General features: G+C 42.5%; 8 protein-coding genes across 9 annotated transcripts; 6 read left to right on the top strand and 2 right to left on the bottom strand.

The window, feature by feature from the left end:
- Positions 1-5,067: 5,067 nt before the first annotated feature.
- On the top strand, positions 5,068-12,302 carry LOC139299287 (neuronal pentraxin-1). Its single transcript, XM_070922193.1, has 6 exons — positions 5,068-5,814; positions 8,697-9,031; positions 9,338-9,516; positions 9,759-10,009; positions 11,306-11,485; positions 12,093-12,302. Exons 1-6 carry the CDS (start codon positions 5,068-5,070, stop codon positions 12,300-12,302), a joined length of 1,902 nt encoding a protein of 633 aa, XP_070778294.1.
- A 2,453-nt stretch (positions 12,303-14,755) lies between these two features.
- On the top strand, positions 14,756-18,541 carry LOC139299288 (C-type lectin domain family 1 member A-like). Its single transcript, XM_070922194.1, has 6 exons — positions 14,756-14,881; positions 15,308-15,427; positions 15,630-15,719; positions 16,719-16,883; positions 17,783-17,934; positions 18,410-18,541. The coding sequence occupies exons 1-6, from the start codon at positions 14,815-14,817 to the stop codon at positions 18,539-18,541; spliced, it is 726 nt and encodes a 241-aa protein (XP_070778295.1). The 5' UTR covers positions 14,756-14,814.
- A 1,636-nt stretch (positions 18,542-20,177) lies between these two features.
- On the top strand, positions 20,178-22,545 carry LOC139298952 (cytochrome c oxidase subunit 6B1-like). Its single transcript, XM_070921780.1, has 4 exons — positions 20,178-20,248; positions 20,966-21,088; positions 22,030-22,130; positions 22,382-22,545. The coding sequence occupies exons 2-4, from the start codon at positions 20,983-20,985 to the stop codon at positions 22,433-22,435; spliced, it is 261 nt and encodes an 86-aa protein (XP_070777881.1). The 5' UTR covers positions 20,178-20,248; positions 20,966-20,982; the 3' UTR covers positions 22,436-22,545.
- An 8,186-nt stretch (positions 22,546-30,731) lies between these two features.
- LOC139299369 (solute carrier family 2, facilitated glucose transporter member 3-like) lies at positions 30,732-40,869 on the top strand. Its single transcript, XM_070922268.1, has 9 exons — positions 30,732-30,833; positions 31,810-31,970; positions 33,040-33,280; positions 33,458-33,620; positions 38,780-38,967; positions 39,418-39,522; positions 39,614-39,712; positions 40,117-40,323; positions 40,552-40,869. The coding sequence occupies exons 2-9, from the start codon at positions 31,873-31,875 to the stop codon at positions 40,867-40,869; spliced, it is 1,419 nt and encodes a 472-aa protein (XP_070778369.1). The 5' UTR covers positions 30,732-30,833; positions 31,810-31,872.
- Positions 40,870-48,026: 7,157 nt separating this feature from the next.
- On the top strand, positions 48,027-55,883 carry LOC139299030 (polyhomeotic-like protein 1). The gene is made up of 14 exons (XM_070921894.1): positions 48,027-48,149; positions 49,508-49,624; positions 50,056-50,127; positions 50,276-50,404; positions 50,578-50,742; positions 50,838-50,919; positions 51,098-52,077; positions 52,564-52,699; positions 52,850-53,019; positions 53,124-53,214; positions 53,875-53,962; positions 54,571-54,784; positions 55,142-55,349; positions 55,732-55,883. The coding sequence occupies exons 1-14, from the start codon at positions 48,027-48,029 to the stop codon at positions 55,881-55,883; spliced, it is 2,727 nt and encodes a 908-aa protein (XP_070777995.1).
- A 2,625-nt stretch (positions 55,884-58,508) lies between these two features.
- styk1a (serine/threonine/tyrosine kinase 1a) lies at positions 58,509-68,474 on the bottom strand. 2 transcript variants are annotated; one of them, XM_070922000.1, is made up of 10 exons: positions 68,265-68,474; positions 65,907-65,962; positions 63,478-63,681; positions 63,094-63,330; positions 62,537-62,718; positions 61,853-61,927; positions 61,151-61,365; positions 60,663-60,703; positions 60,343-60,439; positions 58,509-59,792 (listed from the first exon to the last, which is right to left on the bottom strand). In XM_070922000.1, the coding sequence occupies exons 2-10, from the start codon at positions 65,959-65,961 to the stop codon at positions 59,597-59,599; spliced, it is 1,302 nt and encodes a 433-aa protein (XP_070778101.1). In that variant the 5' UTR covers position 65,962; positions 68,265-68,474; the 3' UTR covers positions 58,509-59,596. The 2 variants fall into 2 exon arrangements, with proteins under 2 accessions (XP_070778101.1, XP_070778102.1); XM_070922001.1 differs by lacking the exon at positions 65,907-65,962.
- A 2,337-nt stretch (positions 68,475-70,811) lies between these two features.
- On the top strand, positions 70,812-101,469 carry clcn1a (chloride channel, voltage-sensitive 1a). The gene is made up of 24 exons (XM_070921399.1): positions 70,812-70,961; positions 78,104-78,407; positions 78,502-78,633; positions 78,882-79,010; positions 79,766-79,899; positions 79,999-80,076; positions 80,193-80,271; positions 80,386-80,511; positions 81,023-81,107; positions 81,646-81,747; positions 81,828-81,912; positions 84,377-84,532; positions 89,249-89,318; positions 89,998-90,108; positions 91,114-91,327; positions 91,907-92,040; positions 92,220-92,311; positions 92,609-92,701; positions 93,038-93,125; positions 94,588-94,670; positions 96,376-96,420; positions 97,777-97,881; positions 100,246-100,332; positions 100,987-101,469. The coding sequence occupies exons 1-24, from the start codon at positions 70,854-70,856 to the stop codon at positions 101,467-101,469; spliced, it is 3,123 nt and encodes a 1,040-aa protein (XP_070777500.1). The 5' UTR covers positions 70,812-70,853.
- A 5,696-nt stretch (positions 101,470-107,165) lies between these two features.
- On the bottom strand, positions 107,166-116,618 carry fam131ba (family with sequence similarity 131 member Ba). The gene is made up of 8 exons (XM_070922360.1): positions 116,519-116,618; positions 113,136-113,354; positions 112,450-112,590; positions 110,494-110,649; positions 110,241-110,410; positions 108,721-108,840; positions 107,637-107,774; positions 107,166-107,393 (listed from the first exon to the last, which is right to left on the bottom strand). Exons 1-8 carry the CDS (start codon positions 116,616-116,618, stop codon positions 107,166-107,168), a joined length of 1,272 nt encoding a protein of 423 aa, XP_070778461.1.
- Positions 116,619-142,401: the final 25,783 nt, after the last annotated feature.

Raw genomic sequence — 142,401 nt, forward strand, 5'->3', positions numbered from 1 at the left:
ACTAAAGCGTCTCACAACCAAAAGTTCTCATAAAGAAAAGCTTCCAAAAAGACCTGAAAAGTCCTAAAAACTAAAAATGATCACAACCAAAAGTCGTTAGTTAAGAGACACTGAATGCAAACGTATGTAACGGTCGACATTACTGTGAGGAAAATGACTGAAGATGATTCTCAGACAGCTTGTTTATAATGTGAGAGCAAGATGGCAGCTTTTTTATCAGGAGTTACAGACAGATAGAGGACTGCTGAGAGGACATTAAAGACAGGCAGACTTGCCCATGAATGCACCCTGATGCATTTGTTTTGCATAACAAACTGAAAAGAAAGTTTTAATAATGAAAATCATCATATTAGATAGAAGCATATTTTCAGTAATGGTTTGATGCTAATAGAGAATACATACGGTTCCATTAGGTTGTTATATTGTTTCTGCAGTAGTTTCATAGCTTGTTGCTGTCTGTCTCATAGTGTTGAGTCTGTTATTCTTTGTTGTGGCTGCCTTTCTTGGCCACGCCACTTGTTTTTTATCTCAATGAGGGTTTTACTGGTTGAACAAAGATGAAAGAAATGTGCAGGTTAGGACAACAGTTTAGAGTTTCTGTTGGCAAACAAAAATCCCAAAGCTAACATTTTCTAATCAATGCAATCAGGAACAAAACACAACATTTTAGTGTCACCCATCAACAGAATTTTAAGCTCCCTGATTGGATGCTTTTAGCTGCAGTGCTCATTTGGACTTTAGCCGTTATCTCCCAAAAGCCTATCGTCCAGCCGGAGCACCTGACGAGGAGGGAGGGAGGGCTGACTCGCGTGATGTGTTGCGTGAGGCGAGGAAGTGAGGAGGAGGAGGAGGAGGAGGAGGAGCGTCTTTAAGCTGCAGGGAGGATGCGGCCACATGGAGGGAGGTATACCCAGTGCACCTGGATGACTGACCCCCACAAGGGCCTGGGATTGACTTGAGAAGCAGAACATGCACATGTACAGACGCTGTACATGCAGGTTAACATGAGCATACATGCACAACAGCAAGCAGAGACATTTTTATCTAAACTTTACAAAGTGTTTTTGAGAACACATTAAAATCATCAAGTGTCAACTGGGATAAATTAGGAGTAAAAATCATCATCATCATCAATGATTCTCACTGAAAAATCCAATCTTGAACACGGGGAAATGTTCGTCGCCCTAATAAATTTAAAAACAGGGTATTTAAACAGAATACAATCTTGAGGAAAACCTGCAGACTTCCTATAAAAATATGTGTCTTTTGTCGGTATCGGCTGTCGATTGCCTCATAATGATCACCGGCTGCATGTCACGCACACGTTCGTCTCCTGCAGTGACACGTGTGACAACAATGACTTGACTTTGTGTGTGTGGGGGTGGGGGTGGTGGCGGTGGGGGGGGCAAGTTCCTCTGGCGGAACAAGGACCCTGCAGCCAATCCCTCGTTAAATAGCATTAAATCCAACCAATCCTATTAGTCTGTCACCCTTGAGAGGAGGAGGAGGAGAGGAGGAGGAGATGTGTTCAGTCTGCCTCCGCTGACGGAGGCATGAGCAGATAAGATCGATGTGATGTACTGTTCCCTTCGAGGGCCGCTGCAAACCTCAGTCACTTTCTACTGTTTGGCCACTGAAAGACGGAAAATTAAAGAAAAAAAGAGTTTTTAAATTGTCATCTAAAAAGAAAATTGGAGATGAAAGATGAGCGGAAATGCTGTTTAGCAACTTTGCATATCAACATAGAATATATTTTGCCACGTAGACAGAAATTAGATAATATATGATACCGGAGTGCCGTATGTTATTAAAGGTATAGTACTACTTCAGGACAATATATTATTAAACAGCAGTGCGGATTGTTGTGTTTCCTATTCTAAGTTTGTATCTAAATAGGTCATCATTAATAACTTAATGAACTAATGACCCATTGATCTTTTTTTTTTACGTCTCATGTAATTATATTTGACACCCTTTAAATGCATTACAGTCCTACAAATATCTGCGTACACCATTGATATTTCATCATCTCTAACTTATGAAGTTTCTGGTGGGGTCGAGAATTATATATAATATTTAGTGTGTAATTATTGTAGACCTACTTTTGCTAAATTACATCTCACTCCAGTAAAGTGCTATAGCAGCAAATAAAAAGATATGAAATGTGTTGAAATATAAACCAATGCATGCCAGACCTGCTTTTTGTATTACCTTAAATATGTTGTATTTAAATGTAGCTCACAGAAGCCTGTAGAGTTCATTCAGGTGATATAATTCATGTTGAATAGAAACGCAGCGTAAAGGACACGATGTACAGCAGCTAAAGTCATTTATACAGATCTGCTGCCTTCCTTCCTTTTGTCTAAAAAAAAAAAAGAGGATATAGCAGCACTCAGGATCGTTGCCCTTGGTGATGCTGTACATGACGTGATGCTCTTTGGGCTCATGTTTGATGCCACATGCTTCAGTGAAGTATCATGTATCTTAAATCTACTCTAATGTTGTCTTTAAGTATCAGACGGCAGGGCTCACTGTCCGATTAAGGCCGTCGTCTATCGGCTGCACGTACACCTCTAAACTCATTAAACTGCACATAGTGTAGTGACTTTGAAAACAAAACATATGTTAGATGTTAGATAACAAATGGTTAAGACATCAGAACCGACACAGCTGGCAGCATTTGACTCCAGGCTGTTATTCTTTCAGTTTTAGCGTCTCATGATGATCTGAATCTGAACAAGTTGTCATCTCTAAATGAGAAAATAGGTAACTTCCAGCAGAAACTCCAGGAAGTCACTGGTCCCACCCAAGAAATAGTCCGACACATAACCTTAAAATCACAACTTGATGTTTTTATTCTTCTCTTTTTGTGCAGATTAAACAAACAAGCTGTAACATTTTGATTCTAGAAATGTAGAGGAGCTTGTAGGTGGATTTTGTTACCTTTGCACAGAGCCAGGCCAGCTGTTTCCCCTTGTCTTTATGCTAAGCTAAGCTAAGCTAACTTGTTGCTTATTGAACATACAGACGTGAGAGTGGTATCTCTTCTCATCTAACTCTCAAGAAACAAATGAGTGTATTTCTCAAGATTACAAACTATAGCTTCAACACTGAACATGTCCTTTTTCCTGGGAGGACGGTGTCACAGAAAGTGCAGCTCCTGAGTCGCAGCGGTTTGTACTTAATGGGAGCTTTGGGTGTTTGAACTGGTGATAGGCTATGCAGATAAGGAGCTTAGGGCGAACAGCATCCTGTGTGTTCAGAAACGTCTTCTTGGCTGAGCATCTGGCTCTCTGGCTGACCCAACGAGCATGAGGACGACTCGCCTTATGCTGTGACACAGATGTAAAGGTTTTGGACTTTTAAGCTGTTTCAATGAAAATATGAAAATAGTTTTTCTCCAATATTTAAAATGGATCAACTCTGCTCACTTTAATTAGATAGAAATGTTGTCTACCATAGCGGCAGTGTTGCTCACCTTAAATATTGTAAAACTGATTTTGTGAATTGTATAAAATACTGTATGTAGTCAGGAAACCTTCACAAATTAGGCAGCAGGATGTGATTATTTTGGTACATTTTGGGCATTTATGACTGTATACAGAGCTGGTGAGGATACTAGCCTACTTTCCAGCAAAAACCTGACAGTTGTGGATGTGCAAGTGGGCAAAGTTAATCCCAAATGAGAACAACGTGTGCACAATATTCTATTATTGTAAGGTAAAATATATATTTCGGAGAAGGACAGTGCAGCTACGTACAACTAGTTTAGTTTTTTGCCTCTTCAACATTGCATCAAAATATTTGCTGGGATCCCCCCCTTCTTATACACTTATAACTAAGACTTTATCTCCCCTCACTGTGCTGTCTTTAATAAACATGCTGTCCGAGGGCGGACGAGCGCTGGCACTAAATCATGAGGCCCCGGTGTGAGTGACTGGGCTCCACAGGCCCGCCCATGTTTCAAATGAAAACCAGCTTTCATTATGTGAATTGCTGGGCTGTGGTTTTGGGGGCAGATTAATTGGCTTATTACACTGTGGCCTGCTGCAGTCTTGACGACCCCCCACTGACCTCCGCCTTAGTGCTGTCTACCTGCCTGCTGCCGTCACTGAACTTATACTGTAGTCTGCTGGTCGGCGCAGACAGGAAATGCTGACGGACTGAAGGAGCGATTTGATAATCGCAGATCACCTTTAACTTGTGCATTATCTTCATGTTCTCTATCTAAACTTCTTTGTATGTGTGTATGTTGTACATATCTATACAACTACGATTGGCTTCAGACAACTATTCATCCAAAACCCACATTCTTTTACATCCTGTACATCTCACTCTGTCCACTTCGAGCCACATCTCGACAATGATTTAACTCAGATGATTTCTAGTTTTGTTCTTCTGATTGGTTGCAATGTAAATTATTCATGTTTCAAACTGGAAATCAATACAATCAATTTTACTCCATCATTTTGAAGCAGAGTAAATCAAAGTTCCAGTTAGACATTTATTTCCATTATATCTCAGTTTTCCTTGACTTGTTTTCTTGTTTTTTTATCTTTTTCCTTTCTTTGTCCTACAGGCAAAAGCACTCTGGGATCTGATGGGTGGTTAGAAGCCAAAGTTAAAGGGATTACTCTTGGCTGTCGAACACAGGAGGTCCTTGGTGCCAATAGAGATCACCTGGCTGGCGTTAGCCCAACACTTCCTCCCCAAGACGGCAGCCTATCAGGATACATCAGCCCAGCTCTCATGGCTTGTTAACTTGCCATGAAGCCAAGACACCTTGCATGATACCACAAGGCTGTCTTGAGGGCAGACAGCTGAAGAGTTCGGCCGCACTATGTCTGTGCTTTTGGAATAACACCTTGGAGTTTGTGCTTTTTGTCCTCTAAAAGCGTTTTATGCTGTCTGGGAGGAGATTTCATCTGCTATTTTACTGTTGACATGCTTTGCCCCAGCTCCTTTCCATCCAACACATATGAACTCCATTCATGGTGTTCATCACAACAAAGCTAAGGCCTGGGAGGACTGTCATTTGTCAAGGAATAACTTGGGCTCAGGCCAAATATGGCCAGAGACGTCAGTCCTGTGAGCCTCATGCTTATGTCTGCAAGGCACCAGCAATGGGTTGGAGCCTCTCTGGGGTCCATCCTCCCCTTCCTCCCCCTTCGTTCTCTAATTTTCTGCTACTTCCTGTCATGTGCAGCAGCAGCAGGCAGTGTGCCTGGCATAGAGCATGACTATGGCATTAGCCCCAAATTTGTTTGCACCCCAATTCCCCCAGAAGCAGACCCCAGTTGCTATTCCCCACCCAGTGTGCCCCATGGACCAAGCAGTAACGGCTACACTAATGGCCACAATGGCAGTAACCGGCGAGGCATTATGTCCGACGAGGCCAAAGCCACCATCTTGCACCTGCGCGAGAGCCTCGTGAGGCAAAAGGAGACCATCCTGGACCAGCGGGAGACCATCAGGGAGCTGACCGCCAAGCTCACCTTGTGCGAGGGCTTCGGTGGTCACCATAGCACTGGTCACCATGACAACCACCACAACAACCATGATACCCATCATGACAATCACCATGACAACCACCACGATGACCACCACGGGCAGCACAGCAGCCACCATCCGTCATCATCGTCACACCACGGGCCTTCGGCGTATCACAGCAACGACCACCACTACTCCCACGGCAGTCACAGGTCGGACCCCCACCACAGGAAGGGTTCGTCATACGGAAAACACAGCTCTTTCTCCCCTGAACAGACGGGCAAAACACTGCAGACACTAAAGGAGCGGCTGGAGAACTTGCAGGTGAGTGCAGAAATCTGCAATGCACGCTCAAAGAAAAGGCATTTTTTGCATCACCAGTGTTTTAACCACCAAAACACTGTAGTTTTAAATACAGACAAACTGTACATGTGGATATAATAAAACGTGCAAAGTAAGTGGATCAAAACAGGACAACTTAAATAAGCCCTGGGGACAGTGATACGGGTATATACATATTTGATAGTGTCCTGTAAACTGGCACACATGATTGGGAAGAACAAAGTAAAATAATCTACTTTGTGTAGTTTGTACGACAATGGGGAAATAAAGTTGTGTTTCTTACAAAGGTCCTACAAAGTTAATTTCAGGAGGTCGGACAGGAGGGCCTGATTCATCCAATTTTTGTAACTTTCTGAAACGGACAAACTGAACGCCATGCCTGCTTTCTGAAGTGTTTAGTCAGGTGTGCCTAAGTGTGAAAATGGGCAGAGCTCTGCTTTTAGAAAAGAGGTTAGAGGAACACAACAGAAATTAGCTATTGAGCACTGCCAGGACAGATATGCACTAATCGGTGGACTCCCGACACCCACACTTCATATTTTTGAAGTTCAGTAGAAGGCATAGCTGGGACAAAATGCAGCTACAGGTGACAGTTTGTAGCCTGTTTCATATCTTGTAGCACAAGCCTTATTATTCTTACGATGACCAGCTTCCTGCCCCAAAATTGAGAGCTGGAGCTCCACCTTAATGGAAGCTTGTACAAGTTGACCTGCAATATTGTACTTTCAGCTAAAAAAGGTGGAGGGTAAACGAAAACATTTGCATTTTGACTTCCAGCTCCGGGGATGTAGAGGGACTTGTTTGACCAGTTAAGATATCAATTGTTGAAAATGTTAAATTATATCAAAAGCAGTAGGGTGTGTTATTATTATTATTATTATTATTATTAATGGTTAAATGTAAGAGATTGATTGTGGCAGCCTCTTAAGCAAAAACAAAGGTCTTAAGCAAGGTAATGTTTATCGTTATCGTTAACTAACAAAGAAGGCAAATGTTAGTAACCTTATTTCTTCTCTTTGCTATACAAAACTGCTGCAGGGCTAGCAAGGCACAGCACTGTCTCCTATCTAAACATATTCATGTGGCTGTAATTAAAGCTCTTATGGTTCAGGTGAAACATCCTGAGCCTCTGAAGGAGGACCGACGCCTTCTGCACCACACAAACATTTTGAAATGCTCAGTAATGTGTCTGCAACGAAAGGCTGGACAGTCTGCAGGGAGGCGGAAGCCTATCAAAGGTTTGACTTATTTTGGGGTCACATCTTATGTCATTAAGCGTCACGAGCTCAGCCGGCCAATCAGCTGCCAGAGATGTCGGCTGCCAAAATATTCTAAGAAGGATGTGTTTCATGAAGACATGGTGGCCCGTAGGATGCTGTTTGTGTTCACTGTATTTAAAGACCATTTTTCATTAAATATATATATTCCATTGCAAGTGATGTTACTTTTAGTGGCATATCTGTAATTTTGAAATAAACATTTTAAGAAAAATTCAAAAGAGATATTTCTCACACACCACCTGCACAGCTAATATCACAGCTGTTTGTCTGTTGTCTCTGAGCCACTGGGTGCTAATGTCCTCTCAGAGTTGTTACGGCTCTCGATCTATCTCCACAATATCAGTGGCCAAGCCTGAGCTCAAACAGGAAGCTGCTCTAAGTTGATTAGCCCTCATCACTGAATTTAGACAACCCCTGTTTCCAACCATCGCATGATGGAGGGAGACGAGTGACGCTTAGAGGAGGACAGGGGTGTGAAGGAAGAAGGGGGAGGCTACCAGCCTCTCTGAGAAAGATCTCCAGATCATCAGAGAACGCAGAATTACGATTTGTGCATTCATTCATCCTGGTTAATCGCATTGAGATTAAGGATCTGTTTCTCCTGAGGAAACCAGGCCAAGTAAGTCAACTTTGTATCACAAGACAAAAAGGTTGGGAACCACTGATCAGACATCTAAGAAACATTCACTTTTTAACTTAAATTTATTGCAGTATGAACCCAATAAAGCACCAAATCAGTGCTCACTGGGAACTTTTGGTCTTTTGGTCTAATTTATGTGATAGTATGTGACACATTCTCTAAATTGTGTTCCAGCACCTCCAACAAGCCATACATGTGGTTCTGCTGTTTCATTTGTGTTATGCTGGTGTCACATTGCGAGACTAAAGCCCTGCTGCCCGCTGGCCTGTGAAAGCCTCATTATCAGTGCAGGTGGTCTCCAGCTACGCTCAGGGAAAGTGTTGCCAGAAATCCCCTTCAATCCCCCCCGAAGGTGTGAGACAAAACAGAGGCAGAGCCGGGATTTACCTTCCGTCACTCCCCCCTCTAACAGGATGTCTACGCCACCAGCCTCTGGCCACGCGCCGAAGGGCGCTAGCCAGCCTCACCTTCAATTAGCTTCATCCTCCCTGACGAGGCTATTAATCGTGGCGTGCACTGGCAGGGAACAAAGCCGGATTTGCTGGAGGGGAAGGCGAGGATGAGCAAGGGAGAGGAGGACTTGTAGGGAGGGGCGGAAACTATTCCTCTGCAACTTTAAATGTCATACCATAATTCTTTATTCACTGCATATCACTGAATTCACTGCGAAAGACTCCTGACTCTTTAGTGATTTTTACATTTTCTTCAGGCTCAGAGCTTGTTAAATATGATTAAATATGATATGATGATACTGCCATTTGGCAGTGCCATAAAGACAAACGATGACCACAACTTGTTTGACCAGTGAAAATGTACACTTCTATAGTTTCCTATTATTGATTTATTTTCTAATATTCAAAAGTTAACTGAATCCTACAGTGCAGAGTTGTGTGTTGTGTGTTCCACTGACTGATGTGTGTGTGTGTGTGTGTGTGTGTCTGCAGGCCAGGAACTCCTCCAGCTCCTACTCCAGCTCCCTGAGAGAACTCCTCCAGCGGAAGATCACCGCTCTGGAGGAGCAGCTGCACAGCTACTACCGAGATCACCGTGACTACGGTCACCATAACGACCACCACGATGATCACCATGACGACGACCATCACGACAACCACCACGATGACCACCATGGAAACGGCCACCGTGACGACCACCACGATGATGACCATCATGGTACCGATCACCATGACGACCACCACGATGATCACCATGGTACCGGTCACCATGACGATCACCACGATGACCACCATGGTACCGGTCACCATGACGACCACCACGACAGCCATCGCGACAGCCATCGCAACAACCATCGCGGTAGCTACAGGTACAACCATCGCGGCAGTCACCATACTCGCCATCACGACCACCACTATGACTGGCACCACAGCCGGTATAACGGTCACCATGGCAACCATCACAGCAACCACCATGGTGACCACCACGATGACCACCACGATGACCATCATGATGACCACCACGATGACCACCATGATGACCACCACAATGACCATCATGATGACCACCATGATGACCACCATGATGACCACCACGGCCACCACGATGATCACCACGACTATCACCACGGACCTGGACACCACGACGACCACCACGATGATCACCATGATAATCACCACGGTAACAACCCCCATGACAACCACCATGGTAACGATCATAACCCACGGCGGCTGCCTTTCGGCAGCAAAGAGACGAGTCTGCACGGCGCGGGGCACAGCAAGCTGGAAACAGTGCTCAGCCAACTGCACCACGGTACACACACACACACACACACACACACACACACACACACACAGCTGCTGCACAGTTTAGCCTCTCGTGTAATCATTGTTTTTATTTTAAACTTGCGCAGTGATGATTTACCTACATTTAACCCAGCAGGTCAGTTAACACTTACTGCTGATTTGAATACATTTTCCAAACAACATAAAGACAGGAGCAGGTATTAGGTAGTAGAGGTGTGAATCTAAATTCTGCACTCTCTGTCTCACCAGAAAACCACAAGAAGCTAAAGAGTCCCAACGCGTTCCTGCTCGACTTCCCCATGAGGACCAACTACATGTATGCCAGGATGAAGCGGTCGGTGGTCAATGAGATCTTTGCACTGACCATCTGCCTGTGGCTGAAGGCAGGAGCAGTTCCAGGTCTTGGTACTCCCTTCTCCTACGCCATACCTGGACAAGCCAATGAGCTGGTGCTCATCGAATGGGGCAGCAACCCCATGGAGCTGCTAATCAACGACAAGGTAAAAGCAATGCAATAAAAAAGTAACGTACACAGTCGAGGGCCTGAAAATGTTGAGAAACCCAGATTTGGACACTAAAACTCTTTGTTGAAGCTTTTACAAATGAAACTGTTAAGTTGGCACATAGCTCCTCTTTGTGTGGTGGTCCCTGCTGATTCTGGGACAGAAAACACTGGTACAACTGTATATTAAAGGATTAAAGACCCTCTATGAAGTTCTTATAGAGGGATTTTCCAGTCAGAAAACGGCTTCTCTGAGATTTAGGAGACCAGTGTCCTTAGGTAACACTGCAGTTCTCACACATCCACGCCCCGGAGTGTAATCTTGTATGCAGTAAGGTGTGATAGTCACAGCTCAGACTGACAGGACAGCATCACCTCACCAGTGGAGGTCAGAGCTGCAAGGTAAGGACAGCGACCTCAGACTCATTGTTACTCTTGATCTTTCATTAGTGACAGAATGTAAACACAGTAATTGCGGGGAATATAAGTGAAAGCAAAGAAACGTCTTCTTCTGCTGTCCCTCCCACAAAAGGAAAACAACTCCTCATTTAGAGCATTTTGTGGAACTAGTTTCATTTTATGAAAATTGTGGACATTTCAGTTTGAATGACTTTATGATCTAACGAGACGTTAACTTAAATATACAAATTATTCAATTACTCTCTTAGCCTCCTAATCTTTCATTCTCTGAAAGGCTTTTCCCCTAAACGGAAGACAGATGTTAGTCTTTTTCCCTTCCTTGCCCCAGAACTGTGAGCAGTGAGCTCAACAAACAAATCAACAAAGCGATTAATCTGATCATCGTAATTGATTGGCCCAATTGTCTGCAGGAGTGACATCACCAGGAGGGAGAAACTGTCATGTTTGTTTTCTTCTCGTCGCACACTTGGCAGTCATCGAACTGATCAATGACACAGTTAGATGATCTTCAGAATGCGGATTAATCTTAGTCTTTGATTCATTTCCTAGAGTTTGTGAGGATGAACAGGGTGGAGATTCTCATATTGTACTAATCCACTTTCCCTACATTAGCGAGCTCTTGCATGTAAAGCTTTCTAAAGCTGTCATCCAATAGAGATTTGTCATGGAAATGTGTTTCTACAATGTTCTCAGATACAAATAAAGGTGGGAAATCAGAGATCAGGGTGGAGTCTGCACAAGTTTTACAAATAGACATATCCCTCAAAGCGGACATTTGTTGGTGCCTTAAAGTGCAACAGTGAGAAGAGGAACATTCCCCATCCTCACCTTTAATGGTATGTCCGTCTACCTGTCTGTCCACCTGTGTGTTTAGGCGGTGACATTGCCCATAGCCATGACAGATGGGAAGTGGCATCACGTGTGCGTGACGTGGTCGACACGTGATGGTATCTGGGAGGCCTACCAGGACGGGGTGAAGAAAGGCTCGGGGCAAAACCTGTCAGCGTGGCACCACATCAAACCAGGAGGGACCTTCATCCTGGGACAGGAGCAGGTAAGACATGCAGTATGCTTTCTGACAGAGATCCAGTGAGTATAAAAACTGTAGATGGATACAGTTATTGGGCAAAATATTAAAGTCATATTTAGCTCCACAAACGTGTGCATTCCTCTGTGGACTTTAAATCTTCCTGAAGCTGTGAGAGGTGGCAGTTAGATGTCCTGAAATGTCTTCACATGTCACCACAAAAGGGTCACAGTCTGGACCAGAAAGAGGTGACAGTTTACGTCCAATGCAAAACAGTTCCAGTCTACGAAGTAGTGTGTCCTTTATGTAGCAAGGCAGAATTTAGCATGTCTGACTTTCATGCAAGAGACCAAATTCACCATCACATGCAATCAATGTTTGCCTTTTTACTGCTGGACTAAGATCTTTCAGTCTCAACCATTACCATATCGTAGTTGCCATGCACAGAAATTTTAAAGCATTGGCATTGGATGTAAAGGTCGTTGCCATGCTGTTGACGTGACTACGTTTACCTAAAATCTTTGTTTCATGACTTTCAAAAGCTCACGCTCAAGTTAGATCTTCAGCAAATAATACCTGAGTAAAGATTCATTTCATCCAACATTTTCCACCTGTTCTTCACTGGTCCTCACAGGACACGATGGGAGGCCGCTTCGACGTCACTCAGTCCTTCATGGGAGAGTTGTCTGATCTCCAGTTCTGGTCCAGAGTCCTGACGCCCAACGAGATCTACAGCCAGGCGACCTGCGGAGGCCACCTCATTGGTGACGTTATGTCCTGGTCGGAGGAATCCGTGGAGCTCCACGGAGGGCTTACCGAGTTCTCCTTTGACCCCTGCCACTAAGGACTGACACTGGACCCCCACACCCAGAGCTGTCGAATCATCATCCCCGCATTTTTGATTACATGCCGATGTCAAAAAGAGTCGAGGGAATGGAAAAGTGTTATTTTGCCATGGATCAAAGATCGGGAAATTATTCATTTCATCGCCTGCTCTGGTTTTTCATCATATTTGTCTGCAGAGGTTTAATAACACAAGCTCAGCCAGGGGCAACAGACAGCAAGGAGTTCTTTTGCTTTTTCTATATATTATTGCCATTCCTGTTCGATCTTTCTGCCTTCTCCACCTACACCCTCACTTCTTCGCTCTGACGCTCTCAGCAGGACGACTTTGAAGGCTCCAAAGAGCGCAGGGCTTTGGATTTACCGGCTGTGTGGTCATGGCTACGGCTGCTCTGAGAGATCCAACACACATAATAGGATTTCTTTCCATCAGAACAGGTCCAAAGGTTGCTTGTTGCCATTAGTTCGCCTGCACTAGCTTGTTTTGTTTGCTGTGTGAGCAACATGAACATTACAGGAGGTGAAAGAGTGGCAAAAAGGCACAGGATCGCTTACAAATAAAGCCACATGGAGACCTGAACTGTGAAGATTCATACACGTTGCTAAAGCACTGACAATTGAAAATCTGCTCATTCTTTCGTGGAGACAAAAGGAATAAAGCTGCTGCAGGTCGTTTTTCAATGCAGGCACGGAGTTAGCACAGCCTCCTGATGTTGCACGTTGAGATTTTGGCTGTTTTATACTAGTATTTCATATTGAAAACACTACAACAGGCTTTTTTTTTTGTAGAAAGAAAATAAAATGTAATCCATGTGTTCTTTATAACCGTTAAATTGCATTTTGTCAACGCAGAACTGAGTCTGTTTGAAATGTAAACAAATCTCTGGCTCTCTGCGTAAGTGGATCTGTTTCTCTGTTCAAAAGTCGAACAGCCGTTACATAAGAGCGCCGCGGCTCAATGTCAGACATGAGACGTTATGGCCACGAGCCACCTGACCGCATCGATACAGTGTTAACCGTCCATCAACATGTCACCGCGGTAATGCTGACGTCTCCTCAGCAACCAGTGGCTTACAGCAGGATTTACCTGTGATCTGATCCTGCCTATTTCCATCCAGCTCAAACCACATGGCAGAGTCAGACACACACACACACACACACACACTCAGAGAGGATGAAGAAGTGAAAAGAGACGTTGTTGATCTCATGCTAACTGTTTGTAGATGCACCTTCATGTTTTTATAACAAGAGAGGTTTTTGTACATGTAAATTAAATCAGATAGTCTGTTTTTAATTATTAAAAGCATGTATTATGTAATTTCTCACATTGTAAATAACTGAATAAGTACATAGCACTTTCTCGACCCACTCTTAACCCTGTGTTTGTTTGTAAAGCACATCTTTTTGGGAGTAACCTGTTTTATTATTTGTTTATTATAACCCTATCCCCTGAGTTAAACTCAGATTCCAACTCTCTTTATTGATAGTAAAAAAAAAAAAGGGGCTATCTGTTGTTGCCATGGTGATAGAATCTCTCAGCATCAGGACCACATCATCCCGACGGTGTCGCACTACAGCTGTGAATATCTGCAAAATGTTTCTTCGCCTGTAATGCCAAGACAAACAGCACTTTGAAACCAGGCTCCTGTTTTCTTCTCATGATAGTGGGCCAAATGCACATGACATGTCTTTCATATGTTTCCTCTGTCTTTGTTACATAGACTCCGGTTTATACACCTCCTCCTACCACCGAACTGTGTAGTTTGTAAGCTGAATGTTGACATAAAACATGTAAAAATAAGATATACAACTTTGTGGATAAAGACTTGCTTATTCTCGCCTTTGGTGTACATTATAATGTTTTATTAGGGTTTTTTTTGGTATGTTTATTCTTGTGTCTTTGGCTGTAAATATTTAAAGTATAATTGTGTTGAGTCAACAGTCCCTCCCTTATGTGTAAGCCAAAACTATAAACTGAATTGTAAAACTTGAAAGAGGAAGAAAATGCACAATAAACGCTGTCAAATATTTGTAAATATGTCAGGATTTTGAATAAAACGATTTAAGATATTTTATGAATTCAAACTGGACTCATTTATTTAAACATTTTGCAATGTACAGTGTATAGCATGCACATTTTGCATTGTTTGATTTCTAATAGAGTTCCATTCAAAGTGACATGTCTATCAACCAGGCAAATATTCCTTGAGCCTCCACAGCGACACGTAGAAACTTCTGTGGTGGCTGTAACTGCTGAACTCTTCTGGCTTGTTTGGTTATCAGACCCAGTTCTGCTTTGCATACAGCAGCAGAGGAGCCAGTATTTTCATATAAGATACATAATTCTACATGAAACACTAAAAGGAGGAACACTGCGCTGTTCTTTTGTACCTGCTTTTGGGAAACAAATGATTTTAGGTATTAAAACAGCATATGAGGATTAAGAGGAGCACATTATGCATTAATGCAGCAATTACTAAAACAAAACAAAACCTTCCTGCCTGTTGGAACTGATGAAAATGGGAGGGAACAATGGATCGGCTCTGCTGGAGGAACAACAGGAAACATCAACAGACAAAGGTAATTCATTTTTCTTTTTTTTTCTTTTCTAGAGTCACATGTATACTTCTAAACCTGTTTAAATGTTTATCATTTTAAGGCACATATTCATTTTTATTTCTATAGAATCAGCAAATTACAGGCTTTTCACTTTACACAGAGATCAAGTGCATTGAGCGTTTGCAATTTCTGTGTTTTATATTTAATGCTGTTTTGCTTTAAAACCAATGGACTGGTCTGTCTGCGTAAAAGTGGGTTTTAGAAGAATACTGTTCTGCTGTTATAATTCTGCTTATTCCCAGTGATGTCTGGCCCTGCAGATAGTTTCAGCTTTATTTGCTGACGCTTTGAGGAGTGTCATTTCCCCTACAATTAATCTGAATTTTATTAGTTGTATTTAAAGCATCAAACTGACAGTTGAAACTCATCATAAATGTTTCTTTCTAGAAACAATATCCCAGCTACGTCTGTTAATGTACAAACCTTGCTGCGGGGGGGCGGCTGAAGTCCCAGCAGCACTTCAGCAAATAAAACCGAAACTATCCGCATGGCTGGACTCCTTCAGAGGTGAGTAATGAAATATAATCTGTTAGTTTATCATGTCCACCTGCAGAATCTCATGCAACCCAACATAACAGTCCTGCAGAACAACAAGCTAATCAATATGATTGTATGTATATCAGAATCACTTTTCAATATAATGCAGCATTGACTGACCCTTTATGTGTTACATTCAGTGTGTTAAGTGTTGTTGTTTTGCGTCTCTCAGGCTGGTTCAGTCAGTACAGACAGCTGGCTCATTACTTCTCTCTGCTCTGCTTTCTGCTCGTCATCGTCGCTCTGCTCCAGACTTTCTGCTGTGAGTACTTCATTTAATACTGACCCGTCAGTGGAAACAGGTGGCAAGGTTTCATTATTCTTGTACATTCTTGATATACAGTAAAACTCAATGAGCTATACATATATGATGTGTTTATAGGAAGAGGTATTTTATGTCATTTATATTTTACACAATTTAGTGTATATATATAGTGAATAATAAAATATAATTCTGTAATGAAATGTATTCTATATGTTTTCTTATTGTCATGTGTTCCTCCATCTCTCAATACTTTCTGACTTCCCAGTTCTGTCTGTGGTTCTCAGCTCCAAGCCCATTGGTTCCTACCAAAGACGACGTCTTTAAAAACAGCTCCCAAATATATAGTTACGTTTTTTTCAATAATTTCCTAAAACAGCTGCTCACTGTAGTTTTTAGTTTCAGTCACTCAAACGGGAGGAAAGGCATTTGCTGGGGACTATTTTCAGTGGAGGATTAATACACATTTGGTGCTCCAGTGAGTATTTTGGCCAGCCAAGTCTAAATAAACGACTGTGTGTGTGTTCGTGGTAGTGAAGGAACACTCATTGAGGTGTGTTGAAGATACATCAGCCTTTGAGTTTCCACTTATTAGTAGGATCACATCAACATTGTTGGTTTTGGTCTCTTCGTGGAATTCGTTGACAAAAAGGGGTCTTGAAACGAGCTAAAACGTCACAGCAGCCACGAACTGCTGTCTTCATCTTGGCATAAAAAAAAAATCCAGACTATTCTTTGCGTCGTGCCAGCAGCTGTCATTTTGTCGTCGCTCTTTTCACGTCTTATTTTAGACTGAATGTCTCCATTTGAAGGTTTACAGAGAAGATTAACTCTTTGTGTTCCTTCTGAATGGATTTCTCTTTCTTTTTTTTTACCTCTGTCAATCTGCCTTGTTTCCTCCCCGACACATCCTTTATTGTCCTGTATCCATGGAAACGGGCGACGGGACATTGTGTGTGTAATGTTCTGTCTTTCTGGTGCGTGTGTTTGATATCACAGTGGTTCAGATCACCTTAGTGTTCCAGTCACAGTCGACCCTGCAGGAAACCAAACTGAGAGATCTGACAAACAGACTGGAGAAGCTCAACCAGTCGTATCGGCTCCTGTTCTCCCAGTATCCTGCTCTGAACCAGTACTGCCCAGTCAGCAACTCCACCACCGGCGGTAAGCGCTGTGTGTGTGCACTCTTGGGGTCAGGGTTGATGAGGACCCGAGCTTTACACTTTGGGAGTGAGGACATTTTTGGAAAGTAAGGACATCTTGTCCGGTTAACCGCTGAGGTTGACCGCAGACTGGCCCAGAGGAGCTGCTCAGTGGCCATGAGACCAGACTTTGGTGATACAGCCAGACTCCCCTGAATAAATAAGAGTTTTTAAAAAGAAAAAACCTTTACATGATTTGATCCAACACAGTTTTGCACACAGATTTATGTTAGCGCTGTTGTTTGGCAATGTTGAATTGTCTGACATTTACATCAAAGATTTCATATCTGTAGACCTATATTAACACTTTCTTGACAGTGGATCTCATCTGACTTCATGAACAACGTGTTTTAGCTCTTTTTCAGCTCATTGTTGACTTTCCAGTCATTCTGGAGAATCGGGCGTGCGTCTGCAGAAAGAACTGTTTGACCCAGCAGCTCTGATTTGCATAGTGATTTGCAAAAGTACACAAACCACCAGCAGCTCTAGCATGACTGTGTCCGCTGTGCATTTGGATGGAGATGCAGTGGACATCAGGCCTTCATTGCACTGAACTATATATCTTCCCATTCACCTCAAAAATATAGTTTTTTGCAGATTAATGCAACACTATACATAATATACAGCAGTTTCTTTTAATCAAACACACAAATTAACTCTAACATTTGGACTTGATGCATTATGATGTTTTACACTTTTAAATTTTCTTTAATACTTGGCATGAAACACTCATATTCACAGCTGAAAAACTCATTTCACTCCTGGAAATTGACCCACTCATGCATTTCTGTTGTGAAAAGGTCATTTGGAGCACGAAGCAGATTAAACACACTCCTCTCCTTTCTTTTTTTCCTCACTCAGAGAGAGCGTGCAGACCGTGTCCGGCTGGCTGGACGTCTCAAGGAGAGAAATGTTTCCTGTTCAGTCAGGACAGGGCCGACTGGATCAGCAGCCAGTACCGCTGCATGGCACTGGGGGGCGCTGTGGCCACAGTCAGGACAGAGGAGGAGCAGGTGAACACACACACACACACACACACACACACACACACACACACACTTTGTGTCTGCTCTGTCCTTTCATTTTCTCATTTAATTAATTCATTAAACGCCCTCTGATTAATTCTGATTTCATATTTCATTCATTAAGTTATTCTAAGTGTGTTTATAGCAGCTGTGACATCTTAGTATTTATGTGTCTGACATGGAGCTTCATTGATGATATATTCTGCATCTGTCCAGTTGTAAACATTTGAGATGCTTTCCCTGAAATATCAGCTGCAAGGACACACATTTCAACGCACACACACCAAGTTAAGAATAGATTTAATACCTCTATGAAATATGGAGACGTCTGCGGGGAGTGGCCGCTGTCTGAGGTCATCTGAGGCTTTGTTTTACTGTACATGTAAGTTAAGTTAAGGAGAAGAGAGAGATCAATGAAAACCTTTCTTGACATGTTGATGATATTTTCTGATTCATTTCTCAGGTGTTTCTGTGGAAAAAGGCCCAGAGTCTGAGTCAGGGAGACTCGTACTGGCTCGGCCTGAGGAGCAGCGGTGGTGGTGACGGGGGCTGGCAGTGGAGTGACGGCTCCCTGGTGGAGAAGGGACCAGAGTGAGTAATGACAGGAGGAGGAGGAGGAGGAGGAGGAGGGTTGAACAGGGACAAACGGGGGTGACGAGACACCAGATGCTGACTTCTGTTCCTGCAGCTTGATGGTTTTGGTCACATGTCGCTGGTTCACCAGTGAGGACACACATGGATGGAAACTTGAAATGAGTGATTCCATGTGAAGATATTAAAATGTATATGATCCCCTCAGTGAAATACACACACTACATACACAAGAGAGTTTTCTGTTCAGGATTAGGACAAACTTTCCTCATGAATAAAAACTGGGAAAGCAGAGTTTAATAGCCTTGAAGGAAACATTACACAATGTGTTGGTGGTTCAGGCTGATCCTGAAAAGATTTTACTGTTAATTTCAGAAGGAGAGTTATCAGATGTGCTTTACTGTACTTAATCTCTAACCCTGAAGGATAGAGAGAAAGTATGAGAGGGGAGGGGAGGGGAGGAGAGGGGAGGGGAGGAGAGGGGAGGAGAGGGGAGGGGAGGAGAGGGGAGGAGAGGGGAGGGGAGGGGAGGGGAGGGGAGGAGGAGAGGGGAGGAGAGGAGAGGGGAGGAGAGGAGAGAGGAGAGGAGAGGGGAGGAGAGGGGAGGGGAGGGGAGGGGAGGGGAGGAGAGGAGAGGAGAGGGGAGGAGAGAGGAGAGGAGAGAGGAGAGGAGAGGGGAGGAGAGGAGAGGGGAGGAGAGGAGAGAGGAGAGGAGAGGGGAGGAGAGGGGAGGGGAGGGGAGGGGAGGGGAGGAGAGGAGAGGAGAGGGGAGGAGAGAGGAGAGGAGAGAGGAGAGGAGAGGGGAGGAGAGGGGAGGGGAGGGGAGGGGAGGAGGAGAGGGGAGGAGAGGAGAGGAGAGGAGAGGGGAGGAGAGGAGAGGAGAGAGGAGGAGAGGAGAGAGGAGAGGAGAGGAGAGGAGAGAGGAGGAGGAGAGGAGACAAGAAAGGAGGAGAGGAAAGGAAACAAAATTAATTACAAGGAAGCAAAACAAAATCAGATTAGAAGGAAGCAATTGAAGCAACTGCTATAAGCATTTATGTGCTGCTGATTTAAATGTATTAGCTGTTCTAATAATAAAATACTTCTTTGTTTTATGTTTTTGTCGTTCACTTTCTGTCACATTGTTTTAGCTTCTTTTTTTCTTTTTTTGTAGCAGGAATCCAACTTCCCTGATCCTCGTATCCTTGAAGCTCATTAATATTAAATTAATCCTTCAGGAAATTTGGCTTTCCACAACTCAAGTCCTGAATAATTACGTATTTGCATTTTAAAAAAGAAACAATTACAATAATATTATCAGAGATACAGATAAACTTACTAAAACTTTTTTATAACATAAAAAAAAACAATATAAGGGGAGGGGGTGGGTGATATATGACGTTACCACTTTACTCTGATTTTCTGTCTGAATTAACTTTAACGCTCAATATTTGAGCTTATACTCATTTTTTGAGTGTTTTTTGATTAAAATGTGTTGTATAACCAGTGTGTATTAGCATTAGGCTACATTCATCACGTCGATGTGTTGTCTGTGGCTGCTGTCTCCAGGCTGCAGTTGTACCTCCTCGGAGTGTCCAGCAGGTGGCGGTGCTGCCTTTCCAAACATTACCTGAAGCGCCATTTCAGTTTCCCGACATGCACTGCGAGTGAGCAGCCCTTCAGACCAAAGGACACCGAGGGTTGAGATTATACCGGAATTTCTCTCTCCAAGGTAAACTGTTTTTCTTAAGAATATTGTGCTCTCTGCTTCAGCAGCACGTTGTTAATAATTGCTTTTTAAATGTATTAATATTAGTTATTTCTCTCTGGTAAACTGGTTAACCGTTAGTTGTGGCGTTAGCTCAGTTAAAACGCGTCCACTAACGTTAAATCGTTAGCAAACGAGTGACAGCTGACCCGGCTTACCGTTAGTTTACCTTTATCTTTAAAGATTAACGTCAGGTACTTAACGTTTTTAATAACAGGTATTTTAGAACCAGCGTGAGTTTTATTCTTCACAAATAGCTAAGCAGTCGCTGTCATTGAATAATTACTGGGCTCATAGCTAACAGTAGCCAAACCTGCTTCATGTTCAATTTGACCGTTCCATTATCCGTTGCATGCGGACGTGATATGCCGAACTCCCTTTGGAAAAAGTGGTGATTTTTAATATTGCCTGTATTCTTGCTGAACGCACACCTCAGTGTAAGTATAATTGATGGTATCTCTCTAGTCAGCAGAAGTGATAAATTCGGCAGTGAACACGGTTACCAGGACCTGCTTAAACCTAGGAAATGATCAAGTTTAGCAAGTGGTGCTCGTTGCTATCCTCTGCGTTTTGGGGATAAAAATGTCCTCTCTTGTAATGCAGATCCATTGATCCTTTCTACTGTGTCTAGTCAGTGCGATCTCAGTTTAGAGTTACTAACATGCAGTTGGTCCTGTGCAGATATCCATCAGCTGAAGATGTCTGACCACATCGAGGAGAAGATCAAGAACTACAGGACGGCTCCGTTTGACGCCCGTTTCCCCAACACCAACCAGACCCGCAACTGTTTCCAGAACTATCTGGGTAAACAAGACAGCCTGCTTCATTCACACACTTCGCTGTCCTAGGACTTGTTCACAAAGTCTGGTCTTCAGGTTTCTTCATACATTATCTTTTATGTGCCGTTGTCATGTGTACTGAGCATTTCCAATTCCAAGAGATGAGGAGGCCGGGAACTACAGAGGGACCCAGATATTTTATCTTGGAGTATTTCTTTCTGCAGATTAATCTTAATTTAAAAGGTAACGTGTTAAGGCTCAGAAATGTAACAAAAGGCAGAAATCCTGCTGAACACGTACCCCATTTATTCAAGTAAGGATTGTCTTTATTGAAATCAAAGCTGTGTTGAGGCGCACATGAAACACAATAAATTACACTTCCTGTTGTGTCAAAGGTCAGTATAATGTTTGATGTGCTGAAGAGGAATTGCTCTGTTAGTGTAGCAGCCAGCTGAAGAGGTGTTAGATTCCATTTCTGTCCAAATATATTTTTATTGTTTGCTTGTTGTTTTTATTTTTTGGGAGGACGATTATTTTCACAGCTGCATTTTAAAGTCCTGGTCGTGGCTGCATCTCAGCCTTATTTCAAGCTTGACAATCGGCCACACTGTCAGCCTCCTTTAGGACGGTTTGTTCACTCATCTTCAGTATTGATCACTGCTGCTCCTTGACTGATTTTCAAAGTAAAAGCAGCTATAGACAGTGCTTCGTGAAACTCAGCAACACTCTACACACAGAGACGAAATTGAATTCTGAAAAAGTCATGATTGCAACTGAACGTATGTCATTAATTTGAATACTTTTGTCCTCAAAACTGCTAAGAAATTGTAATGAGTTTCTTTTATAATTGAATGAATATTTGTTAATATATATTAATGGCTCACTCTGATCAGTAGCATGTCAGGGATCACTGCTGGCTGTTTCTGTTCCTGCTCTGACAGCTCTTCTTTCTCTCTGTGGTCTCAGATTTCCACAGATGTAACAAAGCTCTGTCTGCCAAAGACCAGGACACAGCCCCCTGCGATTGGTACCAGAGGGTCTACAAGAGCCTCTGCCCCATCAGCTGGGTAAGTCATGTTGATACCGGGGACCTACATAGATCGCATGAAATAACTCTGAAGACGGAATAACTTTCCTTTTTTTTCACGTCACGTCGTCACTAAAGACATCAGGAACCTAAGCCTAACCTAATGTATCATCTGTCTGTAGAAATCTTAGTTACGTTATGTCAGGTATTATTTTCCAGTTTTTACCGTAAGCATGATATCTTGGTCCTTTTTGTTTTAGTTTCTTTCTTGTCTCTTTCTGTCTCCTGCAGGTTCAGAAATGGGACGAGCAGGTGGAGGCTGGAAATTTCCCTGGAAAGATCTGAACGGACAGGTTCCAGCTCTCTATACCTGTCTCCATCTTAGTTTCTTAATGTCAAGCATCTGCTTTTTCTGTACAAAAGCAACTAAATAAATTATATAATGTTACTGTGAACCCTGTTGTAGTTGTCCTGCTTTATACTTGATATTGCTTCCCTGCTCAATCTAGTGTGGACGACTACCCTGGACATCGACATCATCATGTCTGTTAGAAACATGAGATAGAGCTTCAGGAACTTTCTTTTGTGAGTCAAAGCAATGTACCACTCAATAGTCCCCAGAGTCTCCGCAGCGTGGTTAAATGGTCAGATATTAAATATCAATTTGTTGTTTTTAATCAGCAAATAGTTAAGACCAGTTTTATTTGCATCGGCAGCCTAACCAGAAGTTTAAACCGTAAAGTAGGAGAGTGTGAAAATTAATGAAGTAATGTCTTGAGATTACGAGATTTCACACATTTTGTGGTTTATGTCCAAAAATATATGAGATGGATGAAGCAAAATAAATGAATAATTAAAAATCAAGTGAATTTTACTTAAGTAGCCTAAAATCACAGTTACGTCAGAGGGCTTCACAATACAACAACACAGGAAACCCTCTGTGCTTAAACTGTCCGTCTTCATGAAGAACAATTCATGAGATGGGTGTCGCACATACAGAGTAGACAGAAGTAAAACTAGTAAAAGTACAATATGGAGCGACAGAATGGTTCTATTATAAATACATCAAATAAAATACATTAAGTCAAAGTGTTTGGGAGTGAAGAAACAGTTTCTTAAAACAAAAGAAACAGTTGCTGCGCGACCTCAAAACTAGGACACCACTTACACAAGAGTAGAAGTTCATCACAAATTCCATTTAGTAGCTGCTCTGCAGCTTTAGGTCATCTGGCATGGTCTTCATCAGCAGATGAACGCAGCAGCACTGTAGTTGAGTCTGAAGCTGCTGAGAAACAGTTTGATGAAACTGAGTTTTAAACTCATTCTGGCAGAACTGAATTTACTGCATAATGATTTTCACACAGACCTGCATGCTGCGCAGTCAGCTGACTGTTATTGTCTCAGAGTCACACGCAAACCATCAGACTGGTTGAACCGCAGTGTGTGCGGGATCTGACACCGGACACATCCGGTTTTATTTCGCATTGATGTGAACAGTCGCCTCGTGCGGTCACAAACTACCATTGTGTGCGAATACAGAAGATCATCTCTACAGCTGGAGCTTCCGCTGAGCCGCACCGCGTCACCCGCCGCCTCACTAACGCGCCGCGCTGCAGCAGCATCCGCAGCATCAGCATCACTCACCCGGCGGCTGCTGTCAAGGTCGCCAACGAGAGGCATCATGGGAAGGCGAGGGGGACACCAGAGCGAGGGGGGGGGTCACAATCATCCCCTCACGACCCTCAGGAACCCTTCCGCGCATGCGCCCACGCTTTCGTCAACTGATCTGACCAACTAACCGAATAAAGGCTGTAACCATAATAGGACACGGACGCCGCCTCGCCTCACGGGATGCGGTGATGATGCACAAGAGTCACGGATTTCTGCACGTAAAAACGGAGGGGCGGGGCGACGTCACGGCCTCCCAGCATTCCAGCTTTTCATAGGTTGATGGAGTAGACGAAAAGAAATAATAAAAACAACTGCGTGCGGTTACGTGCGGTTCTCCTCGCAGCTCCTGCATCAGCCGAATTACAAGAGGAAAGGAGGGGGGCACTGCTGCTGTAAACCGGCTGCTGCAGCCCACCGAGGGGTTCCTTTGTCCGGCCCGGAAGTCACGACAGGTGAGGGTCAGTTTATTGTCCGGGTTGTGTTGGATTTGGGGTCTTTTTTTGGACGAGCCGGGGCGTGACAACCCCCCCGCTCGCGCCACTTTGACACATAGACCGATGTTAACGGCTGTTACCGGCTGTTACCGGCTGTTAACGGTCTCCATCGATGTCATGTCCGGTAAAGCTTCACTTATTCCGTCAAATGCACGAAGTCGGTTATTAGTGATCGGTTTCCTGATGGGATGGGGGGGGGGGTAAGCGCTCGTGTCCTTCCTGGCAGAGCAGGCTGGTACCACGGACAGCGCCTTATGAGGTTTGCTCCTTTTCCTGCAGCTGTCAGCGCCGGCGGGCGGGTCCTGCATCGCGTTTAACCACCACCTGAAGATCTCCCCCTCTGCACCCTCCAGTTGGAGTACAATTTGCTCGGCGATCGTCCAGCTAGATTTCAGAAGATGGAAGGGCAGGCAAGTGGTTTTCCTTCTTCACAGTTTCTGTCGGGACCCACATTCAGGAGCGGATTTTGTTGAGGGGTGAATTTCTGCTCCAGTTTTAGAAATGTGTTCAAAACGGAGTGATTTTTACAACTTCAGTCTGTCTTTACAACTCAAGAGGTCTCTGGAGTTGTGATTCCTGAACAATGCGAGTGTGTTTCTGTATGAAGGCCTGTCTCTGTGTCCACAGTGACTCACCCATGAGCGCTGCAGATGTGTGTGTACTGTATATGTTGCTCATGGTTTTCACTATGCATGCCTGTATTTCTGTACTGCGTGAGGAACAGAGAGGTAATGTATGTGGCCTTTGTTTCGTTCCTCCTCTACATTTATGAGAACCAAATGTCCCCAAAACAAGAGACAGATGTGAAAAAATCATTTAATTTTCCATTTATTTAAGCAACAGTTTAGGTTCAAGTTTAGGATTATGTTTATTTTAGAATAAGGATTGAGGTTAACAGCATTTCTTCTCCAAACACAGATTAGATAACATCTTTTTCTGATTTTTTTAAACAGCTACAGTTGAGTTTGATAGCAGAAAATATTTCCACAATGCAAAACATCAGTGAACACTGGATGTTATGAGAAATGCATCCTTGTGAAGGCTCAGACTCCAGTCTCCACCATTGCAGTAGCAGAAAATAGACCAGAATGCAACGCAGCTACAAGCCGCCTCTTCACTGCTGAAAAGACACACTCGTCTCTCTCACTGTGTCTTCACGCTCTGCACATACACATATTAGCCACACACGAATGCAACACGCTCGCACCCTTCCTCTTGGGGGGTGCTGAAAGGAATTCTGGGAAAATCAAATTAGAAAAAGTCAAAAGAAATCAGCTGTATTGGTATCGGACACTCTTGTTGTGGATCCTCATCTGAGACGTTCGGGTGCCGTCGTGTATGTTTGTTTTGTTCGCAGGTCTCTCTTGCAAAAGACATCTTGATGGAAATGAGATTTCCTGATTAAATAAAGGTCATACATGAAGTAGAAGTGGTTACAACAGAAAAAGTAAATGACGGTGTGTTTCACCAACTGATGAACAGTGTAACACGAGGAACACATTGAAGTCTGTAGATCAACCAAAATCCAGACGAATATCTCGGGAAGTCTGCTGAAAAAGTTGGTGTGTAAAATATTTGGTCGCGCAAAGAGTTTAGCTAAAGTGTTTGTATTGTTTGAGTGATGATGGACATGCTGTAACTGTTGAATTGGTAAAACAATCAGGAGCTAACACTAAGTTTGTGGTAAAAACTGGAAGCAAAATCACATGCGTGACCTTGGCCTCCTGTGACTGTAGTGTAGTAGTACGTGTGGTTGTGTCACTGTGTGTAAACATTCCTGAAGGGCGTCCTGTCGCGTTCTGACTTTGCATCCTGCTTTTATCGCTCGTGCCAAATATTGACGGGCTCGTCGATGCACGACCCGAGCGCTGTGGGACCCTCACGCTAAAATCCAGACCCAAAGCAGCTCGATACATTCAACCCCTCCCTGTGGTTTCCCTCCAGAGTTGACTCGATTGGCTCTTCCAAGAGAAACGGCTTTGCCTGGCTCGGACCAGATGTGGGTCAGATGTAGTCACTGTGCCTGTGTTTGTTGTTGTTTGAGTGTGTGTGTGTGTGTGTGTGTCCACACCCACCTGCACCATTGCAGCACTATAGCAGGAGTGTTCATTTAGTTTATGAGACCTGCTGCATGTGTGTGTGTGTGTGTGTGTGTGTGTGTGCGTGCAGGAGTGCTGTGCTGTGGCTACTTTCAGCCCGTGTCAATAAAACTGTCACCTCCAGGCTGTTGTCATGGAGACGAAGGAAGGAGGGAGGGGGGGCGAGTGGAGCTAAATGGACACTTTTGGTTGGATGGAGGTAAAGAGAGAGAGAGAGACTGGGGGCTTCAATGAGGCAAGAGGAAAGATGACGATGATGATGAAATATGAGCGTGGAGAAGGACGATTAGATGAGTCATAGTCAGACAGTAGCTGCACCTGAAACACAACAGAAAAATCATTTTGTTTTGTCAGATCTGAGTGTTGAAGCTTAAAGTATCAGGTTGGATTTGCGTGTCAGGATGGTATGATCACAGTCTGTTATCATGGCACCCGTTACCATAGTAACACAGCATCTGTTCAGCAAATCTGCAACAGGCTGCTCACACAGAAGTTTGTCTGGAGCTTAATTACACGTCTTATGTAACGTTCTTCGATCTTTATTGTGTTTGTGCTCTTCTTTAAACATGTCGTGTTCGAAGAAATGAGATTAAAATGTTTGAATTCAATCAAAGACGAATAATGAAAATAATGATTAAAAAGGATTTGAGCTGGATTTGTCCTCAAAATACAGTCCTGTTCTATAACTCTGGGACACAATGAACCTCACAGATGCAGAGGACGATTCTGGTTCTCAAAAGGAAAAGTTAAATGTTAACGTGTCATTAGAAAGCAGCTGTTTTATTATTACTTGACCTACACACTCTCGTTATCTGAGACGTTTTGGGTGCCGTCATGTGACCAAGAATTTTTACTGAGTCACTGTGACTGGACGAAAAACCAGAGACGGACACAGTCGATGAGGGAGACAGAGAGGAAAGAGGAAGGTGAACAGAGAGGAAAGAGGAAGGTGAACTGTGTGTGTGTGTGTGTGTGTGTGTGTGTGTGTGTGTGTGTGTGTGTGTCACGGGTTGATAAGTAGCTGTTTGCAGTGTTCGGAGTCTTGTGACGCGCTCAGGGCTCTTTTCTCTCCGTCTCATTTAATTAACTTTTAACTTAAGTGATGATTTCAGACGGATGATGGAGGATCAGTTCTTCCTTAGAAATTCATTATATGTTCAAAAACATCACAGTTTAGAACTGGACCATCGCTTTCCTACCAAAAAATGATGTAAAAGGAGATGAGTTTTATTTCAAAGACTAACTCTTTGATATCGACTTTCATGGATTCATTCTTGTAGTTTGAGGTTCAGTTTACTCCTCATAAGGAGGGTCTCTACTCCGTCTGTGGCTCTGGTGGAAGGTCTAAGTCTAATTAAGGGTTGTCTTAACTTAAAGACTACAAATGTATAACAGTGAGTCTGTGTCACAAACCCATGTTCAAGACTTTGACCAGGCAAGAGAAGTCTGAAGAAAGATGCCACTGAGTTGCATCATGACATGATGATCTAACATCTTTGTACACGTACCATTAAAGATGATGATAAATCTGCCTCTGCAGCATCCATTTTTTTAATTTGACCAAACCAAACTGAAACTAAGCAATCTGTTGAGATGTTATTATTATTCTGACAAAAATATATATAGTCTTTGATTTAGGACACATTTCTGCATTTTCTTTAGTACACAATTGCATGAATTCACCTTAAATGAATGAAACTGTATATAAACACTTTTAAAGACAAACGTTTCTGTCTGGTATCCGTTTTAGATACTGAGATACACAACAAGAGCAGACAAATGCCCAACTGTCCATTTGCAGACTCCAGAGAGATGCAGTGGCTTTCAGACTGTTTGGGCTCACCGGATTATTGATCGCTCTTAAATGTCACCTAAATCCTCGGGGCGATGAACGTATGCAAACGAAGGGAGGCAGGAAAACAGCTAAAAGGCCGTTTGACCGAAGAGCAGATTTCATTAACCTTGAGAGCTTAAAAGGATGCAAAACATCTTGGATTTAAAAAGATTTCCTCGATTCATTTAATGAATGCAAAGAAGAAGACGTTTTGGCTGCAGGGAGGTGCAGGACTGGGTGGATGTTTTCTTGTTGAAGACCTTGAAGGTTGAAAAGGTGCCTCATTACATTTCTGTGAGCATGTAATATTCAGTGTGCAGACTTCTATATATAGTGTACAGTATGTCGACCACAAGTCAGTCTGAATACTGATGTTTTTAAAGGTACATACACCCACTTATGTGATTGGTTGGGAGCAGTGCAGTTTTTGTAAAAAGATACACACTTATATACACAAGGCGTATGTGCCATAAACACTATAACCAACACGATATACACTGATCATAAATCACTTCAAGGACAACAAAGACATATAAAACAGATATGTAAGAAAAAAGAATGAACAAACAAATAAAAACAGTGCAGTTCAGTGGTGTGAGTGGACGATTCCCTCATCATACAAAAAGCCACTGGGTCCCTCAGTGGTTGAATCCGGCCATGATGAACACAAGCTTCTTTCCCTGTCAAACATGACGACCTTTTTCAGGCATAAACTAACTTGGTAGAGATAAAAAATCACTTCCATCTCATGGCTCGTTGGTTCAGTTCAAGGCTTAAACTGGGCTTTTCTCAGATGTTTGTAGAGAAAATGAATGTGAAATGTTCTCAGTCGCTGGAAAAGAAAACAGTGCTTCCAATTCACCTCTGTCTACTTGCTTACATAGTTTTAATTATATATTTTTTTAGCACATAATGGCCACAACATCTCAACATTAAAAGTTGCTGATGTAGGGCCTGACCTCCACCTGGGGGCTTTGGATGAGACCAGCTTCATGTATAGACCGCAAAACGTAAAAGAAATCATCCTGAGCTGCTCACCACCTTCATGTGACCTTCACATCATTTCCCACACATGTTTCCTGCTCCTCATCTGATTGGTCCTGTGTAGCCAACGCCCATCTGGCTGATATGAGTCCTGAGAAATGCAGTCTATGCTAATATTATCTGACCTTGCTCTGATATTGTTGTACCAAGGGCAGCGGATCACCTGAGGCCCGTCCAGGTCTTGATACTGTCTCATATAACAGCTGCACATTCTGCCCCGTCAGCAGGGAGTCTCTTTATCACTGACTGCTGCATTACAGACATCAGCAGAAACACACTCGAGACACAGTGGCCTAATTTCTGCCGCTGTGACCCGGCTTGACCTGCCAGGAAGTTCATGTGTGAGATCAATCAGAAGTGTGAAATAAACTTTGACCTTCGCTGTCCAGAAACTACACTTACAGAACTTGAGAGAAAAAGTGCAGAACTTTGACAGCCAGAAATCTCTTGGCTCAGTAATCATGATGCCTTCTGATTGGCTGCTGACCTGTCCAGGTGTATCCCACATCCCACCCATTGCATGCTGGGATAGACTCCAGCTCCCCGTAACCTTAATAAGGATGAGCAGTATGGAGGGAACATCTCATTAAAGAATAATCCTTCCTGCAGTTTCATTTTGGAGAAACTAAACAACTCGTTGGGCTTGAAATGCTTCATCAATCAGCTTTTTGAAAACAGGAAGCTCATAGGATGGTCAGACATGTCTATATATTCAATCTACCACTAAAAAAGGGTCATGAAACGTGCTTTTTTCAGGTTATTTTATTTTTATCAGTGTTATTTTTCTCATTATGGATTAATTTATAGATTTTATATAACCGTTAAGTTTATTTAAGCAAAAGAAAAACGGTCGTAACATCACAGGACTTATCAATGATATGATGCATCTTATGGACGCTGAGGGTCAGACGTTATAACTAATCGCCATGACGACAGCGGCGGCTGCTTTAATATTCGCCGTGATTTCATTACAGAGATGAATCGAAGGCATTACGGAGGCAGCTGGAAGGGTTCAGTATTGAATTTCATCTGCATTTAGCTGATTATGTTCACAGAGACAGGTGCTGTCACTAACTGAAACTTGTGTAGGGCCTCTAAAATTAAAAAAATGTTGTGTATTCATGTTGGTTAGAATCTCACTTCACTTTTTAAGTTTTATTTGTAGGTTTTACAGCCATTTTTTTATGATTTTTATGAAAACAAAAGCCGATGTAGCGGCAGTCGTAGTGATTTCAGTGTAAATATGATGAGTAATCTTGTGCGGCTGCATGTTGGCTGTATTTATATGTAGTTCACGCTGTGATACCTGATATTATTGTTTATGCCTACATGTCACTGACCTGTCTACAACCAGCATCGCAGTTTTATTGCATCTGTCGGCCACCGGCTGCCAGTATTGAAAATCTCATTATGAGCTCAGATTTCATATTTATTATGTCTCTCTCTCTTTGCCTCCTTCCTCCACCCCTCCCTTGATCTCCACCTCTTTCTCACTGCAGGAAAAGCAGGTGACAGGTTATCTCCTGTTCTCTCTGGGCACCGCTGTCATCGGCTCTCTGCAGTTTGGTTACAACACAGGAGTCATCAATGCTCCAGAGCAGGTCGGTGATTAGTTGCTAACGTCAGAGTGTGTTTGTTGCCCAGATCTAAGACTCCCTGGCTGAAGCTGCGCCCAGTTTGCAGCTTAGCTTCTTCAGATGTGAACAACAGGTATTTGTAAGTTTGTAAATGTCCTGCGATGTGAAGCCACAGATTCTGAAGTTTAACAACTCAGCCGGTGTGTGATGCATGTCACCAAAACAAACCAAAGAGATAAGAGAGGAATGGTGGTGAATCAGCAGACTGAAATGCCCGATTGTGGAGAAGCAGCTACACCAAAACTTGACTTGGACAATCTGCAAAGTCTCAGATATAGTCTCACATAGCCAGACCTACGTTCAGATCGGACAGTCGTCTCTGTTGCAGTTGGTACTGCACTTTTTTTAGATTTAGACAGATACAATTAGTGGATTTAAACATGAGAATCTTTACCCTGCAGCTTTAAATTGGATTCTTTGAGTGATGTAAAGGTGACGCTTTTCAGACCTACCCATATATCAAGTTAAGACAACTTGACTCCTACAAACAAAGATACCAAATCCATGGTCATATCTAAGTATGACTTAGTTTAGCTTAGCATAAAGCTGGAAGCAGGAAACAGCTAGTCTACCAGCACCTCAAAATCTCACTGATTAACAGGTTGCATCTTGTTTGTTTAATCTGTACAAGAAAATGTGTGTTTGTGTCAGATTATTACAAGATGCATTTTGTTAATTAGTTAGCTATAGAGGTGTTTGTTTGGCACATCTTTGAACCTGGATTTGAATTTGGACAGGCTAGCCGTTTCCCCCTGCTTTCAGTCTTTATGCTAAGCTACGCTAGCCTTCTGGCTGTAGCTCTGTACTTAACACAGACATGAGAGCACTGAGAATACTGAAAATATTAGTCGTGCATTTCTATCTTTAAAAAAAACCCCAGCAGCATCATCAACCCATTTCTGTTGAATTGTGCTTTTTCTTCATCCGTCCCTGCCATCAGAAACTACGATCTTTCTTCAACAATACCTGGGTTGAGCGTTATGGCGAGCCCATCAGCCCGGGGATGTGTACCATCGTCTGGAGCGTCGCCGTCGCCATCTTCAGCGTGGGCGGCATGGTGGGCTCCTTCAGCGTGGGCGTCATGGCTAACCGATTTGGCAGGTAGGAATTACATTTGCACGGTTTGACCATCGGAGGTTGTGACTTTTGTTTCGCTCATGATCGTCATCTTTCAAGAGAAGCTGAACCTGTTCTTGTCAGTCATATTGCTTTAATGGCTCTGTGTATTTCCTGTGTGGTTCAGCTGAGCTGTCACAAGCCGTTACTCCTAATGGACTTCATGAAGCGTGTTTGTCTTGAGTCCATTGCTCAGCTCTAATGTTCCCTAGAGTTATTCCTGTGCTTCACCGTGCGCATCACACCGCAATCCTTATTTCTTTCTGGGGAGGGACTGTTGTTTTGACCACTGCCATACATTTGTTTTCCACATTAAGTTCAAGAATTTGGGGGTTTTCCACTATTCTTTTCACACTTTAAATGGTATGAAATTGAGATTAAAAAAGTATATAATAAAAGTGTTTGGAGAAATACACTTCTCTACAAGAGTAAAATGAAAATACTGATACCACAACTGTCTGTGCGTTAATTAGCTTAGCCTAGCATAAAGACTGGAAGCAGGGGGAAATGACTAGCCTAGCTCAGTCAAAAACATTCATTTGTGTTTAAACAAATAAGATGCAGTGTGTTAATAAGTCAGCTTTAGATGTGTTGGTAGCTCTAGCTCCAAACGTGAGATTGGTATTGATGTTCTCGTGACGTATCCCTTTAAACAGGTGCTGCTAATGAAATCCAAGATTCTGCCGAAGTTGACCGAAGAAAAACATTTCCTGATTTCCTCATCTTGACACACAAGGGCACACACGCACACATAAACACACTGCAGCGTAAAAGTGGACTAACACCCATCTGTCAATGAACTAATTCGACAGGAAAGCTCCTGACCTTCACATACACTCAGGCAGGTCAATCAGTGCTGACACACTCTGCTCATTCTCAGTCTAATCAATGAGCTTGTCAACTTTTATCTTCTTCAACCACAAACCTCTCAGCTGCTCTGCCCACCACCGACCTCCTTCACTCTTTGCTCGGTAAAAGAAACAAGCTAATATGAAGCTAATATCTAATCTAATAACTATATCAACATTGCAGTGCTGCTCTCCTTCCTCCTCAGGCGTCGCTCCATGTTCCTGGTGAACTCTCTGGCGGTGATCGGCGGCCTCCTCATGGGCTTCTCCACCATCTGCTCCTCCTATGAGATGGTGATCGCCGGTCGCCTGGTCATCGGCCTGTTCTGCGGCCTCTTTACCGGCCTGACCCCCATGTACGTGGGCGAGGTGTCACCCACTCCCCTCCGAGGAGCCTTCGGCACTCTTCACCAGCTCGGTGTGGTGGTGGGCATCCTGATCGCTCAGGTCAGCAGGAGGCTGTTGATTAAAAGACAGAAATCTAGTGACTTGAATTCCTCAGGTGTTCTTTCTGTATAATGTAGTTAGTTATAGTGCAGATTTTGACGGTCGATTGATTCTTTTTGCTTTGAGCATCAGCTTTGCTGTAAATCTGACCCTGCTGTTGTGGCCCTTGATGTTTAGGTCTTTGGTCTGGAGGCTCTGCTGGGCTCCGCCAAGCTGTGGCCCCTGCTGCTGGCCCTCACCGTGGTCCCTGCTGTGCTGCAGTGCATCCTGCTGCCCTTCTGTCCAGAGAGCCCTCGCTTCCTGCTCATCAACCTTAAACAGGAGGAGCAGGCACGCAAAGGTACGTACTGATACTGCTACGATACTACTTTATCTACTGAGGATAGTACTGCTGTTACTGCTGCAACTACTCAGAATCAGAATCAGAATCAGAAACTGTTTATTGCCAAGTAACATACATTACAAGGAATTTGCTGTGGTCTGAAGGTGCTATTGTTTTGATAACAAATAAGTAGAATATAAAAGCTAAAATAACAATAAGAATAAAAATAAAAATAAGATAAGATAAATAACAACAGTGCAGTGACCAGAATAAAGTAAAGTAAAGTGTCCAGATAAAGTGTCCAGTAGGGGGTGAGTGCGTTAATGTAACGCAGTGGGGACAGGGGTGATGTACGTTAATATAACGTATAGCTTGTGGTAGTGTTCGGGGGGGGGTCAGTGAGAGTTTGTCAGGTTGACTGCAGAGGGGAAGAAACTGTTTTTGTGGCGGGAGGTTTTGGTCCTGATGGACCGCAGCCTCCTGCCAGAGGGGAGGGGGTCGAACAGATGGTGTCCGGGGTGGGAGGGGTCGGCAGCGATCTTCCTGGCTCTCCTCAGGGTCCTGGAGGAGTACAGGTCCTGAAGAGATGGGAGGTTGCAGCCGATCACCCTCTCTGCAGAGCGGATGATACGCTGCAGTCTGCGTCTGTCCTTGGTGGAGGCAGCAGCGTACCAGACGGTGATGGAGGAGGTGAGGATGGACTCAATGATGGCGGTGTAGAAGTGAACCAGCATTGTTTGTGGCAGGTTAAACTTCCTCAGCTGCCTCAGGAAGTACATCCTCTGTTGGGCTTTCTTGATGAGGGAGCTGATGTTCAGCTCCCACCGGAGGTCCTGGCTGATGATGGAGCCCAGGAAACGGAAGGACTCCACAGTGTCCACTGGAGAGTCACACAGGGTGATGGGGGCGGGTGGGGCTGCGCTCTTCCTAAAGTCAACAACCATCTCCACTGTCTTTAAAGCGTTAAGCTCCAGGTTGTTGCTGTTGCACCAGGTCACCAGGTGGTCAATCTCCCACCTGTAGGCAGACTCATCCTCTCCAGAGATGAGTCCAATGAGGGTGGTGTCGTCCGCGAACTTCAGGAGTTTGACGGACTGGTGACTGGAGGTGCAGCTGTTGGTGTACAGGGAGAAGAGTAGTGGAGAAAGAACGCAGCCTTGAGGGGAGCCGGTGCTGATCGTCCGCGAGTCTGAGACGTGTTTCCCCAGCTTCACGTGCTGCTTCCTGTCAGACAGGAAATCTCTGATCCACCTGCAGGTGGGGTCAGGCACGTTGAGCTGGGAGAGCTTGTCCTGAAGAAGAGCCGAGACGATGGTGTTGAAGGCAGAGCTGAAGTCCACAAACAGGATCCTGGCATAGGATCCTGCGGAGTCCAGGTGCTGGAGGATGTAGTGTAGAGCCAGGTTGACGGCGTCGTCTACAGACCTGTTGGCTCTGTAGGCGAACTGCAGGGGGTCCAGCAGAGAGTCTGTGATGGATTTGAGGTGGGACAGGACCAGGCGTTCAAATGATTTCATGACCACAGAGGTCAGGGCGACGGGTCTGTAGTCATTTAATCCTGTGGGCCCTGGTTTTTTGGGGACGGGGATGATGGTGGAGGCCTTGAAGCAGGCTGGCACGTGGCATGTCTCCAGTGAGGTGTTGAAGATGTCCGTGAACACCGGAGACAGCTGATCGGCGCAGCGCTTCAGGCAGGATGGGGAGATGGAGTCTGGTCCAGCAGCTTTACGCGGGTTTTGTCTCTTGAAGAGCCTGTTCACATCTCTTTCAAGGACAGACAGAGGTGTCGATGCTGGAGGAGTGGGGGGCGCTGTGGGGGGCAGCTGTGGTGGTAGGAGGTGTGAGAGTTCAGCCCCAGGTGTGATGAGGGGGTTGGGGCTGTTGGGCTGGAGCTGGTGGGTGATGGTGTGGGGGATGGTGTCAGGACTGTCCCATTGTCTTTCAAAGCGACAGTAGAAGTCGTTGAGGCTGTTGGCGAGGCGTCGGTCGTTAGCAGAGTTGGGGGCTCTTGGCTTGTAGTTGGTGATCTGCCTGAGCCCCCTCCACACAGAAGCAGAGTCGTTGGAGGAGAACTGGTTTTGTAGTCTCTCTGAGTACAGTCGTTTAGCTTCCCTCACCGCCTTGCTAAACTTGTACTTGGCTTCCTTAAACTCTGCTCTGTTGCCACTCTTAAACGCCTCTTCCTTTTCCAACCTCAGCTGTCGCAGTCTTGCTGTGAACCAGGGTTTGTCGTTGTTGTAACTCACCCTGGTCCGAGTTGGTACACAGCAGTCCTCACAGAAGCTGATATATGAAGTCACAGCCTCTGTGTACTCATCCAGACTGTTGGTAGCAGTCCTGAAAACATCCCAGTCAGTACAGTCCAAACACGCCTTCAGGTCCTCTGCAGCTTCACTGGTCCACTTCTTCGAAGTTCTCACAACAGGCTTAGAAAGTTTTAATTTCTGCCTGTATGCGGGAATCAGGTGGACCATGTCGTGGTCAGAGTGTCCCAGTGCAGCGCGGGTGACGGCGTGAAAAGCGTTACTGACTGTGGTGTAACAGTGATCCAGAGTGTTCCCCTCCCTGGTGGGGCATTTAATAAACTGTTTGTATTTGGGGAGTTCATGTCTGAGATTACCTTTGTTAAAGTCACCGAGGATAATAACTAAGGAGTCCGGGTTGGTCCGCTCCGTTTCCAGTATCTGATCGGCGAGTGCGCGCTGTGCGTCCTGCACGTTGGCCTCCGGTGGAATGTAAACACCGACCAGAATGAATGAAGCGAACTCACGGGGGGAGTAGTAAGGTTTACAGTTTATGAAAAAAGTTTCCAGGGAAGGAGAGCAATGCCGTCGGATCACTGTCACGTCGTTACACCAGCTGCTGTTGATGTAGAAACAGATACCTCCACCCTTTGTTTTGCCGGAGAGGTGTGCGTCGCGGTCCGCTCGGAGAAGCTGGAATCCGTCCAGCTGCAGCGCCGCGTCGGGAGTTCTTTCCCCCAGCCATGTCTCCGTGAAGCACAAAACAGCAGATGAATAAAAGTCCTTGTTTCTCCTCATCAGCAGCTGGAGTTCGTCCATCTTATTCCCCAGTGAGCGCACGTTAGAGAGAAATATTCCGGGCAGCGGTGTCCGTTGTCCTCGCCGGCGAAGACGCACGAGCGCACCGGCACGTTTCCCTCTACGTCGACGTAGAGCTGCAAAGGTGAGAGCACCTTTGACCAGAATGTCCCATAAAACAGTTAAAGGTGTAAGAAATTCGGGAAACAAATCCACTGGAGTTGTTCCCCTGATGTTCATGAGCTCTTCTCTGGTGAAAGAGCTCCGTGAACCAAAACAAGAAACACTGTTTACAAACAAAACAAGGCAAAACAATGCGCTCCAACAGACCGAGGCAGCCATCCGCGGCGCCATCTTGGAGCAAGATGGCGCCGCGGCGCGTTGACCCTACTGCTGCTTCTGCGGCTGCTACTGTTATCCATTCTGCCAGTACTACCTCTGTACAACTGCTACTAACACTGCTAACTACAAATACCACTACCACAGCCACTGTTGCCACTGCTGCTACCACCACCACTACTACCTGTGCTACTACAACTACTACTGCTTCTTCTGTTTCCATTATTACTGCAACTACTGACACTTTACAAGTAACTACTACAAACACAACTCCAGTTACTACTTGTACCGCCTCTGCTGCTGCTACTATCACTTCTACTATTAGTACTACTACTACTGCTTATATGGCGTTACTTCTATTGTACCTGCCTCTATCAACTCCTAGCACTACTACTTGTTTTACTACTATAAATGATTATACTACCGCTACTGCAAATATTCTGCTGATACTTCTGCTACTTCTATCACTACTACTGATATAACTTCAATTACCATTACTACTGCTACTTACATGAAATACTGCTGCTTCTGTCAGTATTACCACAACCGCTACCATTACTGGTGCTACTGCAGTTATACAAGTGTTTATAGTACTGTGACATACAAATCCACGTGAGAGAGAAAGTGAGAGTGACACAGAGAGAAAGAAAATGATTTTAAGAAAAGGAATGAGGGAAAAAGAAAACTGAAGAGCGAGCGATGTGCCGGGAGAAACAGAGCAGCTGAAACACGAGACTGAGAGACGTCAGCGGTTACAGATACACAGGGCTGAGATCAGGTGAGTCCGAGTGATGTTTTAGCCTGAAGAGAGGAGTCCTTGAACAGGCAGAAGGTTTTGGCATCTGCTCTTTGCCTGCCTTCCAGGGTCGACTCTGAGGCACTGACCCGCTTCTCCTTCACACCTCAAACCTGACACAAACGAAAACAAACACGAGGCTCCACAGCTTCTGTGCCTGGCTGGTGTTTGTGGTGTTCACAGCAAAATGAGTTGAACCGCAAAAAGCAACTAACAGGTCACTTCAGACTTTTTGGATGAACCTAAATCCACTTTAAAGCCTCGATGTGTGGGAGGTCCGTGTGATGTTTAAAACCAGACGATCCCGATGGAAACTGGTGTAGTCTATGTGTGCATTCAGCTCGTGGGTCAGATCCGTGAGGGAGGGGGGTTAGCTGCCACACTGTCTTCTCTGACACTGCCACTGGAGGGTGCCATAGTTTGAAGTGGTTTACACCTTTGTTGGATGGTGTCCAGTGGAGGCCTCAACTCAAACCAGGGATATCACACGGTCAGCGTTTGAAACCACTAGGCCAAACATATGCTCCCATACCGTGCCTTTAATGGCACAATCCAAAACCCAAATGTAGACGAAAGGATTGCACACCTCTAAATATTTAAAGCACAATATTTGGCTAGCTATGATTGACAGGTCATTTAATACACTGATAACTTAAAGGTAAACACTCAAGGTGTACTTACTCTCTTGTTGCTTCTTTAAAGCCAAATGGCTGCCGGGGTTACAATGACAAAAGGTGGTTAGTGGACCTGTAAAGATTATTTTTTTCAAACAATTTAAGATCAAGAATCACAATCCAACACAGTTTACATGTGAACTGTGTGGTTTTATAATAACTTATTGTGGCCGCCCACTGTTTGCTGTCGCTGCTTGTCCTTTACACCAGTGTGTGTGATGACTCAACATCACCAACCTGTTTGCACAACAGAGCATTTTTTTCCTATTCTCTGCCTTTGTGTTTGTGTGGCGAAGCAACAACACTGCGTTTGTGTTCTGTTGGCAGCTCTGGTGCGTCTGCGTGGCAGCGATGATGTGAGTAAAGACCTGCAGGAGATGAAGGAGGAGAGCGACAAGATGGCCACGGAGAAGAAGGTGACCATCCCAGAGCTTTTCCGCTCGGCGGCGTATCGTCAGCCCCTCCTCATCGCTGTCATGCTGCAGCTCTCCCAGCAGCTGTCAGGGATCAATGCTGTGAGTCAGCAACACGCACACACAAACATATTACACACTATGTCGAAAAATTAAAGACAAATTAAAGAACACAAATGAAAGTTCATACAGCAAAGAAAAGTTCAAAAAAATCCTTATTTTGTTTATTCATTTTACAGGACTGTCTTCTAGAGTAACCTCGTCTGTCTTCTAGGTAGAAAGCAGTCTATTCCTGTGAGATGTGGCTCTATACATAACTGCATGACACAGATAAGTCGGAGTAGAGAGAGAGACTGAGGTTCTGTAATAACTCAAACCAAACACACTCTCTATTCAGTGAGAGGATAAAAGGTCACTCTGTAAACTTTGTCCAGCTGAGGAAGCAAATGCCAGCTACATCCTCCCAGTATGAGGCAGAGTCAGGTCCTGTTATTGGCTCTGAAGAGCGTCTTCATCCCTCCCTTTCTTTCCCGTCCTCTCCGTGTCCCTCAGGTGTTCTACTACTCGACGGGGATCTTCAAGTCGGCCGGTGTGAAAAAGCCCATCTACGCAACCATCGGAGCCGGCATCGTCAACACCATCTTCACCGTCGTGTCTGTGAGTGGCGTCAGTGCGTTCGTCTTTGTTCCTGCATGTGTTTGTGTGCGTTCAGCAGCTCGTCACTCCCTCCTGTGTCTCTGTCCTCCAGCTCTTCCTGGTGGAGAAGGCAGGACGAAGGACTCTGCACCTCCTGGGATTGGGTGGAATGGCGGTCAGCGCTCTGGTCATGACCATCTCCCTCCTGCTGGTGAGTTCAGCTCTGTCACCGGGCTGAAGAGGGACTGAGTAATAACAGCTGGCACAAGCAGGCGGGGCCAGCCTCGACGTTAGAGGCTGGAACATTTGGGGGGGGGGGGTGAGCCAGTTATTCTGTCCCCACCCTCCACAACCAAATTATGTTTCCTCAAACAAGGAATCTAAACCAACCTAAACATAAAAGACACGCATATATATCTTTTTTTGCCACGAGATGTTACGTTTGCTTAGAAAGAACACCGAACAGATTTCCTTTCATTATTAAAGATTATGAAACGATGTCAGTAAGAACTGTGTTCACCGACAGATGCTCAGATGTTTCCCTGTCAGTCAGCGAACATATAGTTTCTGTCACTGTCTGAACTTTTCCTCTCCCTGTCCCTCCCCCTCTCTGAGCAGAAGGACATCCCAGTTATGAGCTACATGGCCATCTTTGCCGTCATGCTGTTTGTGGCTATGTTTGAGCTGGGCCCCGGTCCAATCCCATGGTTCATTGTGGCCGAGCTGTTCTCCCAGGGGCCCCGCCCGGCGGCCATGGCTGTGGCCGGCTGCTGCAATTGGACGGCCAACTTCCTGGTTGGAATGAGCTTCCCCAAACTAGTGGTAAGGGACGGGCCATCGTCCTGGTTTGAACTGGTTTGAACTGGTTTTTTTAGATCACATTAGACTTTTTCTTTCTATTTGTGTTTTTTTTTAATCTCCTCATTTCACTTTTTCCTTCTCTATTATATTATATTTATATAGATCATATTCAGTTATAACATGAGAACTATGAACATGTAAAATCAACTATTTCTAAATAATTCTGACTCCCCTCTCGTGTCTCCTCAGGACTGGTGCGGGCCCTGGGTCTTCCTCATCTTCACGGCCTTCCTCATCTTCTTTTTCATCTTTACCTTCATTAAAGTCCCAGAGACGAAGGGCAAGACCTTCGACGAGATCGCCCGCAGCTTCGGCAGCGCCCCGCCTCCCACCTCCTCGTCTGTCGAGGACCCCCCTGCCACTGCCAGCACCGCGGCGACGCTTCCCGCCTCCCCGGTGAAGGAGAAGGTTCCGCTGGTGGAGGCGGCGGCAGCAGCTCCGCCTCCCGCCACTGAGAGCACGCCCCTTGAAGATAAATCTAACTCGACAGTGCAGGAGAGTGTGTAGAGGAGCTGTAGATATAGTAACGTGTGAAGGAGGTTATAACCGAATCACAGAGATTTCAAAAATGCTGTAAATTGTAGTTAATTATCACACCGTGGAACAATAGAAACTATATAATTTTTTAATAGACCTACTGAGAAAAACAGCATTATCAATTTATAGGCTTTGACCTTTAAAAGGTCATGCTTTCTGCTTCCACGGCAACTCCTTAGACGACTTATTTTTCTGTGACATTTCCTACAATTCCTTCTTTTAAATCCTTCCTTACCTGTGAAAGGGAAGCAGTCACTGTACAAAACTACAGATTCAATCTACTGTACATTCCTAGGAATTAAGCTACATTCATTAACAGGGCGAGTCTTTTTCAAGACAACCGTGTGTCTCGTCAGGACGACGCTGCAAACGCAGGTTGTGTTAATGGAAATTGTTACCAGCAGGTGTTTGGTGAAGGTCCAGGTGTCCATCCACTTCTGAGTTCAGGTCCATGTAGCGTGAGACAGGTGACATGGATAGCGATGATGCACTTTTATTTAATTCACGTATTCCTGTTATAGTGGATATTTTAGTGCAATATGACTTTGTAGCTGTAGTTTCATGCCGTGACATTTAATTGTGTTCTATGTATTAATTTTGGAAGTGTTCTCAAGTCACAGGTCTAATTTATTTCTGCTCTGCCTTCAGCTGTTGAATATGAGCTGACACACTGGAGAGCTTTTTAGCAATGCCAAAGTACTGAACTTTAACTGCCACCTGGTGAACACACGAGGCCCCAAATGTGTTTCTTCTGGTTGTTAAATTCATGGTGGGAAATTAGCAGCAGCCACAGGTCATGCTTTAAGTTTATTCATTAATTCTGAAAGCCAGTTTGTTGTTTAAAGCTGTAATCCACAAGTTTAGTCAACATTATTTGTAACCTCTTGTTTTGTGGCCTCGTCCTGCTTGTTCTTGGACTTTCAGCTGGTGAAATTGATGCTCAGTTCTACATTTATTCCAAGCAAACAACATTTTACCAGATCATTTGTTTAAAAAAAACATGATGAACTTGTTATTGGTGGAATTTTTATTCAGATTTATTAATAAGCAAATATATAGAGGCAAGTAGATATTCAGTTGTTGTTAAATCTTGTGGATTGTTGCTTTACTGGAGGCTCTTTTGTGTCGTAAAAAGGTAAAATCATGACTGTGGCTTATGAATTTTAGGACTTGCTAATGACTGCGGCCTGTGGACAAAAACCTGTTGGCTGAATTGTTTTACACATGTAGATTACAGTAGGGTAACGTGCAATGCATATTTATTTTGTTGAAGAGAGTATTTATTACCTTAGAAATTGATTTTTGTATAAAGTATATAATTATCAAACACTAAAGCAAATTTAGAATCGTAATGCTTTCCAGCCCCGAGCGGTGAGAAGTTGAATGAGTCTGCAGTGAGCTCCTCCTTCATCACGGTGCAGCTCAGAGATTTCGACCTGACTGAGAGTTAAACACTGTAAATCTCATTCGTTGCTCTCTAGTTAGATGCACTTTGTTAACCAGATAAACGAGCATTAGAGCCACAATCACTAATATAGAAGTCACTGAACACAACAGCGCTTTAATAATTAAAGACTATATTCACCTAGAGCGATTGCATATATGTGGCCAAGCTGTTATTAGAATAAATAAGAGTTGTAGAAAATGTGCAATCAATAAAGAAACTTGAACCTAAAAGTGTCGGAGCTGATGATGAAGAGAGGCAACTGAAGGGGAAGTGCTAATACTGAGTAAACAACGGGTAAACGAGGTTGTAGTGGAAGAATGGTTCCTGTCGCTTGATTAGAATAACAAATCTGTTTTTATTATTTCATATTTTCACAAAGGAAGAAATGACTACTATGATTATTCAAATGTGTTGACCTCTGTGATCATTTGGAATCTGTGTACTGTGAGTATTTATTTACTTTATATGTTTATATGTTCAATCAAAACAAAGAGTGTCCAAAAAATCTCCTGCAGATTTGAGCAGATTGAAGTTTTAGTTTATTGAAATAATATACTACTTTGGTAAGAATGGTTTAAAAGGTAAAAACTATGAAAGGAAAATGAAGCTTGGTAATCTTGCTACCAACTGACAGCTAAATTATGTAAATTAGCCCGGACTCTTGTTTAAGAACTAAAACTACAAACTGCCTTCAAGTCAAAACTTTCTTTTTGAAAATGGAAATAACATTTAGGAGTCTGAGATGTGCTAACTTGTTCCTTGTGTTTCAGAGTGCTAACGTGACTAATGGTGATCCAACATGAGGAGCGTGTTCAAAAACCCTTTGTATGACATTTAAAGCTGAAACACACTGAACGCGACCTTTGACATGTCGTCATAGAGTCCCAGATGGTCCGCTTTCACTCACACACCCAACATATTATTCAGATAATGATAAAATGAACAATGTTTCCTGCATTCAGCACAAAAACATCCTTGTTTGTCTTCAGACGCTCAAAGTCAGGCCGCCTCCGGTGTGTTTCTGGTTCATTTGTCGGGTCCAGACTCGGTCTACGTTGTGACGCTTTGTCTGAAGAGTTAAAACTGTGTAGCATCGTCAGCCTTTACAGATTTCTGTATTACAAGTATTGTACAGTATGTTTGGTGTATAAGTGTATGACACAATATATATTTTCTATATTCTGTAGTGACTGCGTGAAGCAGTTGAAAAAGCTGTGAAAAATAACTTTTTCAACTACAGTAAACGTGCTGCACTTTGAGAACATATTTATTTATTTATGCATTATTTATTTTTTTTGGCTACACTGGAAAGATATTTATCTTGACAAGTAATTCAAGTGATTTTACTGAAGTGTGACATTTGATTGGAGGGATGATACCTGCCTTGTTTTAAAATACTGGCCAATTAGCTGATTTAAAACGTGAAAATATGTCTCTCTGCTGACATTTTTCACTTGTTTTGAGAAGTATAAGCCCGTAAGACTCACTTGATGCGAGGTGAAAGGCCTTGTTAAGATGAATATTCATGACAGTGAGGGGGTAGATTACGGTCGGAGTCATGGCTTCGTGGTGTATTGCTGTATTTGTGGATGATAGTGCCGTGCTGTGTTTGCACTGGGGGAGGTGTGTGGTACGCTCCTCTCATGGTAGTGTTCAGTGTTGTATTCAGCCTCTCCTGCAGGGTCCCGCTTCTGTCCGTGGCAACACCTACACTGCACCAACACTGAACGTGACTAAACCTGAGTCTAATATGGATTTAAAATGCTTTCTATTACTCAGCCTACCCTGAGAGACCTAAGAGACCTTAGAGATTTGTGCTCGTCGCTTTCCTGTTTCTCTGAGTCCTGAAGGTCTTAGAGGTAAAAGTGAAGAAACAAATAGAGAATTGCATTTAATATGGAGTTTTAAAAGTGCTTTAAAGAAAGCCTAAATGTTTTTGACGAGCCACATCCAAGACTAAGTGCAGAATTTAAGTTTAAGGTGACGTCAGGGTGCAATCACACCTACCACAATGTTTTCCCTGGTTCAAAACTTTGTGGAAAAGCTGTTGGTGGGTAAAACTGCCAATTTACAAGTGAACTCAGCGTATCACAAAAGTATGTGAAAGGATTTGAAACAAGTATGCGGACCCAGGTGCGCACTGCTCCTAACCATCTACCTTATGCACATGTACGAACTCAGAACCCTCCACTCACTGTACAAAGATGGGAGAGTATAAGTATTCATTTGTACATATGTATTTTTTAAAAGAATACTATTTATATGTTGACTTGCACGGTCATACGTGTGTTGGGAATTATTCGTCTTTTGTGGTGCACGTGTTCATTTTGTAGAGGAGACTGATTTCAGGTGAAAGCCTCTTTTCTCTTTAGCTCTTTAAATAGTCTCTCGGCACATTTAGCTCCTTCTGAGTCGGTCGCTGACTAACACTGCTGTCTCCTCTCTCTTTCATTTCCATCTTCACTCCATCACAGCCATGTACTCTTATCTGTGTGCCTATTCACATTACACTCAGAGCTGTTGACAGCTGAGTTTTGTCAGGTATTTGTTGAAAGGTTGTTATTTTCTGAACTTCTAAAAATACCTGGCTATAATGACGTTGCCATGGCATTTGCAAAAAAAAAATCCAAACTACTGTATAATTGAAATGAATCAGGTCACAGACTTGAGTCTAGCAGGAAGAAAAGCGTCTCATCAACATGCTTCAGCCGCTGTGATCTTTGTCTGTTCCTGATCTGTGTGTTATAAGTGTGTAAATAAATGTACTGACTGTACTGTATGTCTGAGTATCATGTACTGTAAGTCGGCTATTTGTGCCTCACTGCACCTCACGCATTCACAGACTGTTATTCAATGTGTGTCCTCTGCTTCTGTGTGTGCGGTGCGTCTGAAGTCGCTCCCTCGGTCACTTCATGATATCAGGTGCTGTGTCGCTCAACTGAAAAACAACCAGTATCTGTGTGCTTTGCTGTTTCAGTGGCAGACCGGCAGCCAGTGACGCTGTTAATGAGTTTTGGGTGATTAACTACAACCTCGGTTTCTGTGACGTGATGGAAATGAACCGAACAGATGACAATGTAGCTTCAGAGGGAATTTATTTTTATTTTTTTTTACATTTCTCTGTGCCACACCAGTGATGCACCCCAACTGTTTTAGTTTCACTTGTGTTTGTACTGTACATACCAGATATAATGTTGTTAAATAAAGTATTCATCATGTACCAAGACATGGGGTGAATGTGCACTAAGAGGTTTTTTCCGTCTGAAATTTGAGTACATGAAAGACAGTGGAATGATTTTCAATAAGTTGCCGTACAGAAATGAACTACCACCATAATGACATTATGTCAGAACTCTTTATCAATATCTTTAAAGTCTTGAAATATAAAGCTGATCATGTCAACATGGCCTTTGAGACTAAACATGTTCAACTGAACAGAAGTCCTCCGTTACATACATTACTGGGGGCATGTTCGAAAGACATGTTAGTACAAAACAGTTGCATTGTGGGAAGTGTAGGATGCAGGATCTCAGTGTCTGCTGCACTAATTCTGAATATCTAAACTCCTGGAAGGCATCTTTTAATATCAGACAAAGTCTGATGTATTTTCTAAATATATGAATATGTTCTCAACTGAAAACTTAAAAAGCAACAGATATGAAAAACATGAAAACTATCCTCAAACTAACAAAACATCCATAAAAAACATATATGTTGGGTCTGCTATTCCAAATAAATATTAAAAAATACTTTTCACATTTTACAATTTGTTTTCATGATCTTCATCTTGGGATGTTGGAAAGTGTTTTTCAGTTCCATAAATGCATCAAATTAAAATAAAAAACATCCTGCGCCCCTTTGGAGAGAAAGGGGTTGAGAAATCCTCCAGCACGGCTCGGTCCGGCCCTGGATGAACCGGGGGAAGTGTCCCCCTCTCTCCGTCCTGCCGCTCCGTCATTCCGTCGCGCCGGAAAAGGCAGCGCAGCGGAAAAAGGAGGCGTTGCCCTCCGACAACACATCAGCTGCAAATTTATGCAAAACACTACAAGCGCTGGTGCTGCCGCTGCGGCCGTCCTGCCAGGCGACAACAGAGAGCATCAACAGGAGGCTCCGCGGGCCGCCCAGCCGCACGGAGTCGTTTTGCAGCGGGCAGCCGGTGCAGGAGGAGGCTGAGAAACCCGGGACCGGTGACGGTAAGGACGGACCGAGAGCCCCCCCCCCGTTAACGAGCCAGACAGCGGCGGCGGTGGTTAGCGGGATGCTAGGAGGAGTAGCCTCCGGTGGAGCCAGTGTTAACAGAAACATGGAGGGCAGCTAGCTAACAGCAGCTCTGTGTCTCAGAGGGTTGATGCCGCCGAGGGGAAGCTTTTTCAGGCTGAGGAGGCTGGAGGCAGCAGACTGGCCGAGCTGGGACAGGATGGTGTGTGTGTGTGTGTGTGTGTGTGTGTGTGTGTGTTGTGTCTAGAACAAAAACAATAAAATAAATAGTTCTGATGTTTATTTTGTAAAGACTTTCTGAAAGATGCAAACAGTCTGTGGGACCTCTGTACCAGACCCTGACCACGTTTTGGGGTTTTTTTTGTGGGGGAAACACAGATAAAATGGAAAGGGGGAAAGTGGTTGGTCAGTATTGTCCACATGTATGATTTATTGTGTTTAATTGTGCTCTAATCTCTGCTGTGGTGCGTTCATGTGCAGATGTATCGACCAATATTAGTTTATCCAAGATACATCAATGTTGGCATACATGTCATGCCCAAAATGTTTACTGTTTATTTTTTAAAAAGCTGATATTTTTTTGACTTGAAATATTGGCATTAACTATGTAGGAGTGAAATCTAGGAGTTGACTTTGTTTTCTTTGATGTTAAAGAGATAATTCAGTCTCAGTACTAGGTTCAAATACTATTTTCATCATAAACATGTATATAATAAAATGTTTTGCAAATGTAAATCTGACTCCATCTGACTAATAAATCACAGCTGCATCTTCTAATCAACAAACACAACCAAACATGAAAACATGTCAAGTTTCCAACTTGTATTTGGAATACTCTATTAATCCCTATTAAAAACATTTGTGAAGTTGTGGATTTATTGACATTTCATTCGCGGGAATTTTCACCCACAAATGTCACAAATTCCCACAAATGAATGTTGGCACTTATTGAAAAGTCAGGCTTTTCAGTGTACTATTTTCTTCTAATTTTCTTGCACATTTTATCAATTAATTGTTCAGTTTTGCGTTTGTATTTTTAACTTTTTATTTAAATGTGCAGGATTTAATGAGATGCAACTTGCACAGTTCAGTTGTACCTGTCTGTGCGTTAGTGAGGAGCTTCGTGTCCTCCACGTTCTGTTTTCTGCAAGAAAACTGTTATAATTTATATGTGATTGTTGTGATGCCGAAAAATTGTCAGAGGTGTTGAAAGTGTCAGAAGAAAACATCAGTAATCTTTAACGTCAGTCTAAAAGTATTGATATCGGTGTGAGCGGGACTGAATCAGTCAGTGTTAACATCAGCCCCCCAGTGATGTATTGAGTCAGTGTTGGACTGCGTCTCGGCTCCGTGAAGGACGGTGTTTGTCAGGAACTGTGACGGGTGGTTTTTCAACCGATGGGCTCTCGCAGAGAAAGTGTGTGTTTGACTGATGGACGTCTCCTCTGTCTCCTCAGCAGCCATGGAGACGGATGGAGAGCAGAACCAGCAGGGGGCCTCCACCAATGGGAGCGCTGCATCTGGGACGGGCTCCCGCCCCTCTCCAATGAATTCCATGTCTCTGTATGAAAGACAGGCGGTGCAGGTATGTGTGTGTGTGTGTGTGTGTGTGTGTTGTCACGCTCTGCACACAGTTTACAGGCGTTCATTCTGTCCAGATTGGTGCTTTTCTTCTCTTGACAACAGTGTCAAGAAGGGGTGTAAAATATAAAACACATATTCTTTTCAAAACCGTTTGTGCCAAATTATGATCCTTTGAGTTTTGGTTGAATCGTGCTAATATTTCCTGTTATTTATTAGGAATTCATTCGTTTTCTCTAAAAGTTTCTCACCCTTGAGTTCACAGGTTAAAACAATAATTATAAAAATATTATTCAAACCAAGAAGTATTACAGTTTTGAGTTAGCAAAATAATAAAATCAATGTTTTGGGTTTTTTTCATTTTGATATCTTTTGTTTTCTTTGCTAATGCTGACTCAGCCAATCTGCTGTGATACCATCATGATGATGAATGATGAAGATTTACTCAGCAGCAGAGTATCCTTCGGGGGGGCACAAGTAGGCTGCCTGCCTGGGGACCAGATGTGATTCAGGTCTAGATTTAAAATACGAGACTTGGTGAACCTTTTGGCTGCTCACATAGATTTTTATAGTTTGAATCACTCTTTAAATCTAACAGGTGTCAACCAAAAACTATAAATCTACACCCAATATGTTATTGAGAAAATGGGGGGTGACGACATGAAATTAATTCATTCATTATAACATGGCCTAATATTTCTCGGAGCAAAGATCTGGCTAACGTGGTTTTAGGTAATAAACCTTCATGAGGAATATAACAACTGAATGCTGACGTTTTCTCATGAACTTTCGTGTGGAAAAAAAACCAGTATTTGTTTGTGTATAGGCGAGATGAGGGGGGTGCACGTGTTGGTCTTTACATTTTGTGATTCATGTGTAAGCTGACGGGCAGAAAGTGATGGAGAGTGTCTGAAACAGGGAGGTGAAGAAGGAGATTGAGTCGTGCCGGGTTGATGGAGGCTCTGTGTAATTTTCTCTGGCTTCTGTCCGCCTGCACGGCCATCTGTCTTTGTCACCCTGCACACTCTAATCCAGCCCGCCGCGCTCGCTTTCATCTCTCAACTTATTACAGTACGAGCCTCTGCTCATACATCAAGCAGCTGGCAGGAGGCTTTACACTCCGCTACAGCCTCCCTCCCTCTCTGCTTTCTCTGCCCTCGTTTCTCTTACTCCACTTCCTCCTTCTCTCTTTTTTCACAACACTGTACTTACTTTTTCTCCACATCCTCTTCTGGCTGCCATCTTCTCCATCTCCCTCGGCTTGTCTCTGTCAGTACGTCCTCCTTTCTTCCACTTCTCTCTTCTCTCTTTCTGCGTTTGCTGTACTGCCCCTTGATTTTTCATTTGTCTCCTCTCCTCCAGGCCCTGCAGGCGTTACAGAGGCAGCCTAATGCAGCTCAGTACTTCCAGCAGCTGATGCTGCAACAGCAGATCAACAACGCCCAGCTGCAGAACCTCGCTGCCGTGCAACAGGTAAAGGTGTGTGTATGTATGTCTTTCATAATTTTACAGAGACAGACAAAACATTAGAGGAAGTCCGAATGGAAGACAAAAAAGAAAGATGCTTGATCTCATAAATCAGGAATCACAGAACAAAATGAAAGGAAACAGCACGCACAACAACACAATAATAAGTAATAAATAATGCTGTGTGTTCACGCTCAAAAGGGTGTGTTTGTGACCAAAACAAAGATCCACATTTGGCTGTGATTACAGCAGTACACTGTCTCAGACACCGTCACCCGTTGGTAAATAATGTCATGTGACTCATAAGATGCTTCAGTAGTTTGCAGTTGTACTACTGTATGTTGGACTTGGCTCGCAGTGACTCATTCAACAGTCTGACAGCCTTTGGAGTAAACCTAAAGCTCTCCTCTCCTCTTCTCTCTTCCTCTTCCTCTTCCTCCCAGGCTACTCTGGCTGCCAGTCGTCAGTCAAGTCCTTCCAGCGGCAGCTCTTCTCAGACCACCAGCACCACAGCTGTATGTACTGTTTTAGTGGTTACACTAGAATGGCTGCTCTCTGCTGGACCGCTATCCCTGTCACATTTTCTTCTAACCTTTTTAAGTAATGCATAATAAAAGCAGACATAAATTCTACGCATTGAAGTTACTCATTATCATTTGACAGGCCAGTGTAACATCTGGATCAGGTTCTACAACCAGCAGCCGTCCTATGGGCGCCTCAGCAACGTCCACGATCAGCCAATCGGTGCTGCTGAGTGGGACGGCAGGGGGGCAGGGACAAATGTACCTGAGGGTGAGTTTCACCAGTTCACCAGTGAGTTAGTATTAGTTTTAAATCATCATTAGATCATTTTCATGCCAAAACGTTAAGTAGCATTATATAGCAGCCTGAGGTATATCAATTATTTCAGGGTCATACAGTTTGTACTTGACACCAGTGGTGATGGCTGTCCCGTTGTCCTGCAGGTCAACCGTTCCCTGAGGGCCCCCATCTCTTCACAGCTCATTTTTATGCCTGGCAGCACAGCAACCGCTGCCGTGGCAACCGTTACCCAGCAGCCGCAGGCTCAGCAACAGCAACAGGAAGTGACACCAACTTCCTCTTCCAGCAGCCAATCGGATAATGACCAGGTTTGTGGAGTTAATGTGTTGATGATTTGAGGAGAGTAATAACTTCTTGTTTCTGTTAACTTCAGATCACCACACTGATTCCTTCCCCTCTCCAGGTGCAGAATCTTGCCATGCGAGGTGTGTCCAGTCCCAAAGGCATCGGTGTGAAGACTGAAGCCCCAGAGAGGAGTGAATCAGGTAGAAGGAGGAAAGACATCCTGCAAGCTGCATGTCTTTCATTGTCTGTCCAGCTTCTGTGTCTGTAACTTCCTGGTTGTAACATTGCAAATTGGCGTAATGGTGATCTGAAAACTGTGGATGATGATGGATCCTGGCTGAAGAGTTAAAAAGTGTAAAATCTTCTGTCTTTTTTCAGCTGCCTACTCCCTGGTCCAGCCCTCCCACCAATCAAACTCCCAGTCCCCCTCTAAGCCAAGCCTGCCTCAGCCCCAGCCGCCCCACATCAAAATCCCCACGTATCCTCAGCCCACCAACCTCAAAGCCCACCCTTCCTCCTCTTCTGGCGCCTCCTCCTCGCCCTCCACCTCGTCCATCCCTCTCTCCCAGCTCCTGCTTCACGGAACTCGGACTCTCACCACAGGAACCACTGCTCCCACAGCAGCACACACTCTGGTCCTGACGTCCAGTGCAGCATCTCAGCCCCATGGGTATCCTGTTGGCACGGCGACCATCAAACCAGCAGTCAACGCTCAGACCCTGGTGGTGCAGCCTCTGCAGAAGACCTCGCTCAGCGCGGAGAAATCCGGCCACGGCAATGGACCCATCCCCATCCAACCCAAAACTCTGCAGGGGCTTCGCCTGCCCCTTCAGCTGCCTTCTAGGAACCCCCCTCCCATCCTGCCTGCCCCCCCGACCACCAGCAGCTCCGCCCAGCCCCCCCAGCCGCCACACATCCCGGTCCAGATCGTGGGGGCGAGGCAGAGCACGCTGGGAAACACCCAGGCTCTGGCTCTGGCCCGGGGCAGCTGCAGCCAGGACGGAGCCGCCGTCCTCAGCAGCTCGTCCAGCCTCCTCACCATGGTGGCGTCCATCGCCTCCAGGGAGGGCGGGGTCGTGGGCCGAGGGGTGGGGCTAAAGACGCTTCAGTCACCACAAGAGGCTCCCCCGTTGGCTCAGGTCTCTCAGGTGCATCCGCAGGCCAATCAAAGCTCTGGACAGAGTCAGAATGGACCCCTGGCTTTAAGCCCTGCCTCCTCCCAGTCCCCCAATGTTTCCTCTCCTCCCGCCTCGATGTCTCGCTCCTCCCTCTCCCTCCCCCTGGTGACAGAAGAACAGAGAGGAGCATCAGCTGGTGTGACCACCAATGGAGACTCATCGGGAAGTCAGACCCCACAGGTCAGCAGATTACTGTTAACTAGTCAATTAACACTAAACAAGTGTCGGTGGGTTTTAAAGGACTATTGAGAGCACAGGTTTCGTTTTCACTTCTCTACTAGTACAATTTCCATTCATTCCTAATACTTTTGCCGCTTTACAGTTTTGTCTACTCTGCACTTGCATACGTATTATTTCTTATCCAAATAGAGGTTTCTAAATAGAGGACGTCGAATACCACACAGATTTTGGGCAACATGTATAAATAAAAATGACTCAACTTGACCACTTTGTTTGTACATAGTAGACAGTTGCAACAGTTCAACCAAAAACAATTACACTGCTCTAAAATGGCTTCTGGAAACAAAATGTCATTGAGTGGTGGTCTGAGGTCCTACGTGAGTCCGATAGAGGTTCCTTACTTGAAATTGTTTAAGAACTTCTACCTTAACTAGCTGCTCTGTTGTCTTTTCATCTGTTCGTCTGTTCAAACTGACTTTTTTTTAGGGAAAGCCATTGACTGGCTCACTAAAAAGAAAATCAGAGTCCAATTCAGCTAATGATGAAGATGGCCCCTCCCCTCCACGGCTCCAGCCAGTCAGAGATCACGCCTCAGCACTCCCAGCCAATCCCATCGAAGCAGGTAACAACATAGAAACATGTAAATCTCCAAACAGGAATAATTAGGTAACACATTTCTATGAATTGTTCTCACTCACAACAGGTAACATAAGCAACACAATATTTACCTTCTTTACCTCCCCACCTCCCCACCTCCCCACCTCCCCACTAGGCTCTGGTGCTCCTCCAGCCTCCTCCTCTCCCTCCCCAGTCCTGTCAGTGTCCCGTGGGGTCTGCGGCCAGGGGGAGAGAGCGCCTCCCCCCCAAGCTGTGGTTAAACCGAACGTCCTTACACACCTCATAGAGGGTTTCGTCATTCAGGAAGGGGCGGAGCCTTTCCCTGTAAGTACATGGGATTTGTAGTTTCTGATCCCCTTTCAAGCTCAAGACACCGATCTGCTGGTCACCAACCTCTTCTTTTACTGGTTTTTATGTTTGATTGACAGGTATGTGGTTCAGTAAAGGACTCGGCTGGTGAGGATTTAACTAATGACAGTCTGGACACTAACCAATCAGAGACTGTTACAACAGCAACAGGTAACAGCCAAACTGCGCTGACAGTACTGCTGCCTTCCAGACATGTCTGAGGGTAGAAAATTACCATTTTGCTTCAGAAACTTTCGAGATTTCTCATTGCTAAGTTGCATAAGGACTTTTTAGTTTGACAAAAGTACTTATTAAGTACTATGTAAATATTTACAATCATCAAAATACACTGAAATTGTATTTTTAGATTATGACTGAAATATTTCCCAACAGCTTTGCAGTTAAAGGGTTAGGACACTAATTAATTTGCACTGAGAGGTAGCTGTCCATGCTAATTTGCTAGTTAACCTTGTCATATATAATTAACATAACATGGACATGGAGGGCAGGATTTTACTTTGTGCAACAGCATCACCCTTGTTTGTCCGGGCTGGGCTGCACAGAGGTTTTAATTGCAACCTTTCTCACCTCTGACTTTGACTGGAAGGCACCGTAACAGCACAGTGAAATATCATTACACTCTTCTTTTCCTATTGTATGATGGTGTAGAATAAGGAGCAAGACCTCAAAGCTATTTGAGTGCATTTGCAGTTCTGTGTGTTTCTCTGGATTTTCTGATGTAACATTTATAGCAGAGCGTACAAATGTACAAATCATAGAAATGATATATTCACCATCTGCCCCGTTGTTTTCTCCAACCTTTCCCCTCAGTGCTGAAGTGTGAGTACTGTAAAAACTTTGCTCCTGCCAGCCAGTTCAGAGGCACCAAAAGGTTCTGCTCCATGACTTGTGCCAAGAGGTACTTTAACATGCATGGAATATAATATATACAGTGGAAGCCATCTTGGAAAAGACAAACTGTACTGCTGAGAGCCGCAGTAGCCTTATCTCGCTCACATTTTAAAAAGAGAAAACAAATTAGTTATAAGTTATACAAAACTTTTCACAAACTGATGATTGAGAAAACAGCAGTGTGTGACTTCTCAGGTGGCTACAGCTGTATATTTCACAGCATGTATGTTTTCTGTTCTTATTTTATTCTTGTGTTTGAATACTGTGACAGTCCCACTTCATCCACTTTTCTCTACAAAAATGGCATGTAAACTTCTGTCTGTTTTCAGGTCAAATTTCAGTGCAGTTAGTTTTGTACATTTTTTTCCTTTTTGATTTGCTCCGTATTAAAATGTACATTGTATAAATTGTGTTTCACTGTATAAACAATGCACGGTCTGCATTGTTTGAAACAGCATATGATTTTACATGTTCTGCTCCTGCTTTGCATTTGTCCCTTTGCCCACTACATGTGTATAGATTATATACCGTGTATGGTGCAAAGAGACAAAAAACTGTATGTGTTGCTCGTCTTGGCTTCAGTACCGTATATGTCACTCTTTGTCTACGATACAGTATGTATTGGTTCCCCAGGTACAACGTCAGCTTCAGGCAGCACTTCTGCGTGCGGCAGAGTCAAGGTCAAGATCGTGCTCCAGATCAGGATCAAGGCCACGGTCACCTCTCCAACTCAGACGAGGAGGGAGGGATTACCAGGCGGAGGGTCCCCCGGAGGACTAGCTCAGAAATAGCCAGTGCCAAGATAGCAGGGAGACCCATACCTGTCAAGGTGAGAAGGAACCACATGTTTCCTTTAAGTTGTGATGCACATGACTATTAAATTATGTGGTAATAAAACTGTGCCAGGCTCCTTTACGCATAGCTTTCAGTCATTCATGTCCAGCCTGTCTGCCTCCTAGTGGCTGCAAGAAGGCACTGCAGGTTTTACAAACAAAGCACATAACTAGGATCACTCTCTCACCTTCTCTCTGTGATGCTGCCAAACTGTGTTGAGGGCTTTATTTCAATGATGACACTTTCATCATGTAGTCACGCAGAGTCAAACTGGGAAACAATCCAGTACAACTACAGGCGTCCACCGTCACCCACTGAGCCGTTCTCTCACGGGTTCCTCTCTTCCCCTCAGTGCCGTTCAGAGTCCAGCCATTCAGATGAGGAGTCCAGCGGAGAGGAGGATGAAGATGACCCCATGTCCCTCTCGCCCGCCTCCTCAGCCTCCTGCCACCAGCCGCCTCCTCTGCTCCCGACGGGGAGTTCTGCACCCAGCTGCCTGTCTGCTAGCCCCGCCCAGTGGAGCGTGGAGGAAGTGTCGCAGTTTATTTCCTCACTACAAGGTTGGAAGATGTTTACAGTAAAATACTGACACTGATTGCATCTGTTTTGAGCGTATTGCACGTAATTTGAAACAAAAAGCTTAAATGAATCCGGCTGTTTCATTCGTCTCTGCTATGAATGCTTATTTTATGTTGCACTGCCTTCATATTCAAGTTGAACTATTGATGTTTATTGAAAGTCTTTTTATAAACAAGTGTTCTTGGTATGGCTTGCATTCAAGATTGGCTGTTTAATTGACTAATAAATTAAAATTCACTAGTTTCGCCTTCTCAAATATAGGGACATCGTTGACTTCAGTGCTCTTTCCTTCCCTCTCTTCATTTTGTCATCCGTTCCCATTTTGTCTTTCTCTATTTATATTCCTCTTCCTCCTCTTCGCAGGCTGTGAGGAGCTCGCCTCCCAGTTCCTGTCGCAGGAGATTGATGGACAGGCCCTGCTGCTGCTGAAGGAGGAGCATCTCATGTCCACCATGAACATCAAGCTAGGTCCTGCCCTCAAGATCTGCGCCCACATTAACAATCTGAGAGACTGATGTCAGTGTTTCCATAAATCCACCATGTTCAAAGTCAAGCCCCGGGCATTTACCCCAAACTCCTGGTCCGCGCCCAGTTCAGATATATACGGAGCTGGTTCCAGAGCAGTCAGAGGCCTGCAGGTGAATGTATAAGTTACAGTTCATTTTCAAAACAAAGCCAAGGCTCATTAGCCGTAACTATGGCTGCAGCACTTGAATCTGTTTGTTTGTCCACTCTTGAGCACATTTTCAAGTGTCGTTGCACAGGTGTCATGTCACATTATTGTTCCATTCACGTCTGTGAGTTGTGAAAATACTTTAGATTACCAACTGTATTTTGGTGAAGATACATGTTCCCTAAAATGCTATTTCTGCACAAAATAAGTACTTGGAGTCTAAAATAGGCTTATCAGTGATTTCATTTAGTTTTTTAGATGCCTGTCTTGTAAAATGCAGAAATTAAGGTTTTGAATGTATTTCCAATGCAGAAATCACTTGTGTTGTGTGATCAGGGTTGTTACTTGCACAGAATTCCCACATTTTACAAGTTATGTACAAACAGGGCTGCCCGTCTCACAGGCTTTGACCTAATGAGGTTTCAATTTTTTTCAATCTCATATTTCTGGTAAAGTTCAACAAAAATGTCAAAAGGGAAGAAAATACTGAGGAAGTTCACAGATTAACACACTGCTATTCATTTGTTGTATCATATTGTACATGAAAAGTATTTTTGAACGGTTTGCCCACTTCTTTGGCTTTGGGATTCTTTTCTCTTGTCTTTGAGAACAATGTCAGGTCATATCTCGTCAACACTCGTAGATTCTGAAACGTGTTTTTTGATTACAACTCTATTTCAGCCACAATCAGCACAGAATTAGGACAGAACTGCAGTAAAGAAACACAACAATTTAATTAAAATCTACCCAAAACGTATGTGTCAGTCAATTTTATTTTGACTGAAACATAGGTTCTTTTTAAGTGTTTTATAAGGAAATCACTCTGATGATTTATAACTTTAATGTTATGTATGTTAAAACTTGTACTCGTAAATTATAATCATTTTGTAAGAATAGGCATCATCATTTTTAAATGGTGGCACTTTTGTTTTGGAAGTGGCCTATTCTACAATTTACAGGGTATAGGTAGTTAAAGTACAGGGTACTGGCTGCAGAAATGCTGGACCAGAGTCCAAATGAAACTTGAATCCCTCAAGGTTCAGAGAATATTTCATACTTCAAGTGAGGCAAAAAATACTGATGTTGGATATAGTTTTCTCACATCTCTACACTATTTTTACATACAGAGCACATCAACAGACACTACTGCAAAATGTTTTTCCAAAACTGTTTTCACATTCAACATTTTTCACTCAGTATCTCTAGGAGATCCAGCCTTTTTAAGTTTTTTAATGGAGGACTTTTTGTTGACTCTACTCTTAAAAGGGACTATAATCTGTGACTATTTTCGGTTTTTTAGTCAGGCAATTTCAAGATTGTCACTTTTTTCAAAGGGTACAACCAGCTGCTCCTGATCTATACAGAAGTATGTGTATGAGTGAAGGGTAACGTCGTGGGCTTGATTTTGTGAAGTACCATAAAGTTCAAAAGAAATGCTGAAACAGATGAAGAATGAAAGGAAGCGGCAAATGTGAAGATAAGCTGTTAATTTGAAGTATCTTTAAGCTGCATTCATGAACAAAACCGGAAAGTCCGAGAAGAAAAATAGGCTGGCAGCCACATCTGGACCTACGTTTAGGATGGATGAATAAAAATCATACCTGAATGAATGAGTGTGTGAATGAGAAAACCTTAAACTATACTGTAATAAGTGTAAAATTTGCCTTTATATTTAAATGCACATTTGTTTGCTGGACTGCCTTGTTTAAAGCTTTTTACTGTAGGAGTTTTCTCATGTTATCTCTCTGTGAACCTTGTGGCCTTTCTCACTAGTCTCTACAATAGGTTTAGATGAGGATTGTCTGTTTTTTAACTGCTTTTCATATCATTCCTTGTTTTTTATATTAGTGCTTACTTTTTTACAATTGTTATTTCAAGCAATGACATCTGTTGCCTTTCCCAAAAAGTGTGACTGAATAGTAGCTACCTTGATCAAGGAAACTTGCTGTCTTCCTCATAGCTTTGTCACATAGTGTGTAACTACCAACAGTATTTACCTTTCTAGCTAGCTATCTTTGGCTTTATTGTTAGTGACTGTGGCTGTTACAGTATTTTCTTTCAACAAGGATAATAATCTTTGATAGCTGTGTGTTTATATGTTGTAGTTGCCCCAGGATTTTGGAGTTTTTAAATCTGCAGGTCCCTCGGCATATTGTGAAGACCAAAATTCAGCACTTGTACTACATTATAAGTGATGAGAGCCACAATTTCTTAGTCGAATCATTACAGTTCTGCAGTGATTACCGGTGTAACATTTGTAATTGCCTCCCAAAAGTAGCACTTTTCTCCCAAAATAATTGTGGATTCTGCAAAAGGCCCCCCCCTTTTTTTTTTATATAAAGAAGCTACTTCAGAATCAAAATGTATTTGCTTGCAATAATCAGAAAAACTGCAAAATCTTGGAGGGACTGAGTTTGATGTGGAGAGGCTAACAATACTATCATGCAAATAAATAATCAAGGAACTGTTTTAAAACTGTGATGCCTGTGTTTTTATTTTTGACATGGAACTGAACTGACCTACAAAGGTCACCTATGATTAACTTTATATAACTTTATCTTATATTTGTATGTCAGGCTTTGCATGGATTGCTTTCAATATGCACCATTCTCTGTTTAACAACAGACCATTAGAGGTTTATAGGGCAAGGTTTCTTTTAGCAAACAGGGTCATTTAGTAAGTATTGCAATGTTTAAAGTTCTCTATCTGCTATGCCCCATTGTCTTTAGTCACTGTTACTGCAGGCTGTCAAGCTTTAAATTTAGGGCCAGCTGTTACTCTATATTCTGAGACTTCTCAGACCTCAATCAGAACCTCAGTCCTTGATTAGGTTTCATTGTTGTATTAAGTGTCACAGAGATGATCTGTTAGGGTCAGAGCAAAGGTTTGGTTCATTTTAAGACAAGGGGAAACACTGTTCAGGTTACAGAATATGGTTGATGACAACAGTCACTGGCAGATGTTATTGGTTTATCTGGTTTGGTAGCTAATTAACATTCATTCCAGGAGTTTAATAATGACAAATAACCCAAGAGTGTTGAATATGCATTGAATACATGGCACCATGCTAACTCTAACTCTGTGTTGTAATGATGCAAAACAAGTCAGCATCCTCATTTGATATTGAGACATGGAAAGGAGAGAGCCCTAGTTTTATATTATGGTCTCTTCATACTGCTGTGCAGTGCGTCCCCTCGCCTCTGCTGTTTGCCTTTGAGAAACTTTGTACATATAGACGTTTTTGTTACAATTGAAAAGTGCATTGTTTTCTTTCATTATATTAGTCTTTTAGATGACCATAGCTATAGTTTACAGGAAAAGAAATATTTACAATCCATATATTATTATTTGAACATATAATGCCTTTTGAGGTGTAGAGTATAAAACAAAAAATGTGTTTTATAAACAACAATTAATTATAATGTGCATTTTTCTGATAAAGTTCTTCATAAATTCTTCATTCTTGCAGCAGTCTTCAGTCTTTAGTGTAGAAGACAATCTACTGGCCAAAGCAACAGCGCCGCTGAAGTTCTGACTGATGACACTCTCAGCCAATCAGAGCACAGCGTAATTATACCTCTCTCCATATCCCGCCTCCCTGAGGTATTTCTCGATGTCCAGTGGTTCAGGCACTCTGAGAGCTGTCCTCCCATTGGCTGATTGCTCTCCCGCCTGAAGTTTTCTAATAAGCTCCGACATTGAGAAACGTTGCTGGGCGCTCCAGTGGCAGCAGGACCTGATGATGGAGTACCTGCGGACCAGAGTGCAACACTGTAAACCCCAGCGGATAACATATATATATTATCTTACCTTTTGTAGAAACATAGTTAGTAGGTTATTACAACATTTTACTGATGTGTTATTCTTCATGAGCGGTGATGTTTGCCGTTTGAACTAAGTTAGCTTCCAACTGTTAACCGTCACCGTTATCCGCCGTTAGTTTATCTTGCTAAGTAACGCTACAACGTCAACTTTATTTATTTGACAAATAAGTGCGATTTGGTTGAAAGGGGAGTTATATTTAGAGCATATTATTTGTAATTTGCCTTGGCTAAAGTTCAACGACAACGAAACAAGTAGCTCAAGCATTATGCTAGGTTACTAGCTAACTAGCTTAGCTAGTTTGCTAGCTAACTAGTCTTCCTAAATGAATTTCACACGTGAGGCATTATCAATGGTGGGAAATCAAAACTTTCACAGCATGGTGTGAGCCAGTGGTGAGGTTTCATCATCATTTGTGGCTGATAAAGACCCTTACACATTGGAGTATTATAAAAACAGTTTTCTGCTGTGTGTCTTACAGTGAGTTGGAGCAGGTGGCTGGCCGTTTGAGATGCTTTCCTCTTTGTAGATACTGCAGAAGTTCAGTCGCCATGAGCTGAGCAAACGGTGGGTCACCTGTATACACGGGAGTATTATATATTAGATTAGAGTCCAAGCATCCACCACAGCGGCTCTTAGTGTACTGTGTATTATCTCCCAAAGGGAGTTCATATTTATTCTCTGCTGACAATTATAATCAACATTCTGACATTTTACTCAGATGTAGTCTAATTCTATGATTCATTAAATAAGGAACGTCTTTTGGAGATATGTCAGGTATGAATTTCGAAACACCCACCCAATGTGACCATTTCATAGAGCAGGATACCAAAGGACCATCTGTCAAAAAAAGAGTTGGGGAATGGCAATATGTCAATAAAGGGAATAGGATTTTGGTTTCAGATTAAGTGTATACTGTACTGTACATACTTTACAAAGAAATGCATACTTTATATCCCCTGTTAAATGCCAATATTAAGTAGAGACACTGGAAGCAATACTTGCATGCATTTTCAAACACAGAAATTGTTAATTAGTTAAATGTGAAGTGGCTGATTAAAACATCAAAGGATTATAATCTTTGTGTTTTTTCTTTTTTATCACATATAAAAGCTGATCTCATGTTGGTGGTGAAATGTACAATTCATTACAAACATTAATTCAAATAGATAAGCCATTCAGCATCCTGAGATTAACTGGGATAATAATCAAGCTTTAATAACTGTTTTATATTCAGTCATCTTCTTTGCATTTTTTAATATTCTCACAGAGTGCTTGGACACTCACACATCACTGCTCTGACTGACGTCTCCTCGACCCAGAACTTCAGGTGCCTGCCACTTCTTCATCTGCATGTCCTCTACTTCCTCCAGTGAATCGGCCTGTATTCTCCTGCTGTAGGCCGGGCCCAATCCCCACAGCTTCGCTGTCAGATCTCCACCAACCAGAACGCTGCGAGCTCCCACGTTGCCATGGATGCAGCGCTGACTGTGCAGGTACTCCTTGAATATGTTCAGATAAAGACAGGGTAATAAGAGGGATGCCGGAAATGCAGACTTTTAGGACTTAGCTGTGGAGTAGTCGAAAAATTCAGCACTACAAGGATGCTTCAAAAAAAACAATACGAACATCAACCAGACGTTGACATTTATAATGTTAAAACTCAATTCACACTTCTGCAGAATTCACATTGTATTTTGTTTAACCTGATAGCACAACACCATAAGCATAACCTGATGAGTGAAGGTACTGTTCAGACTGTTTTTGCTCTATAATTAGGGGAAAACTGAGAGATGGACAGAAATAAAAAAGAGAGACTTTTGCTTGCCACCAAATAAATTAGGATATAGGCAGACTGGGAGATAAGCAAGGAGACATAATGAGGTCTCTCTCCCACAAAATTCCCACAAATACAGCATATTGGTCCACAAAGCAGTGAGAAAGACTGGTGGACAGATACAAGGACAGACAGACAGCAGTTTAACCAACCAGAGCAGAGGCCACTTGTCCTGCCATGGTGAAGATCCTCTTCTCCGTCATGTCACATGAAGACTCTGAGTTATTCTTCAGTGAGAGGAGGAGGAGAAGGAAGAGAAGGGAAAACATATTCATATTTTTGTCAGTCTTGTTACGGTTTGATTGTAGCCTTTACCAGACCTGTCTTTTCATGTTATGTAATATAACTGTCTGTATTCATAATCAGCTACTACACCGAACCATATGTGTGTCAGGCTCGTAGGCCTGTGTCTGAGAAGTAGGTGAACATAATGTACCTGCCACTGTCAAGTAACTATGGATACTGGTGTCTTTCTTTCAGCAGTAGGACATATTGCCCCAAAAGGCAAAGAGCTGTCATTCGTTTAACCACACTATATTTTAAAAGTCACAATGTTAACAATCATGGTCAGGGTTTAGAGAAAACCAAATAATTGTCCTACTATTTAAACTCTGTCGAACAGCATAGAGTCCACCTCTGTGCCATTGATTTTGGAGGATAACAAATTTACTTAACATGTTTCTTTTCCAATTTGAGGGTTTTAAATTGCTTTAGGGCTTGGTTTTACAGACATTTCAAAGTGTCTTTAAAATGAACACATACCTTTTGGTTTGTAAACCTGTCTCTGAAAGTCAGAATAATCTTTCTTCGTTTCGGTAACTAATAGATTACTGTACCTGTCGACATCTCCACAGGAACCCCAACAGGTCTCTGTGCTGCAGCTCCTCCACAACCATCATTAGGGGCAACTGCACTGAAACCACTCCCAGCAAAGCAGGTAGGAAGGGGTGCGGCCCCAGTCCTGACACGAAGGAAGCAAAACCCAAAAAATGCTGCTTCTCTCTGCTGTTTGCTGTTTCTGGGGAAGAGGTCAGATAAAAGAATAACATTTTTACTTTTATTTAACCAGGGAAGTTCCACTGAGAAGCAGTGTCCTCTTTTTCAAGACACCTCGCTTCACATTTACACAGTTACTGTACTGCACGTTTAGCTTTATTTTCATAAGGATTTTATATCAAGTAAATAGTGACAAATAATAAGGCTTCTGTGCCATTAACTGTTCATAGTATTTGAACGTGGAACATCACTGAAAAGGCCCTCCATTTGAGACTGTTGAAGCTCTGATATGAAGCCAAGCCAAGAAAGCAAAACAAAACATTTCTCTGCACTTCTTCAGTGGACATGCAATACGCAGTTGGACCTCTGTGTCTTGGCTTTGTACAGCTCACTTTACCTTTCAGCACTCTCAGGGTGACATCCCTGTTGTCCATGTGGGCTCTGAAGAGTCTGACTGTGTCATCAGGCTTGATGGAGAAGGACAGTGGCAGGGCAGTGACCTGGCTGAAGGCTCCATGATGCCTGTCTGTGGACATCTGTGGTACTGCAGCCAGAGTTGGCCTGACACTCTGCTGAACTTGTTGAACTGACATTGGCAGCTCTTCATGTTCCAGTGGGTTTAGCCCTGGGGGTGCTATTGAGAGAGAGAGAGAGAGAGAGATAGAAACAGAGCAGAACAATACATCTGTATGTTTAGTTCTTTGGAAAATTGAGTTACAATGAAAAACATTACAACTATAAGATGAAAACTAGACACAGAGACTTATACATTCTTGCTCACCATCAATGCCCTGTAGGTGATGTCTGTGGCTGTGCCTTTGTGAGTGTCTGTGTGATGAGCTGTGGTAGTGTTGAGGGGCTGTGGTCCGTTTCCGCTTCCGTTCAGGACAATAACTCATTAAGCACATCGCCAGTAAGGTGGCCAGGGTGGCCAGGAGGAGCAGCGTAGGGACGATGATCACCGCCTGCTCGTACTCTGTTATGACTGAGAGTCAGAGAGAAGTTCATGTGTAAATGTCAAGTCAAGAGGAGGCAATGCGTGTTCAAGACTGCAGAGTATTAGGTCATTTGTGTGCAAAGTGACAAGTTGGTCTGATTAGGAAAACTGCCACACAGCAGGGAATGTCCTAACCACCTGTTTCTTCTACTTAAGTTAGGACAGTACAGAGATGCTCCTCCAGTCTTCAACCCTCTTGTGAATTGTGTTCATGTATTTGTGTCTCAGAGGGATGTTCAAATATAGAAATTTCTAAAAACACGTGAGCATGAGGTTGTGCAGGTTTGGTTTCAGTGTTCTGGTTAGACAGGATAAATACATTAACTGTTAGAAAGGTTGCATCTCTCAAGTGTTGACAGCATGTTCTGTTGTAACATTACATCATCCTCCATTTACAACAGTGTTGATATGTTGATATATAGCTGTAAATGACACTGTTATTTAGCAAAGCATGTTACTACATGTCAGCAACTATCAATACCTTCACTCTGTATTTTTAAAGGTCTGTTTATTGCAAAGCTAGACAAAGAAAATAATTTTAACTTTTAAGTCAGATTCATTTCATTATCATCCAGATATGTCAGCACTTAAATGAGCAGGTTCCAGTCAAAAACTGGAGAACTGCAGGAATTCACACTGTCTATCTAGTTATAGCCTCGTCATATATTTGGACTCACAGCTACCTCTTGAATCATGTTATTTTATTTCATGTGGACATCATGCTGGTGCTTGTCATTTTCATAGTTCATAGCATTGCTTACTACCTCTGCCTTACTTGGCTGATATTGAAACAACTTTTGTCCTGCTGCATTGTCGACATAACGCAATTAGGCTGTAATTGGACAGTAAGACCTGCCCGGATGTGCTAGGATGACTCATGCATTGACATTCAGAGAATAAAGATTCAGACAGTGCTGATTGACTACATTCATTTCCCTGTTGAGCCACTGAACCACTTTTTTGATAGCAGTGCTGGAGAGTTTCCACACAACTGAAACTGGTTTATTGGCACATTATTAAGCAGGAAATAATATAAATAAGATAATTTATATATTAATATAATAATATAAAATATTTTCCTGATAACACAAGGTTTTGCCCATTATTAAATTACATTCATTTTAACTCCTTCACTTCACAGTATTTATTTTATTATTTTTATTGCTTTCATTTATATCTTTCATTGTATCATTTATAATTGTGTCTATCCTCCATTGACCCTTCACTGACAACCCTTTTACTACCATGCTCTGCGTCGACCAACAGACCCTTATATAACATTACTAACTAACAATGCATATTAGCTGTTGCAGTAGCTGTCAAATCCATCATCTTACACACCTCCTGTTGTTAAAATCCTGATGTGAATCCAGTGTTGTTAGAAAGAAGAAACTGGAATGTAAAGCCACTGGTTTGAGTAAACATGTTCTGGTTGTGGTACATTCTTAGGTGTGGTGGGGATTTTGCAGAATATCATAAATCATTTCATGTCATTCTCATTAAGGACTTGAACACACCTCTCCTCCAAAACGACTAATGTCCAACATTGTAGTCATGTTTGTTGACCTAACACCTCGTTTTATTTCTTACATTTTTCTGCTATGTGTGTGTACAAACACACAGAACTGAACTGTTCTATAACAATATTGTGAGTGATTATGACTAAAGATTTGACATTTTTGTAGGCGCATGACCTCAGCAAAAGCATTCACTGTTTATAAACTAGGTTTGTAGCCAAAATTAGGTAGCTGCTGGTATTTACTTCAGGGAACTGAAAAATTATGATAGATAGAAAACCTTTCAAAAAAATTGAAATGGAAAACTCTGGCAGCTGGCTGATGTGAGGCTGGCAATAATAGAGGAAGCAAAATATAACAGATAAAGGAAGGAATCTGTTATAGTGAAAGAGTAAAAGGCCAAAAGGATAAAGTAGAAGGAAAAGTGGAGGATAGAGATGGTAGAGGAAGCAACAGAGACTGTGAAAAGAGAGACAGAAGTGGCAAAATATATAGTATAGACTGTCCATGTGAAGTATTAGGCTGAGCCTGTATTTTCCCATTAATTTCCCCAGAGCTGTTGTAAAGGTAGATCTAACATGAGCTGCCAAATACTGAAATATAACATGAGAGGAGACGAGTTGAGGAGGAAGGATAGGAAGGGAGATGATGATGATGAGAAAGAGACGGATGAAGAGTGGCAGTTGAGTTCCTTACTGCAGAGGTTGTCGTCGGGTGCACACAGATTATCGGCCGTGGAGTTGGATGACATGCTGGAGAAGATAGATCGACATTACTATCAGCTGGAGGAAGAGATCAACATTACCTCTGCTCAGCAGCCAGCCTAAATCCCCTAAGCTGATATGCCTCTCTCATAACTCTGTATGCAGTAGTAGCTGGTTCAGAGTTTGTGCTTTAAGAGCCACCAGTGAAGTTCCAGTAAACAGCAGAGCACACACCCAGAAGGATGTCGATTAGTGGTCAACTTTTAGAAAATACTGTAAATATTTACTGTGGTCTTTTTTTTATCTATACTTGCATAGCAAATATAAAATGACCTTTTTTATCTTGACTCGCACGGCAAATATAAAAAGGAGTGCTCTGTGAGTTGTTTTCTATGTGTGTAGTTAACCAGCTATCACTTACATACTGTAGATAACAGAGGAGCAGAGATCAGCATTACCATCGCTCAGCTGGGATCCAAAATCCATAAAAACCTTGAAAGGATAACCTGGCATTCAGCAGCCCATTAAACTTCTCAAATCACACAGATGATATACCCAACAGAGTGTATCTTAACATTTCCTTAGAACTGTTATTTCAAATCCTCACATCAGTAGTTTTCTTTTCACCATGCAGTATAAATGACCCCCTTAATATAACGAGTAGCTGATCAGTTTGTTTGTCAGTAAAATGTTCTAGTTGTGAGCTTCAGAGAGTCTGGGATCCTCTCTTCATTATTTGTCCTAATTCAAAAAAGGTATTTTTAAAATATGAATGATCAGCGTGAGCCTATCATCCTGCTAAATTGTCTTTTCAACTAGTGTCACCATGTAATTCTTCTATTGCATGTACAATTGGTAGTGATGTGTGTAACAAAAAGGAAATACTTTTTTCTTTTGTTGACATGGTCACATTTTAGAAACTTCTCTACGAAGGAAAACCCTGTGAAACTCATGTTGTCTATATTTTAACCTCACTAATCCTTATATAAGCAGTTTTCGCTAACTTGACCAACAAATGACAATATTAAAGACAGACAGTAACTGTGAAGCAAACTCAGTGGCAGAACACAATAATACCAAGGGAAGTGAAATACATAAAAACATAAATTGGAAGTTACAGGGGAAGTGAGTGTGTGTACTGAATGAGAGGGTTTCTGTTTGTCTGCTTGTATGCAAATTTCCCCTGAACACATTTGATCCTGTATATTTGATCTTGTTCCCCAGGACTTTTCAAATAACCATATTTTACACCTTTAATGAATCACATATTCAAAAAATTAAGGACACCCATTTAGGTTTGAGGGTTACACTACTTCCTGTCCATCTAATTTCTTTAACAAATGTACCCCAGAGGGAGGTTTCTCTGTCGCCACGGCAGAATCAAAACATGGCTTGTCAGAGATTCAGGTGTTCACATCAGTATTTGTTCTTTACAGGTAGCCTCCCCCCTAACCTTTGGTAGTCCTAATACACAGTTGATGAAGAAATAGAAATGAGGTCAAGCTAACAGATAATCAACCAGTGTTAGAAATTAATAAATGTTATCAACCTGGGCAAATATCAAAGTGCTCTGTGACATTAAGAAAGAAAACACAGAGACAGACATACTAAAACCTGTTTGCTCTCTTGTAAAATCTATTTATAAATTTATAATCCAATTGTGTTGTGGTGATGTACTGGTATTATTAGCATCAGAGTGAAGATGTACATTACAGCACAGGTACCAAGTGTGTTAATAATGCAGCGTCATCCTCACCTGACAGAGCATGGCAACTCATACATACGCACACCCTTACAAAGTCACACGGGTACGTAATAAGCATTTTTGAAGACAAAACACTGAGACTGTCCTCTACCCTTTAGAAAGGCTGGATGTCACTGAACCAGTTTGTCTGCATTGTTGTCTCCCATTCACATTCACAATAACTCCTGCATCAACACATACCTGTATGCTCAACAAAAGACTAACACACACACACACACCACGAGAACAGACACTGAAATATGCTGTTAAAGACACACAGACATATGTGTTTAAATGCACACACAAACAAAAAGGTGTCAGAACACAGTTTCATTAAATGTGTCACATAAGATCATACCAGAAATGTGAAAGTTATATAGTGATATCATCTACTCACACATACAAAATGTGTATTTCTTTCACACAAAATAATGCACACATACAGCACTTGTGGACACAAGAGAGAGTATATTACAGTACACAGACTACTGTATGTGTGAATAGGAGACCCACGTTTGAATGAACACATGTTGTGATGTAACATTTCAGTAGAAATGTGGAGTTTCAATCACACAGTTTTTAATTTCAGTTTTTTTTCCATCTTACCTGGCCAGGTCTGTGGGACTGTTCAGGTGTCAAACTGCTCCTCGTGTTCAAAACATGTAGTTTGCTGTCCCTCCAAGCCACATAAGTGTCAAGTTATGAGACAAATTCAAGTCCACCTTCTCAGTTTGCATGTTTTTGTAGTCGGTCGGCAGTATATAGTGATATCCACAGGCAGACACATTCCCATTGAAGATATCGGTGATGTTTCTATTTTGCTGTCACCAGCACGGTGTGTTCTCACTTGTCTTTCCTCACGTCGCTCTCTCTCTCTCTCTCTCTCTCTCTCTCTCTCTCTCTCAGGTCGGCCACACCCACCACACCAACACTTTTTCCTTGTCACCTTATCACCTGCACACACCTTGCAGTCAATATTCTATTATCTGTGTGCATGTATTTGTGTGTCACTGTTAGTGTGTGTTTGTGTGTGTCGAGTTTCCAGACAGCTGGCTGTATTTGTCAACTTGACAAACTTAGGGTCACGAGGTGGGGGACATGATGTCACCCATGATGCGTTTAATGTTGTATCTTGTAATGGCTGAAGAACCTCGATCCAAACAAAGGAATGCACTGTAATGTAGCGTATAGAATTGGCTGAAACAGCTCAGGAATGGAAACAGCTGTGTTCTCGTGTTTGCTTTGCCCCTGGAAACTTAGAAAGAAGAATCCCCTGGGGTAACAAAGGGGAAAATGTTAAGGAAATTGTCTTGATATTATTAGACTTGTCTGCTTACTCTTATTCTGTATTCTCAGTGTTAACAAATTTTCACACATTGTCCTAAATGTGTGGCCTAGAGTTTGAAGTTTACGTGCGTCTGCTTTAATCAAACGATTAAAATAATGACCTCTGTGATCACAGACTTGGCCTCATCTCTGTCCCTCAGACACACTGTAATTCACTAAAGACTAAAAGAGAGTTTTTTAAACGTTATTAGGAAGTGGTTAAGGAAGCTGCTATTTTATTGAAACAGTAGCAACAGTTTTCAGTGGTTTATTTACCCTGTTCATGCTGGCAAGATGTTAAAAAAACCCGACTCCAATGCACTTATCACTTTTATTTGAGCTGAAAGGTGTGTGTGTGTGTGTGTGTGTGTGTGTGTGTGTGTGTGTGTGTGTGTGTGTGTGTGTGCGTGTGTGTGTGTGTTTCTGGTCAGTACTGATGGTAAATAATCATGACTTTTCACCTGCTGGGTCACCTCCACCTTCTTCCCTTAAGTCAAGCTGCTGTGCTGACACACCCACAGACACTGAAAGCACTTTGGTCAGGTTTCAACATAGCCACCATATTGATCCTCGTCCAGCTAGAACTAAATGTTTTCACTAGATTAATGGAGCTTTTGTGTGAAACGTCACTGAAGTGACCTTGAGGTTACCTGTATAATCATCCTACAAAGACCACAGATTTCAATGTCACAGCAGCCAGTTCTGGTTTGTTGCCATTTGTAATATTAAATGTTCCTTTAGGAAGCCACTGCAACTACAGTGGTTGCTCTGGTTCGAAACATTCTTGATCCTCTCACTGTATTGTTGTGTGAACTCCTTCTCTTCCAGGAGATTCAGGCTCTCCCCTTCTCTCCCTAGTTTGCATGTTATCATGGCTCTCTCTCCCTCTCTGTGTGAATGTCCCACATACACCCATGAGTCAGTGACAGTTAAAATAATTAGCATAAACGTTAACCATTTGCATGAGCAGTCAATACTGACTAGAGAGCGGGGCAAGGAGTGGCCGAGCAAATCAATGCGCTGCATGCAACTCTAATGTGAAATAAAATTTTACCCTTTTTAAATATTTAAAAAAAGAAAATCAACATGTGGTAGTCAGTATTTATATTGTGGCTGGCCGACACAAATATATCAATGTATGGGAAACACTGATGGCGCTGGGTCGCCTGTATGAAAACTAGGAATTCTTTTAGTAGAAATGGTATTTTCTGACAGGGACACTGTGTTAACTGTACACTGCCATGTGTTTCCTCTGATAAGCTCAAAGTCACCAGTGTTTTCACCTGCTAGCAGGAGCTTCTCTGAAAGGGAATAAAACACACAGAGGTTTACGCTGCTCCTCAAATCCCACCCCTTTCCACACAGGTGCTCTGACCAGCCAGTAGGAGTTGCTAGTGCAACAACAAAGAAATTATACCTTAGTGGCTTCCCATAAGCAAACAGTGTAGTTGTGTTTGTTGCAGGTCCTGGACAAGCCAGAAGCTGTGCTGCCGTGGATTGATCCAGGTCTTTACAGCAGTGACCACCCGGCCGCCCCATGTCTCTAAATGTTGAACAATAAGTGTTTGGTAGAGTATTTTGAGTCACTTTGAACTTTCTGGCATTTAGTCTTTCTTGTTGACTGCTGACTTAACTTCATAGGGGTGGGCAGTTAGCTTGGAGCCATGGGGGGGGGGGGGTAACCCCAGCTGGATCTAGTTTACACCATGTCAGTATATGTGTGAGAGTGTGTGTGTGTGTTTGTGTGGGTATCCATGCATGTGTATGTCTATCCCTGTGTGCCAATGTAGCATTTGTGTGTGTGTGTGTGTGTGTGTGCGTGTGTGTGTGTGCGAGCGTTCTGGCTGGGCGTCCAGCGCAGTCCTGGTAATGCTGAGGCAGACGGTGAGCGGGTGGGTTTATTTTTGGGTCAGTGACAGTGTGTCAATGGCCGCAGATGCGTCGGAAAGGAAGGCTCTGAGATACAAGCAAACCCTGGTCAGTGTCTCTCTCGTTCCTCTTATTCTTTCTCTATCTGTTGTGCCTTCTGTCTTTCTGTGTCCATCTGTCCCTCTCTCTCTACGTCAGCCGGTCTCTGTCACGGTTATTTCTCTTTGTTGTGTTTCTGCAGTTTCTTTCCCTCAATCACTCATGTCATTCTTGCATGACGCACCTGTATTGGCAGTGCAAACTACATGTGCATGGATGGAGCCTGTTTATCTTATTGTGTGTGTGTGCCTGTGAATGAGCCACATACTGTGTGTGTGTGTGTGTGTGTGTGTGTGTGTGTGTGAGAGAGAGAGTGAGTTCTAGACATGGTGAAGACCAATTAGCTGATGTATAACAACAGGGTCACGCACATGGTCACGTAACAGGTGCTTAGACACTGTGCACCTCCTTCACCCCTGATCTTGGCATGCACACTCACACATGCACATACACACTTTGACGCTGTCTTGCTGTTTCCCCTCTTTCTCTAGTGGCCACCTGTTTGCTTCCCTTTCTGCGCCTCGTTTCTTAAGCCCTGGTTGGTCTTAACACATGTAGGAAGGACCTCTGTGATATGAGTAACACAGTATGTTTGTATGTGTGAAAGTGTAAGTACAGTACATGTGTCCTTGTATGTCCATCTGTGTCCATCTGCTGAATGTGTGCATTGTGTGTGCTGGGTGCTTGTCCATGTGTGTTCCAAAGAGAGGAAACCTGATCATGCATTTGCAGTGGTGTTAATCTTCACCATTCATGTGGTTACATGTATGTTTTGGGACAAGGCGGTGTGAAGGGTGTCTCAGAACATCTGGAGGATTTTCATCATGGCTTTTGGGTGTTCTGTCATATAACCCTGAATGTTCTCAGAGTTGTTTTGGGATGTACATTGAGAGACCCAAAAAATAGCTTGTTACGTTTAATAACTTGTAGGTTGTGATGCAATGTGATACATTAGCCCTGAAATAATTCCTTATTATGAGTACACCGTTTACATTAAACAGGGTCCTCTGGTGCCGAGCACAAAATATTTTGACACCAGATTTTGTTCTGTTTTTTATTTAATCCAGGATGAATACTAATTTGGTCTATTGGGTAATTGTTTTGTTTTTAATATTCATAATCATTGGTCAAGGGTACTTTACTTAAGTCTTTATATCTTCACACAATTTATGTTTATGTGGTTAAAGACATACAATAATAGAGCTCAGTTGATATATGAGGAGGGAAGCCAAGGGGCTTATACAAAGTCCTCCCCAATGCAAAACAAAATCAATAAAGTGTAATCGTGAACATCAGAATCACAGATTACTTTGGACTCTTAAAAAACATTTGAGACCAGTTACAATTTCTGAATTGCTTTGACATATAATTGGACTATTTTTGTATGTTTGATATGAAGCTATGTAGCCTAATGTTGTTACATCTCTTACACTAAAAACTCTTGAATATTTGATCCTTCATTCAAGTAAAGTTTAGCATTTTGCAATCCTGCAAAGTTCATCTTAGAAATACAGAAATGATGCTTAAACCCTGAAACACTCAATTTGTTGAGAATGATGACTCATTCTGAAATAAAGGTGTATTCCACTGAAGAATCCTCGAAGACTACTCCATACAGCCGCAGAGCCTCTGCGGTGTTGATTGGCTGGTATGTGAGGGCTTGTGATTATGGTGACCTATAGGATTTAATGGTTGTTGAAACCCTATGCCTGTGGGTAGTCCAGGAAGTGCAAAGTCATCTAACCTGTGTGTGTGTGTGTGTGTGTGTGTGTGTGTGTGTGTGTGTGTGTGTGTGTGTGCGTGTGTGTGTGTGTGTGTGTGTGTGTGTGTGCGCTTTTGAAGGCTGAGGTAACCCTTATGTTTACGCTGTCAGTCATGGGAGCAGGGCCATTATTTTTTGTTTTATTTTTATTTATCCTTTATGTAACCAGGAAGGTCTCGTTGAGATATAAGATGTCTTCTTCCAGGGAGTCCTGGTCAAGACGGCAGCACAAGCAGTTTCACATAAAAAAAAAACACTTTCACATGTTAGAACAAACAATACATAAAAACAACACAAAAACAAATACTGAAAGAATAGAGACATACAGGCCTTACCAGCGATATCCATAACACATTCCACCTCAAGTCAAGGATTATGTAAAACAACAACATGTTTCCTTCAAGGCAGTTTGTTCAAAGAAGGGAGTGCTTCTAAGGTAATGTTATTTTGCGGCTTATTCTATGCCCATGGTGCATAAAAGGAGAAAGCAGTTTTGCCAAGCTCTGAGTATAAACAGGAGTGTCATGTCACATTTTTTGTTTTCTATTTTTTGGCATTTTTAGTGCATTGTGTGATCAGAATCCCCCCCTGCAATCTGCTACAAAGACAGGGCACATCACCGGGGAGTTGGCAGTCATGTGGAGAATGTATGGAGTTAAACCCTTCTCTATTTTAGAAGACCTTCATATGCATTAAGTTTGACTTCAGATGAAAGCTTATAACGGCATGCGCTCACATTCAGCGGTACACATGTAGCTCTGTACGGAGGTATGTGCACATCAGAGGGCCGACCAATGACGTTCAATGGAGCTCATTCTCACAATGTGATATGATTCAGTTTGGAAAAAACATCATCAGCATGTCACCATCACTGCTACATAAATATCTCTAAATGTCTCTCAAGAGGGGATCTAGCTGGTTGACATTTAGTCAATAGAATAACAAAACAGAAGCCAGGTTTCCATCCAAATGTTGTGCAAATTTTAACCAAAATTCAAAGAACATTAGCAAAAGCACTGCTGTTATGCAAATATTAGTAGTGGTTCATCAAGATAAAGACCTGGTGCCGCTGATTCTCCTGTTGGGTGCCATTAAACCATTGTAGAAGAAGAGGGAGGAACAACATGATGTGGTTAAAAGAGCGTCAGTCAAACCTCAAACGATGATTTATTCTCCAAGTCTGTTTCCACTGCACTTTGTCGCATTTTGTTTTTATTAATACACGCGTATACAAGCGTAAAGACATTTTTCCGATATTTCCAATTTTTTCCAATTTTCAAACGTGTATAAATACAGGTGGATGGAAACTCAATTACATTGTTTTGTTTGCTAGAAGTGTAACATATGTTGTCCTGCATGTGAAGGTTGAGCTACAATGGTCTTGACAGTTTTTAACACCAAAAGTAAAGAGCTCCTGATCTGCAGAAAATGTTAACAATTATTCCTCAATGCTATTCCCAAGAAAGAATGGTATATCTTATGCACACGTGTGTGTGTGTGTGTGTGTGTGTGTGTGTGTGTGTGTGTGTGTGTGTGTGTGTGTGTGTGTGTGTGTGGAAGAAGTAGCATAGAGCTAGAAATGAGAATTATGTAAAAAATATAAGGTATAAAAAATATATACATTTGCAGTATTTAAGTGAAAAATAAGAATATATAAAATAACAATGTATATGTATGTGTATATATATTTATTGCACAGATTATTGTAATTTTAAGTCAGTGTTCTCTACCTATATCTTTGTGAGAATTTAAGTTTGACTTGGTGCTTGTAATAATAATAATGATAATGACATTGCTTGCTTTAAGACATGCCCACAGGTTGATTTCTATATGTGTTTACTGATGTTGGTATTTAGCAGTTGGGATTTTTGTCAGTGTTTTATAACCAGAGCTTTATGAGTTCATCAAATAAGTTTTCAAATGGTGATGACATCAGCACCACAACGACTACCTGAACAATCTCGGTTCAGTCCGTATTTACCCGAAGTCTGTTGACCAGAGCTGGGTATCAAACCTCAATATTTTCTAAGTCAAGTCAATTTTATTTATATAGTCCAATACCACAAATTAAATTTGCCTGAAGGGGCTTCACCATCTGTACAGTATACGACACCCTCTATCCTTAGGCCCTGTCCATGAGCAAAGCACTGAGTCCTTCCATGGGGCATTGAGCTGTACCTGACCCTCCACTAGGTATAACGTATGAAATATTGGGAAACTCTGCTGTTTGGAGTAGTTTTATCAGTTTTTACTTCTTCTCCATAAGTCCTTGAGGGACTAAAAGACAACTGGAAGGGCAGAGAGAGAGACATAGGAGAAACACAGGAATATGATTAGGCATTGAAAGGTACGCTGATGGTGAGATAGAGGGAGAGAGGTGTGGGAAGTGTAATGAGGAATATTGGATCACACCGGTACTATATTTAGCCCAGAGTAGTGTTTCACCGGCAGGGAGAGAGAGGGGGGGGAAGAAAGAAAGGAAGGAGGGTAGGGGGCAATGAAGGAAGGAGGTACAGGAGTACGTGATTAGTGCAGAGTAGAGTTTCACTGGTCAAGAGGGAAAACAGGAAGGAGAGGTGGAACGAGGTAAAGAAGGAAAGGGGAGGATGGATTTCTTACAACATAACATACTCTGTGGTGGCCATGTTGGAGGTCGTCCTGTCCTGGGTTGCGTAGTAGTTAACAGCTGATCTCATTTTCAAACATATAACTGGGGTCTCTCAGCCAAATGTTCAATTCATGTGGTTTTGGAGAAATTATTATGTCGCCATTTCCATCATAGTGACATAGTGAGTTAACAATAATATCTGACTATATATTGTTTCACCTTAGCTAATGTTGCTATAGATTGCATTGTGCTTATTACAGAGGAACATTTTGCATAATATACTCTATATACTGATTAATGTTGATTAAACAACACACAAACAAATATTTAATAGTCTTGATTATTCTCAAAGTTGATAACAAACAATCATTGCTTTGGTGTGCGCATCCCTACTCCACCCCTAGCCTGTTATTTTGCTTTAACGCAGCCTGCAGGCTAGTTAACAAACCGGTTTATGAATATTACAAGTATAATTTGGTTTGTTTAGGCATGTAAACAAAGTGTCCTGTTTACTGCTGACTTATTAAACTGTGCACATGTTGTTTTCATTGAGTGAAAAACACCATAGATTCCTGTAGGAAAACTATAACATTAGACTACGCCAATACATATGCAAACAAGTAGTTATTATTCATCCTCTGTAAATGTACATCATATGTATGCAAGGTAAAAGTACATGCGTGACAAGGCTGTATACTGTATAGGGACTAGGGTTGAAGAAAATGTTTTTAATGTGTTGCAGAGCTTTAAAGATCAAAGCAAATCTCCTTTTAGTAACCTCAAAATTAGAACAATGTTGATTGTTCGACAATGATTGTTTTTTTCCTGGTTGTTCCATATTTGGCCTGTGTTGGTCAATTATCCAATGGACTAGAGTACGATGGAGTCAGCCCAGAGAGCAGAACTAGTGTTTAAGTTTATGATTAATTATGATTCTTCCCATGTTTGAACTGTAGTTCTAATTTCAGGTAGAAGGTGACAGCTCTAAAGACATCTAGTGACAGCAAGAGGAGTGGGCCAATTTGTATTGGCATGAGAGGCCTGTACACTTCTTTGTCTGCATGTTTGTTAAACAAAAAAGACATTTCTGTGTGAATGAAACATTTTCTTGAGTCTGAAGAAGAATCAGTGTGGTGTGGTTAGTTACTCAAGGTGTGAATCTGACAGTGTATCATGTGTCTGTCTGGCGTGACATTATGGTAAGGCGATAGTTGTCCCCTTTCCAGTGCATTTCTGTGTAATGTCCTTGTGGACATTAGCTTTCAGGACATCTCAGGAATAATCTATGATGAGAAAATCCTCACTTCTTAGAAAGCACGGAGCGCCCTTTTTGAAGTCATGTCTCACATAGAGATACTGTTGCTTAGATCAGCAGAAGAGTTTGTTGTGTGTTACATTTAACATTAAACACATGAGCACCACCTACCAAATCCAGGCATCTGTGGCTTCTATTGTTTGAGTCTGTGTTGTGTGTTGGTATTCAGTTACAGCACATTGTGTGTTATGCTGTTCAGGTTTCACTGTGCATTGACTGGCGTCTGTGCTCACACAGCATCGCCAGCACCTTATGCACACACATATGCGTGTGTCTAAATCCATCCATCCATCCATCACTGTCTGTCCATGAACCTGCTAAATTAGAAGGTGTTGAGCGCTTACTGCACGGGCGTCCAAAGTGTCAGCACGACTTACCAGCTTGTCAGTTCCTGGAGTTCTATTGTCTGCTGTTGATGTATCAAGAATATATATGAGCCCTATATGAGTCCAGTATTTGTGGCACAGTGCTGGAATATTAGACGACGCTTCAGTAGTGTATCAATAAATATTTTCTGATTAACTGTGATTCTGAGTAGTGGGAATGAAGAAAATGACTTAACGCTAACAAAAGTATAGCTAGCATATACTTTTATTGGCATTTATGGCTATAAAATTCATCAACATGAAATTTGAAGTATACCCATAACCTTTTACTTTCAAATTTGAACCTTTATGACTTTGGTGACCTCTGGTGTTCCTGCATAGTATTGTTTAATATTAATGTGGCTGTCGAATTTACACTCTATATAATTTGCATAAAATTTCACTCTAAAAAGACTGCGCCATTTTTAACAGAAATCTGAGGAAAAACAGAAAAATCTGAGGTAATCATTCCATCAAGCCAAATACTCTTTACTAGCAGCTGTCACTAGTTATAGTAATAACTACCATTGCATTACTGGCAGAAAATTACACCCCACATTAAACATATCAGTTTCATTAAATGTCTTTCCATGTTTTTCCGATCTACATCAACAAATCTTGCAGAGCAGTTACCAGTAGAACCACTGGGCAGGTCCCAGGTGTGGATATATACGACAGTAAGAATACTCATCACCCACACTCCATATGAACACCTAGAAAGTTTAAGTGCACTTCTCTACTTTTTAAATGCAAGAGGGCATCTCCTGCTGAAAGAGATACTTGTGCTAGTGAGAGAGAGAGGGAGGGAGATGAATTAGAGAATTAATCTCTTCCCCACATGTCCAAGGCAATTTTCATGGAGTCTGTCCAGAGGTGATAAATCTAGAGGCAAAGCCTATGTTTCTGCTTCCATTAGAGCTGTTTGGGTCAACACGTGGTCCTGTCTATTTTTAAAATGGACTCTTCTCTGCCAGAGTACTGTCACACTCCACATTCTCGCTTTTTCAGGAACTATCTGTATACGTCTAATGATTGAATGCTGGATGTTCATATGATTTGTTCTCGCCTGATTAATGGATTGATTTACTGATTGATTGACAGCTCTATGGGGAGTACCAAGAGCACCAAGGAGGCTCCGGCAGACGGGAGGCCACGCGGCTGCTGACAGAGAGACAGATCAAGAAACATGGCAACCATCCCCGCAGCCACGGGAGGACACGGCATGGCCGCCGTGGCCATGGTCAAAATGGATACCACAGTCGACACGGACATCAGCACGGCTATCACAGCAGACAAAGGAACAGGCGTCAGTCCAACATGGAGGCAGAGGATGCTGATGAGCAGACAGCTGAACCCGACCTTACTTCCTCTATGAAGAAGAAACGCTCCTACTCCAAGTGTAGAGGTGAGCGATCCTGAGGAAAGATAACAAAGGAGGTAAAGATGCAGATGCTTTATTGCTGCTTTTTGTGATCTTTTCTGGTGTTTGGTTTTGTCAGACTGCATAGCGCGGGTGCAGCGATTCCTCGTGACCAGGTTGGGAGAAGACTGGATCTTCCTTGTTCTGCTGGGCATCACAATGGCACTGGTCAGCTGGACAATGGACTATGCCAGTGCAAAGAGCCTACAAGGTAGGACAACAGAACCCACAATGCATTGCAGAAACCCCTAAAGTAAAGGAAAAGCAGGTACAAAATAGATCAGATTTTTGCATCTTTCTCTTTTATGCCTGTTTCATTCCTTACCTTTTATCTTCTGTTCTGAACCCTTTCTTCTTACTTCCTTCTACACTTCATCCTTCTCTCTTCTTTTCAGTCCATCATTCTTTTGCTTTTCTCCTGTTTTTTCCACCTCTCCCACCCCCCCACCCCTCCTTCAGCCTATAAATGGATTTATGGGGAGCTGAGGGGGAACATTCCCCTGCAGTACCTGGCCTGGGTTTCATATCCCCTGATGTTCATCCTGTTCTCCTCCCTATTCTGTCACCTGGTCGCTCCTCAAGCTATCGGTCTGTACCCCCTTCCCCATCATGCCATCTTTCTTCTCAAGCTTCTCTGTGCTCATCAATGTCTCAAAATTATTACTTTAAGGTGTAATCCAGTGCATATTAGACAATGTACATTTAAAAGCCAGTCTGCAACATATCATAGTGGGGTAGTCATTCAGATATGTGGGTTTCTATTGGAGGTTTTTTTGCAAAATTGGGGAACTTAAAGAGGGATATTGTAGACTCCAAGGAGTTTGGTAACTCTCTCAGGAAGTCAGGCTGAGAGGCAGGAGGTTTTTAACAGAATAATGTATTGATATCTTCATCTCTGCTAATCAGTGAAATCACATGCTGTAATATTTGGCTGGAGTGAACCCCTGCAGAGTCTAAACCCTCCAGGGTGCATGATTACCTACCTCAGATTCACAAGAATACAGGAGACATTGTGTCATACCTTTTTCATAGGAGTTGATTACAAGCTATTCTTCTCCAAAGCAAGACCAAATGGTTTGGAAACGATGCTGTTTGGGGCAGAAAAAAACATCAACAAACCAGCAAGGTGTATCTTAGAGATGTGGATTTAGAGAATTGGAATTATTAGAATGACATGGCTGCTACTGTACAATCTCTCTAGCGTCAACAGAAAGTTTCCATAAAACCATGCTATTCTACTGTGGGACTCAAGCTCCACACCAGTTTGACATTTTTTATTATTCAAACCTGTTTGCCCCCCCCCCTTCTGTCCTAAGCAACCTCTGTTCCACCTTCTGTCTCAGGTTCTGGCATCCCAGAGTTGAAGACCATCCTGAGAGGTGTGGTGCTAAAGGAATATTTAACTCTCAAGGCCTTCATTGCTAAAGTCATTGGTCTGACTGCGGCCCTGGGCAGCGGGATGCCTGTCGGCAAAGAGGTGGATGAAACAACATCTGTGGCGTTTTGTCGTGTTGTTTTTGGTCTTTATGACATAATTTAATTTATTTTTCTTGTTGTACTCATCTCCTCCACTCAGGGCCCGTTTGTTCACATTGCCAGTATCTGTGCTGCAGTTCTCAGTAGGTTCATGTCCTTCTTTTCAGGAGTTTATCAGGTAAGAGCTGTAAGGGAATTATAAAAACAATTGATACTGCATGAGATATTCCTGTGTTGTAATGTGTTTCTATTGTCTCAATGCTGTTCTCCTCTTCCTCCTCTCTGGATCAGTAGAATCCATACTGTTATACAGACATCCTGACAGTGGGCTGTGCTGTTGGGGTGGGCTGCTGCTTTGGCACTCCACTTGGAGGTACACAGCCTTTTGCCTTTCCTATTCTGGCCCTTTTTTTTGGCAGTTCTGTTCAAGATCTTTGATAAAAAAGTAACTTGGAATATCCACAAATGTTTTTTCTTTCTCCACCAGGTGTGCTCTTCAGTATAGAGGTAACATCCACATACTTTGCTGTGAGAAACTACTGGAGAGGATACTTTGCTGCTACATTCAGTGCCTTCATATTCAGAGTTTTATCTGTGTTCAACAAAGACGCAGGTACGGGTTGGAGAAAAAGTATTCTTCATCCATTCATATCTTTACAGCCATTGCAAATATTGTATTTGTGTGAGAGAGACTGGACAATATTATGTCACTTTCTCTTTATCAGACATGCACTAGAGGGCGCCCTTACTTCAATGTCCATCACCAAGCAAAGTGCCACATCTTTTTAGTGACACTGACTTAATGTATTTACTGTAGGCACATCATACATCTTCCACTAGATGGCATGCTCCTCCGCCATGTAGCAGCAGGGTATTTTAATGCCTGACTCAGGTTACTAAAGTGTCATATAAGAATGTGAAATTGAGTTCTAGACAAACAAACCAAGAAATGCTCATTTTACTGTGCCAACACTTTCCAATGACCAGCTGCTGTTGTAAAGTAAAGAAAATCATTTGTTTGTTATAAGACTAAACGCTAAAAGGATCACCGGTACATATCCTGTATTTAGATCACTAAAAACTGATTGATACATTTCACCTCTTCACCTTTTCTTTACTTCCAGTAACCATCACTGCTCTGTTCAGGACAAACTTTCGCATGGATTTCCCTTTTGACCTGCAGGAGCTGCCGGCATTCGCCATCATTGGGTGAGCGACTGGAAGAGACATTTGGTAGCATTTTTGGTTGAGCATGTGTGAACAGTGTCTATCCAAACCTCCTAAAGGACAAGATGGAAAATATCAGACAAGTCAAACTTTTTGCAAATGTAGCATTTGAAACATGGAGAATCCAATTTATTAGTTCACCATTTACCTCAGAGGAGGAAAGAGTTGGAACATAGGGCACAGGTGACCCCCTTTATGTCATGATGCCATTTAACACCTCATGTATGTCGCGGTATACAATGTGAAAATGTGTGTTTTCAGTTTAAAAAGAATTATCTGCCATAAAATGATTTCCTTGCATGACAGTGACATTAGCTGTTTGTATTGTAATTAAGTCATTTTAAGACTTTTACTAATGATTTAGTTATTTTGGATGCAATTTTTCTAGATATACAATATAACAATATACTAACCTTACTCTGTCACTTACCTTGTCTACGCCTTGTGATTAACAGTGTTTTCTAAGGGTGTTGAATAAAGGACTTAACTTGGCTAATGTGAAGTTTATTTGTTCGTGCAGGATCTCCTGTGGGTTCCTGGGGGCCTTTTTCGTCTATCTCAACAGACAGGTGGTGCTGTTCATGAGACGACCCAATGCCATGACCCGCTTCCTGACCAAATAGTAAGTTAGGTGATTTTGAATATTTGCTTCAGGATAGCATTGAATTAGTTTAATAAAGCTTTTTTCTGTTTTCCCTCCAGCCGACTGGTCTTTCCTGCTGTGGTAACGCTGGTCATCGCCACCTTGACCTTCCCACCTGGGTTTGGACAGTTCATGGCAGGAGAGGTCAGAGTTCATGTCTTCTTATCACTCTTGTCTCTCATGTAAACAAAGGAGAATACAGGGCATGCACATCTGTTGGTACCTGCATGTAATGCTGACAGCTACAGAAAGCTGATGAACAAAATCCAGTAGTAAATGCCCCCCCCCCCCCCCCCCCCCACACACAAAATCAAACTGTGGTATCTAATTTACATGTTATAAAACACCACTGTACACAGATATTTATGGAAAAGTACACCCACTTCAAAACGGCACAGAACAAAGTTGTGCTGTCCAACATCCATCTATAGGCCATGACGCATCATAACCAGAAAGTAAAATCCAAACAGCAGCAGTGAGCACTCACCAACAGTCTCTTCGATCTTTGTCTCTTTGGATTCCTTTGGTGTAAAGCATCATCACAGACAAGTAAATAAATATAGATATAAGCCTGCTGTGTTCCCTTTACTGATGCTACATCACAGGATTTTTGGGGTATTGAAGTTCACATTTTTCAAACTGTGACCTCTCTGTGCCACAGGGAGCCACCAACATGAACATTTGCCTAGTGCACCTTTGAGGGACAAACGGAAACAAACTTTGATCTGGCAATGGTATTACTGTGCTAGGAGGAATTCATTTAAGTATGTAAGAAGCTCAAAAGAAGTTCAGGTTTTTCAAATCTACACATCCATTTCTGCACAGTTTGCCCAAAGCCACATTTCTTTCTGTGTTTGGGAAAGTGGGACAGCAGGTTAGATAAAGTGGGACACCCTAATGTTTTTAATAATTGGGATTAACATTTAGGATATGAGCTGGAAGCTTTATTTCTAAAGCGTGAACCCAAAATAAACTCTAGCTGTGAATATTCTGAACACCATCAGTGTATTAATGTGCATCTGTGGCTTTACTGTGATATCAGTGTCTGTGCTTCTATGTGAATGGAGGCTACATGCTGTGTAGTATTCTGTGCCGCGTGTACAAAGGGAGTGTTAAGGTGAAAGCTCAGACGGCCATATATCAACAGTTCACCCACCGAGCTACGAGCTAATCATGTGTTTCACAGACTCAGAATAGACCACTTAGTGTGAACCAGGTGTGTATGTGTTATATGCTGTTGTAAGTGCATGAGTATCCGTCTGTGTGCATATGTCAGTCAGCAACACCATAACATGTTTTTTGTGCCCTCAGTGCATGTCTTTCACACCCTCATTGTAGAACTGTCTCACACCTTTATAACAAACTCACAGTATCGTTTTAAAACAGCAGGGGAGTGAAGTGAAGTTTGAATTTAAATTATTTCCCTTTAGAAAATAAATCTGTTTGATACATACGTTCTCCCCCTATAAGAGTATATATAGCTTTAGGGGAATGAAATCCTTCCAATCCAACTAGATAGCACCGTGTAGAGTGACAGAAGAAGCAGCACAGCGAGAGGAGATTAAATGCAACATGGGTTGTGAACCAGACGTGAACCCACAACTTCAAAAAGGCGCAGGGAAGCCTATTATTACATCCAGCTCTGTCGAGGCCAACAGCAGCCTTTCACAGAGCGGATCCTCAACGTCTCCACTCACACTGAACGATGAATTTCAGGGCCCCGATTAAACCCTAGCTCAAATAGGAAGTACAAAAGTAGAAAAGTCGAAATGACGTTGGTGTTGTTTTTCCCCTGCAGCGGCGGTATGCAGATGTGGTAGGCTCTGTGATTTGTGCCTGTGAGCAAATTCGGAGGCATCTATGCAAATGTGGAGCAAAATGGTTGAAGTGAATTAGTCATTCATGAGTCATGTAAAGAGAATGAGTCATTGGACTCGGCCACCCGTACCCGTCTGCTTCCAGCTTTCTGGATGACTTCCTGCCTGTTTATCCCACTTGACTTTCTTCCTCCCTTCACTTTTTTTGTGTTCCCTTTTCTGTCTTTACTCTCTTTCCTTTCCCCTCTCTTTCTCCTTTTTCATCCATTTCTTCCTTCTCTTCCCTTTGTTGAACTTACCTTCCACTCAATCTATCTTTCTCCCTGTCTCTCTCTCTCACACCTTTTTCACCTCCATTCCCTCTTTTATTTCCTCTTTATTCCCTTTCTCTTCCCGTCCTTCCTTCTCTTTCCCTTCTCCTCCTTTTTTGTCTCCAGTTTCCTTTACACACCCCCATCTTTCTCCTCTTCCCTTCCACCCTCTTTATTTCTCTTCTACTTCCCTCTTTACCTCCACCCTGTCCCCCACTTTACCTCCTCTTTTCCTTTTCTTCCCCTCTCTCCCTCTTTGCCACTTCTCATACCATTCTTTTTTCTCCTCCCCCTCCCTTTTGCCCTCTCTGTCCATCTCTCTTCGATTTCTTCCACTCTCTCCTCCACCATCGTTCACACTTTCCTCACCACCTCTTGCTCACCCCACTCGCACCCTAACCTTCCTTCCATGCTCCCTGCCCTCATCCCTCCTTCCCTCTGCTTTTCCTTCCTTTCCGCCCCTCTCCTCCCCCTCTCCAGCTGATGCCCAGGGAGTGTATCAACTCTCTGTTTGACAACTTTACGTGGACAAAGATTTCGGGATCTCCCCCTCCAGTCGGTCTTGGCCGTTCCGCCGCCTGGCTGCACCCTGACGTCAGTGTTTTCCTCATCCTGCTGCTCTTCTTCATCATGAAGGTCTGTGGCTGCTGGGAAATGTGTGTATGGACATGTTTGCTGAATTGGACAGGTGTTTTTTTGTGCAGGTCAAGTGTGTGTCATTGTTTCTGTGTGTGTGTTTGTGTGAGAGTGTTTGGATTATCCATGAGTGTGTATGTCTGTGTGTGAGTGTGGAAGTGTGAGACTTAGTGTAAGTGTGTGTGTGGCTAGCTCCCCCTGACGTCAGCATTTTCGTCATCGTCCTCTTCTTCATTAGGGACATTTGTTGCAGGTCACTCATGTAGTGTGTTGGTGATGGGGACATCTGTGTGTGTGTGTGTGTGTGTGTGTCTTCCTCTTCTTCCTGTCCAAGGTCAACAGTGGTGGCAAGCTGCCAGCAGTTCTAGCATTGTTATATTTTCTTGAAAACAGCCGCACACACACATACACACACACCCTGGAGAGTACAATTCTTGATATCTCCGTTATTATTAACATTGACATGTACACAAATCTGGTCTAGGTGCTGGGTTGGTTGTGAATCAGCAGGAAGTTGATGAAACTGTCTGTAAAGGCTGTAAAGAAAAACCACAGCGTGCACACAGGTGAACAAATCATCCATAACACACTATGAACAACCCGAATAAAGTTTGATAACTAAATCACAATAACAAGGCAGCTACATAGACCAAGATGAATGCTAATAAGTAGTATGTATCATCTCAGGTGTTTATGTGAATATTCAAAGCAGCGTCAGAGTTTCAAAGAGACCAAGCAACATGATGGTGCTTGTAGCATCAGCTACAAAAACTGGCAAGGAACAGTCTTTAAAATCAGTTAGCTCCTACAAAGACAACTAGTCGCTGTAAGTTAAAGCTCATTGACAAAGACTGATGCATAAAACTGGCTCACAGATGATATCAAGCTGTCTGGTGGGTTTGTACACAGCCAGCGGTCTAGTGGGAGTCATAAGGTCTTTATCATGTAACGTCCAAGGCCATTTTTAAGACCTCTCCGAAGTGCAGTTACTGCTCTCGCCCATACAAATTATTGAGTTCATTAACATCCAGACAATGTCAGAGTAGAGGACTTCATCCGAAAGGAACTTGATGACAGTCAGACCAGATCAAGCTGAGAATAATTACACACAAAATCTGAACAGGCCCAAACAGAGAGAGAGCACCAACACTGGCAGCAGCATGATTCACCATCAGTTAGTAGACTAAACATATATTGCCCCAAAATATATATTTTCCTGTGATGATTATGACATACGAGTCCTGCTTGGTCAGGTGTTGGACATATTGACAAATGCAAGACTCGTGGGGGTAAAGTGGGACCCTAGCCTTCAGTTTGACTCGAATTGTAATCAAGACACAAACACATGTTTTGAAAAATGAAAGCTGTTTTGAAGGCAAAGGGTTGCTCTCCTCGTGTTTAGCCCCATGATATTCATACTGTTTTTACATTTCTGTCAATCTGTCCACCCCCGGTATTGTTCTTTATTTAGAAATGATGTGACCGGAGCTTCCAAGTTCAAGTGTTTCATGTATGAAAAACACAGACAGACAAAGTCTGGTGTCTAAATACTCTGAGTCCCGACCCGCCTACAGTCTGTTGGCTGCTGCTGAAAACAGCACCAAGCTGTTGCTGCCTCCTGTTCTGTGGCTTCTCAAGCAGAGAACAGTGAGAAACTGGGAAAGCAGATTACTTTCTCAGTAAATACAAAACCAAACTTTTCAGTCTACATGGAAGTCACATGACACAAAGTTCTGTTCATAACAGTATTTGCTTTGCAGTCTTTCTCAATATCTGAGCAACAGCCACGATATATTGGCCAGTGTGGTCAGGTTGTGAGTTTCTGCCCAGTTAAACCATGAAGAAGTCAGGACTGAAGGTCCTTCTTCAACAATGCTCCTCTGACTCAACCAGGTTGTTTCCTGGGATTCCAACTTGGGACAAACCAGTGTAAAGCTTACATCTTCCCAACACCAGAAACTCACATTTAATGGAAAATTTAATAGGAAAACATTACTTTAATTATGAGCATGTCTAAGATTTCATGGTCCTCCTTACTTCTTTCTAGATCCATCCTTTTTGCTGTTCGGTGTTATTAGATTTCCAAAAATAATTCTCCAGTAATCATTATTTCTCCCTTGGAATCTATTTGCCTGTTTAGAGCTAACCTCAGTCTGTTTGTTTATACTGTCTAAAGTCAAATTAGGCAGAAATGCCACATTAATAATCCTATCAACAGGATATTAAAGCCTGTCACCCCCCATCATACACTGCATTGGTTTAGTTATGGTTTTTCTCAGTTGAGCGGAGCGGCTCCCTGTAGTGAAAACTTAATTCAACCAAAACTGAGAGCAGCTGGCTGGTAAAACTCCTCTCACAACACACACACACACACACACACACAGTGTCTTTTCTGCTTTTCTGTCGCCTTCTGCTGCTGTCAGCCTTTCTCTAATACATACTTAAACACACACTCTGGATCGTCCTCTCTCCTACATGTGTTTATGATTCTCTCTGCCTCTGTTTCTCTATCTCCTGTAGTCCCACTAATAATTAGACTTTCTCTCTTTGTATTTCTATCCAACTGAAAAACAAACCTTAGGAATGTCAAATTGAGTGCTAGATATGTGTATTGTACTTGAATGCTGAATATAACACTACTTATGGACTGGCAGTTGACTTCAAATCCAGGACCAGTTTGGCAGAAACGTTGGTAATATGAAGGCTTTTTCTGGGGTGCAGACTTAGAAACCCTAACGAAATCCACCCGAAGAAGGTGTTCTGAGACCAGTTGTAGTCGAACTGTGGTATGGTCTGTGTGCAGTCAGAATGTACTGTAGCCTGTTGTCCAACTGGAAGAAAACATTTCATGATAACATCATAAGTGACACCCTTGCAGAAAATGGGAGAGATAAAATGCTTCATTGGTGTATCGGCAGAAAATAACATTAAGAATATTTTATTTTCAAGGAGGGGTGCTCATCTTGACATGTTGCTTTAGTTGTTTGAAGTGGCTTAAGTTTAGTCTTTACCTTTTAGTCTTTAAGATTATTATTCTGGACTGCCTTTATTTTCTTCTGGGATTTCTCTGTTGATTGTCTCTCGCCGCCAAGGTAAAAGATAAAACAAGAATGAAGTGCTGCTCGGCACAAGAAGGTTGTAGGTTGCTTATTTACACAATGTTGGCTAATGAGCAAGATAGCATCAAAACGCACACAAATACATGACCTACAAGCAGGTTGTTTATTGGTTAGTTGTATCTGTCACAGGGTTAAAAGATGAGTCAGAACCTTTACTTTCAGTCTTCTCTTCGGCTATAATTTACCTGTTTTGCCGTTCATGTCATATTTCCTCTCTTTATTTCCACTCCATGTCCACGTTGTTCTTGATCAAACAGTGGAGCTAACTTCCATCTATCTCAGGATGTGTGACACTGATGAAAGAGTGTGCTGAATGCCTGTGTGTGTATGCCTTTGTGTGTTGTGTGTTTCTGCATGACTGTCAGGATTAAAAGAGAGAAGAAGACAGTGAGCGCAGTCCTCTCTGTCATCAGGATAGCAGCCACCCTGTGAGAGACGTGCTAATGAGTTTTTATCTTGTACCACAGTAATTAAGTTCTCAAACGATGATGACAAACGATGTGTAGAATAGTAATCTGGACTGTTAAAATGGTAATGTAGTGTTTCTCGCCAATCCCTTCAAATCAAATTGAGAAAGCCCAGCATGTGGTGCTGGTGAAACATACTCATTCTCTTTGTCTCTCTGTCTCTCTCTCGCTCTGTGTGTGTCTCTCTCTCTCTCTGTCTCTCTCTCGCTCTGTGTCTCTCTCTTTGTCTCCCTCTCTCACGCACACACACATACACCAAAAACCCAGAGCTTGTGTAAAGGTAATCATTATCTCTGATGAGCTCTCTGCAGCCCAGAACAAAGTGTATTATTAGGCGAGCTATTTTGAAGTTACATTCTGATGAATACAGAAATTGTTTGGAGATAAACAGTGTAAGTGACATTTGAATGGTGAGTTTAGCTTTAATTTATCCTGCAGAGGAGTTTGCACATTTGATCTATTCCCCCACACAGCCACACATTCATCTGGGAGCCGCCCAGTGCAGCTACAGCACCGTCCTCTGCAGCTTCACTGGAGCAGCTGTTGATTAAGTGCCTTGCTCAAGGACACCCAAGGGTGATTGGGTCCCCTCCCCCACACCACACTTACACATTTTCCAGATTCTCCACTTCTGTAACTCATCAAGCAGTTACCAAATAGGAGGATTTTTTTTTTCTCCCACTCAAGGCGCAAGGACTTTACATCAGTCCTTTTGCTGTGCAACACAACATCTTGGAAGTGATCTAATCAGTATTAGGTGGGTAACCTGCAGCAACAAAGGAGATATTATTATTATTATTATTATTATTATAATATATCTTGAAAGAGAGACTTGTTTTCTCCCTGACTGTAGAGCAGTTTGACTTGTTCAGCTTGTCAAACTGAGAATGGTGACACTGATGAAATGTTGAGTTCACATTAACATGATATGTCCAGAATGCAAGACGCATAGTTTGGTCATAGGTGTCTCAAACCACTGGTCTATATTTTGATGCTGTCCACAGGGGATTTCTAACATTGATTAGAGGCTGCACCACCGTCCAGCTAAAGCACATTTTGTTTTTATTTGTTTCCATCAACAGCTCCGAGTTCCCTTGTCTGAATAGCATCTCACGTTTCTTGTCTTGCAGTTCTGGATGTCTGCAGTGGCCACCACCATGCCCATTCCATCTGGGGCCTTCATGCCTGTCTTCATACTGGGTGAGCAGAAACACCTGTAGCCTGTATATACTGTAGTCTGGGTTTCATGAGGATGGCTAAAATGATTATTTTTTGATTATTTTGATGTTGAACATGTGATTAGTGTTATGAAAGGTTTGTGTTGATATTTAAGAAAAAAATGTTTGTTTGCCAGTTTAGTGTTTTGATGTTCAATCATTGCAGTAAGTTCTTTGATTAGCAACTGAAATACTGAAATATGCTGTAGAGCTGTGCGATTAAATGTGCTGTCTAAACCTCAGTTAGAAAACATTGTTCAATCAGTTCTGACCAGACTGAATTTATGTTCTCAATGTTCTTGTGTCATTAACTTTCATATTTGATATCAGTTGATTATGATTCAGATCAACATTTTAGGAACCAGTGTTTATTTGCAGTAGTTTGCAGTTCATCTGTTGTTTTTGTTGTGTGAAATGCTTTGGAGTGTGACCTTTACCAGAGCTTCGCTTTAAAATATTCATCTTTACCAGCCTCAACTTCAAATGAATAAACTCGGCTCCAGATATGGTGGGTCATGACTTGTGTGTGTGTGTTTATATGTGTGTTTCTCTATGGTTTTAAAATGGGGCCTTTTGTCTTTCAAGGTACATCTTTTATTTAACAGTAAATTTATTTTTAGCAGTTTGAAAGGTGACATTCTTTCTACTCTTTCCTCTTGTAGGAGCCGCGTTCGGCAGGCTGGTAGGGGAGATCATGGCCACCCTGTTTCCTCATGGGATCGTGTTTGATGGCATCCTTTACCGCATCATCCCTGGAGGGTACGCAGTCATTGGTTAGTCTCCCTTTCCTCCTCTTAGCAATCCCCCTCTCCTTAGTTTTATCACATTATTTCAGTAGATCTACAACTGCAACTTTTATTCACCTTCAACCAACCTCCAAACCAGCAATCACCGTAGACCTAACAGTATATCTCACGGCACATCCTCTCAAATAATCAGTCAGTGCTGCATAGTTTCATATCATCGAAGCCTTACTGTCAAGCACCTCCCCTCTGCCTCCTCCCTGTCCTCCTCTTTCTCCTCCTTAACTGTCAACCTCCTGTGCCCTCAGCTTGTCAGCAGTGGTCAAGATGTCCTCCTCCTTCTCTCCTGTCACTTCTCTCATCTTCTTCCTCCTCCAACTTCTCCTCCTCCTCTCCTGTCAACCTCTCTGGCCCTCTAGTTGTCACTCGTTGTCAACTTGTCCTCCCCACCTAATCTTCCTCATCTCCCTCCCTTCTTTGTCACCCTCTCTCTCCTCCTCCTCTTCCTCCTTTCCATCAGAGCATGTGGCCACTTTGCTCTGACAGTTAAATGTCACTGTGGGTTCCCTCTGCTGTCCACACCTCAGCCACTGACCCAGAAACGTGGCCTTCCTTCCTGTTGCCCTACAAAGCCCATCCCTCCTCTTTCTTCCTTGATCCCTCCTCATTTCCTCGTCTTACTCCTTCCCTTCCTACTCAGTCCTTTGTTTCATCCTTTATATCCTCCTATATCCTTCCTGTCACCCCTCACATACCTTCTTTCTTATTAATCTATTTTTGCTTTCGAACCCTTTCATGGAACCTTTGTTTCCTCTTCCTTCCACTGCCTTTCCCTTTTTCTCTCCATTCTCTTCTTCTTTGTATGTATACATCTTATTCATTCCCTCCATCCTCCTCTCAACTCCTTTTTCCATCCTCGCCCTCTTTCTACTTTAATCCCCACCCTTCCCTCCTGTTCCCCCCAATCTCTCTCCTTCTCTACCCATTCCCCCTCATCATCCCATCCCATCCCATCCCATCCCATGTCTCTGACAGGAGCGGCAGCTTTGACCGGGGCTGTGACTCACACTGTGTCCACTGCGGTTATCTGCTTTGAGCTGACAGGCCAGATCTCCCACATCCTGCCCATGATGGTGGCAGTAATCCTGGCCAACATGGTGGCCCAGGGCCTGCAGCCCTCCCTGTACGACTCCATCATCCAGGTCAAGAAGCTGCCGTACCTGCCTGAGCTCGGCTTTGGACACATGAGGTTTGTGCTGATGTCACATGGCAGATGTTTCCATGTAGGGGAATAAAGAGGTCCTCCTCTGCTGTGGAGCTGCCAAATGGTCAACACTGGTTGTGTTTTAGAAGATGGTTCTTTCTTGTATTGTTTTTACATCTTCACAGTCTCATGATGTCCTGCATGAATTCAACAAGCAAACTGTTTTAACACCTGACACACACTGAACTGTGACCAGTGAATAATTACCCTGATTAAAACTAATGAAATAAAATGAAAAATACAGGCAGAAGTGATGTAGTTTCCACAGAGATCTAAATGTTTTACTTAGTAGAACTGCTGTTTTCAACCTTGCATCTGTGGGCAGAAATTATGCCCTAAATCAAGCAGTAAGTGAGAAGATTTCCAGTTATATGGGAACGTCAAGACGTAGAAGTGCAGCGTCAGTCTTAATAGCTGGAACATACAAATTGTGTCTCCAGTTAATGATGAAGGCTAATTTGCTTTGTTCACAAGTGGATTTGCATATATTTCTTAAATGTGGGTAAACCTAAGTGTTTCCTAGTTGTTTCAGTCCACCACCACATCTGTATGTGTCTCCTACAGCCAGTACAACATCTTTGTAGAAGACATCATGGTGAGAAAGGTGAAGTTTATATCGTCTCAGTCTACATACAGAGAAGTCAAAGTCCTGCTGGACTCCTCCTCACTCAAATCAATTCCACTGGTCGACTCAAAAGGTATAAGAGTTCATTATGAATAATGAATAATAATGAATAATGAGTATTTATGAGAGAAAGTTTAACCTACTTAATGCTTTTAAAGAATATTATTGTCAAAGTATCACTGAGATCATGAAAGTTAGTTGGTTAGTGGTTGAGCCACTGTTGAAGGCTGTAATATTTCCTCCTGCTTCCAGATTCTATGATCCTATTGGGCAGCATTGACAGGCTGGAGCTTCTGGCTCTCTGTGATTGGTGGTTGTCGCCCGAGAGAAGGCTCCTGATGCAGGTGAGACAGTCAGAGACCACACTTTTGTCCGTTAGTGTCTTGCAGTCTCTGCAGTCAGGCTTTTTTTAGTATTGACTCCACACAGGAAAGTCAAACAGCCACATATTGTACTGTGTTTCACCTAAAGAAGACCAAAAGGAGAAACATCAAACATCTGTGTAAACATTTTAGTGGTGCTCAGAATGAGGGAGGTAGTACAACTTCAAATGAAGCACAGCATAGTTTGGAATTCACACTGAATTAAATTCGGATATTGTGACAACACAAGTCTGTATTGATCTGTTTATTTGGATTCAGGGTCGCAGCCTACAGGAGCAGAATCTGTCTCAGAAACACAGCTGGGAGTCCTTCGCCTTCGTAGATGAGGAAGAAGAGGAGGACGGCGAGAAGGTGGCGCTATGATTTGTTACATTTGTTTTCAAGCCGTCATTTATTTTTCCTTACTGTCCTGAGTCGTAATACTCTAAGATGGATAATATATATTATTGAAGATATATATGTTTTTTACTGCTGGCTACCATCGTTGTTGTTGTTGTGACTTTGCTGCTCCACAAATCACCTTTTATTTGCTGAAAGCACCATCATTAGTTTTTATGTCAGTTTAAACAATTTTTATCTCATCTTGGTATAAAACACCATTTTACTGTGGATCACCTTTTTAGCATTTGTTTTGAAAGGTTCTTTATTAATAAAGTTGACTTAGTTTAATCCAGTTGTTGTCTGCAGGGCAGCCCAGTGCAGGAGGAGAGGAACGGCCCCCTGGCTCCTCCAAAGCCTCAGGAGCCCTCCTCAAACCACACTGCTCCTGTTCCTGGTGAGCTGAGAGGACTTCATATTGACATTTTTAGTTTTGTTTGTTATCTCAGTTGGGGTGTCATAGTCATACATTATCTCTGCTCTAGCTGCCTCTGGGAGAAGTAATACATGGAATTACCATAGTCTTAATAAGATGTGATAAAAGCATGGAGGTTAGCAAAGGATAAAGACATTAATTGCTCCAGTTTGCTTTTGCTCTTTGTTCCACCTACTTGTGAACCTTCAAATCAAGTTTCTGTTGAAGTTAAGTGCTACCCTTACGTCCAGTTTAATCTAGAATAAATCAAACTTTGGAACAAATCAAACTTTGGAGTTACAGTTTCTGAACTGTCCTCCTTAGCTCCGTTACACTTGTGGAGTTGAGTTGAGGCTGGGTAATGAAAGCCTTATGGGGCTTGTCAAAGTAATATTGATTCCTTCAGACAAGTTTTGCTCACTAGGGTGATGTAATAGGATTTATTATTTACTCTGTCTCCCCTACTTCTCCGAAAAATATGTCAGCTGATATGACTAAGCATTTAATCAGAGCCCAGATGGATAAACCAAGGAAATTAATCTAATCATAAGGATCAATGTTATGTTGTACAATCTGTAACAACAACAGTAGCGGCATTAATGCCATCGGGGGTTTTTTAAGTTTACTTATTATTTTTTTGTCACATTGCTACGTGAGCTGAAGGTGTGATGTTTTTAACTGAGCAACTGTTTGTTAAGAAGTTCAACATATCAACTTAAAAGGTGATAATATGTCAATGTTATGTTCCGTTGCCCACAAGTCACCAAATCAATATGAAGAGGGCTATAAACATGAATATAAGCAAAGCAAGATGCAAAATATTCCCAAAAATTGAAATAATGCGTTCGACACATTTATAAAGCTTCAAGTATATACGCAATTTGTTTGGTGAGAAACACTAAACATAAAGAAACTTGTGTTTGTTTATTAAATAACTAATAGGCTATGTTTGACTGTCATGTGTTAAGCAACTTCTTCCCTTAACTTCCCGTAACTTCCTAATGCTAATAGACCAGAAGAATTCCTACCAAGTCAGCCGCGCCCTGCAGCTACCCGTATGTCCAATTATCTATTTCATTAATTTGTCAGCCTTTCACACTGTTTACCACGTTGGCTTGAGCCAGTTTGTTTGTCTCGGCCCTCACCAGATGTCAAAAGATTGGAATTAATAACTTTGCAATCCTAACAGCAATGAGGGAAGCTTTGGCAGCATTCTCATTGCAAGTAACCAGATGGGGTGTGTGTCTCTATTGTGGCACAGTAAACTCCTCAGTAGCACACAACAACCAGTGAAATGGTATCTAGGCAACAACAATAAGGAGTTGCTTGGGTTGTCGCAGTCTCCCAAAACCTCCATTTGCAGTTGAGTCTTTCAAAAGCTGCATTTGTATAATTTATTGACCTTCACCCACTGCGTCTCCCTCTTCACCTCTCTCTCTCCCAGAAAAAGGTCCTCTTCAGTCTGTGAGGAAAACACTCAGGAATCTCTTCACCTCTAAAAACAGACAGACAGAGGGACAGTCGCAGGTGTGTGTGTGTGTGTGTGTGTGTGGTTTATTGCATGTCTGTCCATTCCTAAGCATACTTGTGTGCACAAAAGATGCATTGGCTTTCTGTCTCTACTCTATGTCACATTGGTAATCTTGTGTTTCTACACGTCTGCGTATTTTATGTCTTTGTAAACCTTTGTGCCCTTTTCTCTGTTCAGCTAACTATTTAGACATGTCTGGAGTGTACTCAGTAGCCAAGAAATTTTCCCTTGTGTTATGAATCATTGAAATGCAAATAACCGCCTTCCTTTTGGCAAAGCCATCCAAAAACCACATCCTCACATGGGCACTGCTGGGATATAAATATTTATCCATTATTCTTTGCAGGTTGAATTTTTCATTATGGGGTCTGCTTTCTATTCAGGCGGATACACACTTATCTGATTGACAGAGGCACATGAATACACAACTGCTTCCTCATCCTCAGACAAACTCCCCGAAGTCGAGCATCTTTTTTTCAGCCTTCTCTCATATGGAAATGGGGGAGCCAGATACTGGAGGTAGAGTTATTATTCGGCTTGGCGGTGAGCCTGGCTCACAGGGAAAGCAATACATGTCATCTGTTTGTACGAGCAGGAGTGAAAACCACATTGGAAATAAGCATATGCTTGTAAGCTTGCAAGATTAGAATTTGATTTCTGTTGTGCCCACTGCTGTGGCTTTTGAATTACCAGTCTGATTCTCTATTATGTTTTTGGATTCAATCCTATTCCTGCGTGGGGATTGTTTTTGTAGCAGTGAGCCACAATTCTACATCCCTGAATATCAAATAGACACACAGTGGGAAATTGCCACTAGCAATCAAGCCAAACCATGGCTGAATCCTGGCTGTGAATCAGGTATTTGTTTACTTGACCAGCCACTGATGGCAGGTAACCAGACACTGACCTTTAGAATATTATCTGGCTGGTGTAATAGTGTCAGTTTCTTGTAAATTCTTGCATTAGTGTAATTGCTCTGGTTGCAGTGAAACAATAAGAAATGTGATACAGCTACGCAGAATGCAGAGATGTAATTACTGATTTGTTCAGGTGACATAAAAATAACAAGGGAACTTGTAAATATGTCAAGCCTTTAAATCGCTTGTGTGTCTGCGTTTAGTTGACTAAACAAAAGTTTGCTCCCAGCTGTTATTGGACATAGAAACCTCACAACTGTTGAACTCTGTCAGCAAGTTGATGTTATTTTTGTTGCTTCAAGGACAGAAGCAGCCAACATGCCGAGACAGCGAGTGAATGAATGAGAGACGCATTGCTAATAAATTTAGTTTCACATAACAGGTCACAGCAGTTTCCTGAATTTCACCTACTGCGTCCACTTTACTCACAAAGCTGCTGTGTGAGAGAAAGCTGAACAGAAGAAACTGGATGACAGCAGCCTGATTACAAAAAATGTGTTCCTGCAATTTGTCACAATCGCTGTGAAAAAGACAGAAATCCAATTTGAGACATTTCTAGATTAAATATTGTATTGTATTTATTGTTTAACAAGCAACGCGAAACACATTTTACTCTGAGTTACTTTCCCTTCACTCCCCTCATGTAAGATTCAGATGAGGCTTTCTCGATTTCGAGGTGACATCCAGCTCGGTTCAGAGGGACCGAAGTGACAAAGGGTGTTTTTATAAAATCCCTCACAAACATGTCTCATCTCTCATCTGTCTCTTCCTTCTTTGTCTCCAGGAGCCCTGTCCTCCTCCCCTGTCAGACACAATGACACCAGACGAGGTATGGTAATGATGTGTTTGCGTGGTTTTACAGAAATGTCTGCTTAATTATTTACAGCATGGTGAGCAAACACTCACACACCTGTGTTGAGTCACTAAATATTGAGTTCAGAATCCTCTGTCAAGTCCTCTGTACCTGAGTCCAAGTAACCGAGGTGGAGCTACTTTCTGCCTAAGAAAACAGTTGACAGCAAGGTGTGTTGATTATTTTTCCATGCTGTGAGCACCACAGTCAGTTCCATTTACCTCTGCTGTATTGGGGTAGCAGCCGGAATCTCAGATTAAACCAGGGAATATAAAACCAAACCTATCTGCGTGACTAAATATGGGAAGACATAAACTAGGGGATCTGACCATTAAAACAAGAGTGAAAATCAGATTAGAAAAAGTCAGAAATGATGAGCCTTACCTGTACCTGTCAGCAATGTGAACTGACACGTATTTAAAAATACATTTGCGGAGTGACGATGACAAGGTTGCAGTAGTTTTAAGCATATTTTGTTTATGGTATGAGCTTTGAGTTTTGAATCGTTTGAATCTGTTTTTCTCCTTGCCAAGACTGGCACTGCCAAGTGAAACAGTCTCAAATGAGTCCTCTAAGGTTTTACTTATTTTGAAGTCAATGCTGGCAAACTTCAATATTAGCATTCAAATCCATGTCACATGTAGGTCACAGGTGTTAGAGATTTGTGTCACATTTGAGGAGAAGATTCAGAATTGGGGCACTTTTTAACTGCAGTGTAAACACAGCCAGAATTTTAAATGAGACATCTTTTTTTGTTAAGAGCACCAAAACAATATTGTGCCCTCCAGTCCTGTTCTGTCTGCTGCTCTCCCTTTACTCTTCCTGGCACTTTCCCAAAATGCCCCATAACATCGCCCTGTAAATTCTACAAGACTGCTGCCCCTGTCACAGCAGGCTGAGGCTTGTAGGTAAAATCCATAGAGAGGCTAAAAGGTGTCAGACATCCTAAATCTCAGAGGGGAGACTGGTGACATGCAAGGACGCAACACAGGGTTTCAAGGTTTTTCACAGCTGCAAAACTGTCCTCAGTTGTAGCTAACTACCCTCTCCCTCCTGCAGCCACCGACAGACTGTACGAACACACACACACACACACCGTCTTTTTACCCAAACACACTGCTCAGTGTTGATGATTTATTTATTGGAGAATAATGTTTTAATCATATGCATACAGTTTGTATATGACCCATCATAAAGACAAATGCTGATCTTTCCCTCTGGCTGAACTCGTACATTTGAACAGAAGGAGGGATTCTTCCCGTCACAAGAGCGACTCTGAACTAATGCCAGCCCGTCCACCTCTGTGACCTTGCTCCTTATTTGCTGATGCAGATCAAAGCGTGGGAAGAGGCAGAGATGGGCACGGCGATGGAAATCGATGAGATACGAGTAGACCCGTCCCCTTTCCAGCTGGTTGAGAGAACATCATTACACAAGGTTGGTGGGGAAAGAAAGATGAACAGGCGTCACAGAGGTCAGCCGACGTTTAGATCCCAGTTTAACAGCTGTTCGAGAGCAGGGACACAGTGTGGAAAAGGTGAATTAATCGGATATCAGTTAGTGAGAGAAAGTGGGGTTGTTTAAACAACTGTGATGGTTTATGGGTTGGAAATTTAAAGGCACCCTGTTGAGCTTTCTTGCAAATAAATAGATTGACATTTATTTTCTCAAACTTTTGCAATGTTTGCAGTTTTTTAATACATAAATATGTGCTAGCTAATCTTTCTTTCTTCATTTCTTTGTCAAAATTCCCCAACAAGAGGAATATGTCATATTTTCATATTGATTGAAGGTGATTTGAAGGACACTGTAATCTCTGGGCAAATGCAATGGCCATGGCATCACTTTAATGCATTTGCCACTGAAATTGGTATTGATTTATGTTGTAGTGAATTAAATGCTCACTAACACTCTCACTGGAATTACATTAGTCCTTGTTGTAACACCTTGTGCACATCAGCAGGTGTTTGTTGGAACCACTTGTCTGTTGTAGTTGCTATGTCATAATTCAACACTTGTTTGAGGCCTTTTTGTTAAAACTTTAAAGATTTTGTAGAACTGGTGCTCTACATGACAAAATATGCAGGAATATCCTGTTCTATTTGTTCAATATCATAAAAAAAAGTCCCCCAGCAGCATAAAGTAACTGTTCAAGTGGCCACAGAGTCAAACTCATCTGCTTTTCGAGTGTCACAGCACCTTTTGTACGAGGATGAGCCAATTCTTATTCATCCAACAACCTTGTTTCCATCGCTATTTATTGCAACGTTACATCATTTAAAAGGGAAAATATCTCAAGCGAACATAAAAATATTCCAAGAAACTGAGAAACTGAGAAAATATTGCAATTTCTTCCATTTCTTCATTACATCATAATGTGCATGACATTAATTGGGTGGATAGCCTGCAGTTTATTTTATTGCAAAGCGTAAATTCGCCGTGGACAAGAGTTTTTTTGTCACAGGTATTATAAAAGCAAAGAAGCATATAAATGGAGTTCAGCACCTCGAGCAGTCGTCAAGTCTTTTGTTGATGTTCCCACACTCCGCTTCTTAAGTTGTTTACTTCTGTAACATCTCATTCAGCCGAGGATGTGGATAACCTTGACAGAGGGCTAATGCCACATGAGAAACACTCAGTGAAGACTTGGATTTATTCACACGGTGTCGTCCAACTAAATGGAGAAAACAAAGTTTCATTTCTTGACAGAGAGCAAAATCTTATTTAGAGTAATCAGTAGGCGGAGGGGTTGTTACATAAACACCCAAACATTTATATGTGGGAGTTGTGCCTGTTGGTTCTAGATGAAGAAAGTTATTGTGAGGTAAAACTTTCATTTTGTTAAAACCATTATTCCTGCCAGAGAAGTAAACAAAAGAAGCACCCACATTTTATGCTTCATAATTCATGTTATTTCCCAGGAGCTGATCAGTACAAACAACCAGAAGCTCCACTGGAACAGGTCCAGTCCACTAAGGCTGGAGTTATTCGTACTTTTTAAACACGCGTTTGCGTCGACCACCAGCTGTGTTGTGAGCGGAATAGTTCACTTACCTGCATATGGACATTGCGTGTTACTGGAGGATTCCACTAGAGGGCACACCAGAGAACTCAGGCCATATAGAACATCTGGATTTGCATGATGTAAACAATAAACATGGTGATTCTTGAGGAGGTTATTTTATTATTTAAAAATATATGCTTTTTTTTCCCATGACAACTTCTAAAACGGTACTCATCTGTCGCCAGCTATTTTGACAAACATATTTGTCACCGTGCAGCGGCAATGACACATCGTACAGACGCAGACCTCCAGTGTACTATCGCTGTAAAACTATTATTATGACAAGTCTGAAATTGATCCAGGTTTTGCAGATATTTGCAGGATACTGAAGCGTGTAAACAGCTTGTACTGTTGCTGTTGGTTTATTGTCATCAGTGTAATTTCATTCTCATGGTAATATCCAGAATATTCTGTTTATTCATGTGCAAAAGGCGGCTTTGTGGTCCAGGTGTGCCGATGCATACAAAGAGCTCATCCAAAGTGTGACCTTAGCTGGAATATGAACAGAGTACTTTGTGCATGGAAACACACTCAAGGACTTTTCCTTTCTGTGGTTCACCTGGAGCCTCGAGCCCGGTTGCTTTCATCTTCCTGTCTCTGTGACATCGTGTCTAGACAGAGAAGCACAGAGTCTGTAAATTGTCTATATTCACAGCCAGATGTAAAAAGGCCGTCCTGGTCTGAGAGGTAGAAGTTTGTCATAGTTGACGCGTGACCTTTTCACTCTGTCTCCACAGACGCACACTCTATTCTCACTGCTGGGGCTAAGTCACGCTTATGTGACCAGTATTGGCAAACTGGTGGGGGTAGTGGCGCTGAAAGAGGTAAGAAACTTAATTTCCACCTATGAACGTGTTTTTTTTGTTGTTGTTGTTTTTCTAAACTGAAACTCTGTCCGATGAAGGTCACCTGGAAACAGAAGCTAAGCAGTAAATTTAATTAAATTCCCATTGAGTGCAGAAAAGCCTTCTTCCTTTTTTAATACACTCAACAGAAGTCTTCCCTTGTCTGTCTTGACTTTGGAGGGAAAAAAAATCCAATTGGTTTTTGCTCCTGATTTGAGTCTCATAAAGCTTTTTGAATTATGTATGAGTATTTTGTTAGCATAATCAATACCCTCTGTGTATGTTTCAGGCTTTCTTTGATTTACTTCATTCTTTCTGTCTTTGCTTGTTATCGTCTCCGTCTCCTCCTCTTGTGTCACTCCTCCACCCCTTTTCTTCCTCACTTTATTTATCCCTTCATCCCGTCACTCACCAATCTCTCTAACTTGCTGTCTTTTCTTGCTAAACACTGTCTCCTCCGTCACTCTTTATCCATTTCTTTCTTTTTCTTTATCTTTCTTTCCTCTTTTTCTTCCCCTTTTCTCTCTACTCTGTTGCTGTCTTTCTGCTGTTCTCTCTGTCCTTTTCACTTCTCTCCTTCCCCTTTCCTCTTTCTTCCCTCCACTTCTTTAACACCACCTCCTCCTCCTCCAGCTCCAGAAGGCCATCGAGGGCTCCACACGCTCTGGTGTCCGGCTCCGACCTCCGCTTGCCAGCTTTCGCGACATCAGCAACCACAACTCTGTCTCTAAACCTCCGCCTTCTTCTCCCACTGCTCCTTCCTCTCCGACCTCCACCTCCTCTCCCTCAGCTCCAACTGCTCCCCAGCCTCCCTCCCCCTCTCCCCCTCAACACCACCACCATCATCATCATTACCAAGAGAATGAAACAGAGGTGTGGATCGAGGGCGTGAAGAAGGAGGTGGAGGAGAGCAGCAGCAGCACGGGGGCCTGCACCTCAACCAGTAGGAGCTGCAGCTACAACAGCAACCTCACCCTTCCTCCCTCCTCCCCGCCTCCCCCAGTCCCTTCTTCCTCCACTCCTCCTCCTTCCTCCACCATCCGTCTCTCCACCCTGAGACCCCTACAGGGACTTCTTGAGGGGGATGAAGACAGCGATGATGAGCCAATGGTTTAGATTAGACAGAGTGATCGTTATGTTTTTTATAATGAGAAACTTTTTTAATTGTGTGAGTTTTTTCTTCTGTTCTTAATTTTTTGCTCTGGACACATTTACCTCTTTTTGTCACAACTTAGTATAGCAAAGATTTCAAAGCAAATGGTGTGTTTGCTTGAAGCTACTTCAAGCTAGGCATCATTTCTGTATTTTTGAGTACAGTTTATCCCACAGTTGCTGATTCTGTCTGCTCATTTCGCAGACCTGCGCCCACCCTTTTTCTTCGCCCTGCCCAGCCCAGCCTCTCCGTCTTTCCCTAAAAAGCTCTGTATGTATATGTTTTTTTGATACTTGTCCTGCCACACTTCCTCCTCATTTTCTCTTTCTCGTTGCTTTTCACACGTACACTCTGGATTGGATGGCTTGAACCCTAGACTGAAGTTGCTTTTTCATTTTTATGCTGAACAATTGACTGTTTCCTCCAGGAATGTTTTCTTGTCAGGGGGTAGTAGCGTCCGAAACAGCATTGAGGCAATAATAGCAACCAAAACTCACCACTGAAACCCCGAAAAATACATTCTTTCATTGTTAGTGGCTCCTTAAGGCAAGACAACTGTTAAATAGTAGGGTGTACATTACAAATTTTAAATGATTAATAATTCACTTTTACATTGTTTAGGAATAAATACATTGTCCCACTTTGGGTTTGGATTGATTAGACACTTCTCCGTGTCACAGTGCTCTACAGCAGAACATATGTACCATCTTTGTATTTATATTAACATAATATGCTGTACTGAAGAGTAATCCAAACCTGTGCTGCCCAAACCAGAAGTGAACCCAGTGAACCCCTGCACAGTAGTTCTGCGTTACCTGATTGTTTATGTGTCTTTAAAAAGAGGTTTTTATCGGATGAGAGCAGAAGCTATTGATTTTTTAAACTGGCAACAGACCATCTGGATAGCAGAAGACTAATGGAGCTGCTCAGCCGCTGTGGAAGATTGGCCAAAGCCCCAAAACGACCTCCAAATTGTGTGCTGACCTTGTGGATGTAGCCCCAGAGCTCATCTCATCACGGTTAAGTTGATAGATGGTGCAGCTAAAGGCGGCTGACGACAGCCAAACCCCGCTGCATACTTCCTGGAGATTTTTTTCCTTCCATTTTCCCGAACAAAGATGCCTTCCAGATCCAGAAAAATCACACATGACTACTTTAAAATACTTGAGATTATGATGAAGATAATGTTTCACAAAGAAATGCGAATAAATATACAACAACAGAAGCTTTTCATTCCAAAATGTGACCTCCATCATGCTCCAGTAACAAAGTGATGGCTGACATTCATGACAGGGATGACAGCTGATATTTTGTCACATAACATCTATATGGTAAACGAAGATGATGATGTACATTGACAGAGAGATATTTACCAATTAATGCATTAATTAGCTTAACAAATGACCTCATTAGCAGAACTATTTAATATAGACCTGTCATGATGATTATTAAAGGACATGAAGCTGCTCATGTGAGATTCCTAGTTAAAACTAGAGATGCAGTTGCTATTTGAAAATTAGTGCACAAATGAAAAGTGACTTCTTTTTCTTTTTATTATTTTATACAGTAAAATCAAAGCGAACGATTGCCTATTTATACATGAGTGAGAGCAGAGAGACTCAATCATACCATTTGATGAACAGCTGGGTCAACTAAACTGTGTAGAGGTTCAAATCGACTGTTATTAAACCCAAAATTACTGGTTTCATCTACAAAATTAAATTCTGATAATGAACGGAAGTGCCCCAACTTCTTAAATGATACCGAACAGAAGTTTAATCTGAAGAACTGCTCAGTGACTACCGCAATAATTGCATTCATGTGTTGAACTTTCCTCCTTGTGATGTTCCCCTCCTTTTCATGTATCGCTCGTCTCCTCTTACATCTTATCTCCTTCCGGTTTCCTTTTCTCAGGTGCTGCCTTGAAAGTCTTTAAAGCTGCAGATTTAACAGAAAGCTTTTTCTTTATGTCTGTGTGAGTTAAAACGTGCGTGTCCGTTTCTTCAGGGGGCTCTGTGCTGGTCTAAGTGCTAATTTCTTTCGTCTGTCTGTGTTTGTGGTTAATGTATTAATTTATTTATCTTTTAGTGGAGTCAAATGTTATCTCAAAATTTATAAAACTGTGAAAGATGTAGTGAAATAAAGTTTTATTAAGTGAAATGCTTTAATTGTTCTCCTTCATGTGTTTGAATTTGACCTTTATTTATCCAGGTCAGGCGCGTTGTAGAGGCAGACCAGGACAGGGGGGAGGCAGCACATTTTATCTGCAGTCAGAAAGAAAAGTTTCTTCTTAACTTCTTTACTCACCTGGACCGAGAACTGAACAAAGGTAGGGCAGAAATATAGATTTTTGCTTTAGAAATCACATGAGACAATTGATTCTTCAGTAACCTAAAATTTCACCAGAGTTTGGCCGGATCATTCTGAGGTTTCATAACTGCTCTGATTACAGTAAATGTCCAAAACAATTATTGAAGTTTTGATAGTTGTGTGAATTACATGTAGCACAAACTTAACTCCAAAAAACACTTTTTCCTCAAAGCACATTCTCCATTCTCTGTCAGTATAACCACTAATAAACTTGAAAATAGAATTTAATCATATAAACTTACGTCATATTTAACTTGATTTTGACAGGATGGCAGGGTTCTCATATCTACCTGTGGTTTCTTACCTTAATTGCTTTTTATCATGTTATTTTATAAGAGTGGGTGTCACTTATACTCATTTTGAAATGAAAGTAATTTTAGGCATGTAGTTGGTGCTCTTCTGCAGACCACTGTGCAGTGAGGGATTTGAAATGATGACTATCTCATTTTGGAAGAAAGCTTTTGTAGGTAATACAAACTCTACATAAGCAATTAAAGTGATGGAACACCAGAGTAATTACACGGCGTGACTGACATCTCAGACGAAAATACCGTAATATGTTTCGCTTCTGCTCAAAAAGCGTCGTGGCGTCTCTCATTTCCTACAGCCAGGTGTCACTTTTTTTAAACTCAGTCTTCAGATGTGAGTGTGAGCGTGCCCCGCATGCTTGGACATTGAAGGATTTACAGGATGACATCTCTAAGCAACAAGAGGACAAACAGAGGACAGATGATTATCGCAGTGGTCAGGGGCATCGTAGGTCTTCACTGGAGTGTGAGAGTGAATCGTCTTCTCAGGCAGCTGTATGAGTCTTTTAGAAGAGATTATCTTCTTCTTTTTTTTATGTTTCACAGCCACACAGTTGTAAAATTCGTTCTGTGCCTTTCAGTTTGTTTGTCTTGACTTTCTTTAGCAAACATGCAGAGTTATGACAGATATTTTCATACTTCTGTCTTTAAACTCACATTTCCACTTTACACACTCATATGAAGTCACTAAAGCATGTTGCTTTCAAGGACTTCTTCAATTATGCAGCATTTCTTTACTTATTAAAATGCAATTTGATGTTTTAGAAATAGCATCAACAAAAACACACAGCTTGCTTTGTTAAACGAAAACACACACAGAAAGCCTCCAGAAGAACTCAAAAGGATAAAAGCCCTTGAACGGAGAAGGGCACGTCTCTGCCTCCAGACAATATTGAAGCCTACATGGCCCGAGTTAATGAATGAGGCTGTTGTGGTGATCAGAACACTTTGAGTGTTTTAGTGGAATTGATGACTACAAGAAAACTACCACAGCTCCCTGAAGGAAACCTCTGACCTTCACACTGCAGCTTGAAAAATATACAGCACGACATTTACGTCATGCCCGTTCTTTGCATTGCTGTGTTTGTCAGTTTATTACATATATATGCGTATACTGAAGGTCAGAGAGTTGTATACTGTTTGTGTGTGTGTTTTGTTGTGTATTGTATCTGTTTCTAATTCTTTTTCGGAGGACCTGTCTAAATTTGACTAAACTAAAGAGAGTGAGGATTCTTTTGGAAAGTGACGACAATTTGGCTTTTTGACTGTCAAGACTTGGTTAGAAATAGGATAAAATAAAGGGAGTTAAACCTCGGAACTTATCAATAAACAGGAATAGTTTGTTTCCTTGGCTGGTATTCTCACGGAAGCCCAGTATTGATGTTAAATGATGTTTTGACCTATCACTAGGCCCTGCAGTGGGAATCTACTGAGCCCTCTGACAGGCCATTCTCTAACCCCTGACGTATCTTTAAACTCAACCAGGCTACATATGAATGCCATGGTCGATAGTCCAGCCGTCATCCCTGCTTATCTAGCTCCACTAGTCTTACGAATAGTTACTGGTTATATCAGAACACTTTTCCACTCCATCATCTGACCTAATGCACATTAGGTCCCAGCTTTATATCTACAGTGAATCAACTTCATGTGAAGGTCATGGCCCGATCAGCTGTCCAACCACCATCACTATCCATCTGGTTCCGCTAGTCTTACCAATAGCCACTGGTTAGTACCCCCACTGGTATATACAGTAGTGGTGATGGTTGGGGGATGGGCTGAGGAGTTCAATATCTCCACAAGCATACTGTTCATGTGTGTTCTTATATTTCTATCTTTGTGAGTGACCAATGTGGGACCTTGAGTGTGAGGGCATTTTTGACTGATTGAATTAAGTTTAGGTTAAGTCTAGTATTAAGGTTTGGTTAGGTATGTTAGGGGCTAAGAAATACATTATCTTAGTGAAGGTCATCTCAAGACTACATGTATGTGTGTGCACTTTTTCAACACATGGTGGAATAGAAGAACACAGAGAAGAATCTGTTTCCCAGAATATATATATTTTACACACAAACAAAGCTACATTCATACAAACATACTATACATACATACAGTCTTACATTCATACAAATACATATCGGTTTATTGGATTTTTTTCTTTTATTATAAAAAGCAATTTGATATATTATTACTTTGTATACTGTGTTATACTGTTAGGGCTAGGTCACTGTTAAAAAGCATGCACTTTCTTTTGGTTGTGTCCAGATCATGTGTTTGCAAATGACTCCAAGTGTGTGCCACAGGTCACTCTGAGCATCAGGTAGGACTGAGTTCACCTCATCAGCTAGGGCTCAGACAAGCTGTCAATCAAAGCTAAGTACAATAACTAGCCAATCAAACAGTTCTCTGTGACCTGGTACATCTTCTGGTCCTGCAGGGTATTTCAGATGCGACACGCTTACTGGTGTGAACCAACCACTCAGAATTATTTGCAAATACTGTTTGACCCAAGTGTTGTTGTGTCCATGTTTGTTGTATTGCACTGAATTTTTAACTTAGGCCCTTTCTTTCATCTTCTTCTCCCACCGTCTTCTTCTTTTTTGGAGAATTTCATGTCCATCTGTTTGTTACCTGTTCGACTTTCAGTCCTGGTTCTTTGGTCCGATTGGTCCAAACTTTGTGTGAATCCATCTTATCCTCACTCGGCTTGTTTCAGCAGTCACTGAATTGAATTGTCTCTTGTCTGCCTTAAATTGTCCATAATATTCCACATTTCCCGCAGTAACTTCGGGACTTCTTGGCATTTAGTTTGTGTACATTACATCCCACGTTTTCATCTGAAAAAGTCTTCTCACGGTTCCTCGGACTCAAAGTGGGTAAATAGTTGGGAGGTGGAGGGGGTTGGGGTTGGGATAGAATAGCTTGATTGATTATTTAAGTATTAATTTCCTGTTTTTGGCAGTTTTTTCTGGCCCTATGATTCAGTTGGTTGCAACAACAACAATGGAGCCCTCCTCCGCCTCTTCGTCCTTCTCCAGCAACTGGACAACGCAGGGCGTGACGTCAAACGGTATCCTCTGCGCAACAGATTCTGCGGTCTGTGCTGGCAATCCTGGGCTTGAACCTCTGGTCGAGGAGGCGTCCTCCCTCAGCGGGGACGGGGTCAAAGAGCACGGCTCTGGCTCCAAGGTTAATGTTACCTCTTCTACCTGTAAAGACAGGAAATGAAGCGTTTAAAAGACAGTTTGGGATGCGGCGGATGGGCTCTGTCACAGGTAAGTAAAACTCTATTCTTCCTATTTATCAAGTGTTTACATGTTGTCCTCACTAATCTCAGTGATGACTCAGTTATTAGGAAACTAAAACCAAGGGCTGGTCCAGTTGAAAGAAGACTTGCTTTTTGGTAATTTATTATCAAACTTTTGAACAAAGAGCTTATAGAAGTAACTCACCTTTGTCAGCTCCTCCTCTTCCTCTTCATGCTGCTCAGGGATACCTTCAGCCTCGGGCTCTGGCTCCTCTCCGACCGTCTCCACCACTCCTCCGACCATTTCAGCCATCTGTCCACTCAGCTGCCCGACGATCTCCACCTGCAACCAGTTAAGTTTGCTGATTTAATTGCTTGTCTTTTTTTTGTTGCACCAATTTTAAACAGGTTATTGGCATTCCAACATATATTTCACAGTAAAATCAACTCGTCTATTTCAGTTCCAATAGCAGTCACGAAGAAAGAGACAGACAAAGAAGACAGGGAGGAGAAAGAAGAAGGAAGGAAGGAAGATGGACAAGCAGAATGTGCTACCCCCCTGCCCCGACCACAGCTTGGTTTGCCTGTGCAGAACATCAGAGAGAAAAAACAGATACTTAGGTAGGTACAACAAACACCAATGCTGAATCCAAATGCATAGACTTGCAAACTTGCGGACTTTACAGCATGCTACTCTGAGATTTAACGATGTCCGTTGTCAGGTCCGCTATATTCTGTCATGCAGGCTTTTGGCAGTGCTCCATGCAGATTTCCAGCCTGTCTCCTACCTTGCCGACTTCCCTGGCAGTTTCTCCCATCATTCACTGCACTACAGATGTGTGCTAAATATGCCTGCTGATATAAACAAAGCCAGATCCAGAAGACAAAAACAAATTAGCCAAGATGACTGTCAAACATGATGGAAAATAACCAGAAAGGGGTGTTCCTGTGCAGAATATTAACATCACCTTGATATCACTATGATCAGTGAACTTTTTTCACTTTTGAAACTTGCCTGAGAAATGGGATCAAAGAAGATAAACCTTAGCTTCCTAAAATAACAAGAGAGCATTAAATGCATAATAAGACATGCTGTAATTGTTATGATGACTTGTCTCACTCATTCTGTAACAATGACTAAGCGGTGATGCCTGTGACTGTATATACAGCCACGTGCCATGGAAAACTCTCAGAGCTGTCAGAATATATTAGACTATCATCCAGTCCGCAAAGTCTGTAATCTGACCATTTGGATTCAGCAGGTGAGTGTCTACGTGGTGTGCCTCGACCTGCGCAGCTCCCCACAGGTCAGCTAGCCGAGGGTGGGTGGGAGGACCGAGACTGTGGATGGTGCTGTTGGGGGTGGCTTGGAGGGAATGGGAGGCACTATGTGGCCTGTGCTCCATAGACTGTTGTCAGAGATAGGAAAGGAAGGAAGGAGAGTTAATGAGGATTCACTGTAAAATAAGCTCAACATATTTTCAGAGGGTTCATTTGGTTGTTCATCAATAGCAGTGACTCAACAGTGTCTTGGCCAGTGGCCACATTTCTTGAGTTTAAACTTCTGTTTTTGTTTGGAACAAAAATGTCGCCCCCCACTAGAGATTTAAAATACTCCTGACATTAATAATAGACAACAATGCTATAGTGAGCCACTGCATCACAACACATTTCAGCTGTAGGAGGCTATAAAAGCCCCTTCATGCCAAAACAAATGACAAAGCAGTTTTATTCTTCCAGCCTTTAGTAATCTCGTGTAGGAGAAGAATACTTTTGCCAGTTTTTTCACTTCCTTCTAGTTACTAATAATGGTCTGCGTCCACTTTTAATATCCCTTCAAATTATAAGGCAGGGATGGCGCTGCAGGGAACAGTGGGGAAATGTCTCCGGCTCTCATGCATTGACTGATGCTCAGAAAATTGACTGACTGATTGAAAAGCTTTATTATAAATGTAATGTTATTATAAGTGTAATGTAATATATTCAATCTATTCAGTCCCCTTCACAAGGGAAACCATATAATACACACAGTAAAGCTAACAAGCTCATTTCCATTGTGGTCTCGGATCAGTACACCTTTCTAAGACACAGTCCCTGACCTTTCCAAGTTATTATTTCATAACCCTTAGTTATTTAATGAGCTCTGAGATGTACCAATGCAAGAGCAGCCAGTGAAGCCGAAAAAGTCTTTGGGTGCCACAGTTCATCATGACTCACTTCATTTGCAGAAAACCTCCCAGCAGCCTGAGAGCTGGAAGTCAGCAGCTGATTTACACCAATAAAAGCCACACAGCCAACACATCAGACCAGTTTACAGGAAGTGAAGCCTGCCATTTAAAAGTTAAAGCGTTTCAATCAGTCTGATCGCTCAAGAAGCACGTGAATACCTTGTGTGTATACAGCACGTCAGTATTGGTGCCAGCAACAGAGACACATTCAACAATGCCAGTAACTTTGTGTCCTACGAGTTACATGTATATACTGTACAACTCATTTTATATATTGTAGGGAAATACATTGACAATGGACGTTTTACTTGTACTTTAAATATGATTCAATGCGTTTTATTATTGTGTTGTTCATAGAGTCTACAGCCATGTTACTCCAGTTAATGATTTCGCTCTTAATATATATGAGTATGTAGTACTACTGTTCTAGTAGTAGTGACACGCCGTCGCCTCTGTGGTAGCTGTTTGGTCATTTAGATACCCAGCTGTTGTTGCTGGTAGGCCTGATGCTGCCTGCTACACGTTGTTAGTGCCAGAGTCATTAGTAACACACTGCATAAATGAACAGTCTTAGTACTGACCTGTTGTTGGTACTGCAGAAGCTGTTGCTGCTGGTAGTGGTGAATGTGTTGGAGCTGTTGGAGTTGGTTGTGCTGCTGCAGGGTGAGATGAGTCTGGTGCTGCTGAAGGTAACCGCCTACCGTCCCATCAAACCCCTCACCAGGTGTACCACCTGCTCCACTGCTGCCACCTGGAACAACCGTAAAACACTTGGTGCTCAGAGACACAGCCAAGTGTTCCGACGCAGTGTAAGAGCGTAGATTCAATCCTCACCAGCAGCCATGATGTAGGAGCCTGCAGCAGGCGAGGCCACGCCCGAGGGCTGGCTGGTGATTGGGTCCCAGGCGTCTGAGGACGACAGGCAGTACAGGCCCTGTGAGACGTAGGTGTGAGGCCAGACATCCGCAGAGGAGTGGTGGAGCACCTGGTCTGTATGGGGAAACGCAGACAGGTGGGAGGAGTGAGACACAGGAGAACTTAGACAGTTTAAGAGGAAAAGAAAACAAAGAACAACGAGAGAGAGAGAGAGGAGAGAGATGGGTGAAAACGTAATGTTAGCAATGAATGAGGAAAAGACTGCACTGAGAAAAGAGGCACAACCACAGATTCCCACAAACATCTGAATACAATAAGATTCTGCAGAATAATTATAAGGATTCCATCCAGTCATTTTCTTCTTGTTCAGTGAAAGATGTTTTGAGATAACACATGACATGACATAAGACTGAGAGGCTTCATCCTTTATACAAATCAAAGGATTTGAGCAAATGCTTTTATTTTCAGGAAATTAAGAAATGTGCATCACAGTGTAGCATGTATGGACTGGTTTGGGACAAAAACACAAGACAATATAAAGAAGAGACTTGAATCCAACCTCAGACCCTGAAGCGTTGATTCATTAACAGCAGAGTTTAGATGCTCTTATAAAGCCGTACACAGGGATAAACCTGACCTCATCCAAAAGCAACAAACTATAATAACTTTAATTGGAGTATGATTAGCCTATCTGCAGCAGTGTTGTTATTATGGAGTATAACCCATGGAGGGGGGCTGAACACTCAAACAGACTGTGGAGGAGACACATCCCCTCAGTCCTCATGCTGATATGAAGTAGCTGTTTAATTGTTTGTGTGTGTGCGTGTGCGTGTGTGCTCTGTACGTGTGTGTTGGTGTTGCATGCTAGATAAAGCACAGAGCAGAGCCCATATGGTGTTGTTAATGAGAGCAGGGCTAAGTCCTTGTGCTAACCTACAGGGTCCCTCAGGGTTTGGACAGCGCTCTGCTTTGCTAAACACCAGCTAAAAAAGAAACAATTTACAGTGTTACTCTGTGTACAGGTGAATTCGTCACGCAAGTCCAGCTCTCAAATTATTATATTTGTTATTTTTGAACAGCCAGGAGAAAAAGAAACTGTTAGTCTTGTTTTGATTTTTAAGAATATGGCTGTTCCTGCGAGTTCAGATGGAGTTTCCTAATCTTGCCTGAGCAAAATGCTCTCTTTCCTTCCTTTCTTTCTGTTTTATCATCCTATGCACAACTGAACTAAACGGACATCTCACCTCCTGCGGCTCAAAGCACAAATCAGGATATGAGTTTGTTTCCCCAAACTGTTTTTTGTTTTATTCAGCCAAGTGTAAAGTCAAATCTCTCTCTTTAACTTCACTTTTCATGCAGTTCATTTCCTTATTTTAATACAACTGGTCTTTCAGATTTTGGGTAAATTCTCTTACCCAAGCACTCATGACTCTCCATCGGAACGTGTTCTGAGATTTCAGAAATGACAGGCTGTCATCTGAATTTGTCATTTGGACGTTTTTGAGTAAGTGCCCGGGAGCAGTGAAAGGCAGAAATGTGCAGCTGTGTGCCTGCCCTCCAAAAGTCCTTTACAGCTGGTCGGCAGAATAACTGACGTGGCTGTTTTTAGTTTCCAACTGGGCTCTAATTTTCCCAAACTGTGCATCTACGCATAATAGGAAGCATAATAGGGTAACGTGTGTGTCAGAAGTGTTTCTTGCTCTTACACCTTGAAGTCTACAATGAGAAAACCGTATCCGTAGGTATGCTATTATATAACCTCGAGCTGTAGGTTTATGGCAGTTCCAGATTCTTGCTCTGTGCCCTCAAGGTAAAAGGTTCCAACCAAATACTGCAGTAGTTTACAACTAGAAGCATTCAGAGCCTTGTAGTCGTGCCCGATAGCCATTTGCAGAAAGGTTTAAACTGCAGTACCTCTGCTGGTGATGCTCTCCTGGTTGACCTCACTGAGGTGAGCGACGCTGCCCTGGTTGGAGCCGGCTCCCATACTCTCCCCGTCCATCGAGTTCCAGCCGAACAGAGTCGCCTCCGAGATCGCAAACTGCTGCATGATGCCTACAGAGGGAGTAAGAGTAGAGTCAGTGCTGGCTGAGATGCAGCAGTACTAACATTAACATCAGCAGCATGTAATAATAATAGGAAGATCTTTTAACTCACTGAAACACAATTACAGATAAAGTACCTTAAACTAATCTCAATCCCAGCTTTGCTAACACATGCAGAAGTTAATTATTAATAAAAACAATCAGGAGGTAAGAATGGAGAAATTGGGAGAAAGTGGGAAATGTGTGTAAGTAACAATAATAATAATTGACCCTAAACTCGTCTTGCCAGCTTTGTACCAAGTGGCCCAGAACCAATACGATTTTCCAAACAGTGTGTAGCAAAAATGTATATTCAAGAAAAAGACACCAGGGCAAGTAATACATCTTTCCGGGCCTGTCCATTTTGGAACACCCTCAAAAGTTAACTATGTGAAATGTGTTTCATGTGTTTGTTATTATTTTAGTAATCTGAAATGTCAAACCATGCAGATAACTGGTTCACATGTTGTATTTATACTTTTCTGACAGTAGCAGCTGTACATTGAGTCCCCTCACCTGCAGCAAAGCGAGCCTCCTTCTCGCCATCACTAAGGTCGCTGTAAGCGTCGTTCTCCATCCTCCTCTCCTTTTCCCTCTGCAGGTTGGTATGTCCCGCGGCCCCCAGGGGCCCTGCAGATGGTTTGCCCCAGCTCTGCCACTCGATCATGTGGGCAACACGACCCTGGGCCATGGCGGTGGGCTTGGTCACTTTGTCCTTCATGGAGCGAGTCACGCCTACAACAGGTATGGGGGGGCGCAGGAGGAGCAAACCAGCAGCACACACACACAAACACATTCACACACACACCAGACACACACAAACACTGTCAAAACTACTTCTGGCCTCTGCAGTTGACGACACCTCCAGCTGAGGCTCGGGGGGGGGGGGGGGTGGGGGGTAGAATGATAATGAGAAAATGTGTAATGTTGTAGGGAAACTGTTTAATACATGAAGCTAAAAGAGATGATGCCAGTGGGGTAATAAATGTATGGTATGGTATTCAGAGAGTTCTGTGACGGGGTATGAGAACATGGCAACGACCTTGCAGCTACTTTGCTCTAAAAGTAGATTAAATTACACGAGTTAGTCTTTAAAGATTGTCAAAATGATTTTTCACTTTTAAATTTCAGTTTGCGTGCTGAAGTTTTCGTTTCTTTTTAAAAGTGTTTATCCAAAGTAGGATCATTGAGCACAATTTTTCTAATTTAGCAACAATACAGTACAACTTCAGTCTTGCTGATTGGCTGATGAGCCCTCCTGCTGTCTTGCTGAAGAACACAATAGTGGTGTTAATATTTATGTGTCACCTGCCTCCAACCTTTAAACCACTGCTGCTTTCAAACCTCCGTCAGTGGAGCTAAGCCCCAGAATATCTACTGGCCACATCCACAGCACCCTCATCAAAACAGTCACCGCTCACCAACTATTCATATCCGTCACATCATTATGTGCCATTTTAATGATGGAGAACTCATATAGCAATGAGTGGCTCTTTAACCTGATATTTTGCTTAAAAATATGTTGAGATTCTGATCAAAACTGAGTAGACCATAGACAGTTCGTCTGGTGACCTCTTGGCATTCAAACAAAGATATTACATATTTTCTTTTTTGTCTTTTTGAGTTCAACATATCCACCTCTCTGTGCTGTGTAAAATATTCAGATAAGTATGTGACTGAACGTAAGCAAAGAAATTAACTGATGAATCTGCTACACAATAGTGCAGAAGGCGATGGACAGGAGTCAACAGGTCGGAGGTCAGGTGACATGAGCTAACCATAGTGACAAATTGGACAGGGGTGCCTGTGTGCTACTTAGAGTTTGTTGAATCAAACAGAAAAGGACAAGGATGACGGCTGAAACGCTGACAAACCCATATTAATAATTAAAGCCATTACTCATCTCCTGGTAAACAGAATAAATGAGATTCATTAGACTTTGCGTAATTAAAAACGTGTTACAGAGACCGAGAGAGGCAGAGGAAAGTAATCCTTGGGTGTAAACACAACGTTGAGAAGGGTCCACTGGCAAATCTCTGCCCAATTAAGATGCAAATACAGGATTCAAACTGGGGACATATACACTGAGTTAAATGCTTGCAGAGAGGCTGATCGATAAAAAATTAAATTAAAATCAAACAGGCATGAATAAACAGAGACAGAGCTTCGGAAATTGCTCCCCCGGTCCAGGGGGCAAGTTGCAGGCTGGGTTATAAATAGAAACAGTTTTTCCCCTTAGACAAAGAGAGCCAATCTCATTTGAAAATCAAACACTCCCTGCAGAGTGTAATTGGGGATGGAAATAGGAATGGAAAGAATGGGGATGAGAGATGAGGGAGGGTGTTGGGGTCTTGGCTATTCAAATGCTCAAAAAATAATTCTATACACTGTTAAATGATACCGAGAGATTTATTTAAAGTGCTCCAGACACAACAAAAAACACTTTTTACACAAACACTGAGGCGCTACACTTAAACACTGCAAAGCACAGAGCACTACAGTTTGAAGCACAAAGCACGAGATAGCACAAAAGAGGCACCAGCCGCTTGAAGTCACGACACTTATATTGGGCCACACCGCCACATTACAAATACACTACATTTCCCAACACGCCTGTGGAGATGCTTCAGTAAATACTTAAAGTAAGTAATCTCACTTACTTTAGTTTCAAAGATCTGATTGGATTTCCATCAATGACTCTGCGAAATGTGTCTGTCATTGACTGCTGTTGATATCAATGGAAAAGAGGGAAAGTAGGGAGTGATATAGGAAGGGGCACCCACAGGGGCGGCCATGTTGGTTCCAAGCTCCTGCTTCTCCTCCTCCTGCTCTAGATTGAAGTTGTATGTTGAGAAAAGGTTTGATTTACGAAAAACCGCCATTTATGGCAAAGGTGAAAAGATAATTCCTGTTTTCAAGAGTGTCACATGATCCTTTGGCCTGCAAGCAGCAGTGCAGAAACCAAGTGAAAGCAGAAGCAGAATGGAGTTGTTATCATTATTCAAACAAACTCCAAAGGAAGAGCTGCTCGAGACACCAAAAATAGTTCAATTGGTTGAGTTGGTTCGGTTAAACCTAAGTGGAGCCTTTGGCATCCTGCTGGCAGACGGGTTTAAGGCATAACATCGAAACATCCCTGGTTTGCCTCCTCACTGTACGTTTGACATTGAGATTCAGGCTACTAAGCTGGTGTTCCTAAAAAGCATGCAGGGGTCTCTGTTGCTTCAGTCACCAGTGAGACTATTAAATACAATCAAGGAGGGGGTGGCAGATCAATGAGTTTAAAGGCTTATAAAGTGCAAAACATTGCACAATACACACACACACACACACACACAATACTGTGAGGAAGGAGTTTAGCATTCAAAAGTTCTATTTGAAAGGCCAACAAAGTGCATCTCAGGACGACGCTGCACATGTTGGGCCAGATTTAATATTTTTGCCGGACAACGTTTTTGTTTTTTTTTAAACTCCATTCTGCAAAGTGGGATGAGTGGTTTGGTTGTCTAGCAACAGCCATGCAGACCTTAACACAATGACACTAATGCAAAATGAATGAATTTCAATCATTGTTAGTACTAATTAGCTGAGAAACCTTTTAGTGGGTTTATATGCCCCGTTTACTCTCGTTTATGTTGCAGCAAAAATGAATATCTGATTCCGTCTGGTGATCACCGTTAAACCAAACCACACATTGATCGTTTGGCTGCTGGACTACTCTGGAACCAAATAACCATCTGATTATCACACGAAAAGAAACCAAGAATTATCTTTTACACAACAGGGAAAGGACATTTAGTCCCTGTCAGTTCTCAACAACAACTTCAGTCCTGACCCTCTGTGGAGCATGTGGAGGCAACATGGGGGCTGTTTTACCATCTAGCAGCACAGACACACACCTGACACACCTGTCAGAGAGGACTTAGCCAGGGCACCGATCCCATAGGAGTTGGCGGGCTTCCTCTTGAGACGAGGGAGAATGGAAGTAGTGTCCTCCATGGACAACTAAAGAGAGAGGGAGGGAGGTGAGGTGTGGTTGGAGGAGAGAGGGTGGACGAGAGAATGTAAGAGGAAGGAGGATGTAGATAAAAGAAAAAGAAAAAGATGCAATGCGACAGGGAAAATGACAAAATGAGAGAGAAAGAGAAAATGGAATAAAAGAAATTGAGGTGAAGAGAGCAGATGATTGAAGATTCAGAAAATAGGGAGAGGGAGATAGAAGAAGAGAGGGGAGGTTGTAATAGAGGGAATAAGAAAGGAGGGTTAATTATTTGAACACTTTGTAAATGGCTTACAGGGATCATTGATCGAAAAGAAGAGAATCATAGATATACTGTGGCTAAAAGTAAAATGGATGCTCAAGATGTGATTCAAAAGCAATTTAAATGGACAAAAGAGAGTCTATGGTGAGCACAGCAGCTGGTAATTGGCACAAAATCATCATGAAAAACTTGATGATGTGGACCAATTACTGATGGATGCAGTGTTTTCACTACTAAGATGTAAGATTGCTTATATACAGTACAAATATTAGATACATAACAGCAGCCAAGTGATTTATTTATGCATACAGGTACTTTTTATGTTTTTACGATAATGAGAGAACGTGTTGCTTGTTTTGCTCTTCTTCAGAAGGACTCTTCTCCAGGCCAGAGGCAGGAGCCTAAACCTGTGTCCTCTAGTTTAACAGTGGTCTCTCTCGGCCTTTCTGCATCTCAAATGCTCTTGGTTATCTCCACCCTTTGAGCTCATGTGAAATACATGCATCAATATGAAGCGACAAATGACACCCCACCCTCCTCATAAACATCATCGGTTCATACAGCCTCAAATGATAGCGTGATATAACGTTCAAATTGTGTGATATTTAAGGTTATCTCCAGGACACTCAAAGAACTGAATCTGTGTTTGTCGACTCTCCATTGAGACACTAAGACCAAGCACACTCTGGTGAACGGCACCCCGACCTGAAAACTGCTCATGCTTTTGTGATTTCTACTGTACTTCCTGTACCAGGAAATACAGTAGAAACTGCTCATGACAAACCAGCCAGCCCACTAATGAACACAGAGACAGAGCCTGGCTCTTAATGAGGTCCCCCCAACAGCTAATTACAGTGGGAAATAGTAGGGAAAACATGTGGACTCTGTTACACCGGGGGATTGTGTGATAGATGTGATGTAATATTTTGAGTCAAAGTGCATTAATTACTATATAAAAGCGAACGAGTATTATCTGCTCCCTCAGTGGTGTACAAGTGGAGTCTCATCCAGATGTTATTCTATCTGCTGTATACCCCCTGCATGTAACAGTTACATGATATGGTGTAATAATACAGCAGCCAGCAAGTCTGCAGGCATACAGATGCAGTTATTATAGCAATCCATGATCATGGATTTCCCCTCCATTAGTCTTGTGTCCACTGGAGCCTGTTCATCCTCAAATGCAATAAACCAGAAGTGAAAACGTATTTTGTAATAAAAAATAACTTTCTCAAGTTCCCTTTGTGCCTTCCAGTCCAGCACAGTCACACTGATGTGTAAAACAACAGAGATGCTGAAGCAGCAGCATCGTGGGCTCTCAGCGTAGCTCAAACCTGTTAAATATATTGAAAGCTACTGATGCTCAGTGTTCTACTGTTGGTAGGACAACAAAACTGTTAGCATCAAGATGTTTTGTATTGACATTAAGTCAAATGACTACATGTGGGGTGAAAGGGGTCACTCATAGCAACATACCAGCTCTTTAGCCTCCTTTAGCTCGTAGTTTTGTTGTTTTATGGCTCGTTTACTGCATGCTTCAGTGTCACAGCTCTCATCAACCACGTTTCCAGCGGCAGCGAGCATCTGTTTTCACTGATTAACCTACTTTACACTACCTGCCCAGCACCAAACTAAGGTAGTGAGCTGCTGAGGGAAGAAGAATGTTTGGGAGTTTGTGACGGCCGAACCAGAGTGAAAGGAGAGTGAATATTGGACACATGACTCTAGTAGACTGCTTACTTTGCTCTGTGTCTGCTAGACGTGCAAATAACCTGTTGCTGTTTACTAACACGAATGTGAATATGTATGCATATTTCATCCAGGGCTTTGATGTGTCCCTATGGATGAAAGTTTCCCTCTCCCATGTAAAGCATGAAAGGCTGTCAGCAAATAAAAAGTAAGTTTTATCACACTTGTTTAACATTTTTGGTCGTATTTCATCTAAAGTAACAATGCAAACTTGGTCCACCTGGCTAGAAAAACAAGACCACAAGTACAAGAAGTCGATCATGTTATAAGGCCATTCCTCCAGAACACTGGTGCTTGAGACAGAAGTGTGTCTATGTGAGATTATTTGCCTCCAAGCATATTTGAGTCAACAAAATCCACATCGTGCAAATGAATTCTGCTGAAGGTACAGAAACAGTTCAGCAGCGATGCACTTCATCATGCAGTGCTTTCAGTAAAAACTGGGGCTTGTACGAAGGCTTCAGCTGTGGATAAGATAAGCTTATTACAGCCTGTTATCTGTGACTCTGTATATATATGAAGCTTGCAGTACAGTAGATTAGCAGAGGACCAAGAGAGGAGACGGATGGGAGAGAGAGTTTATGGGGAGAAAAATAAATAAGAGAGAGGGAGTGGGAGAGAGAGATAAGAGAGAGAGAGAGTGGCAGGAAGAGGCAGGAAGGGTGGAGGGATAAACGAGCAGGATGTCAACTTATGTACTCAAAGCCCAAACTCAGGTAGTGGCTGAGTGATGGAGGGGAAAATGACAAGAAGAGGAGATTTGGGGAGTGAAAAGAAGGAGATTTAAACAAGGAGACTTACATTGATTCCTTCCCAGGAAAACTCGGCACAGCCATGCTGGGGGAGGGAGGAGAGGGGAGGGAGAAGAGGGGAGGAAGGAGTGGGAGAAGGGGAGGAGAAAAGTACAGGTATAGCAAAGGTGGGAAGAGAAGAAGGAGATTTGAAAGAGGGGAGAGGAGTTGTGGGACATAGAAACTGGTCTTAAGCTTTAGTCCTGAATTATAGTAATTTGAACATTCACATTTTGGGGTGTCAGCAGTTTCCTCGTACAGTTTAAAATTTCACATTCACTTTTGAAAGTCATAAAATGTTTACTTGCAGTTTCTTCTTTTCTTTGATCGATTTAGAAGTTGTTGGGGTTTTTTTTAAATCTTGAACTACTTTATATTATAAGTGAATTTGGTCGAATTAAATCTCTCAAGTCTTAAGTTTGAATAAACCTTCCGGCACGCTGCACATGTTCGTGATTGACCCTTTCAGAGTTTCAGTTGTATTTTGAAGTTTCATAATACATGTTGGAGCAAAATACAACAGTCTCCGTAGTGTTCACAACAACAGCAGCAAGCCTGAGAATTATTATTTTATTTTATTTGAGCAGGCGCTTAAACCAGTAAACTACCATGTAGATACATGTGGCAGGTTTTGGAATAGGAAGTATAGAAATTGTGTAATTGTAGTTCTGTGTTTGTGTGTTTTCAGCTGCACCATCCCTCTTTGTCCATCTACACTGCTCCGAATGTTTAGGTAACCAATGGATACCATTCAGCGGTGACCCTGTTGCCGGGAGCAACAACAAATCTGATGGGTGACCAAACACCTTTTATTGTGTGTCCTCATATGCATGCACGTACGTACGCACACACACACACACACACACAGACACAGTCATGCATATTCATCGTACTGTACAATAGACACAAAGACAGGGGAACGTTTTGGAAACCGTGGTCGCTCCAGAGAATTCAAATACGCTGCTGTCAAAAGGATTTTTTTATTCTTATTTTTTTTAACATCAGGCCCTTTGTCACCGTGCCCCAAAGAGTTTCTCCACTGGCACTTTCAGCTTGTTATCATAGTTGTAGCGTTCAAAGCCACAGATCGCAGACTGCAGGAGAGGTGAAACGGAAAATGCCCTAAACTTTGTGTCAAAGTAAATGCCAAACTTTATCTCCTGTCCTCACAAAGCTGCTGCCACTACAGAGGGGGCTCAAATAGGTTTTAGACCTCATTTATGGGCACATGAAATGTAAACTATGATATTTAATCTGTAAAACATTGTTTACGTGTGAAGGAGCGTATCTCCATTCAGAGCACAGCTTCAGTGAGAAAAATGAACATAGTCATTAGACATTAGAGTCAGATTTTACTTTGATGCTTTGGCTTGATTGTTTCTGGGAAATGCCAAGATGATCACTTGTCCTTCATTTACCGGAACAATAGTCAACCCGACTGTAGTAACAATAAGTAACAGCGGTGCTTCTGCAGTATCCCCAGCACTCACTAATGGACTCCGAAAGAACAACAAGTGTACTTTTAAAGAGCCTTAATCTGTGGGTCGGATAGAGCGTAAAAATCCAGTCATTCGAGTGGATGGTTAAGAATAAAAAGCCTTTAATAACATTTTGAATATTTATACACCAACCATATTGGCACACTTGCCGTTCACCAGGTGTCTTGTTTCTCCTGCATTTGCAGTTGTTTCAAAGAAACTGTAAAGCTACACTGGGCCACTTTGCTCATTGACGGATTCATCGTAGTTAACTGTTCGAACTTTCCCCAAAAGCATGCTACACTAATGCTTTCTAATGGACTGCTCGCTCTCTTCATTCTGATGTCTTGTTTGGTTTGCTGACCATAGTCAACAGTAATATCAGATTCATCACAGCATGTTCTGGAGGGAGGTGTTCTTCTCTTGTTGCAGCCTCAATTGTATGATTTCAGACAAATGAGAGGTGGATTTTTACATAAAATCTAATCTTGTGCAGCTGTGCATCGTTCATTGTTATGTGTTTGCGGTTGCTCGGAAAGAGGCATAAAAATAAGATATTAAAGAATGAAAATAATGGAGCGGGTCAGAAGCCTTTACATAAGATATTATTATTATTATTAATCGATCGGCTATGGACACAAGGTCATCTAAGGAAACAAACCAAATAATAAAAATGGTAATACAGCAATAAGACGGCTGGTGGAAGATGGACAACCCCATTTGAATTTGGCAATAAAAGAATAAGAGCAGAAAGCAGTGTAGCAGTGATGATAAAACATTAAGATGGAGCTCTGCTTCTGTCTTTGTATTTATTCATGCTTTAATCAGCAGCTGCTGGGCTCAGAGACTCTATAACTAGAATATCTACATGAATGAATGTGAATTTGGGCCTGACTTGGTTTAAGGCCTTATTGCCCTCATTAACTTTTTTCATCTAGTGTCAAATGCAGGGGATGGTTAGCTAATTGAAACCATGGACAAAAACTGAAACTGAAAGCTGGAATTAATTCTGTCTTCCTGAAGGCCCCTTTCGCTTTCTCAGAAGCATCGATGTAATATTCATGTCAGAGATGTTTATTTTCATGAAAAGTGGATGAGGAATAAGAATAATCCTCCTCTAACAAAGCAGCCCCTGAGATGGCAGAGGGATTTGGCGAAGCCTTGCACAAGTCACCAGTCGCCTTGTTGGGTTTTTGCCTCAGATCCACATTAACAAGAACAGGCAAAGATCTGGGGAATAATTCAGACCGATGCAATAACATTCACACCTACAGTCACAACTAGACCTGAGCTAAAATATACTTCAGTGACATTTTTTAATCATTCATTTATTCACACAGGACTTTTCCTGAACAAACATGTTGTTAATCAGTGAGACTCACTGTGTAAAACAAACACGGCTGACAGACTCAACCAGACTAATTGAATAATGGTTTATTTAATCTCAAAAGCTAATGAACACGCTCAGCAGTGGGGCCGCTGCTCGGACTGAAGCAAATTAATCTTTCAACAACTAGAATAAATCAATCAGAGATCCGAGGCAACTGAGCAGGAATCATCTCATTATATTTAAAACATAATGTGTTTGATTATCACTGATAAGAGAAATATACTCAACAACAGCAATATGTTATTTTATGCTTATTCAGTTTTTTTCTGTTATATGTTAATGTAGTCATTTATGACCTCAGTCAAACAACTCTAATAAATCTTTATTTATGGCTAATAATGGTAATAAGAACAATGTTTGGGTTGCCAGATACTTTATTTTCCCCTCCAATGGACTGTTTGACCACTTACCTTCCGGAAAGAATCTGCTGAGCCTATGGACCAGAATGTGTTTATTAACAACTTGTTGTGATTTAGGCTGTAGCCTTTATCGGATTGTTGTAATAATCCTAACTTATTACCACCTGTAACTGAGGATATGACTTATTAGAAAGTGAGAACCCCGACAATGAACCATCAGGTGTGCAGATGTAATGTAAATCTTAATAAACAGATTCTGGTTCATTTAATCTGGAGCTCTTTCTAGAGGTCAAACTGTTCATTGGAGCAAAAAGAAACGCAAAGAAAGTGTCATTCTGGAAGAAAATGAACCCAAAAGTAATAATTATTAAGGATCAATAAAGAATTAGTAAATTATTTCTTAACCATTGGTTACAACTCATAAATGCTATATAAAGAGTGATTTACTTAGAATGAGCTTCAGATATATTGTTAAACAAGATGCTAACATGCTCTCAGTCACAATGCTAATATGCTGATGTTCAGCAGGTATAATCTTTACCATGTTTTTCATCTCAGTTTAGTGCGATGATGACTCACCACCAAAACTGTGGACCTCAGTAGGATTCATCCTCTGGGGACCATGAATGTCAACAGTTCATGGCAATCCATGCAATAGTTTTTGAGATAATTCTGTCTGGACCAAAGAAATAAACTGAGCGAACGGACAACTTTGCCATCCATAGAGTCGCGCTGCTAGCAAGGCTAAAAATGACATTTTCTTACATAAATCTAAGATACAGCACATTGAGTCTCAAAATCTTGAAATCTGGCCCAGCTAATCATTCAGTCCTTGGTATTGATCAATGACCCTATCACCCGTTTGCAGATAAATTATTATCATTTTGTGCTATGGAGCAGAAAACTGCAGGTATCGCCCTCTAAATGATTCACAAAATGCAAACACAACAGGGTTCAGGGTCAGTATGTAGCTCTCATAAAGAATGAAAAACTGTGTGTGTACGAGGTTTCAACCATGATTTATAATGGTCAAACGTGTGAGGAGACGCAAATGGTAATGGTGGTGTCATCTCTGTCCTTGGAGTGTGTGTGTGTGTGTGTGTGTGTGTGTATTATTAACACAGCTTGCGTCAGAGGTCGCAGGATTTGGATTCAGAAGCACCCCTCAGTGTGTGAATGTTAAGCTCTCATGGTCAACTGAGGACGAAAAACCAGGCGTCATCACCATCTTTGTGTTGTGTGTGTGTGTGTGTGTGTGTACGTCTTCATGTTTTGTATTCAAATTGACTCCATAAAGTATATAACAGCTGAGCTCTTCCCCGTAGCCTCGTCAATAGTGGATTTTCCTGAATCGAAGTGAGACGCAGCAGCATTGTGCGAGCTGAAACTCAAATCCATTGAGCCACGATAACATTGACAGTCTCTCAGTAAACTGACATTCTCAGCTCTAACATTTAACTCTGTGCCCAGCTGGTTAAATCAGCTCTTTATGCGGCGGGAAATTACGCCTTAAAGCGTTTCCCTGAAGCAGATAGTTTACACAGTGATAACTACCTTCTATCCTGCTGTCCATTTTCTATACCCATTTATCCTGTTCAGGGTCACTGGGTGCATACGCCTATCCCAGCATGCTTTGGGCCAGATGCAGGGTACATAATTACTTTGTATTGTGGTTATTTTCTTCTTTCTTATAATGTACTATGGATATATTGGACAGTCATAGTGGAAGCATGCTACCAATCATTTCACCACATACTTACATATATAGTAATTCAAATTGTTGATATGACAAATACACTGAACACAGAAAAAATAAAATTAAAGGGTGAAGGATGGATTTTGGGGTCCAGGTGGTCTTCTCATTTCATATTTCTGTCTTTTAGAACATTAGAAGTTTGGAGGCCCGTTCGGTTAAAAGGTTTAAAGTTTATCGGTGGCTCAGTGGGGCAATAAGTCACATAACGAACAAAATAGTGCATATTAGAAACCAGTGATAGGGTTTTTGTACTACATGCAAGATAAGCAATTAATTCAACTTTTAGAGCTGTGGGATCATCTTGCTTAAAGAGCTGCTAATCTTCCATTCTATTAGTTTTAGTGTCTCACGATGTGGAAATTCTGTTTCACTTTAAAAATATTCAAATCCTGGTGGGAAACGTTGCAGTTGTGGCTTGAAAATGGAAAACATAAAAGAAATTGAATAGTGGTGAAATATTTAGCGGCAGCTTTCAAGAAAATGTCTTTGTGGTTTCGTGTTCCAGAAACTCATTTGAAGTCTGAAACCCCAGACTGAGGAAAAACAGTAATGGCAATAAATTAAGTCTTGAGTTGTTTTTTTTGTTGTTGTTGTTGTTTGTGTTTTCCCTCCTTTTAGTTAGACTTGTGTGAATTTGGAAGGCATATATCCTCAGAGGAGATCTGATCAGAGCACTCAGTATTGATCTGACTTTTAGTGGAACCACAAACAGGCTGATGTTTCAGCTAATGTGCCTTTCACTGAGCCTAATGCTACAGGGATGTTTCCTCACTTTAGTTGACACTGTTTAATGTGCTAATGCCAGTCCAGCATGATGAGCTCATAGCTTTTGAGTCCCTTGTTCATTAGTAAAACATGAGCTGTAGTTTGTGTCTGCAAAGTTTTTTGAGGGCGCTTTCACACCTTATCTGTTTAGTGTATTTTTAAAAAATCCAATGATGACTTTAGGGATGGCGATGTCAGGCTGTGGAGCGGTCTGTGGATTTCCATGAAATTTGGTGGCATTCATGATCCCCAGAGGATGAACCCTACTAACTGTGGTGATCCCCTCACTTTCCCTCTGGTGCCACCATGAGGTTTATATTTTTCAGTTTTTACTGAAACAACTTTTGGATGGATTACCCCGAAATCTGGTACAAACATTCACGCCATCATCAAGTAAACATTTTTAATTGTCCAATATATTGATTTATGAACAAATACGTGCAAAACTAAAGATATTTGTCTTTAGTTCTAATCAGCAAATGTTAACATGCTAAACTAAGCATGTCAACATTGTCAGTGTGAGAATGTTAGCATGCCCATGTAGCATTTAGCTCAAATCACCGCTTGCTAGCATGGCTGTAGACTTACTAACCTTGTTTTTTCATCTTCGGCCTGAAGTCCAGGTTTCTGAAACTGTGCTTTTCTGTTCACTCTTTGTTATTTCATGTTTAGATCTCTCTGTGTCTAGTCCTCATGTTCACAGCCTGTATTTGTTCTGTTTGTGTTTCTGACTCTGGCTGTTTAGTGTTTAGTTTTTAAAGCATCTATTTTAGAATCAGAATCAGAATAATTTATTGATCCCCGGGAGGAAATTATACACTTTTTTTATAGTTATAATTTATAGTCTGTAGTGTTTTGTTTGTCGCACAAGGTCCAGAGCCCCCTGTTTCTGAGTCCGACTCATCTCTCTGAGCTCCTGTGTTATATTTTGTAAAATCCCTCTCCAGCTGCTGGCCTCTCTCTCTCTGCAGGTCTATAAATTACACAGAGGAGTCATGTTTGTGGAAGTAAACAACTCGAGGGCTGCCGTGGGATCAATGCTCGACAGGAACAACACTTGATCAAAAATGAATTCCACTGCTGATGCCATGGCAACCGAATGCCAACCAAGAATCTTAAATATAGATAATATAATAAAGTTTCTGTCGATGGCAGGAATATAGAACTCATTTCCAATATGTTTAGTATCTCCAGGGAGGAGTCAGGGGAACAGAGAGCAACAGGGTTTATGGGAAATATGGTCCTAATTTTAAGAAAGTCACCGGGGCTGCAGGTTTCCATTTTGCTCTTTCACCTGTAAGCTGTAATTAACTTAGCAGTAATGTAGTGATGTTAACAAATATATAAATGACATGTATGATATTTGTACAGTAATAAAACCACTGGTGCATGTCGACCTTCTAGCCCCCGTGCAGGAGGAAAAAACGACAACACTGAAGAAAAGAAAGCAGCAGCTAGTGATGGAAAAACAATAAGATGGATGCCTCCGTTTTTTAGTCTCTCTCTCTCTCCCCAGGGTCCACAGCTGAGAAGTGATACATGGCTCAGTAATAGTCTGAGCCCTGGGGATAACGGCTCTGTGGCCTTGGTAAGAGACTATCAACACACACACACCTTCACACCCAGTCACGCACAGCCAGCCGTGAGAGTTTCACTAATATGAGCTTCTGAAGGCAGTATTTTCTTCCAGTACGTCCTCATTTTAGTTCCCTTTTTTAAATTTTCTTGCCAGATATATTGAGACATGTTTAGTAGTTTTTAATCAATATTCTTCTTGTCTGGTTTGAAAAGCCTCTGAAACAGCATTTAGACCGCCGTGGGACGGTAAAACGTTTGAGTGAAACAAGACGAGCACAGGATTATTAGGCAGTTTCTTTTCATTCAGTAGGAAAGAAACTTCAGTATGTGATGCATTACTGCTTTTTAAGTGAAGGGTTAATTTAAACACACAACCGGGCAGTTGATAGATGCAGTGTAGTCAGAAAGACAGTGACACATTTGTTGTGTTGTCTGTGTCCTGCAGCACACTGGAGTTGATGAGGGTAGAGTGTTTTCATTTAATGGTGTTCACATTTACATCAGGTGAACAGTGTAAGAACTGTAGGCCTTTTTATGCAAAGCCCCAAACACTCCTCGCCCAAAAGTAATCCCTTCATCCATTATCTATACCTGCTTATCGCAGCCTTTCCCTGCTCACATTGGGTGAGAGACAGGGCAGACGCTGGACAGGTAGCCGAGCTATCACAGGGCTGACACATGCAGGCGGACAACCATTCACACCTCGGCCAATTTAGAGTCACTAATTAATCTGGACTATGAAGTGTGGGATGAAACCGGAGCACCCGCAGGCCCCGGAGTATGTAGGAATGACCCCGCAGAAGTCTTTGCAAAATCTTATAAAAACTTATGACACATTGTCTTTAGATGTGAGAGGGTGTCAGACTTTAGTCTTCTCAAAGTCTTCTAGTGTGTCATGGGCTTAAAAATGATTGTTCTGCCATTGTCTTGAAATTGGGGGACTATGTATAAAAAGGTCTGAGCGTCCTACGCTGCTTACACAACAGGAATATTAACACCCTGCTCATCAGAAGAGCACTCAACTGATTTAGCGTCGCACTCCTGCAGCACTGTCGGACTGCTGCAGAACCATCGTCTTTTTTCCTTTCGCCTACATTACCCACGATGCAACTCAACCACCCACAGTTCAGGAGTGTTATGCTAGTCGTGGCTAATGTAGCCTCGAACCCTGGAGTTCCCCTTTAAGTCAGCTACATTCCAATGTGCCGTAGTACAGAAACAAAAGAACATGTGACACTGCCCGAACACTTCCTGACTGTACTGTAAACAAAAGACAACACAGACACACACACACTGTGAAAAGAAAAGAATGCACTCAGAGTGAATCGTTTTTCTTTTTTCAAAGTTTAGATCTGGGCGACCTTTCTTGAGGCCGTGATCTGGCCGTCTAACAGCAGGAGGCAGTTCTGGGTGAGTAACAGCGCCTCTTTTTCTCACCTCCAACAGATTTGAGGAGACAAGAAACGACACTCTCACACACCGCCATTTCCGTCTGAGAGACTGTTCAGATGTAAGAGGAGAGCTGAGGACACCGGCGCCGGTGTCTTTTGTATTCAGTCACAGTGGCTTTCAGCAAAATGGGAAAATAGATTGAAGTGTGCAGAAATGGTGGAGGCATTAAAAAAAAAAAAAAAGAAAAAGAAGATAATAGCATTTTACCTGATCCCCATCTTTCCGTACCGGCACCGCATCCGCTGCTGGAGAGAAACAAACAGAGAGAGATGAATTTAAGATAATTTCATTATCACAGGTGCTTCAGCAGCTACAGGTGTCAAGCCATGTGCAGGAAACACAGCTGCAAGAAAAGACGAAATATCAGTCCAGGACACACAATTGCTTTGTCTCGAGCGTCAGCGATAGGAGAGGGCGAGCGAGGGAGGGAGAGGAGGGACACTGACAGAGAGAGGGAGAGGGGGATAACAGTATGTCAAACTGATGCAGCCTTCAACATGCTCGCTGAGGGAACATGACAACGCTGTCCAGTATTTCTCTCTCTCTCACACACACAAACACACCGCGCTAAAAATAGATCAATTATCCACGCCAAGCTTTGGCACACAGAGGGCACAACCAGTGTGACTCACGAAGGCCAGAGACGATGCTAAAGTATTCGAGGGTGATAAAAGGGGAAGCCGCTCTGGTAGTTATTATCATAAATAACGGAGGCTACTTTAATAATTTAGTGGTAATGAAACAGAAAACAGTGGGCGGAGAAGCCAGAACCTGAAGATTGTGATGGTAACTGATTTAACCCTCTCCTTCCATTACACGACGACCTTGAGTCTGACCTTTACAGTAAATTCGGAAATCCAAAGCAACCTGTGGAAACACACGAGTGTGTGCCGCCAGTGTCCCGTGACGGTATTCCAGCCTGATAATCACACTGATTTGCGTCATAATTTTTTCTGACGTCTCCTTTGCGTTTTCTTTTTGGGATGGGTTGTTTGTTTTTGTACTAACCAGTCTGTATGGAGTGACGTGTCCATCTCGATGTGCAGCTGTGTCCATCTCATCCCAGCTTGTCAGTTTTTATGTTGCCAATTTTCTGGTGAAGACAAAGCTCTGATTGGCTCAACTGTCTTTCCAACTGGGGGAAATAGCCTTTAATCAGCATGACAGCAGACCTGCAGTATTTGAATCATGTGGACGGCGATTCAGAGGTTTGTGTTTCATGTCAACACTCGGTCGGTAGTCCACTTTTCAAAGTAAGAAAACAGGTATTTTCATTCTATAAGGGGTTGGTGATGAGATATACCACATATTCATTCAAAAATCCATGAATTTATTGTTAGTTATTTGTTCACTTGAATCACTAAATTGCTCCCTCAAATGACTTCATCCATTCCCTCTACAATAAATGCTACAGTCATTGTAGCTGCAGGAACTGACGTTACAGGCTGTTAGTTATCACGTTATTGAAGTCATTATGTGTAAAGTTATCACAGTCATTTCCCTTTGTCCTTGTCCCTTCCTACTCTTTCTGGTCCAGTTTTACTGCTACACTGGGTGTTGTTTCAGTCCCTTGTTTACTCTTTGCCGGCCAGCTCTGGCTGCTGGTGCACACATGCTGCTGTGTAATGCAGTGTAAAGTAAACAGTCAAAGTTGTCACAGACAAACTCAGCCTGGGTTTAAAACTGTTTCCTTGAAACTTTTCAGGCCACGTACTTTTAATCTTTTGTTAAATTGGAGACATTACTTTGCTTTTCTGTCACCAAGCTCACAATGAGTGAGCCGCACTTTTATAATAGATGGTGTAGACAGATAGGTCAGACCACACAGTCTGGAGAAAGTGACACCAGGATTAGTGTGGTAGAGATAATGAGTCGGCATCAGTGGCGGCTCAGACAGTCGAGCGCTTTACACTTTGAGTGTAAGGTCACTGGTTGGATTCTCAAACTAAGCAGGAAAAGTCTGAAGAGAAAGTCCGAAGAGAAAGTGTTTTTTCCAGAGATCACTGAGTGGCTATGAAGAATGCTGACAATACATAAAAGGAGGTTAGAAAATCTGTATGTGCACACCAATAATCTGTTGAAGGAGAATCCTGTTTCTGTTTCATGTAAACATCAAATCCTTACAGAAACCCAGAGGAGTCCTTATAGTAGATCTGAGAAACCTGAATATATGAGCTGGTTCGCTCTGTCACACACATGATCAATGGTATTTACTTAAACATCGCCCATTAGCTAATTTTCTGTCTCGCTTCCAGCTGGCGTCCACCTTGTATGTTTTCCCTCTTTGATTTGGCAGCTTTCAACACCCACACTGCAAATATCTCACATATTCATGCATTTAGGGCTTCAAATAACAATTACTGAAACATCTGTTGATCGTTTTGTCAAATGTCAAAAAAAGAGAAATGCACAAAACTATTCCCCAAGGAGACACCTTCAGATTGATTGTTTTGAATCATCACTATCAATTTATACGAACATAAAACAGGGGAAAGCAGCAAGTCCTCTCATTTGAGAAGCTGGAAAAACAAATATATTCATTAATAACTTGTTAAGTTAAATGCTGCTGATTTAGCTCATTTTCACACTTATTCTTGCTAGCTTGTTTGTCTTTGATTATTTCTCCTTTGTGGGCTCCCTATTCGTCACAATCTCTCAGCTAGTTTATGACATGTAGTGATTATACCCCGAATATGAACAGTAACAGGATATGACTCATAAGTGCATGTAGATCTGTTCAGTCGTCTATCGTGGATCCTAAAGAATCAGATGAAACAGGAGTTTCTTCTTGAAATCAATCTTTTATTGCATCATTAAGATGAGTCTAACACTCAGAGCCAGCGCTAAAATTAGATTAATTATCCACACCATGCCTTGGCACAGGGGGGCACGACCTGTATGAGTCAGCGAGGCCTGGGCTGTTGAAGGATATTAGATTTAAGTGGCAATGAAAGGAGAGGCCTCCCCCGTGTTAACACAAATTATAACCTACATCTCTAATATCTCCTGATAAGAACTGCGATAAAACGCTGCTTCGCCTCCCCACAGCTTCTGTTGGATCCCAAACGCTGCAGGAGACACTAAAATAAAGTCAAGTGCTACGAAATTAGCCCAACTTCAGCTACAAATAACTGAAGTCAAGATAAGGGTGCTTATGTAGAAAATTGCTTAAGTTGCTGAATATCGCTCTGAGATTTTTTCAAGCTGGAATAATCTTGAGCTCTCATCAGTAGAACAGTTCATTGTTCGAAGCTTAAAAATCCTCCTTTAGCCCGTCACCTCTCTTTCATCTCCCTTTTGACGAGAGGCTGATTGAAGTGGATTTAACAGCTGAAATCAATAAAGCAGCCTGGACTCACTTATCAGTCTGCTTCGCACTAAGAGCCGATATTTCTTATGTATTGTATTCTCAACATATGGCCCAACATCCACATCGATGCGGTCCGCATTGATTTCGTGCTCTCTGCCAGGTCCCACCCCCGCTGAAGGGAACGCTGCCAATCGACGGCGCCTAAAAATACCTCAGCCTTCATACTCCCTTCAATGGAGACTTAAGCTTTCCATCTAAATCAATATCAATAAAACCCTTCTAGGCAAAGGGTGGAGGTGGTGGGAGGGCGTTCGTCGTCACTGTTCAGGGGCAGAAGATACAGTTTGGAGACGCTGTACTTCATCTCGAGGGACCAGAAGTGACAGCTGTGTGCCGAAGTCGCTCCAAGCTATCAGAAAAACAATAACCTACAATTAAACCAGATGTAAGGTTTGGTTTCAAACTGCTATATATTCATTTGGAAAGAAAAAGACTTCCTTATATTCTCTGAAATGCTGCTAGTGAGGCTAAAGGATCAAATGTAACACCTTTATATAATGGACACTGTTTAAAAGACAGTTACTGAACATATAACTGCAGGTCTGGCACCTTGTCGATGCTGAGTGGTGTGTTTTTCTTCCTCTTGTTGGTAACTGACTAAATGACACATCAGAAGCAGCTGTTACAGATAGCAGTGAGGCTGCTCTGCCCAGATAGACTTTCATTTTCATTCAGGTTTATTTCAGCAGGCTGGTCCACTCAGTTATGATATTCCTCTGGAGGGGACGGGATGTGGGGGGTTATCATGAAATGTTTTAGACATCAGCAGCAGTAAATGTTTCTGTTTCAGTCGCATTGAATCAAAGAGCAGGGGCTTCTTTCTTAAGTCGCCAGTTAGCACCGACATCAACAACAGAGACGTCCATCAGCACAGGGGATGAACAGAGAGCGATTTCTACATCCACAGAAACAAAACACAATGCAACGCAGCTAGGAAACATGCAGCGTGTTGTTGAACTCCCTCTCTTGGCTCTAGACATTGTTAAACCTGCAATGACTGATTCTTTTGTTGTGAACACGACATTGACACACCATCACCACATCCAGCAGTGAAGAAGCAACGTGCTGTTCATGTGGAGTCGTGTTTGAGTCACCTGATGAATGAAGTCCAGTGTTTTCTCTCTGTTTGCTCTGTTTTTGGTCTCCACCAACTCCTGAGGGAAATATCTGTCTCTTTAGCTGCTAAATGCTGCACTCTGTTCAGCAGCTCGACTCTGACTGTGTCTGTCTGCTGTTTGCTGCTGAGCAGCTCATGTACGACATTTTACAGCTTTTTCTCTAAAAACAGCCGCCTGCTGAGGCCAAAAACTGCTCTGAGAGCAGTGAGAGTGACAGTTGTGGGCCGGACAGCTGAACAATGAGCTCCGTAACGCCGAGAGGAGCCGCAGGTTCATCACTATGAGAGTCTCCTTTCACATTTGATAAAAATATCAATTATAGCCGCTTTAACTGTAGTATTGTAACTGTCAGTACCTTCTAAAATTGACTGTTGAAAATAACTCAAAGCTTGCCTGACCTGTCACGTCCAGGATGAAGGTTAGGCAAGTAAACCTTCTTGGCTCAGATTAGGAAAAGATCATCTTGCATCAGTAAAAGAAATGTTGACCGTGAGCTGCACTCCCCCTCTGTCCACCGTGGCCTCCTCACTAATGACGAAGACCCTCTGAATTTAAAGCAGAGCAAAGCGAAGTTCAGCCTCCGTTTCCTGTAGATGAGAGTGAATCACCTCTCAAAGCGTTGTGGGATAACAGCTGACATGGACCTCACAAGCAATGTGGAAACAAGAGGGGTTGAAAAGCTTGAAGTAGTGGAACAGGAAGTTTAGTCTTTAACTGCTGGATACATGTCAGCTAATTATTGAAGCTTCTTTTGTTTGTCTCGTGCCGTCAAGATGGCAGATTATAAAGTCGTGAAATGAAAGTCGGAGGTTGCTTCTCGACACAATGTTAACTACAGAGCAAGATACTTAAGATACTTGCTAGCTTACAAACACTGACATGCTCACGCTTTCTTCTCTGTCCGAGTTTTCTGCGGCAGGATAACTTTGCTACTTAACATAAGTATAATTTAATAAACAACAGTGTTGTTGTCAGTCTGTAAAAGACACAGAGAGGTCGAAGCTGAACAAGACGGAGTTTATACAGCAAATAAAAGTCACTGGTCTGGTGATGTGTGACAGTGTGAGAGCAGCAGATACACACTGTGTATAACTTCATGTGATGGAAACAAAATCAAATTCACTTCAGAGTCACCTGAGGTGGCCTACCCCCCCTCTCAGTTTTAATGAAAGGCATGCAGTCTTAGTCATGAGTCTGCTCTCTGTGAGTACATTTGAGATGCGACCCAGGGGATCCTGGAGGCCATTTACTCCACACAACACACCCACACACATGGAGGCACATACAAACTCACTCACACATACACAAGCAAGTCAACCACACACACACACACACACACCAGAGACCTCTGGAGTTGATGGAGCTCCCTGCCGGAGCCACGGGGGAGGAAGGAGAGGGTGAGAGAGGCACAGAGGGAAGCTGAAGGCTCTCAAAAAACCAGAGAGGGGGAAATATTGAAGAGGGAGCGGAGGAGAGGAACAAAACCGAGAGATTGATCGAAGCTCAAAACCGCAGGGCAGAGGGTATGTCGAGGAGAGAACAGCAAGGCCTGCTGGGAAAATAAGATAAAGCAAAAAGCTGGAAAGATAAGAAAAGCAGCGGGAGGGAAGGGCAACGACATGGGGGGAAACAGTGATGCAAAACAGAAAAAATCTTATTTTCAGGAATATATTTATCATTTTCATCATAAAGGACTAATTTGTTTTATTTGGGCTACGTCTCTTTGACACCGACTACCACGACAAATCTGTCAGCAAGTCACTAAAAAGTCTTTCATTAAATACTGCGATCAATTAGTATCAGTTACATCCTGATGACTGTCACACCTTATTCTTTCTGCTAATGTTTGTGTGCATCACATTACACTCTAAGGAGAGAAAAGCCTTTCTTAAAACAACGTCCTTATCCCGTAAGTCCACACAGCTTGCAGTATCACTGATCACTCGCTCGTCATTTGATGGACATTTACCCAGAGTTCCCTGCAGTACCTGGAGGAAATTCACAGTCATTACTGTCACTCAGTGTTACGAGACCTAATGACCATTTCCACTCAAAGTCTGGATGGCTTCTTGTATCGTTTGTGTTTGAGAGACTCTCTGTGAGATTTCATGTCAATTTGATTTTGACTCTTTTTACGATCAGCGCTCAACACCACATCTCATGTGAGAGGTGAGGAACGCGCATCGAGTCATCTCCCGACTCTGCAGCTGGACAGTTTTATCATCTCTTTTGGTTTTCCCGCCGAGCGTTTAGAAGAGACATGTTTCCTCTGAGGAGTTGGTGAATATTCAACTTAAACTTGTGGCCAAGATTTTCTCAACCTCGCCGTCCATCCACGAGGTTGCAAGGTTCTACGAGGGTCCGTCTTCCCGTGTTTGTGAGGGTCCATGCAGAACAAGATTTACCACACGCTAACAAATGCGTGACTCAGGTCTGTAACGTTCAATATAACATCCCTGAGGCTGTAATAAAACGTGATTTTCGCAGCTTTTTGTGGCCAAAGGAGCCAAAACAAAGAGTTTAGTATCAGAAACCTTTATGGTCCAGATTTAATCTTCAGCTTTTCTGTTGATTGACTGACTTCTAATCAAAGTTCTTGTGCTGCAGGGGATTTTTGACACACGTCACGATGGTTTCACTACCAGGACACTTTGGGGGAAACTGTCGTAGCTCTGAAGTGAAAGATGCTAATTCTTGTGGGTGCATTGTACTTTGTAATTAATCCGATTCAGAGTCTGATTATAAATTGTGTTTTCTGAGGCTGCGGTGTTATGTTTGCTTGTTAGACTGTGAAACACGCAGCTACAGTGTGGTGTGTGTGTGTGTGTGTGTGTGTGTGTGTGTGTGTGTGTGTGTGTGTGTGTGAGAGAGAGGCTGCTGACCTTTGAGGAAAAGGTCACTTCTGTTTGTGCACGTAACCAAAGTCTCTGCAGTGGAGTCGAACAAAAACAAAGGATCATCAGATCTAAAAGGGAAGGCCCCCTCCTTCATGACCTGAGATGTTATTTGCAGTCATATCGGTCTAAAAATAGTTGAGATCTATTTTTCCATTAACATAAACCAGAACAGCTGTTGTTCTTATCATAATGAAAGGCCACATTTCTTTTTCAAACTGTTTACTATGGTAATCAATTCCGTTATAATTAGAGAAGAATCAGTATTCAGTACATAACTGGATTGTGATACTGTGTAGTGCCGTCCATCAAACAGTACAGTGATAAATTTAACATTTTATCTCAAATCAAACAAATTAAACTTCACAGACTACATAATTGAAAAGAGGCAGGTGAGGTCTCCACTGGACTACTTCCCACCATATGAAACGGTTTTTGTTTTGCTTGCTGCTGTCCTTAGAAAGCCTCTGCTACATTTTCTTGGGGCTATTTTTCTGTAGTCTGAAGATTACAAGCCATCGGTGAAGATGTTGGTGCTGCACCGTCTAATCTGTTTGGCAACAAAGCAGAAGGTCTCGGGGAAATGAATCTGAGACATCAAAGTGTGACAGAGAGGTGTTGCCTGCCAAATGGCCTGCTGGAGCTGCACGCTTCATTTAGCCAAGAACAGAGTTTTTACCTCCGTCACTCTGCTAAACAGTTCTGGCAATGGAGTTGTGTTTTTTTACTTTCAAACCAATAAAATATGTTTGAATTTCTCTTTGAAAGAGAGAGTCAGAGAGAGATTTAGCCTACTTCATTTAATCTGTCTTCAAAGCTGCACCAGAACAGATATTTATGTAGAAATACACCCGTTTTATCAGCGTTGAACATGAAGAGGAGCAGCAGTAGAGAGGTCTGCCGCTTCGCCACTCGCTGCAGATTCAGCTTTTTTACTCAAACACTATTCTGCTGTCGAGGACTGTGCGGCTCTCACTCGCAGGAGGTTAGGAATTAAAACTTAAAGGCAAGTTTGTCCACAAAAAACAGGACTTTTTATCTGTTTCCTCCTTCCTTTTCATTCATCTGAGTGGCTGTAGTAGATCTGACTCTTGTCTGTCTCGAGGAAACGTTGTAAAGCAACAAAATGTTTTGAGATTTGGGGATTTTTTGTTTTCTGCCCACAGTTGGTTTCTTTTAACCATGATGACAACTGTTCCTTAAGCTTAATGAAGTAGTTATTTTTACCCAAACCACAATGTTTACCTTCCTTTACCCAAGAATTTATCCCTAAACACAACCCAACCTTAACCAAAGTGAAAACTTGAACATTGAACATTGATTTACATGATATGAAGCAGAGGAAGCAGCAGATTCGTACATTTGAGAAGCTGGAACTGGAGAGTATTTACTTGATAAACGACCTCATCAATCGACTTGTTATCAAAGATGTTGATCAATTTTCTGCCAAATATGAATCGACTAATTGTCTCAGCACATAGAGACAATTAGACTGACGCACATGAATGTCCCTGATGTCATTTGGGTACAAAATTAACTAGTTCAGCTTTTGCAGAAAGAAAGAAAACACAAGAGGATGGTGAGAGGCACCAGGGGAGGAGGGGATGAAGAGATTGAAAAGGCGGATTTGTGGTGGAAAATGTGTTACTTTTAAAGCACTGCCTTGCTTTAACTGCTCCACAAGGACTAATAAAGCTGCATTACTGCACCACAGGGACACAGGTGGGAGAGGGAAGACTGGGAACAGGGAGAAGGACTGGAGGGGAGGAAATTAGAGGGGGAAGAGGAGTTGTTGCTTTGGAAACAAAAAGAAGAGAATATGGGTGGATAGGGAGGGAGGAGGAGGAGGAGGAGGAGAAGCAGGGCGGACAAACAAGCCATTTCCACAACATGCTACACATGGACGCAGACTCACACACTGATACACACACATGCACCTGCACATGTACACTGACACACACACACACACACAAGTGAGTATCTAAGGAAGGGTGGCAGTGTGGGACGCTGCAACAATAGGTCCTGACAGCTCTCTCTGGCAGACCCTCGCCTGTCTGCTGCCATCGCTCTGGGCACTGGGTGTGTGTTTCTGTGTGTGTTTCTGTGTGTGTGTGTGTGTGTGAGAGAGGTGACACACGGCCTGTGACAGTGATCCGAAGTGAAGTCTGGAGTCTGACTCACCTCCGCTTCAGCGGCGGACGCTCTGAGCCGACACCAAACACTAAGGGAGTCCTCCTCACTACGGCTTGTCGGGGTAATACCTTCATCCATCCGTCCATTCTTCTGTCTGACCGTGTGTGTGTGTGTGTGTTTAACATTTTATAAGATGTCCTGGGCCGCCCCAAATTCCCTCGAGCTTCTAGAGGTTTCTGTTTTGTACTTGATGTCCCAAAAAAACCCACAATGTTCTTTCTCTTTTCGTTTTCCTGTGAGTGTTGAGATGAGGATGTAATAGTCTGTGTCCTTGGAAATATTTACATGAACATGAATGTCTGTTTTACTGCTCCTTACCACCAACTGATATAACACCAGAGTTAATCACTAATAGCCAGTGCGTGAAAGGGTTTACTAGTGTTGGGCAGTCTCGTAAAAGCTCATCAAATGAAATGGCCATCAGGAAGTTGCACACAAGTTCCAAGATACGTTGACGAATTGGCAAACAGTATCCCAGTTAACAGTAAATGAACCACATACAGTAACTTCCACTACTGTGAAATGACTGTAAGCACCTGCAGTACATGTGGTGACGAGAACAAACACTCCTGCTTCATTCACCACAACACCGCGTTCACTTCAGTGAGACCACACAGCGTCAGGATCAAAATATACAGTACGTCATCCTCACATCATCCACCCCCGCTGTGTTAGTCAATCAGATACATCCAAGCGCACATCCCAGGAAGAATACTACCACCACAGCACCCCCCCTGTTTCCTGGCACCTCTTCTGTACACCTTCATATAATGCTGTTATTCAAAGAGGATAAAATGCTGCTGTAATAACCATAACTATAAAATTCTGTCTCGGTAACATAAACGGCTTAAAACTCACGGTCATATTACTCGAACTGGACTTCCTGGTTCATTTCTCTTTTTTATTCACCTTCACCTTACATTTTCTTTCTTTAACACTGTGGTATTTTTGGTCGAGCCTCATTAAATTTTCACATAGAAAGTGTCCTTCATCCGCGTCTCTGAAAAGCTGAACCGTGTTCCTGGGTTCTCTGTCCATATTCCAAAAGATATGAGTGGATAGTGACGAGCATCTCCCCTGAACCTCTCGCAGCATGCGAGTGTGTCAGTCGAGGTCACTGCTGTGTTGGAGCTCACGCCGCTCTGGTGCTGTTGTTTAGTGCGAGATCCTCAGCTGTGCAGTCAGAGTGTGTGCCGGCTTCCAGTTACACTTCTGTAATTTGATTTTTGTCTCTCCGTGTGAGGTCCCGTAAAGACATTTTCTCCGTATGTTGGTGTTTCAGCTTGCTGTTCAGCCTTCCTCGAGGCCAACTGTAATTCTATTTCTTAAACTCCCCAAAAAACAGTAAAGCTTTATCCAGGCAAGCAGCTTACGAGGACTCAGAGTCCACGCCGATGGCCGAGCAATTTTGTGGGGTTTCTATTAAACAAAGACCGCTTCCCAACGTGGATTATACTGTAGCAGTGGTGTGGAAGACCGAGCCCAGACCTCAACCCCATCCAACACCTTTGAGATGAACTGGAACACCGACTGTGAGCCAGACCTGATCACCCAACATCAGCGTCGGACCTCACCGATGCTCTCGTGGCTGAATGGGAGCGAATCCCTGCAGCTGGTTCAACATCTGGCTGAGAGACTGGAACCAGAAGAGTGGAGGCTGTTGAGTGTCATGTTCAGGGTACAGTCCGGTCACATTCTGTTTTTCTTCTCTTAAATAAGATAAATCGATTTTTCATTGTGATGCTCGTGACCACCTGCCGATCAAATTATCGACCAGTCACCTTGTTGGCAAGATCGCACAATCAATCTACGAGTGTGTGCGTGCATTGTGTTGTTTGTCTACACACATACACACAGCATTTAGCTTCTACCTCTCACAGTCTGGGAGTTGAGAGCAAAAATGTGCTTTATAAATGGCCAGATTGTGGCGCTATTCACACCAAAAAAACAAAACCTGCACCTCTTTGTTCAATGCCACAGCTCTCCACTAACTGTCACACGGTCCTGCAAACTGCGACTGCGTGACGGGACGAGGCGCTCGAGAGCCAACAGATAAGCTTCGCTGCTCGTCTTGATAAACGTTTTTATAAAAGGAGAAAGTGTGCTGGGACAGACTCCAGCCCCCCCCCCCCCGTGACCTTGGTGGGTTAAGACAATTAATTAAGTGTGAGGACAGTTTTGGTTGCTGAAGCCTGCGACTGAGCCAAAAGTGTGTCACTGTAGATGAATAAAACTTGTATATATGTAAATATCTCCTGTTTTGAGCCTAAGTCACAAATTACTGCTGCAACTAAGAAGAATGTTGCATCCCGAGTAATTTTCACAGTTTGAAGTCAGAGCAGTGTAGAGACGGTGAACATGAGCTCTATGCAGTTTACTGACTTCACCTTACAGGAACTTTGAGTATTGAAATTCAAGCATTTGCCTCTTGAGTGCCATTTAAAAAACTGTGAAACTGCCCGGTGCAGCTCTTCGTCACTTTCAAAGCAGCCTGTCACATCTCCACTAAAAATTCATGTGGCACGTCGGCTTCGGGCGTCCATGTTGAGAACCTGGAGCCTCTGCGAGATGCAAATGTAGAGAAGGAAACGGGGAAACGAGGCAGTCCGAAAAAGACAAGCCTGAAGGAAGCATCGCCTTCTTTTTCCATTACTGGCCTGAATCGATTTGGCTAAAAATAAAGGCAGCAGGACTCCGCTCTGATCGCGTTGCATTCACAGATGACCGCGCGGGCCAAGTGTCACATCAGATGCGACTTGCATTATCCAACCTGTGTTTATTTATGTGGAAATCGAGCTGCTGTCTGCCACACTGCGAGTCTGCTCTTTACTCTCGGTCGGAGCGTCTCGCTCGGTCGCTGTTTCCTGCCAACTGAAACACAGAAGCCAAAACAGGACTACACTCACGGGCTGACGGATGAGGTTACATCTCAGATAACACAAACACTGACAAACAAAAGATTTCATTATCAACATCCTCGTGGTGTTGATGTTTCACGTGAGAGAGAGATAACAGTAAATCTGTACAGCTGATTTTCAGAAGGCAACTTGACAGTTTTCACATTCACGTGTCGGTGAACCTTTTTGTCTAATGCACCATTCAGCACTACGGGCATGTGAGTCGGGGGTGAACAGCTAACCTCAGTAACACTGCAATATTACTGCTCATTGAGCCATCCAATGCTGTATGATGACCATGCTGAAGCAGGAAATCTCTTAATTAAGGCCTCCGGGCCTGAAACGTGAACAAAATATTCATGATTTCCACTCAGGTGAATAAATCCCTGAGTTTAGTTTCACAGGCAGCTGCTGGTGAAATAGTACAAAGTGGAATTGATGGAGCGTCTTCTATTTGTCCCCTTTGTTAAGACTGAAAGGTGACAAACCGCTGTCTGACTGACCAACAGGTGGAGCTGTTTCAGAATATGTCGCTGGGACTGAATCATAAATATCAGGCTGACGTCCCCCCCCCCCCTGCTGTAAACTTCTAAAGGAACTTGTTATCAAGTACAAACAGCCAATGAAGCGACTGCAGACGTCAGCTGTGAGGCAGGAGATGTTCAAACTGATGGAGTGTGAGGGGTGTTGTTGTGTGTGTGTGTGTTCAGTCTCAGCCTCAAACCAGGTTTAACAACTCGCACATTTCAGGCAGTCTCGCACTCTCACGCCACATAGGAGGGAACTAAAGTGTGACTATTACAAATTGAAATGTCAATCAATTTCAGAGCCTCAGTTTGGGCCTCGGGGTCCAGTCACGTCTTGAAAACTGAATGAAAACCACATGTGAATTTATATTTTGCTGCATCTGAAAGTTTGGTTTGCCTCTACCAAAAGATTTAAACTGGTATTCTTCACGCAACAAGCTGTAAACACTAACTAACCCCAACCCTCTCCCTTCAGCTCTGTTTCGCTCTCCACAAACTCTTTAGTTACTGAACGCTCCACTGCCGAGCAGGTAACGTGCAGCAGAGTGGATGAACTGAACGTGATGATTCTCTGTGGGTTCATCACCACAAGTGACACTTCACATTACACGCACTGTTTTTTGATGAAGCCTTAATGTAAAAACAATTAGAGCTGCTTTGAGCAGGAACGTAGCTCCCTTTAATGCCATAGAAATGATTCGATTTCTTTAGTCGAAGCTCATGTCGATTAACAAAACTGTATTTTTAGTGTGCATGTTTTGTCGGCAGCAAAGCTCTCGACTGTAAACTGTAGACTGAAGTGTTCAGTAAATAAAAGGAGAGACTGAACCATCAACACAAGCAAAGAACAGAAACACCAATATTTCCTTAATGACAGTCGGTGCCGAAGAGATTGACGACGCCTCGACTGTGAAGTGACAACACCTGCTATTAGACCCCGAGTGAGAACAGCCAGTCCCGCTGTGCTTCACTGTATGACCTTGTGCTGTTTTACACTATGTTTTATGCATGCGTCTCTTTTTAAAAACACAAAAAGATGCTTTGATGTTGAATGAAACGCTGTCTTCACGTGACGGTGACCATCACCTGTGTCCAACTCCAGCTGCACTGCACTTCACTGGAGATCTGAACTGAGAACTGCTGCTAGAAGCTGTTCTTCCAGACAGAAAGGCTTATGTTGTTGTTTCCTGCATGGAGTCAACA

Source organism: Enoplosus armatus, chromosome 16, assembly GCF_043641665.1.
Source record: "Enoplosus armatus isolate fEnoArm2 chromosome 16, fEnoArm2.hap1, whole genome shotgun sequence".
NCBI lineage: Eukaryota > Metazoa > Chordata > Actinopteri > Centrarchiformes > Enoplosidae > Enoplosus > Enoplosus armatus.

Coding starts and splice junctions, on each gene's coding strand:
- LOC139299287 (XM_070922193.1), top strand. CDS start 5,068: ATGGCCAGAGACGTCAGTCCTGTGAGCCTCATGCTTATGTCTGCAAGG. Junction 5,815..8,696: donor AGCGGCTGGAGAACTTGCAG/GTGAGTGCAGAA, acceptor GTGTGTCTGCAG/GCCAGGAACTCCTCCAGCTC. Junction 10,010..11,305: donor AGCTGCTAATCAACGACAAG/GTAAAAGCAATG, acceptor CTGTGTGTTTAG/GCGGTGACATTGCCCATAGC.
- LOC139299288 (XM_070922194.1), top strand. CDS start 14,815: ATGAAAATGGGAGGGAACAATGGATCGGCTCTGCTGGAGGAACAACAG. Junction 15,428..15,629: donor ATGGCTGGACTCCTTCAGAG/GTGAGTAATGAA, acceptor TGCGTCTCTCAG/GCTGGTTCAGTCAGTACAGA. Junction 15,720..16,718: donor TCTGCTCCAGACTTTCTGCT/GTGAGTACTTCA, acceptor TTGATATCACAG/TGGTTCAGATCACCTTAGTG.
- LOC139298952 (XM_070921780.1), top strand. CDS start 20,983: ATGTCTGACCACATCGAGGAGAAGATCAAGAACTACAGGACGGCTCCG. Junction 21,089..22,029: donor CTGTTTCCAGAACTATCTGG/GTAAACAAGACA, acceptor CTGTGGTCTCAG/ATTTCCACAGATGTAACAAA. Junction 22,131..22,381: donor GCCTCTGCCCCATCAGCTGG/GTAAGTCATGTT, acceptor TGTCTCCTGCAG/GTTCAGAAATGGGACGAGCA.
- LOC139299369 (XM_070922268.1), top strand. CDS start 31,873: ATGTGTACCATCGTCTGGAGCGTCGCCGTCGCCATCTTCAGCGTGGGC. Junction 33,621..38,779: donor GGAGGAGCAGGCACGCAAAG/GTACGTACTGAT, acceptor TTCTGTTGGCAG/CTCTGGTGCGTCTGCGTGGC. Junction 40,324..40,551: donor TGAGCTTCCCCAAACTAGTG/GTAAGGGACGGG, acceptor GTGTCTCCTCAG/GACTGGTGCGGGCCCTGGGT.
- LOC139299030 (XM_070921894.1), top strand. CDS start 48,027: ATGGAGACGGATGGAGAGCAGAACCAGCAGGGGGCCTCCACCAATGGG. Junction 49,625..50,055: donor CTGCCGTGCAACAGGTAAAG/GTGTGTGTATGT, acceptor TCTTCCTCCCAG/GCTACTCTGGCTGCCAGTCG. Junction 54,785..55,141: donor GGAGACCCATACCTGTCAAG/GTGAGAAGGAAC, acceptor TCTTCCCCTCAG/TGCCGTTCAGAGTCCAGCCA.
- styk1a (XM_070922000.1), bottom strand. CDS start 65,961: ATGTCATCCAACTCCACGGCCGATAATCTGTGTGCACCCGACGACAAC. Junction 63,682..65,906: donor ACCCGACGACAACCTCTGCA/GTAAGGAACTCA, acceptor TCTGACTCTCAG/TCATAACAGAGTACGAGCAG. Junction 63,331..63,477: donor TCACCTACAGGGCATTGATG/GTGAGCAAGAAT, acceptor CTCTCTCAATAG/CACCCCCAGGGCTAAACCCA.
- clcn1a (XM_070921399.1), top strand. CDS start 70,854: ATGCTGAGGCAGACGGTGAGCGGGTGGGTTTATTTTTGGGTCAGTGAC. Junction 78,634..78,881: donor CAGTGCAAAGAGCCTACAAG/GTAGGACAACAG, acceptor CCCCTCCTTCAG/CCTATAAATGGATTTATGGG. Junction 97,882..100,245: donor AGAGAACATCATTACACAAG/GTTGGTGGGGAA, acceptor CTGTCTCCACAG/ACGCACACTCTATTCTCACT.
- fam131ba (XM_070922360.1), bottom strand. CDS start 116,618: ATGGAGGACACTACTTCCATTCTCCCTCGTCTCAAGAGGAAGCCCGCC. Junction 113,355..116,518: donor CTCTCTGACAGGTGTGTCAG/GTGTGTGTCTGT, acceptor TACCTGTTGTAG/GCGTGACTCGCTCCATGAAG. Junction 107,775..108,720: donor ACCTGTGGGGAGCTGCGCAG/GTCGAGGCACAC, acceptor AACTGGTTGCAG/GTGGAGATCGTCGGGCAGCT.